The 140,009-nt window shown below is 50.4% G+C and overlaps 5 protein-coding genes across 9 annotated transcripts; 3 read left to right on the plus strand and 2 right to left on the minus strand.

Annotated features, from left to right (window-relative positions):
• Positions 1–21,052: 21,052 nt before the first annotated feature.
• Positions 21,053–34,088, plus strand: Gipc1 (GIPC PDZ domain containing family member 1). The gene is made up of 7 exons (XM_051168509.1): positions 21,053–21,151; positions 30,182–30,502; positions 31,111–31,296; positions 31,391–31,571; positions 32,187–32,299; positions 33,222–33,303; positions 33,427–34,088. The coding sequence occupies exons 2-7, from the start codon at positions 30,215–30,217 to the stop codon at positions 33,576–33,578; spliced, it is 1,002 nt and encodes a 333-aa protein (XP_051024466.1). The 5' UTR covers positions 21,053–21,151; positions 30,182–30,214; the 3' UTR covers positions 33,579–34,088.
• A 1,547-nt stretch (positions 34,089–35,635) lies between these two features.
• On the plus strand, positions 35,636–38,698 carry Ptger1 (prostaglandin E receptor 1). Its single transcript, XM_051168504.1, has 3 exons — positions 35,636–36,055; positions 37,004–37,971; positions 38,387–38,698. The coding sequence occupies exons 2-3, from the start codon at positions 37,021–37,023 to the stop codon at positions 38,651–38,653; spliced, it is 1,218 nt and encodes a 405-aa protein (XP_051024461.1). The 5' UTR covers positions 35,636–36,055; positions 37,004–37,020; the 3' UTR covers positions 38,654–38,698.
• Positions 38,699–39,082: 384 nt separating this feature from the next.
• Positions 39,083–67,883, minus strand: Pkn1 (protein kinase N1). Its single transcript, XM_051168503.1, has 22 exons — positions 67,731–67,883; positions 61,136–61,436; positions 57,474–57,625; positions 56,863–57,007; positions 52,897–53,042; positions 52,267–52,480; positions 51,620–51,814; positions 50,593–50,702; positions 50,362–50,505; positions 46,732–46,807; positions 46,506–46,647; positions 46,333–46,426; positions 42,551–42,630; positions 42,401–42,476; positions 42,222–42,313; positions 41,178–41,354; positions 40,937–40,999; positions 40,737–40,813; positions 40,343–40,485; positions 39,948–40,055; positions 39,767–39,847; positions 39,083–39,466 (listed from the first exon to the last, which is right to left on the minus strand). The coding sequence occupies exons 1-22, from the start codon at positions 67,749–67,751 to the stop codon at positions 39,263–39,265; spliced, it is 2,841 nt and encodes a 946-aa protein (XP_051024460.1). The 5' UTR covers positions 67,752–67,883; the 3' UTR covers positions 39,083–39,262.
• Positions 67,884–85,293: 17,410 nt separating this feature from the next.
• Ddx39a (DExD-box helicase 39A) lies at positions 85,294–95,825 on the plus strand. 5 transcript variants are annotated; one of them, XM_051169037.1, is made up of 11 exons: positions 85,294–85,431; positions 91,719–91,930; positions 92,162–92,289; positions 93,056–93,148; positions 93,483–93,666; positions 94,301–94,419; positions 94,778–94,909; positions 94,996–95,105; positions 95,205–95,349; positions 95,441–95,588; positions 95,678–95,825. In XM_051169037.1, exons 2-11 carry the CDS (start codon positions 91,723–91,725, stop codon positions 95,692–95,694), a joined length of 1,284 nt encoding a protein of 427 aa, XP_051024994.1. In that variant the 5' UTR covers positions 85,294–85,431; positions 91,719–91,722; the 3' UTR covers positions 95,695–95,825. The 5 variants fall into 5 exon arrangements, with proteins under 5 accessions (XP_051024994.1, XP_051024992.1, XP_051024997.1 ...); XM_051169035.1 differs by having other exon boundaries at positions 95,441–95,704; XM_051169040.1 differs by lacking the exons at positions 85,294–85,431; positions 91,719–91,930; positions 92,162–92,289; positions 93,056–93,148 and adding an exon at positions 94,021–94,081 and having other exon boundaries at positions 93,164–93,666; positions 95,441–95,704.
• Positions 95,826–96,344: 519 nt separating this feature from the next.
• Adgre5 (adhesion G protein-coupled receptor E5) lies at positions 96,345–115,970 on the minus strand. Its single transcript, XM_051169325.1, has 18 exons — positions 115,698–115,970; positions 106,970–107,246; positions 105,162–105,305; positions 103,530–103,676; positions 102,489–102,635; positions 102,361–102,407; positions 102,201–102,278; positions 101,361–101,529; positions 101,164–101,280; positions 100,760–100,995; positions 98,371–98,535; positions 97,699–97,890; positions 97,331–97,557; positions 97,174–97,243; positions 96,987–97,078; positions 96,712–96,880; positions 96,488–96,592; positions 96,345–96,411 (listed from the first exon to the last, which is right to left on the minus strand). Exons 1-18 carry the CDS (start codon positions 115,968–115,970, stop codon positions 96,382–96,384), a joined length of 2,685 nt encoding a protein of 894 aa, XP_051025282.1. The 3' UTR covers positions 96,345–96,381.
• Positions 115,971–140,009: the final 24,039 nt, after the last annotated feature.

The following is a 140,009-nucleotide window of genomic DNA, read 5'->3' on the forward strand; positions in this document are numbered from 1 at the left end:
TGACACAGGCCTGGTGGGCTGCAGGATAAATCTAGGCATTTCCTGTGAGGAGATAGTTTGCTGGGGTTTAGGGGTCAGGGATTGTTTCGGGTTTCCTTTGCTTGTGGCAGGGGCTACAGGGGCACATGACACAAGGTACATGTGAAGGTCAGAGGACAACTTTCGGGAACCAGCACTCTCTCTCCCACGATGGAGGTCTCAGGACTTGAACTCGGGCCTTCAGCCTTAGCCAAAAGTGCTCTACCCGGGATGGGATAAACATTGAGATGTAACAAGAATAAATTAAAAAAAAAAAAAAAAGTGCTCTACCCACTGAGCCATCGTGCCTGTCTGAATTAGTATCATTTTTATTGCAATGTTAACTTCAAGTCTTTAGAAAAAGATCATCAGGCCAGGCGCAGTGGGACACGCCTTTAATCCCAGCACTCGGGAGACAGAGGCAGGTGGATCTCTGAGAGTTCAAGGCCAGCCTGGTCTACAAAGCGAGTTCAGGACACAGGACAGCCAAGGCTACACAGAGAAACCCTGTCTCAAAAAGAAACAAACAAACAAAAAAAAAAAAAAAAAAAAAGAAAGAAAGAAAAAGAAAAAGGTCATCAGAACTTTGGAATCTCAATGCAGGGAACTTCCAGCTCACCATAGCAGAGTGACAAGCACCACACATTTTCTTTCTTTTTTATTTTAAAGATTTATTTATTATGTATACAGTGCTCTGCCTGCATGACAGAAGAGGGCATCAGATCACATTATAGATGGTTGTGAGCCACCATGTAGTTGCTAGGAATTGAACTCAGAACCTCTGGAAGAGCAGCCAGTGCTCTTAACCTCTGAGCCATCACTCCAGCCCCAGATGTTTTCTTAGTATGCAGGCTTCCAGGCACGGCAAGCAGGCCTGAGGCCCCACAGTCCTGAGGCCAAGGCAGGAGTCTTGGCAGTTTGTATCGGTTCGTATCGGTAACAGCTTCATGGAGACACAGCTCAGCAGTTAAGAGGACCCGGGTTTGATTCTTACCACCTACACGGTAGCTCGGAACCATCTGTAACACAAGTTTCACGGGACCCAATGTCCTCTTCTGACTTCCCCGGGCATCAGTTATACACGTGATGCATAGACACACGCGCAGGCAAGACATTCTTACACATAATGTAAATAAATCTGAAGACACAGCCAAAAGTAAGGCTGCTGAGGTCCTCTCTACTGCTGTGACCAGACATCTTGACCAAGGCAACTTGCAGAAGGAAGAGTTTACTTGGTGCTTATGGTTCCAAAGGGTTAGAGTCTGTGACCACCATGGCAACAGGCAGGCAGGAAGTTGGAGTAGTAGCTGAAAACACGCATACTGAGACCGAAACAGGAGACAGAGAGTGAGACAGACAGACAGACAGACAGAGTGAGAGAGAGAAAGACAGAGAGAGAGACAGAGACAGACAGACAGACAGACAGACAGACAGACAGAGAGCGAGAGAGAGAGAGAGAGAAAGACAGAGAGACAGAGACAGAGCGTGAGAGAGACAGACAGACAGACAGAGACAGACAGACAGACAGACAGAGAGCGAGAGAGAGAAAGACAGAGAGAGGGACAGAGACAGAGACACAGAGACAGAGACAGAGACAGAAACTGGGGCCTGGTATGGGATTTTGAAACCTCCAAGCCAGCCACCACTGACACACCTATAAGGCCACACCTCCTAATCCTTCCCAAACAGTGCCACCAACTAGAGACCAGGTATTCAAATCTATGGGCCTGTAGAGAGGGCATTCTGTTTGAGTGTTTGTTTGAGAGAGGGTCTTTAGCATAGCCCCACCTGTCCTGGGATTCATTACGTAGACCAGGCTGGCCTGGAACTCACAGAGATCCGCCTGCCTGTCTCCTAAATTCTGGGATTAAAGGTCTGCCCACCATGCCCAGCCTTTGAAGACCATTCTTTGTTTGTTTTTGTTTTTGTTTTTGTTTTTCTTTTCTTTTTTCTTTTTTTGGTTTTTTTTTTTTTTTTTTTTTCAAGACCTAGTTTCTCTATATAGTCCTGGTTGTCCTGGACTCACTCTGTAAACCAGGCTGGCTTCAAACTCACTTCGATCCGTCTGCCCCTGCCTCCTGAGTGCTGGGATTAAAGGTGTGCACCATCATGCTCAGCCCAACCATTGTTTTGTTTTGTTTTGTTCTGTTTTGTTGAGACAGGGTTTCTCTATGTAGCCTTGACTGTCCTGGGCTCACTTTGTAGACCAGGCTGGCCTCAAACTCACAGTGATCCACCTGCCTCTGCCTCTGCTGGGATTAAAGGTGTGTGCCACAACGCCTGGCCTATAAACTATAAAAAAAAAAAAATATTTAATGTAGGTCTTTGTGCTTTGTGGCATAAAAATCTCAGCACCAAGAGAAGACAAGCAGGTCCCTGAAGGTCATGGCCAGCCAGGTTAGTCAAATTGTCAGGTCCCTGGTCCCAGTGAAAGACTTTGACTCAGGCTGGAGAGATGGCTTAGCGGTTAAGAGCACTGGTTGTTCCTCCAGAGGACACTGGCTCAATTCCCGGGGCCACATGGCAGCTCACAACTGTTTGTAACTCCAGTTCCAGGGGTTCCAACTCTATCATAAATGCAGGCAAAATATCAATGTACATAAAATAAAAACAAATAACTTACTTGAAAGAAAGAAAGAAAGAAAGAAAGAAAGAAAGAAAGAAAGAAAGAAAGACCTTGACTCAGAAACTAAGGTGAACAGTTCCTGAGGAAGGGACTCCTGAGGCTGACCTCTGGCCTTCACACGCACACACTTATACGAACATACACCCCCACACATACACACCCAGTGAAAAAATGTAGACTCTCAAGCTCATGTGCTCATGTCAAACAGGCCTGAGCCTGTCCTCGCAGCTGGCCAAGCCCGTGCTCGCATGCTCGCCCCAGGGCACTGGAGTCCTTTCTCAGAGTTCTCACACGCTGTCTTTGTGCAGCAAAGCGCCTGCTTTCTTTGACATGAGAAGCAGAGAGGGGACTTCAGGAAATGAATCCAAAAATCTCCCTTCTGGGTCAAACTGGATTTCTGTTGATGTCATCAACCATGCCTTCTAATAAGCCATGTATGCACAGGCTGAGAGTGGCGCTTGGCCTAGAACCGCCCCCGAGTGTTTGTGGAGTGACCAATTAACCCAATGATTTAGACCACAGCATGTACAACATGTGTCCCATGATCACTCATGTCATGGAGGGTGCAGAGCAGGGATGGCAGCCAAGGGTGGTCACCTCTGGGAGGAGTCTCTCCAGGGTGAAGTGGACAATCGCTCTGGCTCCAAACTTTGTGAATCATAGTTTGGTTAAGGTACAGCTATGGTGGACAGCTCAGTGCCAGGTCTGGGAAGGCACATCCAGTGGCAGGGTGGTTGTGGGGGTCTCCTGGGTGCACACTTTGAGGATTCAGTTTTTCTCTCTTTTAAAAATTTGTTTTGTGCCAGGCATGGTGGCACAGGCCTTTACTCCCAGCACTTGGGAGGCAGAGGCAGGCAAAAATTATTTTGTTATGTCTCTCTTTCTGCTTTTATGTGGATTTCAAGGATAAAACTCAAGTCCTTCGGTTTTAGGTTTTTGTGGAGGGTGGTTGTTTTTTTCACCCCCACCCCCCCTTGAGACAGGGTCTCTTTGTGTTAGCCTTGGCTGTCCTGGATTCACTTTGTAGACCAGGCTGGCCTCGAACTCACAGAGATCTGCCTGCCCGCTAAGTCTTTCACTTTACGCCATAGGCGCTTTGCCTTCTGAACCACCCTATCAGCTCCAAGGCTTCAGTTTTCTGAACTCATTAAAAAAAAAAATTCTCTTAAAAGCAGAAATGTGAAGCCGCGTGGTTGTGGCACACACATCTTTGATCCCAGCACTCAGGAGACAGAGGCAGGTGAGTTTAGGGTTAGCCTGGTCTACAGAGCGAATTCCAGGACAGCCAGGGCTACACAGAGAAATTCTGTCTTTAAAAAGAGGGGGAAAGCAAAGATTTGGGGGCCGGAGAGATGGCTTGTTTAACAGCATGTACTGATCTTGAAGAGGACCTGAGTTCAACTTCCAGCACTCATGTGAGGTGGCACACAGCCAACACCTCTGGCCTCCAAGAGGACCTGCAAATACACACGTACATGTGTGCATAATGTAAAAAGTAAGTTTAAAAAAAAAAAAAGCCTTTTTTAAAAGCGGAAATTTAAGCTGGGGTGTGGTGGCGCACGCCTTGAATCCCAGCACTCGGGAGGCAGAGGCAGGCGGTTCTCTGTGAGTTCGAGGCCAGCCTGGTCTACAAAGTGAGTCCAGGACAGCCAGGGCTACACAGAGAAACCCTGTCTCGAAAAATGAAACAAATAAAGTGGAAATCTAGGCCTGATTCAGCAGCGTACTCCCAGCACTGAATTGCATGCCAAGAGCCCATGTAAGTTGTATCCTCTGGCTTATACTCGCGCACACACACAAACACATGCATACACTTAAAACAAAACAAACAAAACCACGCAGCCTCAACTGAGTTTCTTGCCTTGCGGTTCTGGAGTCTAGAAGGAGGACAAAGTCACAATGGCTACTGCAAGCCACCCCACACCTTTTCCTGGTTGCTAGTGACTTCCCTCAATCCTTGAAGTTCTGCTATTTCTAGACGCATCCCTTTTCTTTGCCACCAGGGTCAAACCGTTCTCCCCAACCCCCAGGCCCCCCACCCCCCACCCCCATGTATGTCTTTCACGGCTCTGGCTCATACAAAATAAAAGACACTGGTGGACTGGGCTGCGGCTGAGGAGGCACTCTCCATCCCCAGCACGGGGATAGATAAATGGCGAGGTTGTTGGCACAGTCGGTCAAGTGCTTGCTTTGCAAACGTGAGACCCACGTCCCGTCCACAGAACCCATGTGCGGTGTCCTGAACTTGTAATCCCAGCCCTGGGGAGAACGAAACAGGAGTCTCCCATGGTCAGCCACCCTAGCCTGGCAAATTCCAACGCATAAAAAACCTTGCCTCAAAACAATATGAACGATGCGTGAGGGCGGACATAGGAGGTTGTCCTCTGACCTGCACACACGTGTGCACACACACCCAACTCGCAACTTAGTGAGTAAACGAGGAACTTCAGCTGACAAAACCCTTACCCCCCCCCCCGCAGGGCATGGGGTGTGGGCGTACCTTTACTTATAGAGGAGCTGGTTGGTACCTTCTAGAGCCTGGCCCGGAAGCCCTTCCCAGGAAAGGATATCTAGGATTAAAGACCTAGACATTCAGGCAGAGAGACAGAGTTCTCGGGGTGCAGGGACGGTCCTTGTCGTTTAAGCCTATAACATAAGGGCACAAAGGGTACAGAGGTTGTAAGGTGTCCACGCTACCCTACGTCTGACAGGTGGGTGGGTGGACAGGCCTGGTCAAACGACAAGACTCACAACTAGCTGCTTGGCTGGCGGCCGCTGTAGGGCAACGATAGAACTGTGTGCACTGACGTCAGGGAGATCGCGACCACGTGGGGGCGGGGCACACAGGCGTGAGGTGGGGGTGCGGGGCATGGCGGGCAGAGACCGGCTCTGGGTGGGTGGAGTACCGGAGAGATGCGGTGCTCGCTCCCCTGCGCCCTCTCGTGGCCACGGGGAAACACTGAGGGCTTCACTGCGATGGTCCCGCCGCCTGGAGGAGGTGGACGGGCACCGGGTCTGGTATGAAAGGATATTAAAAAGTCTTGTTGAATAATTGGGGATAAGTAGAGGAGGGGCTTCCGAGGTTACGGTGGAGTATGAGCCCCAGCACGTATCCACAGGCCCTGGGATGTGGGTTTACCTTTACTCTGGTGAGGAACCGGTACCTTTTCAGCTTGGCTCCCCGCAACTCTGCTGAGAGGATAGCCAGCTTTCTTTAGGAGTGTGAAACACCGTGACCCCACGCCCACGCACGCATTGAAAGCACTAATTGTACTCGGTGGGTTGAGTTGAAGAAGCAGCAAAAGAAAAAGGAGGCGGAAGAAACATGAAGTTGAGAGAAACATGTGCACAGGCGAGTCCTGGGAGGAGCTGAGGGCAGAGGAGGACAGGGGTAGGGGGGGATGGGGGGGGTGGGCGGGTGGGGGGGAGGGAGGAATATATATATATATACACACACAGTTGTGAACCCAGCCATCTCTCAAGCCATTTTGTTGTTGTGTTGTTCTTTTGTTTGGAGGTTTTGTTTGGGTTTGGGTTTTCAAGGCAGGGTTTCTTTGTGTAGCCCTGGCTGTCCTAGAACTCACTCTGTAGACCAGGCTGGCCTCCTCATTAAAAAAAAAAAGTTCGAAATAAGTAGAGGGCTGGCGTTGTGGTTCAGTGGCGGAGCATTCGCATAGCGCAGTGAAGCCCTGGGCTCCGTCCCTGGCGCTGCAAAACTACAAACATCAATGAGTTGTCAGAATGCGCTGATGGCATCAGATTTGGGATGACAGGAAGGCAGGTGTGGAGGGAGGCTCAAGCTGGGGGCCTGAGCAACCGAAGATCAGCATTGCTGTCATGAGCTGGAGAGGAAGGGATGACAGGTAGGTCTGGATGTCCTTCAAGACACAAAGCATAGATGGGCTCCGGTTGAGAGGGCCCCCAGACAGCATCACAGCCAAGGTCAGTCACAGAGTGATGGACAAGCCTCGGCCATGCCGAGGCAGAAGCATTTCTGGCAGTGCTGCTGCTGTTACAGTTCTGAACTGGACCCCAGAACTCACTGGACGCCATGCAGGCACCACTAAGCCGGTAGCTTTTTTTTTTAAAGATTCATTTATTCGGGCCAGGCATGGTGGTACACACCTTTAATCCCAGCACTCGGGAGGCAGAGGCAGGGGGATCACTGTGAGTTCGAGGCCCGCCTGGTCTACAAAGCGAGTCTAGGACAGCCAAGGATACACAGAGAGACCCTGTCTCGAAAAAAACCAAACAACAACAACATCAACAAGAGATTTATTTATTCTGGTACATACCTTATTCCTTCACTCAGAAGGCAGAGGCAGGCAGATCTCTGTGAGTTCCAGGCCAGCCTGGTCTACAAAGAGAGTTCCAGGATAGCCAGGGCTACACAGAGAAACCCTGTCTCGAGAAAAAAAAAAAAAAAAAAGAAAAGAAAGAAAGAAAAGAAAATATTTGTGTTCTTTAAAATAAACAAAAATATTTTTTAAAAAATTAAGGGGGCTGGAGAGTGGCTCAGAGGTTAAGAGCACTGACTGTTCTTCCAGAGATCCTGAGTTCAATTCCCAGCACCCACATGGTGGCTCACAACCATCTATAGTGGGATCTGATGCCCTCTTCTGGTGTGCAGGTGTGTATGCAGGCAGAACACTGTAAACCTGTTTGTGTGCTTGCAGAGGTGTTGGCTGCCCTGGAGCTGGGTTGCAGGCAGTTGTGAGCTGCTAGGCATGGGTCCAGCCTTACTTTTTATGATCCAGGAAGCTAGCCCTTGGAATGGTAATGGCTCTGCCCATGTTTAGGGAGGCTGTTTTACTCGAGTCAAATGTTCCTGAAAATGCTCTCACTCACAGATCTAGGCAGGTTGCTCCTACATTTATTTTTTTTATATAGGGTCTCTAGTTTAGGCTATCCTTGAACTTACAACCCCATCGAAGGTGACCTTGAACTTCCAATTCCCCTGCCTCTACTTTCCAGAATCTGGAATTACAAATGTGTGCTGTTATAAAGAAAACCCCAATTGTTTGATTTTACCAAAAGAGACTCAGGAGCCAGGTGCTGGGGTGAAATCTTACTAGTACAGAGAGGCAGAGAAAGCACCCACCTGACCTTCCTACTCTGCTCACACCCCAAAAGGAAAAAGCCAAAAATCCAAAAGCTGTGAGCTCAGCTGACAGTCCAGGAGGAAAAGGCCTGGTAGCTCACCTAACAGCCCAGAAGGAAAAAGCCAAAAGCTCTTTCTTCTTCTCCACACTGTCTTAAATACCCTTCAACTCAAAGTCCCTCCTACTCTTTAATCCCTGTCAGCGGGTTTCTAGCTCATCCTCTTGACTAGAGTTAACTTTATTTAATCCTGTGTACAGACGGCTCTTGGATTAAAGGTGTATGCTAGGGCTGAGCCACACCATAATCACCTGTTTACAACAAACAGAAAGCTCTTGGATGAAAGGTGTGTGTTCCGGCTGAGCCACACCAAACAAGAGACAGGATTTTACAGTTCACGGTCTCTGGGTTCACAATGGGACCAAATCTCCTGCAACAGGTGTGTAACACCGTACGAGGTTTAGGTTGCGCTGGGGATCAAATTTGGTGCTTTTATGCACTAACTAAGGTATAGCCACTCTCTGTTTCTGCATGCTCCTAACTGCAGCTGAGTTCACAACGAAGACCAACCGGCCCAGAGAGCGTGACTGATGAGCAGGCAGGCAGAACTGTGTGCAGTGTGTCAGAGAGATAGCAGCCGTGCCCCCAAGCCAGGCATCAAAGGAGGTATTGGTGCCACAATGACTGAACTCATTTGTTAACGTGACGGGATCTAGATATTGCCTAGGAGACAAGTCCCTAGGCAGGCGCCTGTGAGGAAATTTCTAGATTAGGTTAATTGAGGTGGAAAGACCTGTTTGCCCAGAATGACTCCCTTCCTGTGGTCAGAGACTGCATAAAAAGGACAGAGTGAGCTGGGCGCCAGCAACCATCTCTCTGCTTCCTGACTGTGAACACAGCGTGTCTAGCTGCCTCAAGCTCACGCCGCCTTGACTTTATGATGGACAGCCTAGGACCATGGGCTAGAATGTGCCCACCCTTCCAAACGTGTTGCTTTTGCCAGAAACTTTGCTGTGGCAACAAGAGAAGTGACTAACACAGGCACCTGAGGCAGCTGTCAGTGTCCCATCATCACCCCCTGGGCTGTGCAGAGAAGGCCTGGATGTCAACTCCATGAGAGGTGTTTCCTGTAGCGTCAAACCTCAATCCAACCATCAGGAAACGGCCACATTCAAACGGATACAGGAACAGCTTGCCAATCTACTGCCTTGGACTCTTCAAACAGATCAAAGCTGAACTACAGAGCAACAGTGAGATGCTGTCAAAAGGAAGGTGTGTGTGTGTAGGGGGTGAGATATAGCCAAGTTTGTACAGTACTTGCCTAACACGCACATGGTCCTGGGATTCACCTCAGAACTACACAAATCGGATGTGGTGCTAGACACCTGTAATGCCAGGAGGTAAAGGCAGAAATATCCACAATGAGATGTTGTCTATGCTGTGTGTGTGTGTGTGTGTGTGTGTGTGTGTGTATGTATGTGTGTATGTGTTTATATGTGTATGTGTGTGTGCATGTATGTGTGTATATGTGTGTGTGTTTGTGTGTATGTGTGTGTATGTGTTATATGTGTGTGTTTGTGTGTATGTGTGTGTGTTTTATTTTGTGGGGGAGGCTGCAAGAGCAGAGGGTGGATATGAGGGGATGGGCAGATGAGCGGGATTGGGGTGCATCATGTGAAATTCACAAATAATCAATAAAAAGTTCAAAAACTAAACAGAGAAATGTGGGAGTTAAATGACACTATACATCAAGTAGACCTGGCAGATATTTATAGAACATTGCATCCAACCACAAAAGAATACACCATCAGCAGCTCATGGAACTTTCTCCCAAATCTACCACGTACTTGGACACAAAGTAAGTCTCATCAGACACAAGAAAACTGAAACAGCATCCTGCGTCCTCTCTGACACAGCATGGATTAAATCCGGGTATCAACAACAACAGACACAGCAGAAAGTGCACAAACTCCTGGACACTGAACAGCTCACTGCTGAGTGAGAAGCAGGTTGAGACAGAAGTCAAGAAGGAAATTTAAAACCATTTAGACTTGAACGACAATGAGACCACAACACACGCACACCCGCGGGACACAACAAAGGTGGCGCTAGGAGGCGAGTTCATAGCACTAAGTGCTCACGAGAGAGAGCCGAAGAGAGCTCATATTAGTAACTTAATGGCACACTTGAAAACCCTAGAACAAAAAGAAAAAGAAGAAATAACACCCCAAGGAGTAGATGGCAAGAAACAATCAAACTCAGGGCTAAAAATCAATAAAATGGAAACAAATAAAAACAACACAAAGAATTAATGGAGAGTTGGTTCTTTGAGAAAAATCAGTGAGACTGACAAACCTTTAGCCAAATGAACTAATGATGGACAGAGGGGCTGGTGAGATGGCTCAGCAGTTAAGAGCACTGGCTGCTCTTCCAGAGGTCCTGAGTTCAATTCCCAGCAATCATATGGTGGCGCACAACCATTGATAATGAGATCTGGTGCCCTTTTCTGGTGATCAGGCATACACAAACATGATAAATAAATAAATACATTTAAAAGATGGAGAGAGAAGATCTAAATTAATAAGATTAGAGAAAAGGGGGAGACATCACAACACCCACTGAGGAAATCTATCATAAGGACATAATTTAAAATTTCTTTACTCCACCAAACTGGAAGACAAAAAGAAATGGATGAATTTCTTGCTATATATGACCTACTAAAGTCAAATCGAGATCAGACAGGCAGTTTAAACAGACTCCTAACCCCCAGTGAAAAAGAAACAGCACCACTCCACAAAAACCCCGGGCCAGACAGATGCAGTGCAGACTCTACCAGCTGTAGAAGGAATCTCTTGTGTCTTCATGGAAGCATCGCTTGTCAGTAAAAAGCTAATGGTCTATTAACCGAGGCAGGAAATAAGGAGGTGAGAGTTCTGGAGAAAGAGAAGAACGCTGGGCGATAGAGAGAGGCTGGAAGGTTCGCCTGCAGACTCTGGGAAGAAAGGACGCATGAAACTGAGGAACGGTAACCAGCCACGTGACCCACATAGCATAAGAGAAATGGGTAATTTACGTTAAAAGTTAGTTGGGGAACGAGCCAAAGCTTGTGGCCCAGGCACTTATTCATAAATAATAAAGTCTCAGAGTTCTTATTTTGGGAACCAGGGAGGAAAACCCACAGTTACAGCCAGCCTTCAAAGAAGAATTAACAGTACTCTTGTTTTGTTTTGTTTTCCAAGACAGGGGTTCTCTTGTCAACTTGGTTGCTGTGGACTCACTTTGTGGATCAGGCTGTCCTCAAATTCACTACGATCCACCTGCCTCTGCCTCCCAAGTGCTAGGATTAAAGGCGTGCGCCACCACGCCCGGCTTAACAATACACTTTAAATTATTCTGCAAAATAAAAACCAAAGGAACACTGACCATTTCTTTCTGCCAGGCCACAATTACCCTGGTGTCTAAGCCACACAAAAACCCAACTCCCCCCCCCAAAAAAATTACAAACCAGTTTCCCTTAGATGCAAAAAATTCTCAATAAGATGTTTGCAAACCAAATCCAAGAGCACATAAAAAAGTGTATCCACGGGTCTGGAGAGATGGCTCAGTGGTTAAGAGCACTAGCTGTTCTCCCAAAGGACCAGGGTTCAATTCCCAGCAACCACATGACAGCTAATGGCTGTAACTCCAAGACCTAACACTCACACAGACATACAAGTATGCAAAATACCAATGTACATTAAATGAAAATAAATAAAAATTTAACAACGGGTATCCGGGCTGGAGAGATGGCTCAGAGGTTAAGAGCACTGGCTGTTCTTCCAGAGGTCCTGAGTTCAATTCCCAGCAACCACATGGTGGCTCACAACCATCTATAATGTGATCTGGTGCCCTCTTCAGGTGTGCATATGTAATAAATAAATAAAATATTTAAAAAATAAAATAAAATAAAAAGGGGTATCCACCATAATTAAACAGGCTTCATCCTACAGATGCAGGGATCGTTCAATATATGTAAGTCTATAAATGTAACCCACTCTATAAACAAACTAAGAGACAAAAACTACAGGATATTCTAACTAGATGCAGAAAAGACTGTTGACAAAGTCCAACCTCCCTTCATGGTAAAAGCCCTGGAGAGGGGTTGAAAAGATGGCTGAGCAGCTGAGAGCCCTGGCTGCTCTTCCAGAGGACCCAGGATCAATTCGCAGCACCTACGTGGCAGTAACTGTCACAGCCACAACTGTCTGTAACTCCAGTTCCAGAGGATCCAACACCTTCACATAGACGTACATGCGAGCCTAACTCCAATGTACATAACATAAAAATAAATAAATTATTTTTAAAAATATCCCTGGAGAGACTGGGTATACAAGGGATATACTTCAACATAATAAAGACAATTTACAGCCAGCCCACAAACAACATCACCCTAAACAGAAACTCAGTGTTTCCACTAATATCAGGAACAAGGCAAGGCTGCCCACTCTCTCCGCATCTACTCAACACAGCACTTAAGTTCTAGCTAGAGCCATAAGACAACTGAAGGAAGCAAGAGTATACAGATGGGAAAGGAAGAAGCCATAGAGTCTGATTTGCAGATCATATGATTTTATACACAAACGACCCTAAAAACTCCACCAGGAAACTCTGACAACTGATAAACACTTTCAGCAAAATGGTGCAATAAAAGTTAACCCAGAAAGGGCTAGAGAGATGGCTCAGTGGTTAAGAGCACTGTCTGTTCTTTCAGAGGTCCTGAGTTCAATTCCCAGCCACCACATGGCAGCTCACAACTGTCTGTAATACCAGTTCCAATGGCAACACCCTCACACTAAAATAAAATTGAATAAATTATAAAAAAAAAAAACTTAACCCAGAGACACCAGTAGCCTTCCTACATACAAACAGCAAATGAACTGAAAAGGAAGTCAGGGAAGAAGCACCTTTCACAATAGCCTGGAAAAAAAAAAAATATTGGGACAACACCAATCAAGCAAGAGAAAGGCTTGCATAATAAAATCTTAAAGATGTTGGAGAAAGCCGGGCGTGGTGGCGCACGCCTTTAATCCCAGTACTCGGGAGGCAGAGGCAGGCGGATCGCTGTGAGTTCGAGGCCAACCTGGTCTACAAAGTGAGTCCAGGATGGTCAAGGCTACACAGAGAAACCCTGTCTCGAGAAAAAAAAAAAGATGTCGGAGAAAGAAATTGATGAAGAGATCAGAATGCAGAATTGACATAGTGAAAATGGCCACCCTACCAAACCCAATCGATCTACACATTCAATGCCATCTCCCTCAAGATTGCAGCGCGATCCTTCACAGAAATTAAAAAGACAATTTTCAGATTCATATGGAAGCGCACACGCTAAAAAACCAAGATGGCTAAAACAATCTTCAACAATAATAGATTTGCTAGCTCTATCACTGCCCCTGATCTCAAATTGTACCTCAGATCTATAGTAATAAAAACAGCATGGTATTGGCACGAAAAACAGATATATCGACCAACGGAATCAACTGAAGACCCAAACACAAGTCCATATGCCTATGGTCACCTGGCTTTTGACAAAGAATCCAAAAGCACACACTGAAAAAAAAACAGCATCTTCAACAAACGGCGTGGTGACACCTGCACGACGCGGGGCAGTGTGTAGAAGAGTGCCAATAGATCCATATTTATCACCCTGAAAAAAAAAAAGAAAACATTCATTCCAGATAGATTAAAAACCTCAACACACAGTCAGGCACCCTGGATCTGATAGAAGAGAAAGTGGGAAAGAGGCTTGAACTCATAGGCACAGGAAAAGTTTCTGATCAGGACATTGATCGCACACACACTGAGAATAATAAGAAATTGGACTCCATGATGCTGAGCGCCTCTGTATGGTATCATTCCAACAGCTGCCTAAAGAATGGGAAAAGAGCATTACCAATTCCACATCTGATAGAGGGATAATATCTAAAACATATAAAGGACTTTAAAAAAAAAACTGGGCAGCAAGAAAACAAATAGCCCAGTTTTTAAAATGGGGGTATCGATCTAAACGGAGAATCCTCAAAAGACAAAACGCAAATGGCTGAGAAACACTTCAAGAAATGCCCAGCATCCTTAGTCATCAGGAAAATGGGATTCAAAACTCCTTTGATATGTCATCTTATACCAGTCAGAATCGCCAAGATAAATAACACAAATCACAACCCGTGCTGCTAAGGGGACACTCATCCATCCAGCCCCGGTGGGACTGGAGACGTGAACAGCCACTGTGGAAATCAGGGCAGAGCTTCCTCAGGAAGCTGGGAATCAATCTACCTCAAGATGCAGCTACGCCCTCTTGGGCATATGCCCACAGGATGCTTCACCCGACCCTAGAGGCACTTGCTCATCCATGCTCATCACTGCTCCACTCATAATAGCTGGAAATTGGAAGCAACCTAGACGTCTGCTCACAGATTCATGGATAATGAAAATGTAGTACAATTACGCAATGGTATATTCTTCAGATGTTAAAAAAAAAAAAAAAATCAAAAATTTTTGCCTATAAATAGATGGACCTAGAAAACAATTCTAAATGAGGTAACCCGGACTCCTACTGACTAATGCCCATGGTAGTGGAAGATATTCTGCATGCTACCAGGGGAGAAACATAGACACCAACCCGATCGCAAGCCTTTTGATCTAAAGCCGTGACCTGCCTGCATGAGATGGAACCCATGCCGGACACTGCTCTGGTGTCCAAGAACCAGGGACTAGATAAGCTGTGGGCCCAGGGGAAAACCAAACAGCACTAAGAATGACTCAATAATACTCTGCTCTACCCATAGACCACGGTCTTGCTCAGCCATCATCAGAGAAACTTCTTCCGATAGAAGGGGGAAACAAATAGAGAGACCCACAGCTGGACAATTAGCAGAGGTGAGAGATTTTGGAACGCTCAGTTATAAATGCAATGGGACTTAGTGTCTTCTGGACCCTAGAGAACTGATGCACATATGAGCTCACAGAGGCTGGGACAGCATGCACAGGCTGCGCAGGCTCAAGCCAGATGGGGTTCCAGTGCTGATGTGGGAAAATGGACAGGAGCTCCCATTCCTAACAACAACAACAAAAGGTACCTATAATCAACTGCTTGCAAAGGAAAAATTAGTTTTCTCCAATGGAGTCTCATTGGGTATATTAACCACACTTAAGGGCAAGCCCATGCTCAGCAGTCTATGGCTAACACAAAATAAACTCAGTTGAGTTTTTGTAGATCTTTTTTTTTTTTTTTTTTTTTTTTTCTGTCTTGTATTGATTTGTTTGGGCATTTTTTTTTTTCTTTCTGAATTTTTGCTTGTATATTATGGTTTCTGTTTTTGTGACTTTATGGTCTTTTTAAAAAAATGTGTGTTTCGAGCCGGGCATGGTGGTGCACACCTTTAATCCCAGCACTCGGGAGGCAGAGGCAGGCGGATCGCTGTGAGTTCAAGGCCAGCCTGGTCTACAAAGTGAGTTGAGGACAGCCAAGGCTACACAGAGAAACCCTATCTCGAAAAACCAAAATTTAAAAAGATGTGTTTCCTGTGCTCTTTCTTTCTTTCTTTCTTTTTTTAAATCTGTTTTGTTTGTTTGTTTTATTTGCCTGTTCATTTTCTAAAGAGAGAGAGAGAGAAGGTATGGAGGTTGGATGGGTGGGGATGTGGGGAGGGAAATCATTATCAGAATATATTGTATATATTTTCAATAAAAATTTTAAAAGAAAAAAGAAATGTGGACAGTAAAGACAGTGCTCATGCAGTTTCAGAGAGGAACAAGAAACCTACTGGGAACGGGGCCACAGGCATTTGGTTACATTTTGGCAAAGTCTGCAACTGTATTATAGCTAAACACTTGAGTGAGGCTGAACTAAAATGTGATCCTTCGCGCTGTGGTGTGGTTCCTGCTCACTGCTCTTCTCCAGCATTGCAGTGCAGGAAAGCAGGAAGTAAAGCAGAAAGACATGAAAATTATTGTTTTGATGGGGAAAGGAGTTCGAGTGATTTTAAAGTTGCACACAACGAAAGCACAGAGAAACACGGCTGTAAATGTTCATAGAAAGAGAACAGACCGGTTAAAAAGACCCCTCCTAGCCTGCTTCCTGCTCTATACTCGGACCTTACCAACTGAAGGCTTCACCTTTTGAAAACTCGAATTCTTTTAAAGCTGGATGTGGCTTTAAATCCACTCACTCCCAACACTCTTTTTTTATTTGTTTGTTTTGCTTTTTGAGACGGGATTTTTCTGTGTAGCCTTGGCTGTCTTAGACTCACTTTGTAGACCAGGTTGGCCCCAAACTCACAGCGATCCACCTGCCTCTGCCTCCCGAGTGCTGGGATTAAAGGTGTGCACCACCACACCACACCAGCTCCCAGCACTATTTAATCCCAGCACTAGGGAGGCAAAGGCAGGTGGATCTCTGTGAGTTCGAGGCCAGCCTGATCTACAAAACAAGTCCAGGACAGCCAAGACTACAAGAGAAACAACCAAAAAACAAAAACAAACAAACAAACAACCCTCAAATTCTTTTGGAGAGAGAGAGAGAGAGCAAACTGAGCATACTGTTACATAGTGTGGTGGTTTTGGTAAGAATGGCCCCCATAGGCTCATATATATGAATGCTTAGTCACCAGGGAATGGTACTATTTGAAAGGATTAAAAGGATTAGGAGGGGGTGGGTTTTGAGGTTTCAAAAACTCATACCGGGCCAGGCTTGCTCCCCTCTCTCCCTCCGTTTCCCCCTCCCTCTCCTCTCTTCTCTTCTCTTCCTCTCTCTCTCTCTCTCTCTCTCTCTCTCTCTCTCTCTCTCTCTCTCTCTCTCTCTCTCACATGTGGCTCTCAACCACTTCTCCAGCACCAAGCCTGCCATGCACTCTGCCATGATGACAATGGACTAAACTTCAGAAACTGTAAGCCAGCCCCAATTAAATACTCTCTTTAGTAAGAGTTGCCATGGAGGCTGGAGGTTATGAGTTCAAATCCCAGCAACCACACGGTGGCTCACAACCATCTATACTGGGATCTGATGGCCTCTTTTGACCTGCAGGTGGACATGCAGATAAAACACTCAGATACAGTTTTTAAAAAAAAAAAAAAAAAAAAAGCAAATTAATTAATTTTTTAAAAAAGTTGCCATGATCATGGTGTCTTTTCCAAGCCATAAGACAGTAACTAAGACACATGAGTTCCCAAATGGCCACACAAAGAAGTGTTCCCTCAGGGTCAGCCTGGAAGGAAGGCACATAAAGGCCAATACAACTGTTTTCTTCATGGTTTAGCCAACATGTAGGGACGGGCTACATATAACACTGGCACTGGCACCTTGAAGCATTTATCTACATGGGACTGGTTTAACATTTATGCAAACGACAATAGTTAGTGGGCCACAGAGGCTTGGCCAAGGTTACAGAAAGCAACTGAGGCCAGGAAATGTGTAGCAGAATCTGGTTCTCTGCAAGGAAGCCTCGAGAAGCTTCTGCGTACGGCTGGGAAGGTGAAGAGATGGTGCAGCAGAGACTCCAGAGCATTGGAGCCGGCAGGACTGCGGGATATCTGCGAAGGAGCGCTCTAAGTGTGGAGCAATGCCAGCCCAGGGCAGAGGGTGTGTGAGCGAGGCCACAAAATGGGGAGACCGGGCTACCGAGGTCCTATGGAGCCCAGATGCTGCAGGGTTTGGCGTTTTCCTTCTTGCCTTTGATTCACTTTAAGCCATTTTTTTCCTGTTACGTTCCCACTCCTCCCTTTTGGAAGGAGAAGGTTGACTCTGCGCAGCCACATACATCGTTAAGTGTTGACTTGTTTTATACAGGTTCTGTCTTCGTTTCTGTTATAAAATACCCTGACAAAAACAAGTTAAGTGACAAAGGGTTAATTTTGGCTCACAGTTCACGGAAGACCTTACAGCAGGAGGGTGACAGTCCAGCAGCCTAGTGGAGCAGGCTTCTTCCAGCAAGGCCACCACCTCCAAGGGCTCCACAACCCCCAGCCAGCAACCAAGTATTCAAACATGACCCTATAGGGAATATTTCGCATTCAATCCACATCAGGCTCGCAGTGTAGACTGGTCTTCGAAGACACTTTGAGCTGGGCGCAGGGGCGCACTCCTGTAATCCCAGCACTCAGGGAGGCAGAGGCAGGCAAATCGTTGTAAGTTCGAGGGCAGCCTGGTCTACAAAGCAAATCCAGGACAGCCAGGACTACAGACAAACCCTGTCCCAAACAAACCAACCAACTGTTTGGGCTTTAGAACAGAGCTGGAACTTGGAAGGCGTAGGGGCGTTTTAGAGATGAACTAAATGACTTGTGCATGTGAGCTGAAGTAGACTGAGGTGCGGAGGGTGGAATGTTACTATTTAATGTGCCGTCATTTTGACAAAAGGCGGAATTGTGCTGGCCCTTCTTCACTGTCAGCCTGACTGTATTTAAATCACTGCTGCACTAGGTTTAACCAGGGGAACCCTAAAGAACAGGAGCAGGAAGGCTGGTAGGAGCCCGAGGGGACTAAGACCGCAGGAGAACACAGCCACAGAATCGACTAAGCAGCGCTCATAGGGTCTCACAAAGACTGAAGCGCCTAACACAATCCCGGTATGGGTCTGAGCTAGGTCCTCTGCATATACCTTTTTTTTTTTTCTTTCTTTCTCAGAGACAGGGTTTCTCTGTTTAACAGCTCTGGTTGTCTTGGAACTCGCTCTGTGGACCAGGCTGGCCTCAAACTCACAGAGATCTGCCTGCCTCTGCCTCCCAAGTGCTGGGATTAAAGGCATGCTCCACCACTGCCCAGCATTGCATATACCTTATAATTGTAGAGTTTGGTGTCTTTGTGAGACTACCAACAGTGGTAAAGGGGTGTCTCTGACATTTTTGCCTAAGCTTGGCATTCTTTTCCCCTACTGGGTTGCTACATCCAGCCATGACATGAGGGTTTGTGGCCAATCTTTTTGTATCCTGTGTAGCCATACTTACTGGAGATCCCTAGGAGGCCTCCCCCTCCTCCTCCTCTTCCTTCCCCACCTCCCCCTCCTCCTCTTCTTCTTCTAAGAGGAACAGAGGAGGAGTTGATCTGGGGGAGCAGGAGGAAGTAGGGAGGGACTGGGAGAAGTGGAATGGGGGAGCTGCAGTCAGGATATGATGTGTGAGAGAAGAATAAAAGATAATTTTAAAAAAATAGAATCACTAGCCGGGCGTGGTGGCGCACGCCTTTAATCCCAGCACTCGGGAGGCAGAGGCAGGCAGATCGCTGTGAGTTCGAGGCCAGCCTGGTCTACAAAGTGAGTCCAGAATGGCCAAGACTACACAGAGAAACCCTGTCTCAAAAAACCAAAAAAAAAAAAAAAAATAGAATCACTGTTGCAGGCACCACAGCTGGAGCGTGGATCTAGCTAAGGTCTTTGACATCAGACATGGAGTGACTGGATTTAGAACTTGCCCTGCTGGGTTTTTTGATCTTGGTTTGGTCCAGTATTTCCCATAATGCCCTTCTCCTCCCTTTTGGAATGGTAATGTATACTCTGTGCCATTGTATGTAGGAAGTATGAAATTTGCTTTTTGGTTTTACAGAGGGTTACAGGTAAGAGATTTCCTTGAGTCTCAGAAGAGACTTTGGACTTTTATGCTCTGTTGACACTGTTATAGACTACTAAAATTTGCTTTTTGGTTTTACAGGGGGTTACAGTTAAGAGATTTCCTTGAGTCTCAGAAGAGACTTTGGACTTTTAAACTCTGTTGACACTGTTACAGACTACAAGGACTTTTGAATTGGACAACATGCATTTTGCATTATGATACGGCCACAAGCTTGAGGGGCCCAGAGAATGGAATGTGGTACTTTGAATGACAATGACCCTCCACAGTTTCATGTGTTTTAATATGTGGTCTCCTCACTGCCAGGTGTGGTGCCATACGCATTTAATTGTAGCACTTGAGAGGCTAAGGCAGGTGGATCTCTGTGAGTTTGAGGCCAGCCTGGTCTACAGAGCAAGTTCCAGCACAGCCAGGGCTATTACAAAGAGAAACCCTCTCTAAAAACAAAAACAAACAAAACGGGGGTGGGGGTGGGGTTCCCAGTTAATAGAACTGCTCAAGAAGGCTCAGGAGGCGTGGCCTTGTTAAAGAAGGTGTGTCCATGGGACAGGGCTTTGAGGTTTTAAAGACTCAAGCCACTTCCAGACACACACACTCTCTCCCTTTCTCCCTCCCTTCCCGTGTCTGTGTGTGTGTGTGTGCGTGTGTGTGTGTGTGTGTGTGTGTGTGTACACATGCGTGCACGTATGTGTGTGGAGGTATGAAAGTGGATGACAGGTGTGCCCACAGGAAGCTAGTGACAGTGGCTCAGCCCCGAGCACTTGGTCAACAATGCATAAGATCATGGTTTGATTCCTAGTACAAGATGAGGAGGCACTGGGAGGAGGCTCAACTTTAGAGCACTCAGGAAGGAAAAAAGGGGGGGGGCGGGTTAAATACACTGGGGCAGTGGTGGTGCACACCTTTACTCCCAGCACTCAGGGAGGCAGAGGCAGGAGGGACTCTCAGTTCAAGGCCAGCCTGGTCTGCAGAGTGAGTTCCAGCACAGCCAAGGCTACACAGAGAAACCCTGTCTCAAAAAAAAAAAAGTGAATAGAGTCAATTTCCCGCGAGGGTAGATGCCTGGACTGGTTGGTCACCATCTTCGATTCTGCATAGTAAAATCGATTGTTCTGATATGTCCCATACTGTCTTCTTACATGGCTTTGCTCTGTAGCTCTCTGTGCAGCTACGGGGCCTTTCCACACCCTGCATTCGACGTTGCGCATACTCCAGCCCATGTGTCTGTAGAGATAAGACCGAGCCTGGTACCGGGCAGGGACACTTAAATATTGAAAGATTGAATGAATGCACGATTGCCTTTGTCTATTGTGCAGAGTGGAAGAAGCAGAGACGCGCGGGACCCTCCCTATTCACTGCAGTCCATCCACTGGAATGAAAGCATCTTTCTGGGAGGGATGCTGGGCTGGGGTCTGCCCTCGGGGTGGGGGGCGGCGAAGGAGCCCTCGCTGACCTCCCAAAAAGCGCACTTTCCTGGAAACAGAGCAGTTTTCCAAACCCGGTCATCTGACTCTTACTGAAAGCTCCCCTCCCGGTCCACCCGCGCAGCCCCGCAATGGTTCAGCCCGCCGCCATTTGGACCGAGTAAGGTTGGACCACTGAGCTCACGGTGGGGGGAGGTCCGAGGCGCGGCGGAGGGATCCCTCTGGAGCGTCCCGACGGGAGGCGCCCATTGGCTACGAGTGAGGATGGCCGCCGCTGATTAGTCCGCTCGGGACGCCGGCCCCGCCCAGGTCCCGGAGACCGACGGAGAAGCCGGGCGGAGTTTCCAGAGGACCGAGCGGGGCGCGCGGGGTGGCGGCGGCGGCGCAGGTGAGTGTCCCCCGCACGGTGGGGAGCCATGGCGGCGGGGTGGGGTTGGCCGGGTCGGGACCCCAAACACGGACCCCTCCCCGCCGGCCGGAGCCTCCGGTCCGCCCCTGCTCTCTGCTCCCGGGATGCTCCCTCTTGGTGGTGGGTCAGTGTTCCCGACCCCCTCCCAGGCCTCTGCCCAGAGCTGGCCGCGGGGACACAGTGACCACCCAGGTCTGGATAACAATAACAGCCGCAGTAATAGTTTGATGACCTCTCCCCACCCCCATCCCCCCATCGCTAGCTTGGACCCAGCGTTTCCTCGTCCGACGGTGCACAGCGTTGAATCAAAACACCCTCCTGGGAGGGGCTGTTAACTTCTTTTAAAAGTGAGGCATCGGTGCTGGTGAGGTGGAGTGGCTTATTCAAGGTCACAGAGCTAGTAAGTGCCCAATGGGGAGTGAGGGGCTCGTACCCTTTGAGGCCAGAGACTAGTCCCAGATACCAGGCGTCCCTAACCAGCCCACCGCCGACCCCCCGAATTCACTCCGGAGCCGCACCTGCTGGTTGTTGCTTTCCTCCTTGTGCCCACAGGTCACTAGTCAGTTTCCAAGTTGCCCTCCTGTCCCTTCTCAGAGTAAGAGAGGCAAGGCCCAAACACGATGGGTCGTTTAATACCCTTTCCTCTCCACTGACCCTGACCACTCTTTCTGTGAAAGGAAGTGCCTGGGAGTTTGGGGGAGCGGGGCTACGGTGGCCGAGACCGGGCAGGCAGCGCGTTCACGCCCCTCAGCCCCCGCCCCGGAAACACTGGAGAACTGAAACCTTCAGGATCCGGTTTTTCAAGAATGAATCAGAGGCCTCCTGCCCTGCTCCCCGAAGCAGAACTGTGCTGGCTCTTAGGAGGGAGGGACCAGGTGTGGTGTCCCCTAAGCCAGGCGTTATCTGAGCCACAGGAACAACCCCTGTCCTTGCTTCCTGCTCCCCCCCCCCCCCACTTGGCTGTGACCGCAGGCTTGCTAAGTTTCAGGCCCTTTTGGGGATGAAAGTGCCAGACTCCGGAAATCCATCCAACCGACTTCCTTCAGCTCCTTGCATACAGACTGGCGAGGTGCTCACACTTAGCACTCTAGCAGGCTTGGTGAGGGCGTTTGGGCCACAGTCGGGCAGGGATATAAGACACTCGGTCTGCAATCCAGCCCTCGGGGAACCCTCACATACTACTAGGCAGGTACCCTACCTCTGAGCTACACCCCCTCAATCACTTACAAATACTGAGCAACCACTGTGCCAGGCACCATATTTTGCTTGGAGGAAACTGTCCTATAAATGCAGGAATTTCCTGCCTTCTAGTGAGGAACAGACAAGGAAGTAACCGGGGCCATCATTGGGCTTCTGGAACAGGATGCCCTTTGCGCTGTGGAGATCCCACTCACCCTCAGGGCAGAGCAAAGTGTAGAAGAGCTGACACAGGGAAAGAAAGCAAGGAGAGATGGTACACAGGACGCATATTTTATTTTGTATTTTTTTGGAGTTTGCCCCTATACGGTGGGATCCCATTTGTCAGCGGACACAGAAGAGGGATCCCATCTGGTTTGCGTTTTTAAGTAGAGACACAGGGGCTACAGAGATGGCTGAGAGAGTGTGTGCTGAGAGTTCAATGCCCAGCACCCACATGGTAGGCTATGACCATCTCTTACCTGTGATACCCTCCCTGACCTCTGCAGGCACCAGGCACTCAAGTGGTATGCAGACACGCAGCAGAGCCCTCATACACATTCAAACAACAAACAAACAAAAAACCAGAGACACAAAGAAAAACAACAGCTGGAAGGTTGGAAGATGAGGTCTGTCAGTCAGGATAGCATATAACTAAAGTTCATAGGCCTGAGTCCTGTGGACCATGGGAGGTGCTCCAGTGGGCTGGGGCAAGCCAGCTGCCTGGAGAAGTCTGGAATAGGCCTTGCCAGGCATAGGAACTGGGGTTCTCCTGGGCCAGGGAAGGGGTGACGTTATGGCAATAAAGACTTGAACAGTCTGTAGGCAGAGTCAGCAGTGCAGCCCTGGCCTAGAGTCCATCAGTGAGGGATGGGGCAGGGGGTGTGGCTCAGCAGTAGAGCGCTGTCCTAGCAGATAAAAGGTACCAGCTTCTGTTCCCATCACTTGTAAATAATAACACTTCCTCAAGTGGCGAGCTAAGTAACCAAACAGGCTGTATGCAGCACTGTCTTTGGAGCCCCTCCCAGAAGTACCCCAGCGACGCGAATTCTGCCAGGTTTTCAGACGGGAAAACTGGGGCCTCATGGGACTTGGCTTTGCTCATGCTGCCCTTAAGTGACGAGGGTGGGGCTTGAGTCCAGGCCACCACACCAAATCTCAGGGTCTGCAGAACTAATGTATTAGTTATTTATTCTCCTCAAAACAAAACCACCAGGCCGGGGGGGGGGGGGCGTAGGGGTGCGCAACTTTAATCCCAGCACTCAGGAGGCAGAGGCAGGTGGATCATTGAGTTGGAGGCCAGCCTGGTCTACAAAGCGAGACCAGGATACACAGAGAAACCCTGTCTTGGGGAAAAACAAAAAAACCCACCAGGGGCCACACAGACCATGGAGGTGGCTCACTTGGTGAAGTGCTTACTGGGCCAGCTGAGTTTGACAGTCTGAACCCACATGAAAATGCCAGGCATGGTGCCTCACAGTTGTTAACTCAGCACCGGGACATAAACAGGAAGACCAGGCTCATTGGTCAGGTGGCCTAATTGGAAAGCTCAGGCCCAGGAGAGACTCTGTCTTAAAAGAAATAAAGTGGAGCTGGGGGTATGGGCCCCACTTAGTGGTAGAGCCCTTTCCTAGTGAGGCCCTGAGTTCAGTTCCCAGTACAGAAGGAGTGGGCACATTGGCAAGATGGCTAAGCAGAGGCACCTGTTGCCACCCCTGTGACCTGAGTTTGGTCCTCGGGACCAACATGGTAGGAGAGAATTGATTCCCACGACCTCTGTATGCACACTGTGGCAACATACACGCACACAAATAAATAAATGTGATTTGTTTTTTCTTTGATAATGGGTTTCACTATGTAGCTATGGTTGTCCTAGAACTTGCTATGTTGAGCAGCCTAGCCTCAGAGTACTTTATGTGTATGGGTGTGTCACCTGCATGCATATCTGCCCACACAGGAGGGGGTCCACTCCTCTCTGAAATGAGTTAGAGGCAGTTGTAAGCTGCCATATAGATGCTAGGATTCGCAAACCCAGGTCCATTGGGAAAGTAGTCAGTGCTTGTAACTATTCAGCCATTTCTCCAGTCTCTCTATCTCTCCATATATACATATATATATATATATATATTTTTTTTTTTTTTTTAAACAAAGTGATGACACTTGGAAGACCATACCCAAGGTTGACCTTTAACCTCCACATGTGTCCACACATCCATGAATGAACACAGTAGGGGCTGGAGACGTAATTCAGCAGTTAAGAATGCTTGCTGCAGCTGGGCACAGTGGCATAGGCGGATCTCTGAGTCCGAGGACAGCTAGGGCTACACAGAGAGACCCTATCTCCAAAGCTGCTCTTACAGAAGACCTGAGTTTGGTTCCCAGCACCCATGTTTGGCAGCTTACACTGCTTATAACTCTGTATCTAGGGGACCAGAAAGTGGAGTTCTTCTGGCCTTTGCAGGCACCTCCGCTCAGGACACATACCCACACACAGAACACAGTCTTAGAAAGTGAGATGGCTCAGTGGGTAAAGGCAGTTGCCACCAAACTTGATGACCTGAGTTTGACCTCCAGGACGCACTCAGGAAAGTTGTTCAGGTTGTTCTCTCACGACAGATATGCTGAGGTGCACACACACACACACACAGCGTAAGTACATGTAAACAAAATGTTTTAAGTTAAAAAAAAAAAAAAAAAAAAACCAAGTGATAGTGGCAGCACACACCTTTAATCCCAGCACTCAGAAGGCAGAGGCAGGTGGATCTCTGTGAGTTTGATGCCACCCTGGTCTACAGAGCGAGTACCAGGATATCCAGGGCTACACAGAGAAACCCTGTCTTGAAAAACCAAAGGAGGGGGGAGCGGGGGCGGGGAATCACTAAATTCAGGTAATTAATGAAAAAGCCAATTAAGAGCACGAGGAGAGTGTTTGGCACCATTGGTTATCTCGCTGTAGCAACCCTACAGCAAGAAGTCAGGCTGTGCCCCCCTGCCCAGGCACTGTGCTGGGAACAGGATGAGTGTCCAAAATGGTCCCAGGAAGTGGTCAGTCCTGCCTCTTCCCCCTCAGCTACACAAGGCACTCACTCATCCACCAGTGACTTACCTGTGACTGTTGCCCGCCTGCCATGGTTCCACACACTGAGAGGTAGAAGTCAGTGACACAGATCTCTCCCTGCAGCAGACTGTGGGCAAAGACATAAAATAGCCGTCCCAGCTGAGGGAGGGAAGGAGAGGCCGAGACAGTGGAGGGAGCAGCCAGCACAAAGACCCCGAGACAGCTCTGGCCTAACTGAGCAGTGAGGATCTGTGCCAGCCATAGGTCAGTGGGATTCCTGGGGGAGGGCAGGGCAGAGAGGGAAGTGATGTGACTGTTTATAGGGTCATTCTGGCTGCTCTCTTGACAAGAAACTGCATGATTTAAAAAAAAAAAAAAAAAAAAAAAAAAAAAACCTGAAAACCCAGAGGCTCCTTTAGCATAGGTGAGGGAAGATGGGGTGCAGGACGGCTTGAGCAGGGAACTCACGGACCCTGCCACCTGGGAAGGCTCCTGGGGAGGACAAGAGTCCCTCGTACATAGGATATACAGTTTGTTATGGAAGTTGAGTTGAAGGCAAGCCTGGGCTACTTAGTGTGACCCTGCCTCAAAATAATAAAAGATGAATTTAACCAGGTGTGCTGATGTACACCTGTGTTCCCAGCACTCAGGAGGGTGAGGCAGGCGGCTCACAAGATCAGGGTCAACCTTGGCTACCTAGCCAGTTTGAGGCCAGCCTGGGCTACATGAGCCCTGGTAAGGTAGGTGATAGGTGTCAAGGCCCGCAGGAGCTTCCTCAAGGGATTGCACACCAGGCACCCTTGAGGGAGTTGTGGCTTCTTTGGTTTCGGACAAGTGACTTGAAAATGAAAGCCAGGTCCAGGTGTGTGCGCCTCGTGATTGTCTCCCTAGTGTGCAGGAGGCCTGGTCCCATCCCAGCACTGCCCTCTCTCCTCCCTCCACTCCAGCCACGCTATTCAAAGATGTGCCTAGTGTGAGTACTTTACTACAGGGCCTTTGCACTGTTTCCAGTCTGCCTAGAAAATTCTTATCCTGGATATTTCTGTGTGGGAGGCCAGGGAAGGAAGGTTCTAGAGACGGGACCCAGGGCTTCTCTCTCATGCCAAGCTTCTTTAACTGCCGCTGGGCCATGTACTACAAGGTTCTGTGGTGTATAATCAGCCCCAACCGATTTGTTGTAGCTCTCGTAAGTAAATCAGAAAGTCCCCTTTCTTTCCAGAGACAGTGGCCAAAGTAGGGGTACAGCTCAGTAGGCAGCTGTGTGCTGAAGTTCACCCTGTTTGTCACCTCAGTACGTACTGTTTCTGCAGCATAGTGAGCACCCTGTACAACTGAATGGTGTTCCAGTCAGGGCTGAGCGTGGTGACACATGCTGATAGTCCAGGGGGAGGCAGGGAGATCACTGGGCCACCAGGAATTGAAGAATAATCAGGACAATATAACAGGCCCCTTTAATCCCAGCACTCTGGAATTTAAGTTCCAGAAACTCTACAGTTCCAGGACTACAGAGAGAAATCCTTTTTTTTTTTTTTTTTTTTGGTTTGGTTTGGTTTGGTTCTTTTCAAGACAGGATTTGTCTGTCCTGGAACTCTCCCTGTAGACCAGGCTGGCCTCGAACTCACAGAGATCTGCCTGCCTCTGCCTCCCAGAGTGCTGGGATTAAAAGTGTGCGCCACCACACTGGGCTGAGAAATCCAATTTTAGAAAGTAATTAATTATGAATAAAATAAGAGCATGAATATAGGACGTACCCCCTCCCAATATTTGTTTGCAGGATAGAGGGAGAAAGAAAAAATAAATAAAAGGGAGAAGGTCAGTGAGAAGCCTCAAAGCAACAAGGTGGCGAGTGATGGAGGATACCACGTAGCTTTCCTTGGCCTCTGTGAGCACAGGAGCACATACCCACACACAAGTGAACATATACCATGCACACACATACAGCTAATAAATAAACATAAAGTAGGCCATGCTTTATTGGCAGGGGTTCAGAAGAGTAGCAGGAGTTTTCTATGTAGCTCTGGCTGGCTTGGAACTCTGTATGAGGCTAGGCTGGCCTTGAAGTCACACAGATCCGCCTGCCTCTACCTTCTAAGTCCTGAGACTTGCCATGGCCAAGGGCTTGCCTTCACAACTTGTGTGTGTGTGTGTGTGTGTGTGTGCAGGCACATGCGTGCCCTGGAGCCTATGTGGAGGTCAGATGACAACCTCACTTTTCAGCTTATTTGAGACAGAGTCTCATGTTGCCTCAACATACCAGACTAGCCACTATAAGCTTCTCCTGTCTCTGCCTCTCACTGTTAGCAGGCTGAAGTCACCACATCTAGTGCTATGTGGGTTCTGGGGATCCGAACTTAGGTCTTCCTACTGATACTGAGCTTTGCCCACTAAGCCATTTCCCTAGCCCTTGTTTTCTTCTTGAGACAATAGTCACCTTGCAGTCCTGGCCTCAAGCTCATGACAGTCCTACCTCCATCTGGAACCATCTGCACCCTGTATCTGCCTGGTGCCCTTTGCTCTTCCTACACATCCGGTCACCTTGCCAGAGAATCCATGTGTCTGTCCTGCTGCTATGAAGACACACCTTGACCAAGGCAACTTGTAAGAGCAATACAGGGCAGTAATTCAGGGTTTACTTTCGGTTTCACAGGGTGAGCCATGGGTATCTTAGGAGCATGGCAGCCAGCAGGCAGCCATGGTGACAGAGCAACAGCTGTGAGCCTATGTTTATTCAGAGGCAGCAAGTAGACAGACAGACAGATACTGGCTGGGCCTGGCATGGGAGGTAGCAAAAACCCAGCCTCTTAAAAACATCCTTGTCTAACAGGAACCAAGCATCGAGTACATGAGCTATGGGGGCCATAGTCATTCAGACAGTTGCGGTCACTAGGACCGTGCAGCCAGATAACGTCACCACCATGTCCATTCCTGGTCACTCTGCCCAGGAGCAGTACTGCTTTAGGAATCACATGTTTCCATGGGGATGTGTCATGTGTCTCTTCCTGTTAGAACTCATCAGCAGAACTAGTCATCCCTGCCCTGCCCCAAGAGGGCGTGGCAGGGCCATGCACTTTGTGCTTTGAGAGAAGGACTCGGGGATTTGTTTCCTCTGTGACTGTCACTGGTTTGCAGGTGCAAATGTGTGTGGAGGCTGTGGAGGACAGTCTCAGATGTCACTCCTCAGGAGCTGTCCACTTTGGGCCGTGTTTTATTATTGCATTTGTTTATTATTTATTCTGTGTGCATTCTGGGCATGTATGTGTGTAGGTGCACAAACACAGTGCACATGTAACGGTCAAACAACAACTTGCATGAGCAGGCTGTCTCTTAGCATGTGGGATCAACTTGTACCCACCAAGCCATCCTGCCGGCCGCCCACCTTGGCGTTTGTTTGTGGTTTATTTCAAGACAGGGTTTCTCTGTGTAGCCTTGGCTGTCCTGGTAGACCACTCTAGACTCGAACTCATAGAGATCTGCTTGCCTCTGCCTCCCTGAGTGCTGCGTTTACAGACCTGTGCTACTGCTGTGCCCAGCTTCTACCTTAGCTTTTGAGGCAAGGTTTCTCACTGGCCTGGAACTCACCAAGTAGGCGAGGCTGGGTTTGAACCCTAGGGACCCTTCTCTTCCCAGCTCTGGGACTGCAAGGTCTTGTTAGCACTTCTGGGGTTTTACATACATTCTGGGGATCGAAGTCAGGTTTCTTGCACATAACATTAATGACTGAAGTTGATAGAAAAATGAAAGGAAGCTGGGTGTGGTGGTGTCCATCTGTCTTTCCAGCACTTGAGCAGCCAAGGCAGGAGGTTGTGAGTTCTAGGCCAGCCTGGACTACAGAGTGAGAGCCTATCTCAGAGAAATTAAAACCAAAGGCAAGTGGCCAGAACTTCAGCCTCCCTTCTGCTATCTGTTTAGGTGGGTGTGGCTAGAGCCAGGACTAGAGCATTAAGGATGGAGTGAGGGTGGGTGAGGTCACTGTAGGTAGGGAGGGGCTTGTAATCGATCCGATGCAGTGATCATTACTGTGCACTCTGAGACTTCCTTCTAATGTGGGCTAAGATGTGTGGTCCACCACGCTGCACCCCAGCGTCTTGAGTTCTGCATGGAGTCAGCCCTCCATCTTCCCCTCAGTTCTGGGTGCCCACATTGAATCCACCGTACATGGAAAACACTTTGGTGAGGCAGATGTGCTGGGATAGGCCTGCAATCCCAGCTGTTCTGGAGGCGGAGGCAGGAGGGCTGCAAGTTCAAGGATAACCTACACAACTAAGAGATATCTGTTTTAAAATAAAAAGTAAGAAGCTACCTAGGCATGCAGCTTGGGGTACCCATGTCCAAGGCCGGAAACCAAACCCCAGGAGGGAGGGAGGATTGGCTGGCTCAGGAGAGCCTTGCACCTGTGCTGAACATGGCCAGAAGTTTTTGTTATTACTCCTTAAACAATACAGCAGAGCAAGAGTTTCCATAGATTTAACTGTGCCAAGGGTCTGCAGCTCTGTGCCCAAACATTAGCCAAGCATGGGGAAAAGAGAGTAAAGCCCTCAACAGTGTACACACAGACAGACATACAGACAGACACACACACAGGGGACACAACCTTATGCAGTAGTTGTATTCTGGGGGTGTTGCGTGAGTCATATCAGGCTGGGATGATGCTCAGTGGTGAAGAGCTTGCCCACCCTGCACCAGGCCTCTGGGTACCATGTTGGCACCCTGTAGTGGTAACAGATGGCACCCAAGGCTGTTAACTCAGAACGTGAAGCCTGGTTCTCTTTCTGCAGGTCTCCTGGCCACATCCCCACTTCGGGCTGCTCATGCCACTGGGACTGGGGCGGCGGAAGAAAGCGCCTCCTCTGGTGGAAAATGAGGAGGCAGAGCCAAGCCGGAGCGGGCTGGGAGTTGGGGAGCCCGGGCCCCTGGGTGGAAGTGGAGCAGGGGAATCCCAAATGGGCTTGCCCCCACCTCCCGCTGCCCTCCGGCCTCGCCTCGTGTTCCACACCCAGCTGGCTCACGGCAGCCCCACGGGCCGCATCGAGGGCTTCACCAATGTCAAGGAGCTCTATGGCAAGATCGCTGAGGCCTTCAGACTACCAGCTGCGGAGGTACCCGTGGGACCAGGGCAAGCCACAGGCCTGGGCATGTGTTCTTGTGAGCCGGAGCTCATGCTCCTCCCTGGGATGCTAGGTTCCCATCGGGCCCAGCGAAGCTCGTATCCTAGTAGGTTGTGGGTGTGCGGATGCTGATTTCCTATCAGGTCTGAAGTAGCCTGCATCCCGGGAGGTTGTGGAGGATTAGCTAGCGGCCACAGGGGATAGCTGGTTTTCCATAAGGCATCAGGAGGCTTGTGTCAGAGGTCAGGAACAGCTTATGTTTCTCCATGATGCACTGGAGGCTCCAAGATAGAAACGGAGAAGCCCCAGGAAGGGCAACAGTGGAGCTGGGCGTCAAGTGGAGGCAGCGGTAGGAAGACTGGGTGGGAATCCAGACTCCTTCATTCGTTACTCAGCATTTATTGAGTGTTCACTGTATATCAGAGTAGCACGGCGTTCTTTCCAGGACAAGTCCCACTGGTAGCATCTGATGCACTAGTGGACCTTGCCTTGGCTCTGGGTTTCACCGACCCCTGGGATATGGGTGTGTTATGAACCCCCAAGTGTGAGGAAAGGGGTCCCAAGGAGGAGGGACTGAGCCTCTTGCCCAATCTCTGCAGGTGATGTTCTGCACCCTCAACACCCATAAGGTGGACATGGACAAGCTCCTGGGGGGCCAGATCGGGCTGGAGGACTTCATCTTTGCTCACGTCAAGGGGCAGCGCAAAGAGGTGGAAGTGTTCAAGTCTGAGGATGCTCTGGGCCTCACCATCACCGACAACGGGGCTGGCTATGCCTTCATTAAGGTGCCTGGGTGGGTGGCACACCCTTAGTCAGTGCTCAGGGTCTGTAATGGGACCTAAGGTGGAGCGTCGAGGGCTGATGCCTGCCCCTCCACAGCGCATCAAGGAAGGCAGTGTGATTGACCACATCCAGCTCATCAGCGTGGGTGACATGATTGAAGCCATCAACGGGCAGAGCCTGCTGGGCTGTCGGCATTATGAGGTTGCCAGGCTCCTCAAGGAGCTGCCCCGAGGCCGCACCTTCACCCTCAAACTCACAGAGCCTCGGAAGGCCTTCGGTGAGCAGTCCCTGCTGCCTGGACCACCCACTGAGATGACCTTGAGTTCTTGAGAAATACTTGGGTTGCAGTACTGGGAACCACCAGCAGGTGGCACCCAAGCCTGCAATGCAAAGTGGGGACAGCCCCACCCTACCCTAGGACTGAGTTCGCTGGCTGACAGCCCAGCCTGAAGGAAGTTACCCCTACCCCCAACTTCCAGGAGCCATTAGCCCAGCCAAGTGCCCCCAACCCTGGCCAGCCCCCTCAGCCTGGAGAAATGAGGCTTGGCGGCCCGTACAACTCCCATGCCCTGCCCCCTATTTCTTCCTGGCTTCACTGACTCTCAGGAATGGGCCTGAGGCACCCCTGGTATGGCTAGAGAGGGCTGATCGGGGACCCGGCAGTTATACTTACCCCTCCCCAGCCCTCAGCCCTTCAAGTAGAAGCTACCCTCCCTCCGTTCCGTTCTCTAGCTTCTTTTGTTCCTGACCCCTAGCTGCCCTGCTCTATCCATGCAAAGTCCTGCCATCCGGGAACCCAGCCCCTATCCCAAGGAGCCTGCAGAACAGGGAGGTGGTGAGAGGTGTCTGTGCGAAGCCTGGGTTCTGTGTTTACTCTGTTTACCTCCCACAGATATGATCAGTCAGCGCTCAGCGGGTGGCCACCATGGCTCAGGCCCACAACTGGGCACTGGCCGAGGGACCCTTCGGCTCCGATCTCGGGGCCCTGCCACGGTAGAGGATCTGGTGAGTGAGCCACCTTGGGCCGGTGGCAGCATTCCTATTACCTGAGGGACTCTGGACACCTCTGTTCAAATCTACCTCTTCCCAGCGTTGGGCCCTTCCTTGGGCAACTGAGCCTTAGTTTTTCTACCTGTAAAATAGGAGTCACAGTAACTTCTTGTCAGGGTGCACTTTAGCGATACAGACAAAAGACACAGCCAGGCATGTAATTTCAAGCTGGAGGATTTCACATTCAAGGAGCTCAGACCTTAAGACCTTGTCACAAAAAAGAAAATCTATGAATGCCAGTCCAGTGTGAGCATGCACCTTTGTCCCAGCCACCTGGGAGCTGAGAAAGGATTTAGTAGTCAAAGTCAGCTTGGGAAACGTAACAGACTGTGTCTCAAAATAAGAATAATGATTTCTGGTTGTTGGGGCTGGAGAGAGGGACAGCTCAGCAGTTTAGCATACTTGTGGCCCTTGGAGAGGCCCCAGGTTCAGTTCCAGAACCCACACCGGGTGGCTCACAACCACATGTTAACTCCAGCTCCAGGGGATCCAGTGTCCTCTGCTGACTTCCACATGTAATCCACATACAGATGTGCAAGCAAAACACTCCTACACATAAAATAAATGCTTGAAAAAAAGAAAAAAAGCTGGGGAGCTGGGTGTGGTAGTGCACACTTTTAATCCCAGCACTCAGGAGGCAGGGGCAGGCGGATCTCTGTGAGATCGAGGCCAGCCTGGTCTACAAAGCGAGTCCAGGACAACCAGGTCTACACAGAGAAACCCTGTCTTGAAAAACAAATGAAAACAGTTGGGATGCAGCTGGTTGGTAGAGTTGTTGCCTGGAACAAGTCCCCGGGTGCCGCCCCCAGCACTGCGGCATTCCGTGTGTAATACAGCACAAGTTGACATTATGCTGTCTGGTCCCCACCCTTCCTAGCCATCGGCCTTTGAGGAAAAGGCCATTGAGAAGGTGGATGACTTGCTAGAGAGCTACATGGGCATCAGAGACACAGAGCTGGGTGAGTCGGGGCAGCCATGCCTGGGACATGGGGACAGGCGTCTGGGTCTCACCAGGCTGAGTTGAGCCTGCACCTCTCTGTCCCTCATGCCATCTGTGCCTCCATCTTTCTCCTCCCTGACAGCTGCCACCATGGTGGAGCTGGGAAAAGACAAACGGAACCCAGACGAACTGGCAGAGGCCCTGGATGAACGGCTCGGAGACTTTGCATTCCCAGACGAATTCGTCTTTGATGTCTGGGGAGCCATCGGGGATGCCAAGGTTGGCCGCTACTAAGACTGGAACTGAACCTGGACCTTGAGATGACCTGGGCTTGGCCTGGCTGGGGCTTCCGGAAGGGGTGCCATGGCCAAGACCTGAGCATCCAGCTGAGGCCTGTAGCTTGGCAGCCTGAGGATGGCGTGGGGTGGACGTGGCCTGTGGTCCTGGCCCCACTCCAGTCAGTACCACCACGGTGCCCGGCCTGGTTGGGGTCCCCGGCCAACCCCTGCTGGCTTCCCCACCTACCTCAATAGAGTAAGTGCATGGGGAGGGACCAAGACACTGGGCAGCCACCTCTGTCCCCAACACTTTCCACCATCAACTGGCAAGACTGCCCCTTCTGTCTCCCTGGCAGTCATATCCTCCCTACTTTCCTTTTTTGCTTTGTTTTTTCAAGACAGAGCCATCCTGTTGCTGTGGCTGTCCTGGACTCACTATATAGGCCAGGCTGGCCTCAAACTCACAGAGATCCACCTGCCTCTGCCTTCCCAATGCTGGGATTAAAGGCGTGCGCCACCACACCTACCTCTCCCTACTTTCTTGACCCCGGAAATGCAGAAAGGGGCACACAAGCCCTCTTAGTAAAGGAATAACACCTTCCCCTTCGGCGTAGCCCACCTGCAAGAAGCCCCCTTAGTTGAATTCTGTTACCTCCCATTTGAGTGGACGCTGTCGTGAACCCTGGTTCCACATCCTCCCCCCTAGACAAAGCGAGAGGGAGGGATGGTGAAGGCTCTTGTATCCACACAGCTCTCCTGGGGATGGAGCTGACGCCGGGAGCGCTTTGGCTGTGGGGCAGGAGGGGAGGCCAGGGAAAGAATGCAGCAGCTGAAAGCTATCTCCTGGTTTCCAAATTGAATTAGGAGCTGGCTGGCCGGCTGCCCCCTCCCCCTGGCTGTGGGCCATCAGGCTTCCAGGCAGTGCTGCGGTTTCGGGCTTACTTGAGGTTCAAACCTGGTCCCCGTTCACCAAGGCTTCGCATGCCCCTCGTGCACAGGAAGGCTGCACCTAACGACTCGGTGTGGGCAGCGAGGCCTGTTGCCCAGTTGCAGCACCCCTGCTTGAGGCCGGTTGTGCACAGGACACAGCACTTCACAGGGATACAAACCTGCCAGGCTTGTTTTGACAGTCCATTTCATCCTAGGATTTAGGGAGATCAAGGAAAGGGTGGAGTGGGACCTTGGCCAGACCTGGAGAGAAGGGAGGCAGATGGAACAAGGGGAGCCAGGCCAGAGGTCCCCCTCCAGCGCCCAGGAGGGATGTTTGGGGGGTGAGCCCTGCAGAGAGCCTGCAGGAAGGCTGAGCGGAGCTGGCTCCCTGGTTCCAGGCAGGGGATGACTATCCTGGATGCACAAGCCCTACAGCCAACCACTGTCGGTGTGACTTGCCGTCTCTCATCACTGAGGCTGCATCGTTCAGTGCTGACAGTGGAACCCGTGACATCGCACATGCTAGGCTTGCACTAGCTCGCTGACCTCTGCCCCAGGCGGAAGCAGCTGGGAGTGTGGTTTCGCTGAGTGGAGCTGTATGTAGTGGGTAGTTGGGAACCAAGTTAGGCCAGGGCTGTGACTATTGTGGGTAAGCCTTGGGCTCCCCTGAGTTTCAGGGAGCTGTGCCCAATGCATGTAAGGGTCTCGGTTGTATTCTTGTCTGGGGATCAGGATAAACAGCCTGCTAAGGTGCTAAGGTGTGGGCAAGCAACACTTTCAAGGGGTCTGTGTGCGGGGGAGTGGATGGCACAGTAAGTAGTAGTGTGTGCTATCCAGTGTTTACTTGCCGTCATGACTGGCCTGGCATTGGCCCCTTCTCAAGACATGAAGTGAGGCTGTAGCTGTGGGTGCAGCGTGGCACTCGGATGCCCTACAGATTGCTTACTCCACCCGGAGGCGGGATGCAGATGCTAGCCTGGCTCCCCTGAGCCCTTCTGCCACCTCCCTTTCTCCTAGGACGACTCCATTGCCCTGGTCTAGGCTGCTCACCTCCTTTACCTCAGTGTGAGGGTAGGAGGCTCCCATCACACCAAGGCAGCTCCCAAACCCTCTAGCTCCTTGAGGACAGCACACGCCCCCACCCCGCCCCAGGCGATGCTCACATTTTCCAGTGTTTAGATTTTATCCGCTTTATTAATGAGGCAGGCAAGAGGCCCGGGTGGGGGTGTGGGGGTTTGTTCCTGCCCCCGCTGAGAGGAGGGGGTCACAGAGACCAGACCAATTCAAAGAACCTCAGTCCTTGGCGGGAAGGAGCTGGGCCTGGTTGTCCTGCCCATTGCCAGGAGCAGAGGTTTTGCCCACTCAAGGCTTCCAAGCCCAGAGGGCAGGCATGCGTGGGGTGGAGCAGCCCCTGGAGGCCAGTGGGGTGCGGGTAGAGGCGGCACGCAGCCGAGGAGCCGCCCCAGGAAGAGGGAGCGGCCTGCCGGGAGCCAGGGAGTAGCTGGAGCGGGCAGCAGGAGCCAAGTTCCGGCCATGGGGACCCTGCATCCTGAGCAGCACCGGGTAAGAACGCTGGGACTCGAGGGTTGGCAAGCCAGAAACGGAGAGCATAGAAAGATGGGGCAGCAGTCGTCCTACTCTCCTGCTGTTTCATGGCTCTCGGTCCTTAGCCTGTGCTTTAGCCCTCTCAACTAGAGAATGAGCGGTAAGGCTGGTTCCGACGGCATGGGATAGGCATCTGAATGGGGGCACTGCCAGACTAGTAAGAGATCACCATGGAGACAGATGGCAACCCCTCTGGGAGGTGAGAGATGGCTGTACGGCTGCAGGGGTCTGTGGGGACAGGGAGGGCCATGGAGAAGAACTGTGACTATAGGGCACAGAGGCCTTCGGGCGCAAGAACGGGTCTATAGATAGAGACATGGGTGGTTGTGGAGAGAGATGAAACTGCAGATCGAGTGGGTCTCTGGAGACAGCGACATGGTCTTCGCAAGAGATGAGCTATGGTAGTGGAGATGCTGGGACACGGACATCAAGGGCAGGGTTAAAAGGTGACCAAAGCTGGTCTGGATGGTGTGAGCCTTTAACCCCAGGGCACAGGAGGCTGGTGGTTCTCTTGAGGTTAAAGCCAGCTTGGTCTACATAGCCAGTTCCAGGGCAAGCAAGGAGACTTCCAAAAAGGAAGAAGAGGTGGGCAGACATGGGGAAGGTTGGAATTTGGGATCAGAAGTGGGTCAGGGTCTATTCCATGCAGCCATGGGTGAGGAATCTGGTGTGCTGGGAGATGGGGGGGGGGGGAGGACAAATAATGGAGACCTTTGCTAGCTCAGTCAAGTCTGCCCAGCAGACAGGTGATAAGAGGGCAGAGTGAAGGGAGGCACAAGAGATGGGGGCAGGGGTATCTCCAGGTGAAGTGGGATCCGAAATAGAGCAGCCAGGGCCATGTGGAGGTGCCCTGGGCACAGGAGGATGGGATCCTAGCCTCACTATGCCCTCCTCTTACCTACGCAGCCCTCTTGGCCACTGATATGAGCCCCTGTGGGCTTAACCTGAGCCTGGCGGATGAGGCAACAACGTGTGCAACACCCAGGGTCCCCAACACCTCTGTGGTGCTGCCAGCAAGCGATTCTGGCACGTCACCAGCACTGCCTATCTTCTCCATGACGCTGGGTGCCGTGTCCAACGTGCTGGCGCTGGCGCTGCTGGCACAGGTTGCAGGCCGTCTGCGGCGCCGTCGCTCAGCTGCCACCTTCCTATTGTTCGTCGCCAGCCTGCTGACCATCGACCTGGCAGGCCATGTGATCCCGGGTGCCCTGGTGCTTCGCCTCTATGCTGCAGGACATGCGCCTGCTGGCGGGGCCTGTCATTTCCTGGGCGGCTGCATGGTCTTCTTTGGCCTGTGCCCACTCTTGCTTGGCTGCGGCATGGCCGTGGAGCGCTGCGTGGGTGTCACGCAGCCTCTGCTCCACGCGGCGCGAGTGTCGGTTGCCCGCGCACGCCTGGCACTAGCCGTGCTGGCCGCTATGGCTTTGGCAGTGGCACTGCTGCCGCTAGCACACGTGGGTCGCTACGAGCTACAGTACCCTGGCACCTGGTGTTTCATTAGCCTTGGGCCTCCTGGAGGCTGGCGCCAGGCGTTGCTTGCCGGCCTCTTCGCAGGTCTTGGCCTGGCCGCTCTCCTTGCGGCACTCGTGTGCAATACGCTCAGCGGCCTGGCGCTCCTGCGTGCCCGCTGGAGGCGTCGCCGGTCTCGACGTTTCACAGAGGCCACAGGTCCCGACGATCGCCGGCGCTGGGGGTCTCGTGGACCCCGCTTGGCCTCCGTCTCGTCTGCCTCATCCATTGCTTCAGCTTCTGCCACCCTCCGCAGCTCTCGGGGCGGCGGCTCAACGCGCAGGATTCATGCGCACGACGTGGAAATGGTGGGCCAGCTCGTGGGCATCATGGTGGTGTCGTGCATCTGCTGGAGCCCCCTGCTGGTGAGGGGCGCAGTCGCTCCTCAAGCCACACTCCCTTCTGTCCCCTCCCGGCCTCCGCCTCAAGACCCAGCCTGCTGACAAAGCCAACCCCTCTGCTGTCCCTGGCTCTTACTTCCGCCCTTTGAGATCTCACTAAATTACTCCTACCCACTCAAGCCTCTCCAGTCCACTTTCCCCCCCGCTGCCTCATTCCTTCATAGCTCTCTCCTCCTTTTGGCCTTTCCTGAGTCCTGTGTGTGCTGGGATACTGGGTCTTCTCTAGCTAGACTTCACACTCACTGATGATCTTTGCTTAGTCACTCTCCTTCCCGCACAGATCTGTGTGTGTCCTGCATGTCCCGCCCCGGCATCCTAACCTTCCACCCCAGCCCTTCTCTCCCACCCGCTCCACTGCTTACACCTGCTTTTCTCGCAGGTGTTGGTGGTGTTGGCCGTCGGGGGCTGGAACACTAGCTCCCTGCAGCGGCCGCTCTTTCTGGCTGTGCGCCTCGCGTCGTGGAACCAGATCCTGGACCCATGGGTGTACATCCTGTTGCGCCAGACCATGCTGCGCCAACTGCTTCGCCTCCTACCCCTGAGGGCAGGTGCCAAGGGTGGCCCAACAGAGCTGGGCCTAACCAAGAGTGCCTGGGAGGCCAGTTCACTACGTAGTTCCCGGCACAGTGGCTTTAGCCACCTCTGAACCTGCCCAGAAGCTAAGCCAAACCACTCTGTGCAGGGCTCAAGGGTAGAGTTTCAAACACAGTGTGATGTGTCTGTGGGGCAGCACCACTGTGACAGCACCAGGGCGAAAGAGGAGTACAATTCTAACGTTGGCCACACGATGGCGCAGATACACGGGATGCTCCAAAGATCACAGGTGGGATTCCCCCAGGCCAGCCGCAAAAGAGCATGCGCACAACGCTGCAGCCTTGGTTCTAAGATTGGGGCTCCTGGCAAGCAGAGTGAGGTTCTGGATTCACTTTCCTGTTCCTGCCGCCAGCACAACAGACTCTTGCAACCATTCTGCTCATTTTGTTTCCTAACCACCCCAAGAGTCTCAACACCCTGTACCCACCTTAAAACCCCAACACAGCCCTGAGCCCCGTCCTGCTCCCCACTAGCACGTTCCCATCTCGACCTCTCCAATGAGCCCCATCAGAGTCCTTCCCCAGTGGGTCTGCCTGCCTCCGTCACCTGCTCCAAGCACACCCCACACAGATTGCACACAGAGGCTGAAAATGCATGTTTGGGTAAACCCCGAAGGCCTTTTTAAAAACCAAGAACTCTTGGGCAAGGCAGGAGCTTGGGGTTAGTAGCCTCCTGCCACGAAATCAAAATCCTGGAAAGCTGCCTGCTCTGCAGCTGTGAGGGGCCGCGCATCCCGGGGTGGGCTCAGTGTGGGGGCCTCCCCGGTGAACTCCTCATCGAAGTTGCTGACATCTGTGCGCCCCGAAAGCGTAGGCACGAAGGGTGGGGGCAGGCGACGGGCCAGCAGGGCGTCCCAGCCCAGAGTCTGTGGAGAGGGGGACAGAGAGAGTCATGATGGAGGTCTGCAGGGAAGTAGACAAGGTGCGGAGGGACTGGGAGCTCAAATAAACTAAGGGAGTCAGGGTAAGCCCTGAAATGACACGGCCCGGAGAAGCAGCGGGAGTGACTGGGTAATGAGGGGTGCAGACCAAAGGAGGTGACACTGGAGGGGATCATGGTGGCTGTTGGGGGCAACAAAACTCCTGAAATGAAGCAACTAGCTCTGGGGTGGGAATGGACACTCAGGCCCTTGGGGTGACTGGCAGGACGTGGAGGGGTCACTCACCCTGAAGAAAGGCTGTTTCTTCACATCTTCTGCATCGCGCTCAGTGGATCCCAACCTCCGCTCTGGGTTTCTCCGCAGTAGCTGTGAGAGGACGCAGTGTCAATATGTACCTGGTTCCGGTCCCCAGGCCCCTCCCAGCCTACCTTGCACAGGGCGGTAGAGAGATGGATGGTATGCTTACTCTTCTCATGATGCCGATGGCCTCTGCCGACAGGAAGCGGGGATACCGGACCTCATCGTTGACAATGCTGTCAAACACCTCCTCCTCATCATCTCCAGGGAACGGTGACTGGGGGACAGAAAGGGGCAGGTTGAGTAAGATCCCACATTTAGCCAACACATGCGCATGCGCACGCGCGCGTACACACACACACACACACACACACACACACACACACACACACACACTACAGCAGTGCTGGCTTGCAGGGGTAGGTGTCCCATTTACAGTTACAGAAACTGAGGTCAGAGGGGCAGGGCTGATGGCTTCAGATCACAGCACGTGGTAGGAAGATTCCCATCCCATCCTGGGGTGTATGCACTATCTCCACAGGAAAACACCAGCCTGGGTCTCACCTCTCCAACCAACATCTCATAGAGCAGCACGCCCAGTCCCCACCAGTCCACCGCTCGTGTGTAGGATGTGTCGGTCAGCACTTCTGGCGCCAGGAACTCCGGAGTTCCACAGAATGTGCTGGTCCGGTCCCCGTAGCCCATCCCTGGGTGGGGTGGAGAGCAAGGCCACGTGAGCCTACAGGGGCTGGGGGAGCAGAGCATGAGATAGTCCAAATAGCCAGCCCTACCCCAAATCAGTATGGGGTGACCCAGCTGGGGCCAAAGCTGTTAGGGTAAGCAGGTGGCTGCAAGCAGAGCCCGCAGAGAAGAAACTTGGACGTGGCCACCCAGGTACAGCTGCACCAGAAGGTAGCCCACCCCCTGCTCCTCTCACCCCACGATTGCAGCCCCTCACCCTCCTTGCAGAGGCCAAAGTCTGCGATCTTGACGTAGCCCTCAGTATCCAGGAGCAAATTGTCCAACTTCAGGTCCCTGGGGAATGGGGGTGTCAGGGGATGTAAAGAGGGATGATTGAGGGTGCCGGTTGGGGGGTTGGGGCTTTGTACAGTTTGACCACGTCCAACCTATGGGTAGAACGCGCTCTCGGGCACACACCTGTAGACAATCTTGTGTTCGTGGAGGAACTGCAGCCCCAGCACCACACAGGCCGAATAGAAGCTGTGGAGATGCATAAGATCACACAAGCCTGGCTCCACAGGCACCAAGTCCCCGGCCCCTGGGGTCCCAAAGCTGTGCAGGAGGCAGGCCTCAGGGTGAAGGGCGGAAGGTATGGTGGGGGGACTGGGCCTCGGGTGGTAGTGGGCAGGCATGGGTATGTGCTGGGGTGAGGACTCACACGGCCCGGGGCTCTGAGAACACATCACTGTGGATGTGCAGCATCAGGTCTCCACCGGCCGAGTACTCCATCACAAAGCACACATGCTCCGGGGTCTGGAAACAGCCGAAAAGGTTCACCAGGAAGGGATGTCCTGCCCTGGTCACGGCCGCCAAAATCCGCTTCTCACACATCAGGCTGGGCAGGAGGCAGAAGTCAGAGCCCGGCTGCCCCCTGCCCTACACCCACGCCCTCTGGGGCTCACTCACGGATGTCTGCAACTGGATTCATTTCTCTCATTTGGGCAGCCTTGGTTGCTAATACCCCAGAATCTACCCACTGTCTTTTGGGAAACGGCTGAGGGCCCGTGCTGGGGACGGGCTTAGGAACCGGCAGGCCCAGTCAACAGGGTGTGGTGTGAGGACAGAAGCAGCGGGGTCTGATCTTTGGTTTGAAGAGGCTTCCCCATCTCTGTGACGACTGCAAGAACAGCCCAGAGAGGAGTGCACAGACCCGGATGCAGCAGTACCTTAAGGCAGACACAACTGGGCTTCTCTGGCCCGGATCGATAAATAAACTCTTGCTTATTCAAGCTCTTGTTCATGGTTATTAAAAAGGTGGCTGGGAAGTCCAGGGACAGCCTGGCGCCTCCACAGGGACAAGGACTGTGAAGAATTTAAATACAGCTCCTTCCCTGGTCTGCTGGACAATCCTAAGGGGATGGCAAGTCCATGGGCATCTGACGACAGAGAAGGAAGCTGAGTTCTGAGGGAGGCCTGCTTCCCCAGCTCTGGAAGCACACCCTGACCCCACCCTGAGGCAGCCTCAAGTCCTACACTGAGTGCTGAACCTCCTGCTTACAACCCTGCGACCTCTAGCAGACTGTTAAAGCATGAGGAGAGAGGGGGCCAGTGGGGGATCACAAGTGAGTCACAGTAACTGCTAGGTCAGCACGCTGAGGTAAGAGGGTGTTAGTTCTAGTGCCTCATGAGTTCCCCCTCTCACTGAAACGCTCAGTAGAGAACTGTTTCCCACAAGTCCCCAAGGATCAGGGCAGGGCCTCACCTCTCCACCTCGTCTCGGGCTACAATGTCACCTTTCTTCAAGGCTTTGATGGCAAAGAGCTCCCCACTGGAGCGAAATTCAGACAGCAGCACCTGGCACACAGTGGACACGGGGGCCTTAGTAGACAGACTAGTCCCTTGGGGAAAACTCCGAGCCCCTAAGTCCTTCCCCTGCCTCACCTTCCCAAAGTGACCCCGGCCTAGCACTGCCAGAAACTTGAAGTCCTCCAGCGTCAGGGGTGACTTCCTCAGAGGGCTGTGGAGAAAGGGAGCTTGTGGGGCCTCGGAGAGAATACAGGGGTCCAAGTGGGGGCTAGGGAAGGGCATCACCTGCACAGGCCAGGGCCTGGGGTCTCCTGGGTCTCGGAAGGCAGCTCTGGAGAGGCGGTGGATTCGTGGGTTGGAGAACCCTGTGGTGCGGAGGAGAGGGTAGCCATAAGTGAGAGCCAAGAGGGCCCTGACCCACACATCCCTGACCCATGCCTGGTCCATCCTCCTCCCCAGGACCTGCAGCTGCTGCTTAGATTAATTTGCCTTCACATTTGCAAGATTGTTTTTTCCCTTTTTTTTTTTTTTTTTTTTTTTTTTGTGGTAGGACTAGGGATAAACTTGGGCCATTATGCATGCTACCTCCAAAATTCTGTCTTATTTTCTTTGAGTAGGCTCTCACCAAATTGCCCAAGCTATCTTGAACTTGTGATCCTTGTGCCTCAGCCTGCCAGGTACCTTGGACCCCAGGCTTGTATCAGCAGGCCCAGCTCCCCCTCCTTCTGTAACCCTTTGCTTAGATGTTACCTATGCAGGTCTCAGCTGACTCCTGTATTGAAGAGCAGAGACCCTTAGCACACCCTGTCCATCTCTGCTTTATTTTCCTCTCAGTATACTTTATATTCAAATATCTTTTATCTGCTATTTTATTTACTGGCTTTAGCCTGGACAGGTTGTGGTGGATGGGTTGATTTAAAATGCTGGGCATGGACCCCAGGAGCTCACACCTGCTCCTGGGTGAACACCCCACTCAGAGCTCTGTCCCTGCACAGACACGCCACATGAGCACATCACTGCAAAAAACCAGGGACGGGGGGCGGGGGCAGCCTTCAATATGGCCCAGGGAAAGGAAAGGCGCTTGCTAATCTCTGGAACACACCAGGTGGGAGGAGAGAATCAACTCCTGCAAGTTGTCCTCTCATCTCCACATGTGAGAGGTAACACATGTGCACCCGTCCCTCTAAACAACAACATGCAACCACATAAATGAAAGAAAAAACAAAAAACAAAAAGAAGAAGAACCAGGAGCTGAGGGTGCATTCGTGGTGCCACGCTGGCCTAGTCGTATGAGACCATGGGTTCCATCTCCCATCTCCTTTTCCAAATGGAAAAAAGATGATGAGTAGATACTACAGCCAGGTACTGTGGCTCGCAATCTCAGCACTCAGCAGTATGATATAGAAAGAAAAGGAAAGGCGAGGGGGCACAGCTCAGGGGTGGAGCATCTGACTGCAGAAAGAAAAGAACACCATCTGACAACTTAAGTCTGAGCCTTGGGAGCCACATGGTGAAGAGAGAACTGATGCCTGAAGGTTGTTCTCTGGCCTCCACATGAGCGTCTGTACTTTCACAAAAATAAACAGAAAAGCGATAAGAAGAAGCCAGGCAAAGTGACACACACCTTTAATCCTAGCACTCGGGAAAGAGAAGGCAATATCTGTGATTTCAAGCCCAGTTTAGCCTACATAGTGAGTTCCAGGACAGCCAGAGCTACTTAGAGGGACCATGTCTCAAATAAACAGGTAGGTAGGTGGGTGGTGGGTAGATGGATGGAATTGCACTTGGTGAAGTTGACAAAGGGACAACTCTTACATTCTATTCGCCCAGCCTAGAAGAGCGGATGCTGGCTATCGATGGACAGCCTATGGTTAGGGAGCCTACCAGAGCTAGACATGGCTGGAGAAAAGGAGTATCTGGGAACCCACGCAAGTTCTCTCCATGACACCCCCACCGTGGTGACCAATAGTAACGTCCTCCTTGGCTGCGACTGCTCCCCCAACATTCATCAAGCTCCCAGAACCCAGTCAATCCCCTCACTACCCATGACCACAGATCTGAAGGAAGCTCATGACATCCACACCCCTACTTCTTTTGGTAACCCCTATCAATAGAGCAATACAATTTGTCGTTGAGATAAATTGTTTATCTAAAAAAAAAAGTTTTCCCTTTTGTGTTTTGGAACAACAGTTCTCTAACTGAACTTTTTTTGGTGGGGGGGGGCGGGAAGGGTTTCAAGACAGGGTCTCTCTGTGTAGCCTTGGCTGTCCCAGACTCACTCTGTAGACCAGGCTGGCCTCGAACTCACAGTGCTTGGATTAAAGGCCTGTGCCACCACGCCCGGCTTCTTTAACTGAACGTGGGAAGTTCAACCAGAGAAAAACATATACAGGAAACCTGCCCACTGCTCAGGGATTCTGAAGTCATGGCTCCTGGGGGGAGAACCTACAGCCAGCACTTTCCTAAGTCAGCACAGTCCCTAACTACATTCTAAGCATTTGTCCTTATGCCCGTGGTACTCAGCCTGTGGGTCACAACCATTTGGAGGTCCGAGTAGAATGAGCATTTCACAGGGGTCGCCTAAGATCATCACAGATATTTACATCACAATTTGTGACACTAGCAAAGTGACAGTTATGAAGTACAATGAATGGCTGCGGTCAGCAGAGCGCGGAGAGCTGTGTTAAAGGAGGAAGTGCATCAGGAGGGCTGGCGACCACTGCCGCACACCCACAGAGAGAAGTGGCCCTCATCCCTTACCAAGAGAACGTCTCTAGGGCTGGAGAGATGGCTCAGAGGTTGAGAAAACTGCTCTTTGATACAGACAGAGACCATTGCAGAAAACCACTATCAATCAAAGTACACAAGTGTGGAGCCCAGTTCCAGCAGCTACATCTGCAAAACACCCCCGCACTTCAGGCTCAGGGAACGCTGTGGAGGAGGAAGAGGAGCCAGGGGGATCAGGGGGTTTGTTATGAGGCTGTGTCTCCTACAGGAGTCAGAAGCTACACCTGTACAGTCCTGCCAGCACGACTGCCCAAACGTGAGCAGAGCAAGGACAATAGTGACAGACGTGCCAACGCCGATGGGGAAAGTCCACGAGGTCCCGAACCTCCTAAATGGAGTATGGCCAACTAAAGTATGCTTACAGTGAAAGAAATAGTCTTCCCCAAGGAAAAGCTCACTAACTGGTCGTACAATATTAAAGTGGTCAGCCTTGAAAACATACAGGAGAGTGACGTCACACAGATTGAGCAGATTGTATTTGCGTGATCATAGATGTGTGCAACAGCAATTAATGGAAAAGAGGCCATAAATTTGACAGAGAGCAAGAAGAGGTCTGCAGGGGGATTTGGAGGGAGAAAAGGCGTGTAATAATCTAAAAATTAAGAGAAAAGCATCCTCCCTCCCTACATAGCCGAGGATGACCTTGAGTCCCTGGTCCTCCTGCCTCGGCGTCCCAGTGCAGGAACCACAGATGGGCACCTCTCCTGCTCTCTTGTCCCCAGCTCAGGGTGTGCGTTTCTTTTTCTTTTCTTTTCAGTCTGGGATGGAACCCAGAGCTGCACACACTACTCAGAAGGCTCCAAGCTCACATTCCCTCCAGCTTTGGTTTCTGAGACAGGGTCTGGATGTGTAGCCAAGCTGGCCTAGAGCTTACTACCCAGCCAAGGCTGGACTCAAACTTGTGGTGACCACCAGCCTCAGCCACTAACCCCAACCCTAACCCTCTCCCTAGAACTATGTGTTTATGTCACCTTGTCCATCTTCCAAGCTGACACGTTAAAGAAGGGACAGAAAACAGCTGAGTCCTAGGAATGTAGTTCAGGTGGCTGAGTACTTGCCCAGCACGCAGAAAGCCCTGATTTCACTGATAACCTATAAGCCAGGCATGGTAATCCCAGCATGGAGCCAGGAGGATTAGGAATTTAAGAGTTCAAAGCCTGAAACTATTCTGAATGAACAAACAATACAAAGCAGAAAGCTGTGTGATCGGGGTTAGCTCCTGGAGGTTTCTGAAGAAGCAGGCCCCCGGGGCTGCCCCGCTGCAGGGGGTGGACACTCACCAGGCTACATGAGGTGGAGGGCGGCCCTGGGGGGCTCTTCTGGGATGAGCTGTCTGAGTCAGCACCAAGATTCAATTTCTCCATGGATATGTCTCTGAAGGAGAGGAAGGAGGATGAGCTGGGGACCCTGGAAACAGGAGGGATGGGTGACCAGGGCCATCCTCCTTCCTTACCCAGTGTGCCGGATCTCAGAACCTGGAGACGCGTTGGGACTGAAGGTGCCCGTGGCCACAGCATTAGGGATGAGTCTCCGGAGCAGCCGCACCCAAGTTGCCACGTCAATGTTCATTTGTCTAGCACGCTGAAATGCCTTCCCTGGGGTTGCAAGGGTAGGGTCACCACCCGTGACATCCTGGGGTCCTTGGCTGTCCAATCCAGCTCACTCCGGCCACTCCTTACCTTGCTGCTTGGAGAAGATTTTTTTCTGCCTTTGGAGCCTGGGGATTCGCTCGATGATGGGATTGCGAAAGGTGACCTGTGGAGACATGCTCAGCTGCAGTGGTCTCAGGGATGGAGGCACACACAACCTAAGTGTGGGGCTCCAGGGAGCCAGCTTCCCCAGGGCATATGGCTCGGCTCTAGCAGCCATGTGCAAAGCTGAGCCTTTAACTATGTACAGGTCGGTGACCTCACTCATGGTTCATCTACTGATGGGGTCAGAGCTCGATACTGTTGGGAACTGGGAAAGTTCACAGGAGGGGCGTCATGGAAGGAAGTAGGTCACTAGCTACCAGACCTCCGCCTTTCTCCTCCCTCCGTCTCCCTGTGCACGTGTGAGCAGCTCCACTGCACCTCATCATTTGCCACAGCTCAGAAGCAAGGGGGTGAGCCGGCTGTGACCCTGAAACCACGACCCCAAAGAAACCTGCGTCCTTTAGGTTTATTTCTCTCGAGTATTATAAGAAATGGAGTGCTGGGGGCTGGAGAGATGGCTCAGAGGTTAAGAGCAGTGACTGCTCTTCCAGAGGTCCTGGGTTCAATTCCCAGCAACCACATGGTGGCTCACAACCATCTATAATGAGGTCTGGAGCCCTCTTCTGGTGGTATACATACAGAGAGAGCATTCATCTACAATAAACAAACAAACAAACAAACAAATAAATAAATAAAATCTTTTTTAAAGAAAAAAAAAGAAACAGAGTGCTGACAAGTAAATAACTCCCTGACAGGTCGCATTGCTTTTCTCCTCACTGGGACAGACTACCTGACAGAAACAACTGTAGGGAAGGTCTCCTCTGGCGCTTAGCTTAGGAACAGTCAGCCATGGGAGGAAGACATGGCAGCTCAGGCAGTGGGGTCCACAGTGGCGGAAGACTGAAGCCCAGGTGCATCTCAGAGGACCAGGAAGCAGAAGGCCAGCAGGACGTAGGGCTTAACTACAGTCCTCACGGTCTGTCCCCTAGTGACACACTTCTTCCAGTGACGGTCCATTTCCTGGTGGTTCTATAACCTTTCGAAAGAGCCACCAGCTGCGGAGCAAGTGTTCAGACACATGAGCCCTCATGGGGACTGTAATAGTTAACGTCAGTTGCCAAACTGACAAGAGCCACCTGGGAGCCCGGCCTCCAGGCCCTTGTGAGAGATCACCTCAGGTGGTCCCGCACACTAGGGAAGGCCTGGGGAGACTGTGAGGGCTTTTCCTGGGTGGGGTTCCTGGGCAGGATGGAACCAAGAAATCAAGTGAGCTCCAGGCACTTACCACTTTTCCCACGCACTGGGACCGGCCACCTAGCTCTCCTGCTGCCTTCACCTTCCCACCGGGAAGGACTGTGAGCCAACAGAAACCCTTTTCCCTTAAATTGCTCTTGTTGGGGTACTTTACCACAGCCACAGGCACATTCTGAGACAGGAACACTTAAACCAAACCACAACAGGCTTCCATCTTGGAAATGAAGGAAGCAGGCACCCAGACCCTCCTCTGGAGGAAAGGAAGGATCCAGACCAACAAGACCGACATGGTAAGTCTAGAAAACAGTCGCACATCTCCTCTGACTTGACTCCCGAGTGTGGTCTCAGGTTGGCCACACTGGCATCATTAGGTTCAGCAAATCCCCACAGGGCCCTGTGTATTGAAGATCTGGTCACAAGCCTGTGGCTCTGCATGGGAGGTGGTGTAACCTTTAAAGGTTGGTTCTAGTGGCAGGAAGTGAGGTCACTGGGGTATGTCCTCGCATAGAACATTAGGAGCCTAGCCCCTTCTTGTGTCTCTCTTTGCTTCGACATTCCAATGGGTGGGCATGCCTCCTCCACCTGTGCTGCTGGCATCAAAGCAAAACACTGAGCTACAGGCCCAGGAACCATGGTCAGAAACCAGGGGCCAAAATAACCCTTCCTCTGATTATTTCAGGTGTCTGTAACAGTGACAGACAGATGCCTTACATACCTGGGACCTTCGAGAAATATGTCCTAAGGTCCCTCTCTTAGACGGAATCAGAAACACTAGGAATGGGGCCGGGCCCTTTCCTTCAGAAACCCCAGTGAGGATGGGACCACCCGTGTGGGGAAACCATAACGACTTGGCATTCCCAACTCCAACACGCATAGGTACTGAGCTCTGGACGCAGAGTGCCCTGTACAGTTGCCATGTGTGGAGAGCCAATGTTAAATCACTCACTGCTGCAGGAAGATGAAAACTTTGCTTTCCAGTGACACTAGCCACACTTCAGACAGAACATTCTATCCGCAGGGGAACCAATGTGATGGGCTCAGTGACAACACAACTCCAGACACTTCTGTCAGGTGCAGCTGTCACCACAGCATCCCTCCCCACCTGAGTTTCTTGTTGTTGCTGTCTTGCAGAGCTTTGGGGTGCTAGCCTACCGTTCCACATGAGGCTCACCCAGTGCATGTTTTTTGACAGGGTCTCTCTATGTAGACCTCACTGTATAGATCAAGCTGGCTTCAAACTCAGAGATCTGCCTCCTATGTTTCCAGAGTGCTGAGATTAAAGGTGTGGGCTATTACACACAACCAACTGGTTTTTGTTGTTTGTTTGTTTATTTGGTTGGCTGGTTGGTTTTCCCCAGTGTTTCTCTGCAACAGCCCTGGCTACCCTGGAACTCATTATATAGACCAGGCTGGCTTCGAACTCACGGAGATCCACCTGCCTCTGCCTCCTGAGTGGCGGGATTAAAGGAGTACAACATCCAGCTGTCTGCCATTTTTATTTTTCAAGACGGGGTTTCTCTGTGTAGCCTTGGCTATCCTGGAACTCGCTTAGTAGACCAGGCTGGCCTCGAACACACTGCCTGGCTTTGGTTTTTGCTTTTTGTTTTTTTTTTGTTTTTTTTTGTTTTGTTTTGGTTTGGTTTGGTTTTTCGAGACAGGATCTCTCTGTGTAGCCTTGGCTGTGCTGGACTCACTCTGTAGTCCAGGCTGGCCTTGAACTCACAGCGATCTGCCTGCCTCTGCCTCCTGAGTGCTGGCATTAAAGGCGTGCGCCACCACGCCTGGCGGTTTTTGCTTTTTGATAAGTCTTTATATTCCTGGCCTCCGGCTCACCATGTGGCTTGGGGTTGTATGGCATCTAGTTTTATTGTCTATTTAATGTGTGTGGGTGTTTTGCCTGCATGTGCACCTAGTGACCAAGACCAGAAGTGTCAGACGCCCTGGAACTGGAGTTCCAGTCAGCTGTGAGTGGCTGTGGAGGTGCTGGAAATCAAATCTCAAAGAGCAGCTAGTGCTCGTAACTACTGAGCCGTGTCTCCAGGGCCCACGCCTAGTTTTATCTGCAACTAGCAAGGGGGCCTAGGGCTTTGCACATGCTGGGCAAGCATTCTACCCACTGAGCCCTGTCACCAGGTCAATATCTAATGTGACGAGGCCCAGCCTTCTAGAAACACTGTCACAGATGTGGTCCGTTACTGCGGAGCTGTCCTTGTGTGAGATGTGCGGCTCCCGGCCCCAATCCCAGCTCTCATGAGGCTGACTTCCCATTACAGCTCCCGGGCATCTGAAGTCACTCTCCCCATGCCAGACAACCAGGGGCAAGAAACATCTTGGGGTCAGAAGTTAGAGACCAGGCTGTACCTCGGCCACCAGGCAGCCCTGCGGCTCCATGTCCAGCTGCACCTCATGCCTCTCGTTGTCCAAGAAGTCCTCCAATTTCAGAAATTTGAGCGCACACAGGCCCCTCTGGTCACGCCAGAACACAGCCAGCTCCAGCTCCCGAGCCTCCAGGAAGAAGAACAGGCCATCACTTGGTGTGTCTGAAGGCTGAGTTCCCCTTCCTACAGCCCCACGGCCCCCAGCACAGCTCACCCTCTCCAGCTCCAGGGTAAAACTCTGGTCCCAGGCATTGGGGCCACACGGCTTCCAGGCTGTCTGCCCCACCACGGCATTGTCCAGCTTGAGCACGGTGCTGACCTCAGCTGAAACCAGGGGAGGGCACAGGAAAGGGGGAGGGGCGCTTGCTCCACATCCTGCCAGGGCCTTTAGCCCCCTCAAGTTCTGCTAGCCCGCCTTTAACAGTAAAGCCTTTAACTCGGATTGCGGACTTGGGGAGAAGGGGTTGTTCATTTTTTTTGTGTGTGTTTTTCTTTTGGTTTTGAGATAGAATCTTACTCCAAAGACCAGATTAGCCTAGAACTTACTATGTAACCCAGACTGGCCTGAAATCCTCCTGCCTTAGCCTACCAGGTATTAGGATTACAGGCATGTACCACATGTCAACCCTCATTTTTATTTTATGTTTTTTTAGAGGCAGTGTTTCATGTAGCCCAGGTTGGACCTGAACTTCTGATCTTCCTGCTTCTACCTCTTAAATTCTGGAAGGCTTGTACAGCCACATCAGACATGCATTTGGTCTGTTTCTGAGACAGAGTGCTGGGATTAAAGACACGCACCACCACGCCTGACTCATTTTTATTTCCTAATTATGTGTATATGTGTGTGTGAGAATGGAATTTTGTGCACACGGGCGTAGTAACCAGGGAGGCTAGAAGAGGGCAGCAGAGTCCCTGAAACTGCAGTGACACCCGTGAAGAGACCGCTGACGTGGGTGGGGCTCCTCTGTAAGCTCAGCGCACACTCCTAACCAGAGTCCTCTCTCTAGTCCCATACAGTGTTTAAATGACTGAGTACGTTTGATCCAAGAATGAGGGCAGCCTGGGCAACGTAGAGAAACCCTGGCTTTAAATAAATAACCAATAGGCAAATCAATAAAAAAAATGCTATAAATGTGGCCCGGCCCCACCCACCCACCTCAGTCTCCTCCACCACCCACCCACTAACTCACTCACTCCCATTCTCAGCCTCCCCGTGACCACCCACACACCCACCCACTTACCCGAATTCTCAGCCTCCCCCTTGAGGCTGTTCCGTCCACTAAGGCTTCCGCTTCGGCTGTAAAGGCCTCGAGCTGGGCGGCTCAGGAAAGGGGCGCGGCTGTCGGGGGTCCCAGATGCCCCCACTGAGGGGGAAGGATTCCAGGGGATGGTCTCTGGAAGGTTCCTGCAGCCCACCACTCGTACTTCCAGGGTCCCTGCGGGAGGGGCAGGCTCATAGAAGGCAGGCCGAGGAGATACGGTATCAGGAGAAGGCCCTCTCCTCGGGTCAGTGCCAACTGAGAAGGGGCAGCCAGTGGGGGCTTTGACACGGTGTCAGACACAGGACGGCAATCTATGGAGGCTCAGGGTGCTCAAGTTTTCAGAGAGAAAGACATTCAGGCCAAGCTAAGGTAACAACTATGAGGAGAGTAGATGGGGGAGGGGGGCTAAGATGTGATGATTTGCCGTTGGCTGGTGACTGGGTGAGGAGAAGGACGGGTCAGTCTAGCATCAGAACAGAGCAAGAAGATGGGGGCTGCCTGACTGGGAACCAGGAGAAGACGGGAAGGAGGCCATGGATAAGCTGCATTCAAGGCTGGGGAGCCTGGAGACTCAGCTAAGCGGTCTTGGAGCTAGGTCCCAGAGGTGCAGGGAGTCTGGAGCCCACCTGTGAGTGGGGCAGGCTTGCTCAAGGTGCTGTAGTGGGTGGCAGGGAAGGGCCCAGGCAGAATCGCACTGAAAGCTGCTGAGGAGGCCACGGTGAGCTCCTCCCGAAGCAGCCGCCCCTTGGGGTGATCAGCAGGTAGCTCTCCAAGGCGCCGCTCCAGTGACTCACGCAGCAATCCCAGCTTCTGGTTGGACTCAGTCAGTTTCTCCTGAGCCTGACGAAGGAAGGCAGAGAGCTGAAGACAGACATAGGCCCACCTCCAGCAACTTCTTCCTCAGTGCTAAACCTCAAATGTTCTTAGATCCATCAAGTGGAGACTTGAAACCTAGGCCTTGCCCCTTGGTGGAGCCAGGGCCCATTGAGGAGCCACATATTCCTCAAAGCCTCTGCCTGTCTGGAGCTCTGCCTGCTTCTTGCTGGCGCCCCGCCTCTCCCTGATGCTCTACCCAGCTCCACTCTTAGATGTGTACCGATGTCTCTCCTCTTTCTTATTGAGGCTCCACAACTAGAGGCAGTCAACCCCTCACCACGACCTGTGGCTGTTGCATGCCCCTGCCTCACCTGTGTCCTGTGCCCCACCCTCCCACCTCCCTCCAGTGCCCCATCCCTAGCAGAAACCCTCTGTGTCACCTCGCTGACTGCCTTGCGGTCTGGAGCCTTTGCAGCACTGAGCAGGCGCAAAACGTTCTTGGCGCCTTCTGCCACCGCATGCTCTACTCGGAAATGGTGCCGCAGCTCTTCAATGCGCAGCTCTACGGCTCCCAGGTCTGGGTCTCCTATGAACACAGGCCACAGGACAATGAGACAACCTTCAGACACACCACTATGTGCAGGCATGGCACACCACACACTGCCATGGCACACCATACACTGCCATGGCACACCACACACTGCCATGGCACACAATATACTGCACAACACACCACACACTGGGATGGCAGACCATATACTGCACGACACACCACACACTGCATGACACACCACACACTGCCACGGCACACCATACACTGCCACGGCACACCATACACTGCATGGCACACCACACACTGCCATGGCACACCACACACTGCCACCAAAATACATCATGGCTCTTCCAGCAGAGGGACTGTCACACTTCCACCCAAATTCAGTCTCTCTGACTCAAACACCATAACCTAGGTATACTGTCAACTTAGGCTTAGGGACAGGCACATTGTAACAGCCCCTTGTCACTCCCAGGGAATAGCACAGGGCCAAGGGAGCACTAAAATACACAAGGGTGGATGTTATCTATACCCAGAAGCCATCCCTCATACATTAGGTTTTCACCAAGGAACTGTCATCAAGACATAACTCCAACTCTCCTGCGACACTCGCACCTTTCATGTCCTCCTGAACGTCTGCCAACAGGGATTCAGTAAGAAGCTGAATGTGTGGGTCCTGCAGCAGTTTACATGTGGAGATGGGGCCTCTGGGATAGGTGAGGTCATGAGTGAGCATCACCCTTAGCAAAGGCTAGATGTGTGGCCCGCTCACTGGTAAGCCCCCTGCCTGGAGTGCAGGAGGACCTGTCCATCCCTACCACGAGAGGGAGGGAGAGAAGGAGAGAGAGAGAGAGAGAGAGAGAGAGAGAGAGAGAGAGAGAGAGACCCCCAATAGCAACCCCGAAAACAAACAGAAAGCTGAGTGTGGTGGAGCACACCTGAAGTTCCAGCACTCGGGGTACAGAGTCAGAAGTTCAGAAGGTGAAGTTATGTAGCCAGCCTGGTGTACAAGAGACCCTACCAAAGAAAGAAAAGAAAAAGAAAAAGCAAGCCAAGGGGTGGGGAAGACCAAGGAGGCTGTTATCAAGACTAGCAACTGAAACCAATCCCGAGAACACACATGGTAGGAAGAGAACTGACTCCCAAAACTTGTCCTCAGACCTCGCTTACTAAAACAGGGGAAAAGGAAACAAAAAGAAAAAAATGCTGGTTATAGCAGTACATGCCTATCACCACAGCATCTGGGAGGCTGAGGCAGGGGAATTACCAAAGTGTCAAGACCAGCAGCCAGACAGATGCCCAACTCTTGGCATCAGTGATAGTTGTTTGTTTTGTTTTATCTCATTATGTCACCCTGGCTGGCCTGGAACTAACAAAGAGCTGCCTGTTCCTGTCTCCTGCCTGCTGTGATTAAAGGTATGCACCACCACCACCCATGTGCCCAGCACTGTGATGGTTGGTTTTAACAGCCAACTTGCCACAGGCTGGAATTATCTGGGGAGGGAGTCCCAAGGGGGACTGTCTAGATAAGGATGGCCTGTGGGTGTGGGTGTGGAGTATTGGTTATTGGGAGTGCCCACCACTCCCTGGGCGGGGACCCGCCCCATGAGCGGGGAGGCTGGGTGCCCGAGGATGAAGAGAACTGAGCACCAGCATGCATGTGTTCATTCGCTGCTCTCTTCTCTTGGCTGTGGCTGGGATGTTACGAGCGCCTTCGAGTTCCCGCTGCCAAAACTTCCCTAAAATGATGGACCGAGGCCTGAACTGTGAGCCCATAAGCCCTTTCTTCACTAAGTTGCTTCTGTCAGGGTATTTTTTCCATTTTATCCTTATGCTGTATATGTATGCCGGCATGCCATGCGCATGCAGTGGCCCCTGGCACTGGAGTCACAGACTGTGAGCCACCACGTGGATGCTGGGAGTCTGAACTTGCATCTTCTAGAAGAGCAGTCGTTACTCTAACCACTAAGCCATCTCTCCAGGCCCTCATAATGTGTGATATGTGTGTGATGTGTGTGTGTTTACATGGGCTTTGGGCTACACACATAACTGCACACATGTGAGCCCATACACTTATGCACACACACAAAAGCAATATGCAACCACATGGGAACACCTGCAGCTTTGGACACCTGAGACCAGTGTGACAAGGGAACAACATGGTCCAGGCTCCTACGTCCCATTTCCATAATGAGTTGGGTGGGAGATATATTCAGCTTTATGGCATTTGTTTCTTTTTGCCAAGACAAGGTTTCTCTGTGTAGCCTTGGCTGTCCTGGATTCACTGTGTAGACTAGGCTGGCCTTGAACTCACAGTGATCTGCCTGCCTCTGCTTCCCAGACTGCTGGGATTGAAGGCATATACCACCATGCCCAGCTTTAAAGATTTATTTTTATGTATGTACACACGTACACATATATGTGTGTAGATGCTACAGAGGCCAGAAGCGGCATCATATCTCTGGTGCTGGAGTTACAGGTAGCTGTGAGTCTGGGTAACTAAATTTGGGTCATTTGGAAGAGCAGCAAGCTTTCTCAACAAACAAGCCATATTTTTAGCTCCAACCCTTTGTTGCTTTTAATTTTGTTTCGTTTTGAGACTAGGTCTTTCTTCCTTTCTTTCTTTTGTTTTTCAAGATAGGGGTTCTCTGTGTAGCCTTGGCTATCCTGGACTCATTTTGTAGATCAGGCTGGCCTCGATCTCACAGCAATCTACCTGCCTCTGCCTCCTTGAGTACTGGAATTACAGGCGTGTACCACCACATCTGGCAAAGACAGGATCTTTCTACAATAGTCCTGACTGTCTTAGAATTTACTATGTAGACTAGGCTGGATTCGAACTCACAGAGATCCATCTGCCTCTGCCTCCAAAGTTCTGGGATGAGTGTGCCACCATTCCCCCACCCCCACCCCCACCCTCTCGCTTGAGAAAGGGTTTTACAATGAGCCTAAACCAGACTTGAACTTTCAGACCTCCTGCCTTCACCTTGTGAATATTTGAAATTAAGGGCTTGTACCACCATGCCCAGGTATCTTTGTAAATAAAGTTTTATTGGCACACAAGTATAACTATTTTTTTTTCATGTTTGCTTTTTACCACATCCACAGAGCTGAGGAGTGGTAACCAAGCTGTGGTGAGCCAGGTATAGTGACACAGGCCTATTAGCCCAGCATGCTGCAGGTTGAGACTGAAGGATTTTAAGCCCCAAGTCAGCTTCAACTACATAGCAAGATCCTGTCTCAAAAGTGTGGTGGTGCACGCCTTTAATCCCAGCACTCGGGAGGCAGAGGTAGGCGGATCACTGTGAGTTCGAGGCCAGCCTGGCCTACAGAGTGAGTCCAGGACAGCCAGGATTGTTACACGGAGAAACCCTGTCTCGAAAAACAAAAAAATTAAAATTAAAAAAAAATGTTTTTAAGTCTTTAAAACAACCCTAAAAACAAGGGATAGGGAATGGCTGAGGGGTGCAGTGCCTACACAGAATCTACCAGTAAAGTTTTGGGGGCATGGCTCAATAATACAACACAGTCCCAGTATATAAGAGCTCCTGGATTCCATCCTAAGCAAAACAAAAGAAAGGAAGGAGGGAGGGAGGGAGGGAGGGAGGGAGGGAGGGAGGGAAACAAAAAAGCCAGCAGGTGCATTTGATCTGAGGGTGGCATTTGGCAACAACTGTCCTAGCCCAAACCTTGAATGGGACAGAAGGCCAACGGTAGATATAGGCAGGACTAGGCTCCATTCACAGTGAGATTAATTCCTGCCTCCTAGCCCTCCACAGCAAAGCACCAAGGGTTGAAGGTTGAGCCCCAGAAGGCTGAATGCAAGCAGGCAACGGCCAGGATAAGTTCTCACCTTGGGCGTCATCAGCAGCCGCCTGGCTCTCTAGCTGGCCAGCCTGTAGCGCTTGCAGCGCACGGCGAAGCTGCATGCGGAGGATGTCAATCTTGGTCTTGCTATCCTGCAGCATCTGTTGAGCCGTCAGCAGCAGCTTCCGGTCCTGAAGAGAGACATGCAAAGTGACAGAAAGACCAGGAAACTCAAACCTGGCCACTGACCCTGCTGTCCACGCATGATGGCTCAGGTAAGACAGTACTGGTGCCTGCATACAAGGACACAGTCCCCCTGTCCTGCTTCACTCCAGCTCTGCAGTGCAATGGCTGAGCTCTGTGGCCTCAAGCATGCTCTCCCACTCCTCTGGGCCTCAGTTCGCCCATCTCCCAAGTCTGGAACTCCACTGGACTGAGGATTCATAGCCCAGTCTGGACCAGCTGGAGCTACATCCTCCTCAGCTCTGAGAACATCTGTGAGCGAGTGTCTGCAGGCCCATAGACAAGTTGCCGTGCACTGCAATGCTGTAAGGTGCGTAGAGCAGACCGATCCAGAGACAGGAAGCAGACTAGCAGTTGCTGACTGGGACACAGCCTCCTGTGACAGTGATGAAATGTTCTAGAACCCTGTCTCACCTTGGTGCTGCCATTGCTGTAGGTCTGGATCATGTTTTCCGCCCCTTGCTTGACCTTCAGCTCGATGGCCAGCTGCTTCTCCAGGCCAGCCACTCTGCTCAGGTTGGTAGATGGGCAGAGAGGACTGCCCTCTGGGAGCGACTGGGGAGCATCTGAAGAAACGAGAAGGGAAGAGAACCTCACAGTCATCACTTCAGTGTACGCAGGAGACTTTGCCCCAGCCAACGGGAAGCCCTCAGCCCAGCCTGGTGCTTTCCCAGAAAAGGAGCCTGGGGGTCAGTCAGTACACAGGCAGGAGACACCTGGCCCTCAGTGATAGGGTGGGCCTCAACACGAAGGAAGGTAAGTTAGTGACCAGGTATGCAGGGCCAGGTTAGTTAGAATAAATGCCCCCAGCTACCTAAGTGTGTGACTCTGCCCTTGAGCCACAGGCAGTGAGTGGCAGGAGTGTGCTACTGTGGATGTAGGTGTAACAGGTGTGTACGTGTGAGCTTCTGTTGATAGATCAGCTCAGCTCTGATCTCTAGGGGTTGTTGGGATTCCATTTTGAGGCTTGGCTGTTGTCATGGTCAGAGGTGAGGTCTGTATGTCGAGTCATGTAGTGTGTGTGTGTGGTGGGAGAAACTAGCTGCAGAAGGGGCTTATGAGACTCACGGCGAACTCCACCCAAGCACTGGCGCAATAGTATTGGACCCCAACAGCTGACAAAGATGACAACAGTCAGATGTAGAGGTGCTGGAGCTAAGCCTGTTGGCTGTACAGTCTGCTGCGGTGGGACAACGGTGGACATCTCTGAGGTTGGCATGCTCAGGAGGTGTCATTGTTGGTGAGTGAGTCTCTCTCAGTGTAGGTGACAGGAGGCAAACCTAGGCAGCTGTCAGGACTGTGCCACAGCCTTTGGAATCAGGAAATTGTGTTTGCTGTGTTGCTGATGTCGCATAACGGACTGTGTACTTCTCCAGGCATATGTGTGACAATATGAACTCTCTGGTGTCCTCCGCCAATGATAAACTCCCTTGTGGGCTTTCTTTTCGTGTATGTGTACAAATGTGTGTACACGGAAGCCAGAGGGACAGCACGCAAATCCCTCAATTGCAACCCCGCCTTTTTTTTTTTTTTTTTTTTTTTTGAGGTAAGGTCTCTTCTAGGAGCCTGGGCTCTTTGATTAGACTAGTGTGACTGAGCAGTGAGCCCAGAGATTGTGTGTCTGCCTCCTAAGTGCTAGATTACCAACACACATGGCTTTTACTTGAGTGTTTAGAGTCCAAACCCAAGTCTTTATCTTACACAGCAAACTCTGTCCTGGCTAAGTCAGCTCCTCAACCTCTGGGGTTTTTCACTTTAACCACAATCAAAAAAAATTTTTTTTGTTGTTGTTTTGTCTTTTTAAAGATGGAGTTTCTAGGCTAGGCGGTGGCAGTGCACACCTTTAATCCCAGCACTTGGGAGGCAAAGGCAGGCAGATCGCTGTGAGTTCAAGAACAGCCTGGTCTACAAAGTGAGTCCAGGACAGTCAAGGCTACACAGAGAAGCCCTGTCTTGAAAAACAAAAACAAAAAGGAAGAAGAAGAAGAGGAGGAGGAGGAAGGAGAAGAAGAAGAAAGAAAAGAAAAAAGACAGGGTTTCTCTGTGTAGCCTTAGCTGTCCTGTAACTCACTCTGTAGACCAGGCTGGCCTCAAATTCACAGTTTGCCTCTGCCTCTCTGAGTACTGGGATTAAGGCATGCACCACCACCACCCCACCCTAAAATTTTTAATTTAATTCTGTCTTGGGGTCTTTCATATGCTAAGTGAGCTTTATACCACTGGGCCACATCTCAGTGCTCTGCTCAGTTTCTTTTCATGTTTTTGAGACAAAATGTCACTACACTGCCCAGGCTTGGCCTCACTTTAGTTTCCTGAGTAGCAGAGATTACAGACCTGTGTCACTAAACCCAGTAAGGCTCAGTTTTATATATTTTTTAAAATTTAAATTTTGGCTGGGCATCAGTGGTGCACACCCAAGACTCCAGAGGCACAGGGCAGCCTGTGCTACAAAGCCAGTTCCAGGACAGCCAGGGCTACATAGAGAAACCTTTTATCCAATTAATTAATTAATTAATTAAATGTTGCAAAAGCCTCAGGCTGCAGCCAGGCAATGGTGGTGCAGGCTTTTAATTTCAGCACTTGGGAAGCAGAGGCAGGTGGGTCTTTGAGTTTAAGGCCAGCCTGGTCTACAGAGTGAGTTCCAGGACAGCCAAGGCTACACAGAGAAACCCTGTCTTGAAAAAAACAAAACAAAACAAAACAAACAAATAGTCCCAGTCTGCAGCTGTGGCTCAGTTGGTAGAGGGCTCACTTTGCATGCACAAAGAACCACATGAACTGAGTATGGTTTTACAGGCCTGTAATCCCGGCCCTTTGGCTCTCAGGAGGTAGACGAAGGAGGATCAGGAGACCAGCCTAGGCTACAGGGAAGTTCTGTCTCAAAAAGCTCCAACATCATCTTCTTTCTGGTCATCTCAGGCACCTGACATGTGATGCACATGCAGACACCAAGGCACACACACATGCACATAAATAAAAATAAAAAGTGTTTTGTGGGCTAGAGAGATGGCTCAGTGGTTAAGAGCACTGACTGCTCTTCCAGAGGTCCTGAGTTCAATTCCCAGCAACCACATGGTGGCTCACGACCATCTATAATGTGGTCTAATGCCCTCTCCGGGCATGCATGTGTACATGCAAAAGAGCACTGTATATATAATTAAAAATAAATGTTTTGTTTTTGTGGGCTTTTAAGGGGGTTTCAAGACAGGGTTTCTCTGTGTAGCTCTATCTGTTGGGGAACTCACTCTATAGACCAGACTGTCCTTGAACTCAGGGATCCATGTCTCTGCTTCCTGAGTTTTTGGTTTGTTCGATTTTTTTTTTTTTCCTTTGAGACAGGGTCTGTCTGTGTTTGCCTTGGCTGTCCTGGACTCACTTGTAGACCAGGCTGGCCTTGAACTCACAGCAACCCTCCTGCCTCTGCCTCCCGAGCACTGGGATTAAAGGTGTGCGACACCATGCCAGGCTGAGTTTTTGTTCTTAGAAACAAAGCTTTACGGTGTAGCCCTAGCTGGCCTCCTCTCACAGACATCCACCTGTCTCTGTCATACATATATATACACAGATATATGTGTGTGTGTGTGTATATATACACATATATAAATATATGTGTATATATATATATAAAGTATATAAAACACAAAAAAATAAATAAAACAAAGCAAAGAACAACAACAGAGAAATAGTTTCCAACTGCTGCTGTATTGGTGTGACTGTAGTGACCTATGAGAGTAACAAGCATGCAATAGTTAGTGTTAGTGTGACTATGAGTTTCTGGGTTCTCATGTTACTCAGATGTACGTGATCTGGGAATAGCTGTATCTGTGTCCTGAGGTACCTGGTGACAGTGTGTGAGTCTCTAGTGTTACCTGGATGCTGGTGTGTATGTGTGTGTGTCTAAGTACTCCTAATGCCAAGGGCAGCTTTGGGTGGATCTGGGAACAGATGTGACTGTGTGTTTATCCCAGTGTTAGTGGCCTTGTTAGTCTGGCACTTCCTGTGGCCTCTGTCGTGCTGATGGAATCGCTCCAGAAGGTGAGTGGACCCCTGACATCATCCCCAAGGTTTCTGCTCACCACTCCCTGCCGCAGGGTCAGGCAGCACCACATGCGCATGCAGCTCCTGCAGCTGCTGGTGCAGCAAGTCAAGGCGTCGAGCGGAGCCCCGCAGCAGCAGCTCCACGGGGCCCAGGCTGCGGCCCAGGTCGGTGGTAGCTCGCCTCAGGTTCTCGGCCCCCTCCTTCAGCTTCAGCTCCTTCCGGATCTCCCGTTTCAGCCGCTCCCGTTCTAACTCCAGCTGCTGCTGCACCCCAGGGGCTGCCAGGTCTGCCCCAGCCAGGCCCAGCTGCTCCAGCAGCGACCAGCTGCGAGGCTCGCTCTGCAGGAGAAGGGACCGGGCACACAAGGTCAGAGCCCATGGGACAGGTGGTCTCACCGGGGCAGAGCTCACTAGACTCACCACCACCCTACCCTGCTCCACCCTACAAGTCCAAGGACGTGGGCCTATTCCTCTTCCCTGACCCTCGTAAATGGGGTGTCTGAGCCAGAGAGACGGTTCTGGGCCTAAAGGCTCTTGCTGACAAACTTGGTAACCTGAGTTCACCCCCCCCCCCAGGAACCTACCCAGTAGGAAGAGAGAATCAACTCCTAAAAACTGGCCTCTGACCTCCACCACACACACATATACACACACAAATAAGTTAACTGGGGGCTGGAGAAATGGCTCAGCAGTTCAAAACAGGGTTTCCAGCCTCTAATCCCAGATCCAGGGGGCACCTGATGCCTCTCGCCTCCGCAGGCACTGGTGTGCATATGTACATAACCCCACAGACACACCTATGCAGAGTAAGAAGATAATATCAATTAATAAAAAGGAGGTCAAAGACTAGGGCAAGAACAAAGCCTCACTCCTTCCTCTTTGCACAGCCCAGGGTCACCACAGGTATGCCCTATCTCCCTTCGTTACCTATGGAATGGGACTCTGGAGGAAGCCTCTGGAAGATACCTCTTCTCTTCCGGTTTCCTGCACTCCTACCGGGAGGTCCCAATGGTTGGTAGGCTACATGTTTCTTCTGCCACCTTCCAGAACCAGGGGTCCCTTAGAGCCTTATGCTGAATGTCCTCATCTGCTTTCCCAAGGGCTGGCCCTGCCTTCCTGCCCTCTATGTCTGGTACTCCAAAGAACAGAGCTCATCCCCTCCCACAGCTCCGAAACCCAAGAGCTGATAGGGCGCCCAAGTGTCACCCTCCACCTTAAGAACTGTGCCACTAGTGCCCCACCTCCTTCCTTCCTATCCTTAGTCTCCAATTGAGAGGCGTACGGACCAGAGCCTCCAGTTTCTGCCACACGGGGTCTCCTTCTGCCCATCCCATAGAGACCCAAGCCCCCACCTCTAGCTCCAAATCCAAAGGGATATCCACAGCCATCTGCGTCCTAGGTCTGGTCTGAGGGCCACGCCCTCTTCCTGAACCTCAGCCCTGCCAGGGCCTCTAGACTGCCACTTCCTCTTTCCTGCCAGTTCCCAGCATTCTCTGCATCAGGCCAGCTCTAGGTCATGGGTTTTTTTGCTTTGTTTTGTTTTAATGGGTTGGTTTTATTATTGTTGTTGTTTGGTTTTTTGTTTGTCTGTTTGGAGGGGGAATGTGTTTTGTTTTGTTGTGTTTTGTTTTGTTTTGTTTTGTTTGGAGACAGGGTCTCTCTAGGTAGCCCTGGCTGTCCTGGAAATCACTATGGAGACCAGGGTAGCTTGGAACTCGGGGAGATCCACCTGCTTCTGCCTCCCAGGTGCTGGGATTAAAGGTGTGTGCCATGTAAGAGGGTGTCCCCACATCACCTCCTAAATGGCCATGCCTCCTTCTCTGGAGGCAAGCTAAGGACAGACAGCCCTCAATCCCCAGCCTGAAAGAACATTCTGGACAAATACACCCAAAGTATATACGTAGCAGGCAGGACCTCACGTGGTATGTAGCATGTGTGTGGACCACAGGCTCATATGTGTGGCCACATTTCCAGCTTTGCAGGTGTGAGATTTGCACATAGGCTCACTTGTGCACACACAGTACAGGCTCCTGTGTCTGTAGACCCGTGTTGGAGCTGCCTTCAGTTGTAAACTGGACAAGCTGTGAAGAAGACCCCTCGATTGAGGAGCTGCCTCTGTCAGACTGGCCTGTGGCCACGTCTGTAGGGGTATGTCCTTGATTGCTGATTGATGTAGGGGGGCCCAGCGCTCTATGGGCGGGGCCAGCCCTGGACAGGTAGGCCTGGACTGTACCAGAAAAGGAGCTGAGCAAGCCAGAGGAAGTGAGCCAGTACGCAGTGTTGCTCCGTGGTTTTGCTTTAAGCTCCTCTCTTGAGCTCCAACCCTGACTTCCCTCCATGATGGACTATCATCTATAAAACCAAATAAACCCTTTCTTCCCCAAGTTGATCAGTCTTTTATCACAGTAACAGGAAGTAAACTAGACCATTCCCCGCCTCCGGGGTGTACACGAGTGTACAGCTTCTAGCTCCGCAGGTCTGCACCGTGCTCATTGTCAGCACAGAATACTGATTCACACAAATACACACTCCTACACCTACAGGTATATGACTGCAACACAGGCTCAGGTATACACAGAGGAGTCACACCTACTGCACCCCCCTCCCATATGAGTGTGGTACACAGCCTCATGAGTGTGCACACTCCCGTGCCTGCCTGCACAGAACCTCATAAACAAAGGACCGAGAATGCTGGCTGAGTCCCCACCCCTACCCCACCCCCAGCCACCTGCCAAGTGGGCACAGCTTACAAGCTCACGCACATGTGTGTACTCACAATTTACGGGGGAGTTGTTTTGTTTTGTTTTGTTTTGTTTTGTTTTTTGAAGTGCAGGGCTTGTACATGCTTGCACTTTTTTTTTTTTAAGGTGCACCATGCCCCAACCGCAGCCCTGAGGTCTCTCAGGCCCTCTGAACTGTCTGTTCATATCACTATTGCTCCTTGTCCCCAACTTCCCCTTAAGGATCAGAACAGCCAGTTCTGTAGGGTGTATGTGTGTGTGTGTGTGTGTGTGTGCGCGCACTTCCTGTAGACAGGCAGCATCAACTTCCTGCTTCCTCCTAACTCAGATGTCCACCATGGCTGATCACAGCTTAGAGGCCTAGGGAGCCCACCTGGCCTAGCAGTAGCTCCCATACGCTAACACCGGAAGGAAACAGCATCCCACAACTGTTAGCCAAATATACACTAAGTCTCAACCAACAGCGGCAGCAGTTACAAGGCTGGACACAGCAGCTCAAGGTACACATGAGAACATTCTACTTCCCACTGGATTTTGCTGTGAACCTAAAACTGCTCTTTAAAAAAAAATAAACCATGTTTTAAAATAGTAATGGTGGTGCTGGAGAGATGGCTCCGCAGCTAAGGACTCACAACCGTTCTTCCAGAGGACCTGAGGTGAGGCCCCAGTACCCAGGACAGATGGCTCACGATGCCGCCTGTAACTTCAGGTCCAGGTGGATCTGATGTCTCTGGCTCCTGTGGGCGTATGCCCATACCCTCCAACATACATAATTAAAAATATCAAAATAAATAAAAGCAGTAGCGGCAGAGACAACAGCAGCCACAGGCAGAGGGTGAAGCTATGGAGCGTGTCCAGGCTCTGCACCTCAAAGCTAACAATAACATCAGCTCCCGTAGCTGCTACTCGTCCGGGTGTCAGCGAATGTCGTCGCACCATGCTACAAGGACTATTTGTTTGGTTTGGCTTCATATCGTGTCCGGGTCTCATGTTATCCGAGGTGGCTTTGAACTCAATACACAGCTAAGGCTGGCCTTGAACTACTGATCCTCCTGTTTCTATCTTGCCAGTGCTAGGATTGTAGCACGTGCCTTCGCACCTAGCAAAACATGATGCAGATGGCACAGATGCATACGTAAGGCTGATAGATATGGAACTGTCTTCAAAATGAAGAAATTGCGGCCCAGCAAGGCTTGTTGCTGCTGCCTTTGAGACCCTGGCTCAAAGAAAAAAATGAAAGAAAGAAGAAAAAAAAATTTTTTTAAAATAAAATAAGAAAGAAAAAAAGAAAAAGAAAAAAAGAGAGAGAGAGAGAAAAAGAAGAAAATTAAAAAATAAATTAAAAAGGAAAGAAAGAAAAACAGAAAGGAAGGAAGAAACTGGCTGAGGCCTCTTGCCCTAGGTCCCTCAGGCAGCAGGAGTTAGGGCCAAGATCCACACTAGCCGGAGGGACTCTATGTCCGTCACCTTGCAGCTGTGTACTACCATCACAGTGAGCAATGTGCCCCAAGGCTCTTAAGCTCTCCTGTAGGGTGAATGAGATCAGAAGCCAAGAGCGCAGGTCTTGTGACCCTGTCATCTCCTCACTGTGTGTCTGAATAGTAATCACCACAGGGGGAAACTGAGGCTCAAAAAGGCCATAGCAGCAGCCCTCAATGAAGGCGGGTTGTTTGGGGTCATCCTTGGTTGTCACTACAACCAAGGCATTCATGGGACAACAGTCAAGTGTGGACATCCTGAGGCTCACAGGACAGCCGCCCAACACCAAATGATCCAGGCCTTGATGCAGTGCTTGGGCCTTGGGAAGGGATGGGGCCTTGGGAAGGGACATGGCCTTCCAGCTTAGAACGACAAGCTCTGTGTAAAGATGTCACAGAAGCCATTAGACAGCTCTCTGGCTGAGGCTCCACCTCCTCCTCACAACTACATACCACACACACACACACACACACACACACACACACACACCTTCTCTGAGTAGCCCTGGCTGTCCTGGAACTCACTCCGTAGAGCAGGCTGGCCTCGAACTCACAGAGATCTGCCTGCCCCTGCCTCCTGAGTGGCCCCATAGCTGTTCTTTGCCCCATTCCCTCCTCCAAAACAGAAAACGAGACTCAGGAAACGTAGACATTTGACCCAAGAATTCATCAGGGAAGACACCGTTGGGATTATAACCCAGCCTCACTGAGCAACACTCTGGCATGGCCAGGCCCCACCCACTGTCTCCCACCAGTGCCCCCCACCCCCCCCACAGGCAAAGCAGGTACACAGTCAGGGGCGGGGCCAGCTCAAGCAGACAAGCAAAAAGGAAAAAGTGAAGGCCCTTGGCCCAGTCCCCAGCACAGAAGGGCCCGGAATATGAAAAGCATGCAAGGAGGGAGGCAGGGCCTCCTGGGTCCTCCTCCTCGGGTGATTCACTCCTGCCCAGGAACAGGGAGTCACTTGAGGGCAGCAGGGCAAACGCCTGGCCTGGCCTTGAAGAATTAGAATGTCAATTTCCCCACCTGCCATCACAGACCTGGGAGACACCAGACCAAGAATTCTCACCTTGGGGAAACCCTCTTGACAAAGTGGCTAGGAACCCAAAACCAACCCCACATCCTGGGATTTCAATGCCTGGGGCGTTTCCAGAATCTAGACAGGACATCCGTTTGCCAGACACAGAACAGATAGGCGTGGAGGTAGTGGGACAGGGCAGCAAGTCCAAGCAGGCATCAACATAAGGAAGAAGGCAGGAAGGGGACCAAGATGTGGGTCCAGCCTTGTTCTGGGAATCACAGCCTCTGTATGCATCCTGCGTGGGACACACCAAGCACACGCATGCACTGGGAGAGCCCTACACAGCCCTCTGTGGGCTTGAAGGGGAGCCGGCACCGGTGCATCAGCCTGGAGGTCTGACCTTGTGAGATCGGCAGCACCAGATACGCCCAGCTCCTCGGCAAGGCCGGCAGGCCATCAGCAGGACTGGGGAAGATGGGGTACAGGAGGGTACAAGGGGACACATGGGGGCAGGTGTAGAAGGAGATGAGAAACAGTTACTGAGGACAATGGACTGCATGATGAAGAACTAATGCAGCCACGAAGATACAAAGATCTCAGATTTGGGTCCTTGAATTAAGACGGTGGGGAGTCAGTCACTGACCCTGCTTCCTCTTGGGAAGGTGAGTTCAGTAATGCCCAACAGGTCACACAGGGAAAGGCCATATGGCTGGCAAACGCCAGTCACAGGTGTCTGTTGCGGGAGGAGCGGTGACCCCAGCCCTGTCACCTTCCAAACATAAAATCCTTCCTGCCTGTGGTGACAGGACACGCCCCACCTGGGATATGGCTCTATCTGTCAGCCTGAAGGGTGGCTACGAGAAAAGGGGGGAGGGGAGAGCGGAAGGAGGAACCCAGGTTCTGGCCTAATGAAGTGACTTAGACACTTCCTCCAACAGGTGCCCATCTTGGTGGCGTCAAGACCATCGTAAAGACGTCTGCAGGCGGGGGTGGCCCCGGCTTTGTTGTGCGGGGGAGGGGCACGGGCCGGGCACCACTCCGGTCCGCGGCAGGGTGCCAGGCACCTGCTCCAGGTGAAGCGGCACCTGCCAGAAACCGAACCCTGGGGACCCAGACGAGTAGGGCGTGGGGACCAGAGGCACCGGGACCCGCAGCTCGCCTCGGACACCGACGTAGGGGCCCCCGCCGCGCCCGCTGACTCTCGAGGAAGGCCGGAGGGAGAGGGTGCGGTGGTAGAACCACGAACAGCACCCCTTCCTCCGACGAGGTCGGCGCCTCCACCTGCTACAAGGACCCGCGCGGGCTCCCGATGGGGACCTCGTCCCGGGCTCTACTCGTGCCTGGGGTCCTCCGCGCCGTCCGGCCGCCCCGTGGGTGCGGACGAGTCGCCTACCTGCACGGCGTCGCCGGCCATGTCCTCCGGCCTCCCGCCAGGGGTCCCAGCGCCGAGGGAGGGTTTGCGGGTGCGCTAGCGGGCGCGGCGGGAGGCGCGGCGCCCAGACCCCTCCCTGGCGCGCGGCGCGCCCTGGCCTTCTCCGCTCGGCCTGGCCTGGCCAGGCCTCCGCCGAGCTGCGCCCTCGGGCCCCAGCGGCTGCAGGACGGGTCACGTGAGCGCTGAGGTCCGCGCCTGGGGAGGAGGCGGAGCGGGGACGGGGGTAGGGGCGGGGCTCCCGGCGGCCCCCGGGGCTTGCAGCGGGGAGTCCGGGGGGTCCCTGTTTGGCGAGCGCCTTGCGCTCCTCGCAGCTCGCGGGAACTCTTGCGCAGGCCGAAGCCGCCGCGAGCTGCAGAGGCCTCATCCCCGGCCTAGGACCCCTCTGAAAGCAAAAGTCACGATCCTTCTCCCCACCGCCCAGCCGCCCAGCCGCCCAGCCGCATCCTTCCACTTATCCAAAGGCAGTCATTGGGGGAATCTGACTTCAAATCCCAGAGCCCCAGGCCTTGGGAGACCACCGAACTCCTCAGGGCAAGAAGGATATCTATAAAACTTAATGAGGAAGAAGAGTAGGCCAAACAGAAGAGAACTCAAATGCACAATAAATGCCAGCAACTGTCGCTTTTATCTCAATGTTTTGAAGACTCTATTTTGACTCCCAGGAGTGTTAGAAATAAAGTCGGGGTGTCAAAGAGAGAGGCCACCACCCGAACTGAAATGTCTGAACCAGGCAAACTTTACCCTTGATCAAGCCAGTGTGGGTTTGCTGAGGAAAAAGCAAACACAAGGAGCCAGGAAGTGCATTTCTTAACTCAGGTGACCTCACAATCTTATTCAATTGGCTAGTGTGAAAAAGTTGGTGGAGAGGAAACGGAGGAGGAAGGGGAAAGGGGTCACTGCTTCAAGCCGCCAAATTCCTAGAATGGACCAGGGCCTTTTATGTAAACAAAAGTCTTACTGGGTGTGGAGGATTAAAGCGTCCCTATGGAAGTCTTATAAGGTAGGGAACCTAAAGATGTTAATGACTTTCCAAAACAGAAAGCTTATAGTGTTTGCTAGAAAAGACTCGTATTTGATTTCTTGCACGTGTATATATGTGTTTCTGCCTGTGGGTTAGGCACATATGTGCCGCTTCTGGAGGTCAGAAGATGACATGGGATCCCCAAGAATGAAGTTATGATCGGTCTGTGAGCTCCCCCATCTGTGTGCTGGGAGCCAGACCTGGGTTTTCTACAAGAGCAGAGTTGTTCCTAAATGCTGACCCATCTCGCCAACCCCTATTTTAATTTTTATTCCATTTATTTAGTGTGTGTGTGTGTGTTCACTGTTCATGTGCACATATAGGCACACACCAAAGCAAGTGTGTGGTGGTCAGTGGACAACATGCACAGTCAGTTTTCTTCTTCCACCTTATCCAGTTTGGGGGGACACGGGGGCGGGGTACACAAACTCAGGTCATCAGGCTTGGCCCTAAGTGCCTTTAACCTGCTGAGCCATCTCAGTGGACATGCTGTCACTTTTTAACATATTTGCCACCTAACAGGGCTTTGAATCCCCAATGCACTGGGCCCTGTGGGTCCCAGCTAGGCTATAGTTTTTGCCTTCTGTGAAGTTTTGCGTGCTTTTTCGGGGATGCTATTTACACGGGGTACTCCACCCCTGCACACTAGTGTCCACGTGGAACGGAGAGGCTTCCTCAGAATTTTGCTTGGGTGACCAAGAGAAATGCATGTGCCGTTTGCATTGTGGTAGCTGCCAGGACTTCTCACTCAGAAAACCCAGTGAGGGATCCAAACTTTGGTCCCCAGGGCTCCCGGCAGGAAGCACTCACTGGAGGCTACAACAGTGGACGCCCTCCAGGAATCAGCGCTGGCGCAGGGGACCAGAACATCTTACGTGTCTCTGTTTTCCCAGTGACAAAGCTGTGTAGTTTCTCTTTCTCTTTTGGCCAACTCTTCGGGGAATTTTAACAGAGAGGAGAAAAAGTTACAGCCACAGAGAAGCCACTCCCTTCTACCCTTGCCTAAGCCCTCAACGGACCCAGCACACCATCACTGAGCTATTCGCGTCCCCCAGCCTCCTCCTAACTCCCTATAGTCTCTTCTCCAAACCATAGACCAAGAGGACCAATGAGCACCTAAAGCCAAGACATTACCAGCAGGAGCCCACCAGGCCTGTGACCTGCCGCCCTTGCCTGGGCTCCCTCACCCCTTCAGCAAGTTGGCAATCCTAACTATACCTCAGATGTCTGCTGAGTGAATTAAATAACTTGCCAAACTTGTCATCCAGTTTCCTTTTTTGCCTTCATCATCAAGCCAGGATGTTCATGGAGCTTGTGTAACGGGTGAGGAACCCACCCATTCTCCAGAAGGGGAGGGCATGGAGTTGGCAGGAGGGAAAAAAAAGCCTTGCCCAGGGCCCTGCCTGCCAGGTTCTGAGCTGTCCCTGGGGATGGGCCTTGGGAATGCAGCCAGTTTCTCCTTCAGCATGCGTTTACTCAGTGAGTCTTTATCACGGTCTGTCTGCTAGGGATTTGGGTGCACTGGAAATAGAGCTGCATTCTAGGCTTTAAAGGGACAGACAACGAATTTAGTGTCAAAGTTCATAGTGTCAAAGTTCCACCAGATCCCGGAAGCATCCTTGGCCTCTCCCCACTCTGTCCTGGGGCCTGGACATGCTAGGTCCTAGACATGTTAGGTGTCTTTCTGCCTCTCCAGCCTGGAAGGTCTGGTCCCGCCTCTGAAGCAGCCTTAGAAAAGGTTCCTCATGCCGGGCGTGGTGGCGCACGCCTTTAATCCCAGCACTCGGGAGGCAGAGGCAGGTGGATCGCTGTGAGTTCGAGGCCAGCCTGGTCTACAAAGCAGGTCCAGGACAGCCAAGGCTACACAGAGAAAGCCTGTCTCGAAAAACCAAAAAAAAAAAAAAAAAAAGAAAGAAAGAAAGAAAGAAAAGGTTTCTCACCCTCATTTGGCCTTTAAGGTAGTCTGTTCAGCCTTTAAGGCAGTCATAGTGCTGCCAAACACAGAGCCTTCACAGAGGCTATTCTCTGGTCTAAAATGTCTTTCTGACATGTTTTCCCAAGGCTGGTCTCTTTGCTCATTTGCTTTTTAAATTTTTTAATTACATTAAAATTTTATTTTAACACTGTTGGTGGCACATGCCTTTACTCCCAGCACTTGGGAGGCAGTGGCAGGTGGATCACTGTGAGTTCAAGGCCAGTCTAGTCTACAAAGTAAGCGCAGGACATCCAAGGCTCCACAGGGAAACCCTGTCTCAAAAATCCAAAAATAAATGTATCTTAATGTGTATGTATGTGTGTAGATATGTGTACATGACTCCAGGTGCCCATGGAGGCCAGAGAAGTGTATCAGATCCCCTGGACCTGTACTTACAGGTGATTGTGAGCCATCATGTGGGTGTTGGGAACCAAACCTGGGTCCTCTACAAGAGCAAAAAGTTCTCTTAACTGCTGCCATCTCTCTAACGCCAATTTTTTTTTTTTTTTTTTTTTTTTTTTTTGAGACAAGGTTTCTCTGTGTAGCCTTGGCTTTCCTGGACTTGCTTTGTAGACCAGGCTGGGCTTGAACTCACAGAGATCTGCCTGCCTCTGCCTCCCCAGTGCTGGGATTAAAGGCGTGTGCCCCCATGTCTGGCTCTCCAACCCCAATGTTTACTACAAGTTAAAATGTATTTAGTATCTGTGTGTGTGTGTGTGTGTGTATGTGTGTGTGTGTGTATGTGTGTGTGTGTTTGTGTTTGTGTGTGTGTTCGTGTGTAAGAAAGAGAGAACAAGCTGGGTGTGGTGGCACACATCACCACGCCCAGCCAAGGCTTTTTTTTTTGGTTTGGTTTGGTTTGGTTTTTTTGTTTCTTAGGAGAGGATAACTTTCAGGAGTCGTTCTCGTCTTTCACCCTGTGGGTGCTAAGCTCAGACTCTGGTTGTCAAGCGTGATGGTGGGTGCTTTTACCTTCTAAGGAATCATGTTGGCCGCTTTTAAAATAATTCTTGTTGGTTTTAATCGACTGCTTAAATGACACCATTTCTGAGCCCCTCACTGTCCTCCCCTACCGCGTGACTCTGCATCTCCAGTCCTTGGCATGGTTTGACTTAATTTCAAAATTACACTGTTCTGCCTGTGATGGTTTTAACGGGAATGGCCCCTACAGACCAATACCTGTGAATGTTTGGTCCCCAGACGGTGAGCAGTTCGGGGAAGGATTAGGAGGTGTGACCTTGTTAAAGGAGGTGCGTCATTGGGGGTGGGCTTTGTGGTCTCAAAAGCCCATGCCAGGCCCAGACTAGCTTTCTGTACACCATGCCTGTGTGTCAGGATGTAAGCTCTCAGCTGCTGCTCCCACACAAGCTACCTGCCTGCCACCACTCATCACCAAGGGGGCGCAGACCCTTTCACTTCTCCTGGCTGTTTAGGGTCGATTGGGGTTTGGAGGGACAATACCAATTCCTGTCAACAGCAAACTAAGCAAGCAGTCTCCTCTGAGGTGCTCAGTTGAACCATTTCTCTCCATCCCTGACTCCTTCAGTCTCTGGACTCTCCAAACTGTTACACACACTGCATGTCATGACCACACAGGCCACACCTTCTCTCTCCGGACTCTCCTGTTTATCTCCCTCAGAGTCCTAGACCACATCCCTCACCTAGCTGCAGGAGGCAGGCCCTTACCCCCTGGCAAAGACCACACCCCACATGAGACAATTATCAGCTGTGGACAAACTAAAATCACTCTTGGGATTAAAACAAAAACATAATTACTTAGCATAACTGAGTTTACAAAGAAACCAAAGCTTCCGTTACAGTGTCTTTTCACAGCACCAGAACGGTAACTTAGACAGAGGCCTTGTTCTCTTCATCTGTACAATTGATGAGCTGAGCGGTGGTGGTGAACATCTTTAATCCTAGCACATGGGAGGTAGAGGCAGGTGGATCTCTGAGTTCGAGGCTAACATGGTCTACAGAGTGAGTTCCAGGACAACCAGGGCTACACAGAAAAACCCTGTCTTAAGCCGGGCATGGTGACGCACGCCTTTAATCCCAGCACTCGGGAGGCAGAGGCGGGCGGATCGCTATGAATTCGAGGCCAGCCTGGTCTACAAAGTGAGTCCAGGACAGCCAAGGTTACACAGAGAAACCTCGTCTTGAAAAAAAAAAAAAAAAAGAAAGAAAAAGAAAAGGAAAAACCCTGTCTTGAAAACAAAAAAGAAAAAAGAAAGAAAAAAGAAGAAAAGAAACCCAAGAGCCACTCTTTATTCTCCCAGCATTCAGATAAGATAATGAGAACTTTGAGAAGATGTTTAGGATTATTTATTTATGTACACAGGTATGTTGTGTGCATGCATTCAGGTGCCTACCAAAACCAGACGGGGATGGACTCTCCTGGAGCTAGAGGTACAAGTGGCTCTGACGTGAATGCTGTGAACCAAACTCATGTTCTCTCCCTCACTGCTGAGCCACTTCTCCAGCCCCAACTTTAACTGTGAGAGACGGAGTCTGGCTACATAGCCCAGGCTAGCCTTGAACTCACCCTGTAGACTAGGGAGCTTTCAAAACTCCGTATCTTCCCATCTCAGCATCTGTAGTAACGGGATCACAGGCCTGTGCCACTAGGTCCCTCCTTGATAATTTCCTCTGTAGTTCCTTGCTTCTCTGACATCAGGGATTCACCTTTTCCAGAGCGGAGTCCCAAGCTCCTACAGTGAAGTCTAGAACTTACTAGAAACACAGTCAATAATGCCAGAGGCAGAGAGCCGCCCTTGCTTAGAATCCTCCGGTGAGGAGCTAGGAACTTGTCTTAATGATAAGGCACTTGCATAGCGTGTGAGAAGCTTTGGGATCCATGTCCAGAACCACAAAAACAATAAACGACAACAAAAATAGCTGCCACATGACTGGAAAGAGGAATAAACTGGACATAGCTGGAATCTGGTCTTATGTTTGGTTGAGGGGGTGTGGCTGTGGGGTTCAAGCTGGTCTGAACTGACGAACCTGTTAGAAAAGCTCATGTGGGGGGGGGGGCGGTCTGTGGTGCCTGAGGTGGTAGTTCCACTCCACGAGTTATGCCATTTAGTTTTCTTTTTCTTTTTTAAGGTTTTATTTATTTATTATTTATACAGTATTCGGCCCGCATGTGTGCCTGCATGCCAGAAGAGGGCACCAGATCTCATTGTAGATGGCTGTGAGCCACCATGTGGTTGCTGGGAATTGAACTCAGGACCTTTGGAAGAGCAGGCAGTGCTCTTAACCTCTGAGCCATCTCTCCAGCCCCGGCATTTAGTTTTCTAAAGCTGGAAGGAACCCACAGCCTCATACATGCTGGGCAAGCAGCAGCTACCGGAAAAGTCTTCTCAGGGTGGAGCTGAGTGAGGTTGTGTTTCTCCATAGATAAAGTTCTTTGCCAACTAAATGCCAAGCTGAGCACAGTGGTGTGACCAGTCGTCCCAGCAATGAGGAAGCGGAGGCAAGAGGACTGGTGTGAGTTCAAAGCCAGCCTGGGATGGTCAGAGAACCTTGTCTCAAAACAAAACAAGACCTCCAAAACTCCAGGAACTACAGAGATGATGGCTCAGTGAGTCAGAGTTCACCATTCCTCCAAAGGACCATAGTCTGTTCCCCAGCACCCACGTCCAGGGGATGTAACCCTAGATTTAAGGAGAACTTCATAAAGACACAGAAATGAAAGTAAACCTGAAAAGAAATTAACCCTTTCCCTTTTGCAAGGAAGGAAAAAGAAAAAGAAAACAAAGGTGGCATAGCGGTGCATGCTTTTAATCCCAGCATTGGTGGAGACAGAGGCAGAGGCAGACAGATCTCTGTGAGTTCCGGGCCAACCTAGTCTACAGAGTAAGTCCAGGATAGCCAAGGTTACACAGAGAAATCCTGTTTCAGAAAGAGGGAAGGGGTTGATTTATAAGAGTGTTTGCTCTGCAAGGGTAAGGACCTGACTTCAAGTACCCAGCATCCGTGTAAAAGGCTGGGCATGCAAGGACAATATGTGTAGTAAACTTCAAACCCCTACTCAGATCTAGCCAATGGACAGGACATTCTCCACAGTTGAGTAGAGAGTGGGGACTAACTTTTATACGAACTCTGGTGCCCCATATTTGACCATATCCCCTGGATGGGGAGGCCTGATGGCACTCAGAGGAAGGATAGCAGGCTACCAAGAAGAGACTTGATACCCTATGAGCATATACATGGGGAGGAGGTCTCCCTCAGTCATAGACATAGGGGAGGGGAATAGGGGGAAAGCGGGAGGGAGGGAGGAATGGGAGGATACAAGGGATGGGATAACAATTTAGATGTAATATGAATAAATTAATAAATTATTTTTTTAAAAGGCTGGGCATGACTGTGTATGCCTGTATCCTCCGCACCATGAGATGGAGGCAGGCACCACTCTAGCAGAAATGACAAGCTCTGTGGTTATTGAGGGACCTTGCCTTGTTGAAATAGATGGGAAGCAATGGAAGACATCAGGTGTCTTGTTTGGCCTTCATATACATAGCTGAAAGCGAGAGGGGAAGGGGAAAGGGAAAGGGATGGAGAATGGGGGGGGGGGGCGAGACAGAGGCAGAGAGAGTCCAGGCTGTGACTCCAGGACGCAGAGGTGACAGCAGAAGGGTCAGGAGATTAATATCATCCATCCCCTTAAACCCTGAATGGTGACACACACTTTAACCCCATAGCTGGGAGGGCAAAGGTAAGCAGGCAGAACTCTGAGTTTGAGGCCAGCTTGGCCTACAGAACAAGTCCCTGAACAGCCAGGGATATGAAGAAAAACAAAACAAACAAGTAAACAAACAAACAAAAAACCAGGTTTAGTGGCACAGGACTTTATCCTAGCACTCAGGAGGTAGAGGCAGGTGGATCGCTGTGAGTTTGAGGCCAGCCTGGCCTACAGTGAAAGTTCCACGACAGCCAAGGCTGTTAGACAGAGAAACCCTATCTCAACTAACAGCAACAACAAAAACCCAAACAAAACAACCAAACAACAACAACAACAACAAAACCAACAATAAAAAATAAACTAAAGGCTCAGTGTGGTAGCACATGCCTTTAATCCCAGCACTTGGGAGGCAGAGGCAGTTGGATCACTGAGTTCAAGGCCAGCCTGATCTACAAAGGGAGTGCAGGACAGCCAAGACACAGAGAAACCCTGTCTCGAAAAACTAAAAAAAAAAAAAAAAAAAAAACAAGGAAAGAACACACACATCCCAAACCAAAAATCATCCATTTTGCCTCACTTTCCTTGGCTATTGGGTGAGTCTGAGGCTAGCCTAGGCTACAGGAGACCCACAGAAGCAAAAACAGGCCTAGAGAGATGATTCACTGGTTAGAGTGCTGCCTGTTCTTCCAGAATACCCATTTGATTCCCAGCATCCACACAGTGGCTGACAACTGTCTGTAACTCCATTCCATGGGACCTAATGCCCTCTCCTGACCTTAGTAGGCACTACACACTTGCAGGCAAAACACCCATACACATAAAATAAATACATCTTAAAAAATCAACAGCCAGGAGCAGGGTGTGGTGGCGCACACCTTTAATCCCAACATTCGAGAGGCAGAGGCAGGTGGATCTCTATGAGTTCGAGGCCAGCCTGGTCTACAGAGTACGTTCAGGACAGCCAAGCCTACACAGAGAAACTCTGTTTCTGGGGGTGGGGGGGAGGGAAATCAACAGCCAGGAGAGGGAGCATGTATTCTGTGGGATAGATTTACCTAACATCAATACTAAATGTTATCACTCACAGGCTGCAGAGTCCAGGAGCTCCAGGTCAGCCTGGGCTACTTAGCCAGAACCAATTTGGCAGGGGTGAGTAGACTTAGGGATGGAGCACTTGCCTAGTTTCTATGCTGTGAAGAAACATCATGAACAAAGAGCAAGTTGGGGCAAAAGGGTTTATTTGGTTTATACTTCCAGATCATAGTCCATCATTGGAGGAAGTCAGGACAGGAACACAAGCAGGTCTGGACCAGGGAGGCAGGAGTGGAGGCAGGGGCCATGAAGGGGTGCTGCTTACTGAGTTACTTCTCCTGGCTTGCTCAGCCTGCTTTCTTATAGAACCCAGGAGCCCCAGCCCAGGGATGGCCCCACCCACAATGGGCGGGGCCCTCTCCCCTTGATCAGTAATTGAGAAAATGTCTAACAGCTGGATCTCGTGGAGGTGTGTCGTCAACTGAGGCTCCTTCCTCTCTGAGGACTCCAGCTTGTGTCAAGTTGGCACACAAAGCCTGCCAGTACACCTAGCATTTCTGAGGCCCTGGGCTCCATCTCCTCACAACAAAACAAAAAGGAATAATGTGTTAAGGTGAGGGAAACCTGGTCCAGAACCCATGGTGATGCTTCATGCCTGTACTCTTTTTGTTTGTTTGTTTGTTTGTTTGAGACAAGGTCTCTCTGTGTAGTCTTGAGTGTCCTGGACTCACTCTATACACCAGGCTGGCCTCAAACTCACAGCGATTCGCCTGCCTCTGCCTCCCGAGTCCTGGGATTAAAGGCGAGCGCCACCATGCCCGGCCTCATGCCTGTACTCTTACACCAGGGAGGCCGAAGCAGGAGGACCAGAGACTGAAGGGAAGCTGAGGCTGAGGGAGACCCTGTCTCGCCAACAAATCCACATGTAAGGAATGCCTTGCTTGGGTACAGGCTGAAAGCTTGGGAGTAAACCCTGTGTGGACAGGGATTCCTGAAAAGAAGTTGTGGTTATAAAGGCTGACTAGGGGCTGGAGAGATGGCTCAAGAGGTTAAGAGCACTGTCTGTTCTTCCAAAGGCCCTGAGTTCAATTCCTAGCAACTACATGGTGGCTCACAACCATTTATAATGAGATCTGGTGCCCTCTTCTGGCGTGTAGGCACACATACAGGCACTTTATATGGTGCACACCTTTAATCTCAGCAGAGGCAGGCGGGTTGCTGTGAGTTCGACACCAGCCTGGTCTACAAAGCAAGTCTAGGACAGCCAAGACTACACAGAGAAACCCTGTCTCGAAAAACAAAAAAATATATAAATAAATAAAGGCTAACTGATTAAAACTCCAATGCCTGTGCAGAATGCTGGCCGTCCAGAACCTCATCACAGGTCCTCTTGGGCTAGCCTTCAACCTTAAAGGGCCATCCTTACCTACCAGAATGTCAGACCTAACATCCCGATAAACTGATTAAAAAAAAAAACAGGGAATGTATTAGCATAGAAACCCTCTTAGCTTAGTGGAAAGCTAAACATGCTGACAGACAGCGTCCGAGGCCTGTCTGCCTGGTGGTGACCGCTCTAGTGTTTCCATTGTACGTATTTAAAATGCCTTCATTGGGCTGGAGAGATGGCTCAGTGGTTAAGAGCACCACCTGTTCTTCCAAAGGTCCTGAGTTCAGTTCCCGGCAACCACATGGTGGCTCACAACCACCAATAATGTAACCTGATGCCCTCTTCTGGCCTGCAGGTGTACAAGCAGACAACACTGTATGCATAATAATAAATAAATCTTTTTTAAAAATAACAAAATAAAACGCCTTCATTTAGCCAGGTGTCATGGCACAAGCCTTTGCTCGCAGCACCTGGGAGGCAGAGGCCAGGAGATCTCTGTGTGTTCAAGGCTAGCCTGGTCTGCATAGTGGGTTCCAGGACAGCCAGAACTACATAGAGAGGCTTTGCCTCAAAATAAAACAAAACACAAGAAACAGAACAGTAGCAAACAAAATATAAATGCCCTGATTTATAACTTTTTGTTCTGTTACTGTAAAACCTCTGTGTGGCTGCTTCTGTGTTGGAACACCGGACTTCGGAGCAACCTAAATCTGTGTTTCCTAGGCCAGAGTCACTCAGATTGGGCTCCAGAATAAACTATCACTTAAGCTGGGCGTGGTGGTGCACACCTTTAATCCCAGCACTCGGGAGGCAGAGGCGGGTGGATCTTTGTGAGTTCAAGGCCAGCCTGGTCTACAAAGCAGTCCAAGACACCCAGGGCTACACAGAGAAATCCTGTCTTGAAAAACAAAACAAAACAAACAAACAAAAAAAACCCCACTATCATTTCTTTTGAGGTGAGAACTGTGTTTTGGGGTTGACACCATACTAGCATTCCAGCCTGGGCTACATGTGGAGACTGTCACAGCCAAAAGGAAACAAAACAAACGATGCCTTTAATCCCAGGAGAGGCAGACTTGTTCGAGGCTTGTCCGGTTTACTGAGAAAGTTCTAGGGCAGCCTGGGCTACACAGAGAAAAGCTGTCTTGAAAAACCAAATCAAACCAAACTAAACAAACACAAAAAGCCTAAACATGTGATAAAAGTGGCTCTGGTCACAGGTTCCTGGCAGGCTTCAGTGGCTGGTGTCTCTAGCACCTGAGCAGCAGGGCTGTAGTCACTGACTAGAAGGCTCTGTGGGGACACAGGTGACCCCAGTCCAGGAGACTTTAACTAGAATTCACTAGTTCAGTCTCCTCCCTCACACTCCCCCCCCCAGACAGGGTTTCTCTGTGTAACCTTGGTTGTCCTAGACTCGCTTTGTAGACCAAGCTGGCCTCAAACTCACAGTGATCCACCTGCCTCTGCCTCCTGATTAAAGGCGTGCACCACCACGCACATGTGTTTTGAAGCCAGAGCACAGCTAGTAGGAGCTGGTTTTTTCCTGGGATTGACCTCTGGTTCTCAGGTTTGGAGGCAAATCATCTTTACCCACCATGGTATCTCACTAGCTCTGGGGCCAGTTTTCATATTTTTTTTTTTTTTAAACACTCTTGTCTTTACTCAGCCTGCTCTCCTATAAACTCTGCTGTGCTCTTCACAGGCCACAGAGACTCCCTCACTATAAATTATCCTGTCTCAGACTTCCCACATCTCCTTCCACTCAACATGGGTTGTTCCTTTGTTTGTTTTGGCTTTTTGAGGCAGGGTTTCTCTCTGTAGCCCTGGCTTGTCCTAAAACTTGCTCTGTAGACCAGAAAAGCCTCTTCAGCAGGAAGAAGTCTGGGGATATCGTCCGTCCGTCATATTTCCCCCCCCTCCGCCCCTTTTCCCTTCTATCTTTTTCTCTCTCCTATCTAGTGTAAGGGGATTCAAAGTGTGGAAGAAAGATGGAAAAGGATAAAGAAATAAGGACCCAACAAAGTGGCCAAACTACAGCTGCAAGCTCTCCTTGCTTGGATTTCCCATGTCAATTTTTACAACCTAAGATAATGCATAGCTATAATTTTATTTTATTTTATTTTATTGTTTGTTTGCTTGCTTTTTGGGACAGGGTTTCTCTGTGTAATAGTTCTGGCTGTCTTGGAACTGGCTCTGTAGACCAGGCTGGCCTCAAACTCACAGAGATCCGCCTGCTTCTGCCTTCCAAATGCTGGGATTAAAAGCATGTGCCACTACCCGGCTCTATAATTTTAATTTATGTACAGGTCTACGGCCCCCGATCCAAGAATAATGCATGTGTGTTTACACATTGGTTATGATAATCATTTGCTGGAAACAACAAATACAGGAATATGCACCATAGATGTTGAAATCAATATAGGGATACTGCAGCTGGGTGTGGTGGCGCATGCCTTTAATCTCAGCACTCGGGAGGCCAGCCTGGTCTACCTAAGGAGTCCAGGACAGCCAAGGCTAAACAGAGAAACCCTGTCTCAAAAAATATACTGCTTGATAAACAATGACATTTGTAACTTTTGCTACCTGTGTCAGTTGGATTCACCGGTTTAATCCCTTGTAAAACTCTGTTAAAGATTTCTATAAGTTATCCTCCATTCCTTCCCCATATGATGCTCTCTGTGCTGGTCAATAAAAGAGGGTCCAGCTCTTTGTTATGGATACACAGGGGCAGACTCACAGGACAGCCTTCAAGTAGGCAGATTCGTGCTCAGACAACAAACAGACAGCGATGTCGGAAGACAGAGGGAAGCAAGGGAGAGAATTCACATCTGGTCTTGCTCTGGACTTGATGACGCCACCGGGGAAGCGCATTGGGTTCTTCCTTACTGCCACACAGATGCGTTATTGTTGACTCACAGCTAATTATTAATTTGTTCAAACCAACTGCACTTTTGAGGACAGGATCTCACTGTATGCCCAGGTTAATCTGGAAGTTATTTATTGGTTTATTTTGGGTTTTCGAGACAGGATCATAGAGATCCCCCTGCCTCTGCCTCTCAGTGCTGGGATTAAAGGTGTGCATGATCACGCCCAGCTGCTAATCTGGAATTTAAACTCCTCTTACCTCAGTTTATCAAGTTGCTGGGATCACAGGCCTGAACCACAACTCTGACGGCTCTCACGTATGCATGTATGCACGTACACACAGGCACTCCTATTCTACAGTACACCTGTGAAAGTCCGACAATCCCTACCAGGGGGCCGGTCCCTCTTTTTTCTACCTTTAGGTAGTTTTCAGAGAATTAAAGGTTTTCAGACCAGCCTGGGTTACATGACATTCTATCTCAAAAAAGCAGGTCTGTGAGTTCTAGGACAACCAAAGCTACAGAGAGGAATCCGGGGGGTGGGGGGGGGGGCAGAGGAGAGGGGGGAAGGGAGCAATCAAAGCCAGGCTGGAGAGCTCTCTCAATGGCTAACAGCCCCTGTTGCCTTTGGTTCCCAGCTCCCATACCACAGCTCACAACTGTAACTCTTATTCCACAGGATCCAAAGTCATCTTCTGACCTCTGGGGGCACCAGTCACACATATGGTGCACATACATACATGCAGGCAAAAGGCTCATACACATTATATGTTTTAAAAATCTAAAAAAAACCAAACCGCCAAACAAAGTCAAACCAAACAACAAAACTGGGACTGTATCTCCGCGGCAAAGGGCTTGCCTGGCAGGTGTGAAGCTCTGGTTCCATCCTCAGCACACTAAATAAGAAAAATGAAAACACTGACAACCTGGTCATTGGAAAGCACCCAATCCAGCTGGGCAAGGCAGAGGCAGGAAGATGAGGAGTTCGAGGCCAGCCTGGTCTACAAAGCGAGTCCAGGACAGCCAAGGCTACACAGAGATACCCTGTCTCAAAATAGAAGAAGAAGAAGAAGAAGAAGAAGAAGAAGAAGAAGAAGAAGAAGAAGAAGAAGAAGAAGAAGAAGAAGAAGAAGAGAAAAGAAAAGAAAAGAAAAGAAAAGAAAAGAAAAGAAAAGAAAACCTCCCAAAAACATATGTTTGACCTGGCAGCACACAGGTGGCTTCCAGCATTCAGGAGCAGAGGCAGGCGAATCTATCTATAACTTGACTTTGCTATTTTGTGGGTGCTTTTTTCTTCCATCTTTCTCCATCCCTTTTCTTCTACCCTTTCAACCCCCGAACATTAGATAAGAGAGGAAAAAAGACAGAAAGGAAAAGAAAGCGATTCCTGAATAAAGTCAGGGGTTGGAAAGGGGGTGACACTGTCATGAGATGACTTCCTGCTCGTCAGGGGCTGCGAGCTCCTTGAGGTGAGTTTGATCTTCGCTGTCAGGAGATCTTATTTCTTCTTCATGTTTCTTCCTTTCGCATGACTACTTAACAAACCACAACCAACAACCAACCAACATACATACATAAATGCTTTTTCTTCTGAAAAGTCCCTAGAAATCCAAATGTCACTTAATTCAGAAACTATCTGCAGCTGGCAAAATCATGCCCCTGCTAGAGCAAAGCAGGCCTGTATCCTGACACCTAGGATTAACATGAAAACATGTTCTTATAATATTTCTTTCTTTCTTTCTTTCTTTCTTTCTTTTTTTTTAAAGAAACCCAAATCCCAGAATTCTCACTACATGGATCTCTTAAGTCTGAGGCCAGCCCAGTCTACAGAGTGAGTCCCAGGATAGCCAGGGCTACACCGAGAAACCTTGTCTAAAAAAAAAATAAATAAATTTAAATCAAAAATAAAATAAAGTAAAACCAGGCCTTAAATCCCACATTGAGAGGCAGAGGCAGGATCCATCATGGTTGTCATAGTAAGCTCCAGGCCACCCAGGGTTGGTTGACTAGTGAAAGCCTGTCTCAAAAATAAATAGGAGTCAGGTGTGGTGGCCTACTCGTTTAATCCCAGCACCCAGGGGGCAAAAACAGACACAGTCCTTTGAGTTTGAGGATAACCTGGTGTACATAGTGATTTCCCAAAGCAGCCAGAGTTACAGGGTGAGACCTTGTCTCCATAAACAAGTAAATAAAAGCAAAGAGCCAGTGAGATGGTGCTTGCTGCCAAGGCCGAAGGACCTGTGTTTCATCTTCAGGACTCACTGACCTCCACACACACTATGGCATGTGCTCCTTTGCCCTCAAAAAACAACAAAGAAATGTAAAAAACAAAAACAAACAAACAAACAAAGAACCACACACACACAAAACCCACTCAGTAATCCCAGGCCTCGAATTTAGGACCACCTCTGGCCCCCAAGTGCTAGGATTAAAGGCTCGAACCACCACCACCTGGCTGAACCCTTTCCTTGATGAGTTGCTGTGGTTATGATTAGTTTTGGGGGGCTGGAGAGATGACTCAGAGGTTAAAAGCACTGACTGCTCTTCCAGGGGTTATGAGTTCAATTCCCAGCAACCGCATGGTGGCTCGCAACCATCTATAATGTGATCTGATGCCCTCTTATGGCATTAAGGTGTACATTGAGGCAGAGTACTGTATATGTAATAATAATAAATAAATAAATCTTAAAAAAAAAAAAAAAAAAGAGTAGTTTTGGTTCAGGAACGGATCCCTGAATCCTCGGCATATTGGGCCAGTGCTCTGTCACTCAGCTGCAACCCAGATCTATTTGGGTAGCGGGTTTTTTGTTTGTTTGTTTGTTTTTAAGACAGTCTATCTTGAGCCAGGCGTGGTGGTACACGCCTTTAATCCTAGCACTTGGGAGGTAGAGGCAGGAGGATCTCTTTGAGTTTGAGGCCAGCCTGGTCTACAAAGTGAGTCCAGGACAGCCAGGGCCACATGGAGAAACCCTGTCTCAAAAAAAAAAAAAAAAAAACAAACAAACAAACAAAAAAAAACCCAACAAAACAAACAAACAAAACAAGAACAAGAACAACAACAAAAACCCAAAAAAACAAAAACAAGAACAAAAAGCAAAGACAGTCTATCTTTATATAGCCCTGGCGATCCTGGAATTTACTATGTAGATCACACTGGCTGAAGTCAAGAGTTCTCTGCTTCTGGAGTGCTAGGATTAAAGGTGTGTGTCACAGCCCCACGCCTGTAATCCGTGCACTCAGGGAGGCAGAGGCAGGCAGATCTCTGAGTTCCAGGCCAGCCCAGTCTATACAGCCAGTTCTAAGACAACTAGGGCTATTCAAAGAAACCCTATCTGGAAAAACAAAACAAAAAATTAAACAAAGGAATTGTGACTGGAACATTTCAAGTGTGACACTGTTCTTGCTTCACACTTCTCCCAATTAAAAAAAACAGCCGGGCGGTGGTGGCGCACACCTTTAATCCCAGCACTTGGGAGGCAGAGGCAGGCGGATCCCTGTGAGTTTGAGGCCAGCCTGGTCTACAAAGCGAGTCCAGGATAGTCAAGGCTACACAGAGAAACCCTGTCTCGAGAAGAAAAAAAAATTAAGAGTAAGAGAAGTCTTTTTAAAGATTTTTGTGTAACAGCTCTGGCTCTCCTAGACTCGCATTGTAGACCGGGCTAGCCTTGAACTCGCAGATATCCACCTGCCTCTGCCTCCCCAGTAGTGGGATTAAAGCCGTGCGCCATTGTGCCCGGCAAGAGAAGTCTTTTACCAAAGTAGTAGCTACTGCATGATTTCATTTAGGTGAACAAACAAAATTACTCTCAACCTAATTCAAGTCACTTCAACGTTAATCTCTTTATCCTCAAAGCCTTTTCTGAGCTTCTGCAGGTGAGAGGATCTGGAGGCGGCGGATTAAAATGCAAGAGCCAGGGCTTTGCCACACCTTTAGTCCCTGAATTCCGGAGGCGGAGGAGGCAGGCGGATCTCTGAGTTTGAGACCAGACTGATCTACACGTAGATCGAGTTCCAGGACAGCCAGGGCTACACAAAGAAATCCTATCTCGAAGAACCGGGCTAGAGAGATGGCGCAGAGGTTAGGAGCACTGGCCGCTCTTCCAGAGGTCCTGACTTCAATCCCCAGCCACCCATATGGTGGCTCATGACTATTGAGATCTGGTGCCCTCACCTGGCGTGCAAGCACACATGCAGACAGAACGCTGTACACATAAAAAGTAAATCTTAAAAAAGAAGAAAGAAAGAAAACTGAGCAAACAACCCCCCACCCCCGAAAAAAAAATCAGGACTACTACGCCAGCCAGAAAGGGACACTTTAGAAGGGTGGGGCACACATAGGCGGGGTAACATGCGGTTGATAGTGTGTTAGCATCCATTCAACCTCACCTCACGTGACTGGGCGGCACCGCCCCTTCGCCCACGCCCACGCCCCTCGGGACACGCCCACTCCACGAGTGCCCAATGAACATGAGGCTCTAGGTACCGCCCCCTCCCGCCCTCTTCGCCAATAGGCGGCCGACAGCGTCCTTATATTCCAATCATCACTTGCTCCTCTGTTGAGTGATTAGCCAACAGCCCAGTGAGCAGGACCGGAGTCGGCTCCTGGCAGGAAGCGGTGCATCTAGCCTCCAGGGGCGCGACGTACAACCAGACGGGTGGCTCTCCTCGCAGCTCGCGGAGTTCAACCGGGTGCCAGGTGAGTGGCGGGTGCCGACGTCCGGGGCCTTCGGTGCGGGGCTGTAGGCTAGCTCAAAGGGACTCTGCGGGGCGCGGTACAGCGGGGAGGGGACAGGGCGCGCGGCGGCCGGGCGGTTAGGCACCCACCTGGAGCCGGCGGCCGTTGGGCTCCCGTGAGCATGCGCCAGGGGCGGGCCAGCCGTTAGTGCGTCGGCTTCCGGGAACTGTGTGTCATGGCGGCGCTCCGAGGCCGGCCTGTGTACCGTGGTGGGCTTGAGGCAGAGGGCGGCTCCACGCCGGGGCGCGGCGGGAGGATCCAGGCTTCCTGCGGACAGACGTCCCGAGTCTGCAGTCCGCCCCGCTGCTCTCCCCAGGAAGCTTCCCCTCCAGAAGGCCGGTGTGGTGGCCCACAGGACCGCGGTCATTCACCCGGTGTGAGCCGGTTCCGTCCCGTCGCCTCTCGTCTTCTCTGGGAACTTTAGGTCTGGGACAGCTAGTTTGTGGGTTCAGTTAGTTCATTCTCCTGATGGAACCAAGGCCTGATTTTATTTGGGGGCATCCGATCCGAGTCGCACCCCAGCTCGTTCCTGGAACGTTTTGTGTGTGTCACACACAACTCGTTTTTATAGACAGTTCCGGCTGATAGACAGTTCCGGCTGGCCTGGAATTCACTCTGTAGACCAGGCTGGCCTCGAACTCAGAGATCCGCCTGCCTCTGCCACTGGAGCGCTGGTATTAAAGGCGCGCGCCACCACACCTGGCTTCACATTACTCAGAACAAGAAACACTTTTTAGAGCTGTACTGCCTAAAATCAAGAGTACACGTGTGAGAGGCCATAGGACAGGTTCTCATGAAGTCGAGGCTGCCCTTGAACTTGCGTGTGTATAATGTGCATTGGACTGAAGATATCAGAGCCATTGGATCTAGAGTTACAGACAGTTGTGAGCTGCCATGTGGGTGCTGGAAACTGAACCCCTGGGCCTCTGCAAGAACAACCAGTGCTCTCATTCGCTGACCCACCTCTCCAGCCCCTGAACTTTTTAATTTAGGTGTATATGTGTGGATGAATTACCTGTGTGCAAGTGCTTATTAGGGGGCCGGAAGCAGGGGTCCTTTACCTGGAGTTAGAAGGTTGTTGTGAACTGAGAAACCTCACTCAGGTATTCTGAAAAAGCGTCAAGCCATCTGCCAGTTGCCTGGCCTGTCTTTTTTTTTTTTTTTTTTTTTGGTTTTTCGAGACAGGGTTTCTCTGTGTAGCCTTGGCCATCCTGGACTCACTTTGTAGACCAGGCTGGCCTCGAACTCACAGCGATCCGCCTACCTCTGCCTCCCGAGGAGTGCTGGGATTAAAGGTGTGCGCCACCACGTCTGGCTCGCCTGGCCCTGTCTTGAACTTCTAAGTTTTTGGTTTTTTTGTTGTGTTTTGTTTTTTATGTTGATAGACAAGTGCTCAACTATGTAACCCTGGTTGGCCTGTAACTCCCACAGATCTGCCTGCCCCTGCCTCAGGCATTTTAAATACATTTATTTTAATATATATGAATATATCTGTCTTCACACTACACCCAGAAGAGGACATCAGATCCAATCACGGTTGGGAGCCACCATGTGGTTGCTGGGAATTGAACTCAGGACCTCTGGAAGAGCAGCCAGTGCTCTTAACCACTGAGCCATCTCTCCAGTCCTGCCATAGGCATTTACAGAGTTGATTTTAATAGACTCTCAGCATTTGGAAGGTGGAGGCAGGAGGATAGGGTGGCCTGAGCTACATAGCAAGTTAAGTTAGAGTGGCTGCATGAGACCATGTCCCAAATTTAAAAAAAAAAAAAAAAAAACAGTATCTTGGCCGTTTGGTTGTTTGAGCCCAGAGGTGTCTGGTTCTTCTCTGCCCAAGAATGGCTCTGGTCATCTCTCCTTCAGTGCCTCACTGCAGCTAGTTCCCTGCTGTTGGTCTCTTAGCCTCTACTCTCTCTTGTTGTTCTTTTTGGTTTTTCATGACAGCCTTTCTCTGTGTGGCAGCCCTGGCTGTCCTAGTCTCACTTTGTAGACCAGGCTGTCCTTGAACTTGAGGTCCGCCTCCCAAGTGCAGAGATTAAAGGTGTACACCACCATGCGTGGTTCCCTCCGCTCCATCTTGAGCAAATTCTTACTCACTCAACCCCAAGAGGGGGGGGAGGGATAACATTCTTTCCACTATGTGGATTTTGGGGAATCAAACCCTTACTACGGGCTATGTTTCTGGACTGGCAAATTAACCTGTCCTTTTGCTATAATGGAAATTTTCAGGACTGTTGTCAGTTTGCTGTTGTAAGGCCTCAGTTGTGGTTCTGTTCATTTACCTCTATTACTGACTGCTAGGTCCTCTTCTAGACATAATTGGGCTGCCTAGGACACTGCTTTTAAGTTGCTTCTAAAAGGAAGTACACTTCTGGAGAATAAGCACTTAGCTAAATGTGTGTTGGAGAGGGGAGGTCAGTGGCCCAGATGCAGGCAGCAGCCGCTCTGGTGGTAAGGAGTGTGGAGGTTTTGTTGAAATAGGTCTCACCATGTAGCCCTTGGCTATGCAGAGCAGCTCTGCCTGCTTCTGTCTCCTGAGTGCTAGGATTAAGAATGCGCCACCAGCCGAACTATAATGCCAGCACTCTGGGAGGCAGATCTCTGTGAGTTCAAGGCCAGCCTGGTCTACAAAGTGAGTCCAGCACAGCCAAGGATATACAGAGAAACCCTGTCTCAAAAAACAAACAAAAGTCCCACCACTTGGCATTTTGAAAAGGTGTTATTTGTCAGGCTCTGGTGGTCCATAACTTTAATCCCAGCACTTCTAGCATTGGAGAAGCAGGATCTCTGAGTTTCAGGACAGCAGGGCTACCCAGAGAAACCCTGCCTTAAAAAGACCCCACCAAAAAAAAAAAGTTTGACTATTTTACCTGCATGAGTATGTGTGTACCACATGAACTGACTGGTGCCCAAAGAGGCCAACAGGCATTGGATTCCCAGGAACTAGAGTTATAATAGTTGTGAGTAGCAGTGTGTGGGTACTAAGAACCAAACTCCGATCTCTGTGAAAGCAGCAACTGCTGAGCCGTTCCTCCAGGTCCAAGCCCAGCCTGGTTTAAACAGCTCAGTCAGTGACAAGCCAGGTATGCTTTAGAGGGATTGGGCTCCTTCTGCCTGCTGTGGGAGTTGTGTGGCACATAGGGGTCAGTGGACACTGAGAAGGCTGTTGGTGTAAACCAGACAGAAAAAATGTTACCCCAGTGGCACCATGTGATCCGCTTATATGCAGGAATATTGTTTGGCTATAAATAGGAACGAAGCATTCCTGTTTCATTGTGGATGAGTGTTGAGAATGGTGCAGAGTGAAGGAATCAAGAAGTAAAAGGCCACATGATGCTGTCTGAACTATTTATAGAAAATGCCCAGAAAAGGCGAGTGTGCAGAGATGAGAAGCAGATTAATGGTTCTGGGAGTTAGGTCATGGCTAAAGGGTACAGAGGTAGTTTTGCTTTGTGGTTTCAACCCTGGGGATGAAGTCCAGGGCTTTCTCACAGGCTAGGCATCCGTCACTGAGCCACACCCCAGCCCCAGAGCATTTAAGATTTATTCATTTTATGTAAGTGTTTTGTTTGAATGCGTTTTATATTCACTGAGTGAATGCTTTATGCCTATGGGGGTCAGGAGAAGTCGCATTGGAACTGCAGGTATGGATGGTTGTGAACCATCATGTGGGTGATGGGACTCGAACTCCAGCCCTCTGAAAGAGCAAGTGATCTTTTCTTTCTTTCTTTTTTTTTTTCTTTTTTTCTTTTTTTCCCTCCGAGACAGGGTTTTCTCTGTGTAGCTTTGGCTGTCCTGGACTCACTTTGTAGACCAGGCTGGCCTCGAACTCACAGCATTCCACGTGCCTTTGCCTCCTAAGTGCTGGGATTAAAGGCGTGCACCACCACACCTGGTTTTTGTTTTTTGTTTGGGGTTTTTTTGGTTGTTGTTTGTTTTTTGAAAGGTGGTAAAATATGCTAAAAGTGACTGTGCTGGTGCCAGCATGTTATCGACTTTTGATTGGGTACCTTGGTGAATTGCATACCATATAAATATTTCGGTAATGTGGTTGCAATTTTATTTATTTATTTTGGTTTTTTCGAGACAGGGTTTCTCTGTGTAGCCTTGGCCATCCTGGACTCACTTTGTAGACCAGGCTGGCCTCGAACTCACAGCGATCCGCCTGCCTCTGCCTCTCGAGTGCTGGGATTAAAGGCGTGCGCCACCACACCCGGCCACTCAATTTTATTTTTTTAATGTGCCTTTTGTCTTTTAATTTCCTTTCTGGTTCAACATTTCCCCCTCTGCGTCCAGTGATCCAGAAAGGCCAGGACTGGGCACTTAAACAAGAGCCCTCAAAAAGCCAAGGCCAGCCAGCCCAAGATTAGCAGGGTCCCTCCAACAGACCCCACGGTCTGGATGCTGGTGTCGCCACCCAGAGCCTGGTAGTGAAAGCTGGTGCAGAATAAGGTGGTTCCAGAAGCTACCAGTAACCCTGCCCAGAGGGGCCTTCTGCAGTGGGGTACCCCTTACAGGGCAGGCTGTGCAAAAAGTGGTGTTTGTTGGTCTTGTCAAAAAGCCATCCGGAAATTGGGCGCTGTGTGCCCCGTAGGTGGCCAAACCCAAGGCCTCAGTCCGGACAAGGCACCTAGATGGCAGAAAGTAGCCCTACCCCCCCCCCCCCCCCCCCCCCCCCCCCCAATGGCTGTGGGTGGTCATGCACGGAACTAACACCTCCCTGGGCACCGAGAAAGCCAGCCAGTCCGGATTGCCCATGCAAATAAGATCCGCAATTTTAAAGAAACAACAAAAGACCGCTTCAACTTGGGGCCAGCATGGTAGCCTATGTGAGAAGAGTCTAGGTAGGCCTAAACTGGATTTGGTGAGTGGGATTCACCAGATAGTGTTGGTCAGTTGAGACTGCCCCTGAGAATAGAATGTTCTGAGATGAGGTGCAGACCTTGGGGAGAAACAAGGCTTTGCTGTAAGCCTCTTGTTTACTTGTAAGGATATGGTAAAGCAGTGGCAACTGGAGTAGAAAAGGCAGTGACTGGAGACAAAGTTGGGGGATCTCAACATAGACGTGGCTGAATGTCATTGAATAATCATGGAGAGACTGCATGAGGCACCCAGAAGGGGCCTAATGTGTCAGCTTCTGACCTCAGGAAGATAGAACTATTTTGGCAGGCTAGGGAGGACAGGAGGCACGCCTGGCTGGTGTATGCCTTGTACTTTTAATAAAGTGAGGTGAGCGCTCCTCTCCTGCGAATTCCAGTTAGCATCTCAGCTGGCTGGCTGGCTTTCTTGCTGGTCTGGCCCATTGGGAATCCTCTCCATAAGAGCTCTTAACGATTCCCCTGTGTAGACCACAAACAGCAGGGGAGGCTGGGCTAAGCTGGGCATGGCTGCCTGCTCCTTTGCCTGCCACTTCTGTCTCAGCACCAAGATAGCCACAACTTCGTGTGGGTACCAGGAGGTTCTTGGGAGGGTGGTCTGAGAAGCCTTATTAGTGCCAAGACTTGAATTCCAGGGAGGACATATGAGCCAGGCAAGGTGGTGTCTGCCTACAACTCGAACATTTGTGAGGTGAAGGCAGGAGGATCACTGCAAGTTCTGGACCAGCCAGGACTGTGATTTAAGGTCTTAAAAACACAGACTGAGGGTGTTCCTTGGTTGGTGGAGTGCTTGTTAAGAACACATACCCCTAGCAGGGTATAAAAACAGAAAACATGAGGTGGCACGCACCTGTACTACTGTCACTTAGGATGCAGAGCAGGCAGATCTCTATGACTTTGAGGCAACCTGTTACACATACCAAGTCTCAAGCAGCAAGGGTAATATAGTGAAATCCTGTCTCAAAAACAATGTGTGTGCAGAGACTTGAGGACAGGGTACCCTTGGGTGGAAGTCCCATGGACTGATGAGATGATGCACAGGGAAGTGAGCAAGGTCCAGGCCAGGACGACCATAGCGAAGAACCCTCGTGATCACCATCCCTGTCTGATCTGTGTGCTGGGGACAGAACTTCCTAGGTAAAGGCTTTGGACTGGTCTGTGTCCCCAGCTATAATATGGAATTGGTATTTCACTGAAGACCTTAGAATGCTTATAGGTGGGTGGCATTGGATGAGAAAGTGTGGTTTGTAGCAGGTGGGAGGTTGCTGAGAGGGGCGCGGGGGGGGGGGGGGGGGGTGCGGTATTGTGCAGGTGCACCGCCGAGCTCTGTCAGCTTCTTTCCTGACCTGCCTTCCTGTCTTGTGTTCTCAGTGCTATGGCAGAACAGGATGTGGAAAATGAGCTTTTGGATTATGATGAAGATGAAGAGCCCCAGGCACCCCAGGAGAGCACTCCAGCTCCCCCGAAGAAAGATGTCAAAGGGTCTTATGTCTCCATCCACAGTTCTGGCTTCCGGGACTTCCTGCTAAAGCCGGAGCTCCTGAGAGCTATAGTTGACTGTGGCTTCGAGCATCCCTCAGAAGGTATGCTACCCTGGTGTCACTCCCAGCCACGCCCTCTTCCCAGAGCTGATCCTGCCCATCTTGAGCTTCTCCTAGACCTTGGGTAGGGGGCATGCCCTCACGTGAGTCAGTTACATCAGCAACCCCGGGCAAGCAGGTGGTTGGAGCCTGACCCTACAGACCTCCTCTGGTAGAGGAGTGTGCAGGGAGGCGGCATCCAGGCTCTTACTCGAACACTGTTTTCTTCCTCAGTCCAGCATGAGTGTATTCCCCAGGCCATTCTGGGTATGGATGTCCTGTGCCAGGCCAAGTCTGGGATGGGCAAGACAGCTGTGTTTGTGCTGGCCACCCTGCAGCAGATAGAGCCCGTCAATGGCCAGGTAGGTGTGGGCTCTTTTCTGGGCTGGGGTCCCATGTGGCAGTGTAGCCTTGGATCTCTGAAACTGCTTCCATATTCCCTTTGTGGGCTTTTGGATTTAAGCTGGGAAGTGAGACTAAGCAGAGGTGTTCTAATGCCACCGTTATAGGTAAATCCCAGGGTCTTAAAAGAATTGTGAGCATGCTGGGTGTGGTGGCGCACGCCTTTAATCCTAGCACTTGGGAGTCAGAGAGAGCGGATCTCTTGTGAGTTCAAGGCCAGCCTGGTCTACAAAGTGAGTCCAAGACAGCCAAGGCAACACAGAGAAACCCTGTCTCAAGAATAAAAATAAAAAAGTTATGTGTTGGAGTCCAGGATAGGAAGCTGAGGCAGGATTGAGAGTTCCAGACCATAGGAAGACCCTGTTTAACAAGAAAAATTTCATGGGCTTGTAGGCTGGAGTGTGGCTGTATCATAGCACTCTCGGTGGCATGTGTGAGGCTTGGCTTTGTACTCTTGTCTGCTTGTGTTTCCAAGGCCTGGTGTGAGCATGAGGATGCAGGGAAGGGCTGTGCTGTGGGGGTCAGTGTTGCCCTTCTCTCTCCCAGGCCTCTTGTGGGAGACACACCTTGGTAGCCATGAGAAAGTTTGAGGATAGGTTAAGGGTAAGAGACCTGGAGTTGTTTGAGCCTTCAGATGGAAGGAGCTATTTTAATAGGTACGCTGTGGGCTGGGGTAGGTAGAGGTGGAATCTGGGAAAGAAGACCTATTCCTTGCCCACTCTGCAGGTATCAGTACTGGTCATGTGCCACACGAGGGAGCTGGCCTTCCAGATCAGCAAGGAGTATGAGCGCTTCTCTAAGTACATGCCCAGTGTCAAGGTAAGCCTACCTCCTCAGGGAATGGGCTGGGGACCATGCGGCCATCTAAAGCCTTGCTGGCCTCAGCTCCAGCCCAGACAGCATTTAGCAAGCTTGAGGTTTGTGGTAACTTATATTCCTTAAAAGCTTGACGAGTTATGCCTAGCCCCACATGTGTTGGTCCCACATATTCTCCCCAGCAGAGCAGCCTCTCAGTCTTGCCCCTGCTACTCTTCAGGTTCCCCTGTCCCCGAGGGAGAGAGGTTAGAGTGTCAGGTGCCCTTGGGGTGGGCGGGACTGATGCTGTGGATCACCGCCTCTGTGGGTGGAACAGCTTCCTTTCTGTCCCCCATAGGTATCTGTGTTCTTTGGAGGCCTCTCCATTAAGAAGGATGAAGACGTGTTGAAGAAGAACTGTCCCCATGTTGTGGTGGGGACACCAGGCCGGATCCTGGCGCTTGTACGGAGCAGGAGCCTCAACCTGAGGAATGTGAAGCACTTTGTGCTAGATGAATGTGACAAGATGCTGGAACAGCTGGGTGAGCATCTACTGGCCTGTCCAGCCAGTTCCCCACTCACAGAGGCACAGCCATTTTCTAGGGGGCCTGGTACAGCAGGCAGTGGCTCTCATAGTGGGTCACATGGGCGGCCAGAACTAGGGCTCCTGGAGAGCCTACGGGAAAGTTGGGATGTTGGCAGTATGTGCTGCTTCTGAGCCCAAGTTGATTGGGACCATAGGCCCCACGAGCTGCCATCCCTGTAGGACATGTAGGCACACCCAGGGGATCTGGAGGAGTAGAGTGGCCTCTGCCACCCATCAGGGGCTGGGAGAAATGGGCATGTGTCCTGGGAAGCCGCTGCAGCTCTCACGCCAGCGGCTGTCTCTGCCTCAGGCTCCCTTTCCCGAAGCGTGGCTCAAGGCGCACTGGCAGGGCCGCTCCATGCTGGCAGCGAGTAAGTGGACCGCGGCTCCTCCCATGCCTGCGCTCCCGCACGCCCGCCCATCCGAGCCCAGTCCCTCAGGCAGTGGGGACACACCCCTGGCCCCACTCCACCGCGGCTTTGGTGCCATTGTTCTCTGGCCCAGGTTGGGAAGGGCTGGTTCCTCTCTGGTGTGGGTCTGCTCAGTCAGACAAAACACTCAGGCTTGCTGTGTGTTGGCATCCCATGCAGACATGCGCCGTGACGTGCAGGAGATCTTTCGCCTTACACCTCATGAGAAGCAGTGCATGATGTTCAGTGCCACCCTGAGCAAGGAGATCCGGCCAGTCTGCAGGAAGTTCATGCAGGATGTGAGTAGGGTGATGCCCCAGCTGGCCGACAGCCCACCGTGGCTGACACCTCAGCGCAGCAGCTTTGGTCCTCCCTGAGGGCCTGGGCCACTCGCGACACCCACACTGCTCTCTCATGGCCTGGAGGATGCTGGGAGGCTGGCTCAGCTCCTTCAGTCAGGTAGCTGAGTGTGTTCCACGCCTGAGCCAGAGCAGAGCTTACATCTGGCTTTTGGGAGAGAATTGTTTACTGAGGTTGGGTACAACAGGCCCTCTGGGAATCATCAATACAGAGGAGCTGCTCCCTGGAAGGTTGCGGGCACATGAGACGCCCAGAAGTGAGCCCTACTCGCCCCTTCCTGCTTCCCTTCCCACACAGCCCATGGAGGTGTTTGTGGACGACGAGACCAAGCTCACATTGCACGGGCTGCAGCAGTATTACGTCAAACTCAAGGACAGCGAGAAGAACCGTAAACTGTTCGACCTCCTCGACGTGCTAGAGTTTAACCAGGTGATGCTGACACTTGCTCACACCAAGATCTGGGCCCTGGGGGTTGATTCTGCACGGGCCTAAACAGCACTCTCCTTCCTTATCAGGTGGTGATCTTTGTCAAGTCTGTGCAGCGCTGCATGGCCCTGGCCCAGCTTCTGGTGGAGCAGAACTTCCCAGCCATCGCTATCCACCGCGGCATGGCCCAGGAGGAGCGGTGAGTACACAGCTGCCATAGCCAGGATTGAGTACATGATACCCGCCATGGCCAGGGTGGCCCTAGGACTGTGTGTGATGCCTCTGTCTCCCGTTCTAGCCTGTCCCGCTACCAGCAGTTCAAGGACTTCCAACGTCGTATCCTGGTGGCCACCAATCTGTTTGGCAGAGGTATGGACATTGAGCGAGTCAACATTGTCTTCAACTACGACATGCCAGAGGACTCGGATACCTACCTTCACAGAGTGAGTGCTTCCTCCCATGGGGGCTGGGTCAGGGCCCTACCCTTCCTCAGATCCTGAGGAGTGCCTTCTCCTGACCCCCATCTCCCTGCAGGTGGCTCGTGCTGGTCGCTTTGGTACCAAAGGCCTGGCAGTCACTTTTGTATCGGATGAGAATGATGCCAAAATCCTTAACGATGTTCAGGACCGGTTTGAAGTGAATGTGGCGGAGCTTCCAGAAGAAATAGACATCTCCACATACAGTAAGTGGCTAGGGCTATCCTTGGTACAGAAGATCTGGGCTTTAGGAGCTAAGGCCCTCCTCCTCACTGCCTCATTCTTGTCTTTACAGTTGAGCAGAGCCGGTAACCACGTGTAGCCAAGGCACCCGACTACCCTCTTTCCCACCTGCTACTTCAGATCCTCTTCATAGATGACAAATAGGTGTCTCTTTTTATTGTTCCAAAGCTGTGTAAGAATAAATTTTTATTGTGGATACCTGGCTTCCAGTCTCATCCTGTCAACTCCTTGTGGACCCGGGGGCCAGCAAACCCCTCCTCACAGGCACGCCATCTGTTTTTCATCAGTATGCTATTTAATTTTGTGTGTCAACATGAAAGGCTTACAGATTTAAAAATTTACAAAACATAACCTTTTAACTATGAGGCCATTCTGCCCTGGATGTGGGGCAACTGGGCCTCTGTACCGTGAGTGAGCCTCAGCAGCAGGCAGGATCCTCGATGCCGTCATGGCATCAGTCTTAGCTTAAGGAAATTGAACCCAGCACCCTGGCCTCTCAGGTGCCAAGGAACCTTCAACTCTGTCCTAGGTCTGCTCGTCTCTTGTACCAGGTCAATGGGCTCGCTGGCTTCTCTTTCTGGGGAGGCAGTAGCTAGTGGGGCAAAGAGGCAACCGGAAGCAAGGCTCCTTTGTCCCACTGCAGGGCTCAAAGCCAGGTGTAATCAAAATGGAGCCAAAGATTGGAAGATTGCAGGAACACAAGGCAGAAGAGTGGTGGCCTTGAGTGTGTGCTGCTCTCTTGGCTGGAACTTCCTTTCACATCCCTGATTCTGAGGGCCTGAGAGCCTGCAGAGGAAGGAGCCCTTGAGGCTAAGCTCACCCAGGCCTGCCCTCCCAGCCCTGCCCCAGGCTAGCCCCTTACCCGTGTCTGACTCTGGCTTGTGCCAGTCCCCATTGTGGAAGAGCTGAACTCTGAGTACTTGTTCCCAGCAAGCAAGCAGGCCCACTTGCGGTACTCCTCTCTCACCTGTGAGCCCAAGGCGCAGGTTACAGGGAGAAAGGACCTGGGCTTGGGGCTCAGGCCTGGGCCTGCCTCCCTCCCCACCCCTCCCGCACTCTTCCCATAGCTGGCTCTGGTCTGCCTACCTTCTTATTGAGCAGGCAGAGCATCACGTACAGGTAAAGGCCCTGCAGGCAGTTGAGCAGGGTAAAGATGTAGGATAGCCATTGGCTGTGGGGGTTGAAGAGGAACAGGCCGAAGACCCAGGTACACCCCAGCACGAAGAGTTGAGCAGTGGCTGTGATGGTTAGCACCCTGCGGGGGTGGGCAATTGCAGCTAGCAGCCTGGTCTCCTCACCTGCTCAACCCTAGCCCTCCTCTATATGGCTCTGTCCAAAGCCTCCCTCACCGCCCCTCTCACCTCGCCTTCCTTAATTTCTTCAAGTTTGGGTTGATTTCAGAAAACTTCATCATGAGCTTCCAGACAGTGATTACAAAAATGGCAGCGTTACACTGGGAAGGGACCGTGGAGCTTGGGTTAGGGGGTGCACATAGGTAGGTAGTAATAGTCTCGCTGCTTAGGCCTCCAGCACCCAGAGACTACTTACCAAAATGATGAAGGCCAGGGGTCCCACAAAGCTCCAGAGAAAGCCATCCTTCTTATAGTTAAGCCAGCAGCTGCAGGAGGAGAAAGTGTTGCGTCAGTGCCCCGTCACCAGGCCCCAGCACCCAGCTGTGGCCTTACCTCAACATGAAAACACTCACTATGTTGGGTGCCCGTATCCCTCTATTTTGACAGCAGCTGAGATGGCCACGATGAGGAGGGGCACCCCGTAGCCAGTCAGGCAGCGACACCATGTATTCAGGCCTTGGCCCTGGAACACGCGGACCACAAGGAAGTAGAGCTCAACACCCTCCAGTGCCATCCAGCAGAAGGCTGCCAGGAAGCAGTAGTGCAGCAACACTGCCACCAGGCGGCAGCGCAGGCTCACCTGTGGGTGCAGAGGATTGGGCCCTGTCAGAGCAGGCCAGGAACACTGGCCGCCCAAGCCTCACAAACGCCCCCTCGCAGCTTTGCCTCCATCAGGTCCTGTTTCCACACTGAGCCCCAGGCTACCCAGGACACGACCTACCTCACCTCCTTCGTTCTCGACGCCCACCAGGAATATGACAGAGCCCAGGAAAAGGCAGATGCACAAGTGCAGGTGCACCATGGTTCGAGAACTCTGGATGGGCTTCACCAGCAGGAAGGTCAAGATACACAACAGTAGGCAGACCAGGGAAATGGACAGCCCCACCTTGGTGATGAAGGCCAGCGTCGGGTCCTAGGGGCAGGCAACTCAGGATGAGTGGAGGTCCCTCACACTCCTCCCAGGGGCAAGTCAGAGAGCCCACACTCCTGCCGTAGACCACAGGGCCCACTCTGCCTAGCTAATTTCAGATGACCATGTGGCTCCGGTTATGGCCATGTTCAGACAGCTATACTTCCTGGGATAGTCTATTCAAGGTCTTTTTTTATTTTTAATGACATTTATGTATTTGTGTGTGTGTGGGGTGAAACATCTACTATCTGCTGTTTTCTGGAGATAGAAGTCAGGTTATTAGGTTGGCTGCCTGCAGGCACCTTTACTCACTGACCCATCTCATCTACCCGAACTGGTGCATTTTTAGCAGTTGTGCACAGGGATTCAGGCAGAGGTCATAGGAACTGAGAAGCAGGGCATGGGACCATCCGAAGCGACCTATTTTGGTTCTGCCTAGGCAGGCCTGCCTGGCTGTCTACGGCTCCAGGGCTTACCGCTTACCTGCACATTGTATTGGGCCATTAGGATGGCGAAGCTGGTCAGGTGGTTGCAGTGGCAGAAACCAGTGCCATTCATCGAGCAGCCATCAGTGGCCCAGGCCCCACTCCCATTGTCATGGGCTCTCCAGAAGGCACATATCAGCTCTTGGCGTGGCTTAATGGACTTCTGTGGGCAGAGAAGTGGGGAAGGTGTCAGAAGCACACTTAGGGTCAGGGCCTGGTGTAAGCAGAGACCCTCACTTTTGGCTGCATAAATAACATATCTACTGTGTACTCAGAGAGCACAGAGAGCCAGCCATGGAAGACAGAGGACACCAGTCCCTGCCCTGAGTTGAAGCAAATTACAGGCAGTAATAGGTAATAAATGGCAAATTAAAAACCAGTGGGGAATGGTTGCTTACAGATTGTAATTTAAAGACACAAACCAGGTTTGTGGAATGTTCTACAAGGGGAGGGTCCCCAGCTATATGTATATAGTCTCATATATTCCAGGGTGCCCTCACAGTCGCTGTGTGGCTGAGAATGACACCCACCCTTTTCTTCCCACTTCTATCTTCTGAGCGTTTATGTAGTACGCTAGACTTTGAATCCAGGCCTTCATGCGTGCTAGAAAAGCACTCTACCAGCAGAGCTATTCCACCAGCCTAAACTAATTTGTTTTTGGTTTTTTGAGACATGGTTTCTCTGTGTAGACCAGGCTGGCCTCGAACTCACAGCGATCCGCCTGCCTCTGCCTCCCAGGTGCTGGGATTAAAGGCGTGCACCACCACCGCCCGGCTAAACTAGTTTTTTTTTTTTTAGCTTTGAAAGTTAATATGCAGCTAGGTATGGCACACACCTTTAATCCAAACACTGAGAGTAGATATAGGTGGGGTCTCTGAGTTCCAGATACACAGTGAGACCTTGTCCCATACAAGGGTTGGAGGTGGGAGCCAGGGCTGGAAAAATGTCTCAGGAGTTAAAGGAGTATTGGCTGTTCTTCCAGAGGACCCAAGTTTACTTTACAGCACTCACATGGTGGCCCGCCCACAGCTGTCTTAATTCTCGTTCCAGGGAGTCAGATGTCCTCTTCTGGCCTCCAAGGGACTAGACATACATATATAGCTCACAGATATACATGCAGGCAAAACACCTGAACACATGATTTTTAAAAAATGCATTGATGGGGACTGCACTTGTGTTATAGCATACATATGGAAGGCAGAAGACACTTATAGGAGAGCCACCAGTTTTATCCTTCTATGATGTAGGTCTTGGAGATCCGACTCAGGTTGGGAACTAAAATTGAGGCTTAGTGAAAAGCACCTTTGTCCATTGACCCATCTTGTCAGGCCTAGACTAGAAAAACAATAATTTTATGGTATTGAGTGAGGATCAAACCTCAGGCCTTACCATGACAAGTGAGCAAGGCCTGCCAGTTATGTTTGTTCATTCATTCATTTAGTCACTCACTAATTCATTCACTCATCCAATTCAACAGTGGGGCTTTCTGAATGCTAACCAAGTACTGTACCATTGAGTTTGAAGACAAGATCTGGCCAAGTGGCTCAGGCTGGCCTTCACTCTAGTTCAGGCAGGCCTTGAACCTTAAGTCTCCCTGCCTCCCAGAAGCTGAGAGTAAAGTGCCTATGCCACAAGATGAAGCTCAGATTTTATTTGTTCTTTTTGCTGTTTATTTTTTGAGACAGGATCTCTCTAGGAAGCTCTATCTTGAAATTCTCTCTGTAGGGCCGGGCGCACGCCTTTAATCCCAGCACTCGGGAGGCAGCGGCAGGTGGATCGCTGTGAGTTCGAGGCCAGCCTGGTCTACAAAGTGAGTCCAGGATGGCCAAGGCTACACAGAGAAACCCTGTCTCAAAAAACAAAACCAAAAAAAAAAAAAAAAAAAAAAAAAAAGGAAAGAAAAGAAATTCTCTCTGTAGACCATGCTGGCCTCAGACTCACAGAGACCATCCCAAGTGCTAGAACTAAAGGTGTGTGTCACCACACCCAGCTGTAGCTTTTATGTATTTTTAGTGGTTTTTTTAAAATTAAATTTAGTGTGTGTGTGTGTGTGTGTGTGTGTGTGTGTGTGTGTGTTGTGTGTATGAAGGAAGGAGTCAGGACGACTTTTGGGAGTTCGTTCTCTCCTACCATGTGGGGCAAGAAGAGCCAGTTTGGGGGGCTGGAGAGATGGCTCAGTGGTTAAGAGCGCCGTCCTACTCTTCCAAAGGTCCAGAGTTCAATTCCCAGCAACCACATGGTGGCTCACAACCATCTGTAGTGTGATCTGATGCCCTCTTCGGGCCTGTACATGCAGGCAGAACACTGTATATATAATAATAAATAAATAAATCTTAAAAAAAAAAAAAAAGAGCCAGTTTGACTCTGGCTGCCGTCCCAGCCCTTACCTCCCATTCAGGAATCACAGAATAGAAGTTGAGCGTGACATTTGAGGCAAGCTTCTCAGTGTCCGTGTTGGTCAGAAAGATGGAGCTGATGTTCGAACGGAGCTCAAGTGAAACATTGAGAACTGGGCTTTCGAAGCGTTCCTCCAAGGCATCCCACCTCCCGTCCAGGCTCAAGGAGGCATTGGCCAGCAACTTCTGTATATTTGGACTGGATAGGATGCCTGCCACGGAGTAGCCTGGGGGCAGACATGGAGGCTTGCCCCTGTCCTCTCTGTACTCCATCCTCCCAGCCACAGTATTCTACCCTAGTTTGTCACGCTCCTCCCGATGGGCTGGTGTCTACCTACCCTACACACCAGACCTCACCCTGGCTTCCCTGGATGGCACCCTCTCTGGACCCCTACCAGTTCCTGAGCTTTTGGCTCCAGCTGTCACAGCCCAGTCCAGCATCATCCAGCCTTGTTTGGAGTGCACTGTGGTAACGTCTTTGTTGTCTTGCTCCTTGATCATTAGGGACAGTTCTGAAGAGACAGGGACAGTGACTGGGGGGAACCAGGGACAGGATGGTGTCTGGGGGTGGAGCAGGAGGAGGACAGCTTACCAGTGTTTGAAGGGGATGTATAGGTGAAAGGGCCTTTGGGTAAGAACTTAGCCAAGGTCCGAAGGCTTTGTTCCAGGTTTGAGAGCAACTGGGCGGCCACTTGGTGGCGGGCTAGATGCTCTACATCCGTGGGGGCTTCCAGCAGCTTGTCCGTGGCCTCAATGAGTTTCTAGGAGGATGAGTGATAGAGTCGTTAAGGTTTTGAACCACAGAAACTGACCAAAGGACCCTTCCCACCAGCAGACAGTGGAGAGCCACATGGGCTGCCTGGGCAACCAGCTGGAGGAGTACATGAAGACTTATACAGCAGGGGCTGGAGAGATGGCTCAGCGGTTAAGAGCACTGGCAGCTCTTCCAGAGGTCATGAGTTCAATTCCTGGCAACCACATAGTGGCTCACAACCATTTATAATGTGATATAATGCCCTCTTCTGGCATACAGGTGTATATGCAAATAGAGCACTCATATACAATAAATAAATAAAATCTTTTTTTATTTTTTATTTTTTTATTTTTGGGTTTTTGAGACAGAGTTTCTCTGTGTAGCCTTGGCTGTCCTGGACTCGCTTTGTAGACCAGGCTGGCCTCAAACTCACAGCAATCCTCCTGCCTCTGCCTCCCGAGTGCTGGGATTACAAGCGTGTGCCTGGTTTTAACTCTATTCTTAACTGCTCCAGTCACTGCCATTATAACCCATGTGTCATAGCCACACACATGGCTGCACATGTCAGACCCATGTGCCCCAAACCAGAAGTACTGCTTGGATGGATGGAACTGTCAGTCTACACCGAAGCCTGTGGCTCGTTCCCTGCTGCACTGGCATCCCCAGAGTCCCCCTCACCTTGATGGTGTAGTTGGTCGTGGCTGGATTGAAGTCTCTAAGCAGACTCTGGACTTCAACAGAGAAGCGAAAGAGACTCTGAGAAGGGAAATGGTGGGTCAAGGATGGGCAGCAGCACAGCTGAAAGGACCCAACTTCCTGGTCCCCACTGGCTACTCACCTGACTATGGGCTTTGGGTGGCAGTGTCCACTTAGGAAAGGGTAGTTCTGTGAAGACAGGACTATGGTTCAATAACCTCAAAAGTGCACTTGCAGGGCATGGAGGTGCTGGGTGGCTAGGTCAGTTACCTTGGCACTTGGTGTCCATTGGTCTTCTGAAGGACTCAGGAATTTTCTCCCAACCTGGACGGCAGTGGCACTTGTAAAAGCCCTGGGTGTTGATGCAGATGGTGGAATTGTGACACTGATGCTCCCCAGAGCTGCACTCATCTATATCTGGGGACACACACACAAAGGGCTTGGATCTTTTCCTCTCTGGCCCCAGTCCCTGGCCTGAGGTACTGATCTCTGATGACCTCAGTGAGTGGTACGTGATGGGTGGGGGTGTGTGCAAAGGCCTAAGGTGTGTAGACATACGACTGAAAATATGAACTAAGGACTTTTTAGTAATGGAAGGCCAGCTGGGGTCTCCAGCGCCTTTCCTGGATGCCACAGCTTTTTCCAATTCTGGCCCAACAGAGAGTCTCCTTTCATTCCTTTGGTTAAGTACCGGGCTGAAGAGATGGCTCAGAGTTAGCCTTTGGGTTCAGTTCCCAACAAGCGCATCAACTGGCTCACAACCACCTGTCACTCCAGTTCCGGGGGACCTGAAACCTTCCTCTGGCTTCCTTGGGCACCTATACCCATGTGATGCTCATAGATACACTCAAGGCACACACATATAAAATTGCCCTAAAATTCACTCTATATAGACCAGACCATGCTGGATCTGCCTGTCTCCTGCTTGCCTTCCAAGTGCTGCAATTAAAGGCATGTATCCCCACACTTGGCTAAAATTAAAAACAAACAAACAAAAACTCCATCTGGGTGTGGTGGCACACACCTTTATTTGTTTGTTTGGTTGTTGGTTGGTTTTTCGAGACAGGGTTTCGAGACAAGAGTAACCTTGGCTGTCCTGGACTCACTTTGTAGACCAGGCTGGCCTCGAACTCACAGCGCCCGGCGGTGGCGGCGGCGGCGCATGCCTTTAATCCCAGCACTCGGGAGGCAGAGGCAGGCGGATTGTTGTGGGTTCGAGGCCAGCCTGGTCCTCAAAGTGAGTCTAGGACAGCCAGGTCTACCCAGAGAAACCCTGTCTTGAAAAACAACAACAAAAGGTTACATCTGCACCTTCGCACATTGTGTTGGTTGGGCCATTGGGGGATCCAGGGACAGGTTTCCAGCCTTTACGACAGATGCAAGAATAATTGCCCGACTTGTTCATGCAATGCGTGGATTTGTGGCAGTTGTTTTGCCCAGTGGTGCATTCATTCAGATCTGGAAACAAAACCAAAGGGTCACTCCTGCCCTGACTCACAGCTCCGTGCACTGTAAGCAGTGCTCAGTCTTCTCACTACCCTAAACTCAACTTTACCTGCAGGGTACCTTATGGTGGCCTCTGCAGGACACTCCCCTGCAAGGATCAGGGGAAGCCAGCTTATGCGTCCCCAGGAAGGGGACTGGACGCTTGTTGCTTTCTAATCTTCCTCAGAACAGGATGCGATACTGTTCTCACAGTTGAGGAACAGCTCCTGACCTCAGAACAGCCTAGAGCCTCACTACCACGTAGAAGAAACATGTTGCTGGGAGCTGAGTCTTCAGAGGAATCTTCATCGCTCTTGGGGCTCCTGGGACCCTGCAGATCTTCTCCCTCTTCAGGCTACCGACCTGCCTTGCCTCCTCCCAGCTCCTGTCCACTCTTGCAGGTTCTTCTGGGGGTGCTTACACCTGTGCGTACCTTTGGGGGCTTCAGCCCGGCCTTGAGGTCAGGTGACACCCACACAAGCAGCTGCCCTGGGTGTTGGTGAAGATGCTGTGCTCCCAGAGACTCTAGCCTCTGACTCTCATCTACCTCATGAGAAAAAGCAGAGAGATTGTGCGCTTGAAGTTGAAGCCTCAGGCTCAGGGTTGGCCAGGTTTGATGACATAGAAGTATCTGGAACATTCCAGTCTTCCCTTGAGGAAAGAGCCCTTCTAATTCATATGAAGGCATCACAGGAGGTCCAGATGTGGAAGGAAGAGGGGGTCCCCTACTGCCAACAATAAGGGTGGTCCCAGCCTGAAGATCTGGAGCAAAGGCACATAGGACTCTTAGGAGCCAGGGCAGGGGACACAGCCTCTGTCCAATTCTTACAGGGCACTGTTCCTTTGCAGAGTTCCACATGGAATTCCAGGAACCTTGGGGACGGTGCTGCCTCACTCACACTAGGTCCCAGACCTGCCCTAAAAGGATTGAGACTTGCTCCCGAGCCACACTCCTCCCGCTAGAAAGAAACTCCACAGGAAGGTCAGGGGAAGAAAGATAACACTAGACAGGCTTTGGTGCCACATAATGCCCAGAGAGGGAGCTGTGCCCATGGGGTTAAGAGTAATAGGTATTTCTGTCTTCTCGCCTGTCATGGCCGCAGCCCATTTCCTTCTTGTACTGAACTGCCTGGCCTGGCAGCTGTGGGTTGACATCATGAGGTATGGGTAGGTCCCGGAGCAATGGTCCTTCATGACCCTTTCTCTTGCACTGTGCTTGCCTTCAGCTCTCTGAGTGCCTGTGGTGTGTGTGTGTATGTGTGTGTGTCTCGGGGGTGTCGATATCACCTTGCCCGCCCAGTCTGGCTACACCACTCCATGCTGTAGTCAAGGAACCAGAATTGCTAGAGATAGTCAGAATGGTGATTGGGTAGAACAATGAATGAAGCTGACCAAAAAGGGAGTCCAGGTACCAAGTGCTGTCTTCCGGCAGGAGTAATAGCAGGGAATGTAACCTACCCTTGGGTGTCCTTTCTCCTGAGCCTTTAGACCTAAGCCGTGTCCACGGGCGCATTGTAGCTGGCTGCTCAGGGAGACTTCCAGGTGCAGTAGCAACTGTGTGGATCCCAGAGGGGACGGATGTCATCCCAGTGTCCACTGATGCTGGGAAGAGGACAGATACTGCAGTGGAACGTGATTGTGGTAGAGGCAGAGTTCCCGTTGGTTTATGCAAATGAGATGCAAATGAAGGTGTATGCAAATGAGATGCAGATGAACAGAAGAATGGTGGCTTATGAAAATAAGATGCAGATGAGCAGAAGGAGGTTCTGATCTTCCAGAACCGAGTTGTAGAGAAAGAGCAGAGGCTATGGCCCAAGGAATCCTCCCATCCTTTTGGGATCCAGGTGGGCGTGTCTTCCCGCAGAATGGCTCAGCACCATAATGAGTTCTTCTCTTCTCTAAGTTGGCCGTTTTCTGTCACCTTCCTTGGGGCCCACAGAGACTCTTCCACGTGTCATCTCATATAGTGATACATTTTTCTGAAAAATCCATCTCTCTCTTTGAGACAGGGTCTCGTCGTTAGGTAGCTCTGGCTGTCCTGGAACTCACAAGGTAGACCAGGCTGGCCTCGAACTCTGTCTGCTTCTGCAGTGCTAGGATTCAATGCATGTGCCCCAAACCTGGCTTTGAAAATGTCTCTTGCATTCAAAGAGAACAATCTGCCTTGAGCTCACTTAAGACTATGTCCTACTGTGTGCTCAGTCTGTAACCTACTACCCTACTGTGTGTGGCCTGTTTAGTTTAGCCTGCCTTTAGGAGAACAGTGTAACCAACCTTACTTGCCTTAGATTTCCCATATATTCAGGGTTTTTTTTTTTGGTGGGGGGTTGGTTTTTTTTCCGAGACAGGGTTTCTCTGTGTAGCCTTGGCTGTCTTGGACCAGGCTGGTCTTGAACTCACAGTGATCCATCTGCCTCTGCCTCCGGAGTACTGGGATTAAAGGCATGCACCACCATGTATTCAGTTTTACAATCTAAACTCAATGCATAGCTTTAATCTTAAATTATGCTCTTGGCCCAGAATAACATATATGTATGTGTGTCTTCGTGTTTCTGAGTGTGTGTTGTGGTAACCATTTGCTGAAAACAACCACTGGGCTGAAAACAATGTGACTCAACAAATACCCACCAGAAATGCTGCAGACAACGTGTGCATATAAGTCAGTAATGTCTGTTTGCCATCCTGAGTTAAGTAATTTTTCCTTTGTCAAATTCTGTTGAGATTTCTGTTGAGAATCTCTAATTCCTTCCCCATGCTGTGCTCTCTGTGCTATTTAATAAATACAGAGCAAATTCCACTGTTAGGGACAGACAGAAGACACGGGGAGAGAGAAGCCTGGAGAATTCTTTTTGTTTGCTTGGTTTTTTTTTTTTTTTTCAAGACAAGGTTTTCCCATGTAGCCCTGGCTGTCCTGGAACTCGCAATCTGGCCTCAAACTCAAAGATATCCCCCTGCCTCTGCCTCCCGAGTACTGGGATTAAAGGCGTGCACTGCCACTGCCAGCGCCACCAGGCTATTTTTGTTGTTTTGAGATGGTGTCTTTCTATACAGCTCTGGCTGTCCTGGAACTCACTACATATGCGTTATATTCTGGCCTCATGTTCCAGTCTCAAACTCCAGAGTGTTGGATCATAGATGTATGCCACAATACCCAACTAAACAGGGCCAGAGCAAACCACAGGGGCCCTGCCTTATGGTTGCTCTGGTAATTATAATGGTGACAATGAAGCTGACAGTAGCAAGGTGAGGCATCAGCAGGCTCTTACCTCGACACGTATTCTCACTCTCGTTAGCAAAGACTTTTGCCCCGGAAAGGAGCCTATATCCCGGGAGGCAGATGCAGTGGTAGCTCCCAACTGTGTTTTCACACTTGGCAAATGGTCCACAGGACAACTTCAAACACTCGTTGACATCTACAACACAACAGGGGTCACATCCTGAAGCTACAAGACTCCCATCCCCACCTGACTGCCAATACGTGAACTGCTGATGACTTAGTATCTTTTGGGGAAAGTATGGCCTGTACTCAGGAAGCTGTGCAAGCTATCCCTGAAGGCTGATTGGTCGGCTCTGCTCCTCTCAGTCCTCCGGATGGAACCCTGGGTTAGGACATTACCAATGTTGAGGTAGAATGGAAGATCAACCTTCCCCTTCCCAGGCCTAAAGCCATATTCAGGCACACATCCCAGGAGGCCAGGCCACCTCTCTCAGGAAACCCTAATTGTTCACTTCTTGCCTCCTCATCTTGGTTTCTTTTTCTTTTCTTTTCTTTTTTTTCTTTTCTTTTCCTTTTTGTTTTTGTTTTTTGTTTTTTGAGACAAAGTCTCTCTGTGTTGTCCTTGGCTGTCCTGGACTCGCTTTGTAGACCAGGCTGGCCTCGAACTCACAGCGATCCACCTGCCTCTACCTCCCGAGTGCTGGGATTAAAAGTGTGCACCACCACTGCCCGGCTTGGCTTCTTTTTCTGTCTTTGATGAAGACTAAAATCCACTCCCTGCCCCCCTAGGCCACACCTTATCATCTCTCCACATGTCCATCTCCCAAGCCTTTGTACCTTGACAGCTCCTCGAGGGGTCCTTCAAGAAGATCCCCGACGAAGAGATGAAGCCATCCTTACAGCGACACCTTCCATCGACACATTCAGAATTGTTACGGCACCAAGTGGGACACCTTTCTGTGGGGGACAGATACTTCAGTAAGAAAGTAAAAAGGAGGCCCAGGAGAGGGGAAGTGCCTCCCGGAACAGAAATTTTAGGAAGGCATGAGAAAGGCCTAAACTTCCCCAGCGGCCACCCACCTCCTTGCAAGGCTCTGTGGTTGGCAGTGGGACACCCCTCCTAACACCCCCCGCCCCCGCTCTGGCTGGGGAGCCCTTGGCTCCAACGGACTTACTATTCTCATCCTTTTGTGTTCTAGCTCCCGACAGACTCAGTAAGATGCACACCACTGCAACAAAGCAGAAGCTGGTCAGTTAGAACCCAGAGCAGGGACAGGAGGGCAACGTTGTGCATCTGTGGGCACTGGGTGCTGACTCTGCCAAAGGCTGAGGTTCTGTAGCTAATACTCAAAAGCAGACCAAGGAACTGGGTCTAGTGACACTTGCTTATAAGTCAATCCCTCAGGACGCTGACGCAGAGGGATTAAAAGTCCAACCCTGGCCCCATCTCAAAAGAAAATAACAAAACAACAAACAAACAAACAAAAAAACCACCCAACCAGCCAGGGCTGGAGAGATGGGTCAGCAGTTAAGAATACTGGCTATTCTTCCAGAGAACATGAGTTCAGTTCCCAGCACCAGCATGGCAGCTCACAACCATCTGTAAATGGGATCTGACACAGTCTTCTGGTCTGCAAACATACACGCAGACAAACAACCATATACATAAAGTACATAAATAAATAGACCTTTTTAAAAATAAAACAACCCCCACCCTGAGGACATGGGAACAGGAGAGCCGGCCCTGCCCTGATGACATGGGAAAGGGAGAGCAGGCCCTGCCCTGACGACAAGGGAAGGGGCCCTGATCTAGGGTTCTGAGTCGACCTCACCCCAACATATACCCCTGTATGTATGTATGATCTGCTGGAACACATGAAGGGGCCAGACCTGCAGATTCAAAGATTAAGACACACAGCAACAACGAGATATCTGACAGCAGTTCCAGTGAGGATCCAGTAACCATAATGTAGGCCTCAAACCAGACCCATGACTCATAGCACTGAACATTTGAAAGTAAACATATGTAAAGCTGGGCGGTGGTGGCACACGTCTTTAATCCCAGCACTTGGGAGGCAGAGGCAGGTGGATCCCTGTGAGTTCAAGGCCAGCCTGGTCTACAGAGCCAAGTTCAGGACAGCCAAAGCTACACAGAGAAACCCTGTCTTGAAAAACAAAACCAAAGAAAGAAAGTAAACATGTGGACAAAAGGCTATACTGAGTGATACACTATAGCTTCTGTGACAAGATTTCTGTTTGTTTGTTTTATTTTACTGGGGCAGAAGGCAGAGGGCAGATATGAGGGGATGGGGAGGGGAAAAGGATTGTGGTGCACAATGTGTAAATCATAGACATTCCATAAAAGTAAATAAATAAAAATGAAACAATAACAACAAAAACTGCACAAAGTCAAGTATAGGGCGTATGCCTGTAAACCCAGTATTTAGGGGCGGAGGGGGCAGGGTACAGGAAGATTGCAAGTTTGAAGTCATCCTTGGCTACAGAACAAGGTTAAGAGCAACCTAAACTACAGGAATCCTCTCTCTAAAACAAAGAAACAAACAAAACATTAAAAAAAAAAAACGTAAACAAAAAGCCAGATGTGAGGTTCTGTCTCAAAGACAAAACAGAGCCAGGCGTGGTGGCCAGGTGTTTTAAGCCCAGCACTTGGGAGACAGAGGCAGAGGCAGGTGGATCTTTGTGAGTTCGAGGCCAGCCTGGTCTTCAAAGGGAGTCCAGGACAGCCAAGGCTACACAGAGAGGCCCTGTCTCGGAAAAATAATAATAATAATAATAATAACCCAAAAAACAAAACAGAGAGAAAAAAAATACACAATGCAGGAGTCACTCCCTGTGGCTCAAACACCCACAGTTTGAGGATCAGTATCCATGATGGCTTGTGGGCAGTCTGGGACCTGGGGACCAGGGGGGTCTGGACAGGAAGCTGCGCTCTTGCCTCTTCAGGCCTATGAGGAAGTTGACAAAGGAACCCACAGGCCCCAAATCTGTGTTAGATATATCTTCCTCACTTTCTCCCTCTGTTTCCCTTTCTGTGGGGATGGAGGTGATGATATCCTTCCTTTGTGGGGACAAATCCTACATGGCTAAGGAACTAACACTTTTTTCTTCTTTTTTTTAGTTAGGTAATTTATTCAGATTACATCTCAATTGTTATCCCCTCACTTGTATCTTCCCGGTCTTTCCCCACCCCCCTTTCATCCTATTCCTCTCCCCTAGGTCTGTGACAAAAGGGGACCTCCTCCCCCACCATATGGTCACAGCCTATCAGGTTTCTTCCTGGTTGCCTGCTTACCCTTCCTTTGAGTGCCAGCAGGCCTCCCCACCAAGGGGAAATGGTCAAACAGGGGGCACCAGAGTTCATGTCAGAGTCAGTCTCCACTCTCCACACAACTGTGGAGGATGCGCTGTCCATTGGCTAGACCTGGATAGGGGGTCTAGGTTTACTGCATGCATTGTCCTTGGTTGGTACAGCCGTTTGAGCAGACCCCCCTGGGTCTAGATCTGCGAGCCTTGATCACTTTTTTTTTTAGACAGCATTTCTCTATACAGCCCTGGCTGCCCTGGAACTCACTATATGGAACAGGCTGGCCTTGAACTCAGAGAGATGCACCTACCTCTGCCTCCCAGAGTGCCACCACACCCCCAGTTTAACACTGTCTTTTACCCACACTCTCAGTTTGGTTTCTATCATATTTTTTTTTTTTTTCAAAATGCTGAGATGAAACCCACAGCCTTTGCATGTAAGGCAGGCGCTCTACCCGCAAGCCTCATCCCCAACCTCTCTTCTTACTTTATTCCTAAATTGTTCAGGACGGGTTTGAACCTGAAATCCTCCTGCCTCGGTGTCCTGAGGAGCTGGGACAGGCCAAGCTCTGACACTCCAATACCACACACACCTACCCATTGTCAACCACATGACCTGGTGGTGACATGTCAGGGAGGGCGCCTCACACACAGGAAGTGGCTGCGGTGGAGGGTGGGTGAGTACTGAACACAGCCCTGAGGCTTTGTTGGTGTTGGTAGGCAACCTACCCAAGACAGGACTGGAAACCTGAGGTAACAGGGCATTCACTAGAGACAGACACCCAAGAAAGCAGAGAGGTGGAGAGAAAAGAAATGACAAGAGCCCAAAAAGAAAAGCAAGGCTCGAAGCGAGGCCTGTAATCCCAGTACTTGAGGCTGAGGCGGGAGGCTCCTCAGTTAAAAGCTATATAAGAGGGGCTGGAAAGATGGCTCAGCGATTAAGAGCACTGACTGTTCTTCCAGAGGTCCTGAGTTCAATTCTCAGCAGCCACATGGTGGCTCACACCCATCTATACTGTGATCTGATGCCCTCTTCTGGCCTGCAGGTGCACATGCAGACAGAGCACTCATACATAAATAAATAAATATTTAAAAAAATAAGCTGGGTGTGGTGGTGCACACGTTTAATCCCAGCACTCAGGGAGGCAGAGGCAGGCACCCTGAGTTCAAGGCCAGGCTGGTCCACAAAGTTAGTCCAGGCCAGCCATGGCCATACAGAAAAACTGTCTCAAAAAAACCAAAAACAATTAAAAAATTTTTTTAATCTTAAAAATAAATAAACAAACAAATAAAAGCTACACGAAGTTCAAGGGTGGCTGGGTAACTTAGTGGAAACCTGACTGAAGCAAGGTCCGGGGTTCCATCCACAGGACAAAAAAAATGAAAGTGTGGGGAGGACCCCACAGGATGGAGGAAGAGAACTGACCTTTTTGGGTGTCATGACATACGCACGCACGCGCGCACACACCGCACACACACACACACATACATACCCATCCATACAAAAACTAAAAATGAAATAAGAAGAAGACGACGAAGAAGAACTGGCAGTAGGAGAGACGGTTCAGTAGTTAAGAACACTGGCTGCTCTTTCAGTGGACCCAGGGTTCAATTCCCAGCACCCACATGGTGGCTCACAACAGTCTGTAACTCCAGCTCCAGGGACTTCAGTGGCCTCCTCTGGTCTTCAAGGGCACTAGGCATACCTGTGGTGCAATACATACATATCCAAGCAAAGCATTCCTGAACACTAAATAAATCTAAGGAGAGAGAGGGGGGGGGGGAAACTGGAAAGCAAGGGCAGTGGTGCCACCCTGTAATGCCAACTGCTTGGGGTGCTGACGCAAGAGGATTGGAAGTCCCCAACCGGGGCTACAGATCCTACAGAGCGTAGGCACAAGAACCCGCTTCCCGGAATGAAAATAAGAAAAGGCCAACAGGGGCCGCGGGGGGGGGGAGGGGGGCGGGTTGAGGGCAACGGCGGGTGTATGTGGCAAGTGTGCAAGTGTGAAGGTGCAGGCCTGGCAGGTGTGAAGCCCTGGTTTCCCTCTCAGTGCAGAAGAGGAAAAGAGCCGGAGGGGGGGCGGGGTGGACAGAAAGTGGGCGGGAAGTCCTCTGAAGAGCAGGGGGGCCCTTGGAAGAATTTAGGGGACCGAGTTGCCCCCACTGTGGGGAATAAGGCAGCAAGCAAAGAATCCCAGCAATAACAGTCCTAGAGAGAGCCCTAGGGTGAAGGGCTGGGGGGGGGGGATGGGTGAGTCATCCGGGAAATGACTCACCCACCACGGGGCTGGCTGCATGCCAGGTTCTCAGGGGCGGGCAGTGGGGAGGGGGTGGGACTCCAGGGGTCAGGTGGGGCAGGGACAGCCTCTCTCAGAGGGTCCCCTGAAAGTTCAGTCTTTGTCTGACTGGGTTCCCCTCAGGCCCCTCGTAGTTGGGGTGACCAGTCAGGCGGCTGTCCGGCTCAAATCAGAATTCCTCTTCCTCCTCCTGGGCCACAGGGCTGGACTTCTTTCCCCCCACAGCCCCAACAGAACCTAGTTCCTCTTTGCGGGACAAACCACAAAATGACCTTCCTTCCAGGATGGGTCCCAGGGCGATTCACAGTTCCTAAAGTCTAGTGGTAACCAGTGTGTGCCTCTGTGTGAGCCGCCTCAGGGCCTTCCCACCTTGATTTCTGAGACAGGGTCTCACTGAACTGTGAGGCTCATTGAGCCCCAGGAATCCAAAGTGTGTGTCACCACATCCAGTTTCCCTCACGGACGTCATCATCTTACCAACTGCCCTCTTCCCGGACACTTGAGTAACTTTTTACCAAATAATATTGATTTATTTTTAGGTGTCTGGATGTTTTGTCGGCGTGTATATTGCCTGGTGCATAGGGAGCTCGGAAGAGGCACTGGATCCCCCTGGAACTGGAGTTAAGGATAATTTGAACCTCTGTCCTCTGAAAGAACAGAGAGTGCTCCTAAACCACGGCTAGGCACCGCAATACCCACTTTCAGTTCCCACACTGGTGAGGCAGAGGCAGGCAGAACTCTGATAGACGTCAGCCTGATCTACCTAGGCAGCTCCAGACCAGCCGAGGCTACATAGCAAGACCCTGTCTTAACAACAACGACGACACAGAAGTAGGACGATTACTACAAATTCAAAACCAATCAGGGCTACATAGCTACAGTGCCAAACCCTGTCTCAAAACCAAAACCAAAAGAACCAAAAAAAAAACAAAAAAAAACAAAACCTCAAATCAAATGGAAGATACTTTGTTTCAAAAATCCGTAATCTCAGTCCCCATGAGTGGAAGCAGGAGGCCAGAAGTTTGGAAGCAGGAGGCCAAAAGTTTAGGGTCCTCCTTAGCTACCAGGAAACCTTGTTTTCTTTCTTCCTTTATTTTCTTTTGTTTTACTTTGCGGATAGGGTTTCCCTGTTGAGCCTTGGGGGAACTCTCTTTGTAGACAAGGCTGGCCTTGAACTCACAGCAATTAAGTACCTCTGCCTCCTGAGTGCTGGGATTATGAGTGTATGCCACCACGCCCTGCAAAACCATATTATTGGTTTCTTTGTTTTGTTTTGTTTGTTTTAAATGGGATGGGCGTGGTGGTTGCATGCCTTTAATGCTGGGAGGCAGAGGCAGGTGGCTAGCTGTGAGTTTGAGGCCAGCCTGGTCTACAACGTGAGCCTAGGACAGCCAAGGCTACACAGAGAAAGCCTGTCTTGAAAAACCAAAATAAATAAGTTTTTAAAAATTAAAAAAACAAACAAAACAGAAAAGACTCAGAGGCCACATCAGAAGGTAGGGGCTAGGGTTATGTCCTAATCTACACAAAGAAATTGAAATTGAGGCTTGAAGTTTGGGGCGGGGGGGGGGGGGGGGGAAGTGGTCAAACCAGGGCAGGCAAGGGCAGATAAACTGGGGCAACAGAGTCACCCAAGCTTTAGTGAGCTCCCTGACCTCTCACCCTGGGCTGGGCTCAACTCTCCATCCTGGCTGGAGCCACTGGCCAGGCCGCCTACATCTGGAGACTTGGAAGTCAACCAAACAGGAGCAGAGCTGTTCCCTTCTGCTCCCAGACACATCTGGTTCAACTTCCCAGGCTCAGACTGGAGCCACGGGACTCCTGCTTAGGGAATCCAGAAGTGGGGGTTAGGGCAGCCTTTGTGCTTCCCACCAGAGACACTCACCAGGAAAATCACCACCACCATCATCATCATCATCACAACGATAAAACAGTATTTCCACCTCTCTCTCTCTCTCTCTCTCTCTCTCTCTCTCTCTCTCTCTCTCTCGTGTGTGTGTGTGTGTGTGTGTGTGTGTGTGTGTGTGTGTGTAGTTTTGAGACAGTATCTCATTGTGTAGCTCTGGCTGGCCTTGAACTTGCTATGTAGACCAGGCTGGCCTCCAACTCACAGGGTCACAGAAACTGCCCACCTCTGCCTCCCAAGTGCTGGGATTAAAGACCCGAGATACTAGCTAGGCTGTTAAGGTTGGTTTTGAGACAAGGTCTCCTGTGGCCTCAAAGTCCCTATGCAGCAGAGTGACCTTGAACTTCTGACCCTCCTGCCACCACTACCAGGGTACTGGGGTTGCAGACATGAATACTACGCCCGTGTTAGCTTAGCTCATTCAAACTGCGAGCTAGAAAGTGGATGTACCAACCTCTTGGCCCTTGAAAACAACACCGTAAAAAATGCAGCTGGTCTTGTTCCATTTTACAGAGGAAGAAACTGCAGCCCAAGGTCACTGTGACACAGCCCAGTGACAGCCAGGCAGGCCCCTGCAGCTGTCTGCCACCAACTGTGCCCCACTGGGGACTCTATTCCCTGACTCCAGGGCCCACAGGCCACTGAACTGCCTGCCACTTGCCAACTGTCGCTGGCACACAGGCCAGTCACTGTGGTTGGGGTAACCCCAGCTTGTGCCCCAAGTTCCATTTCTTCATTGTTTGTTGTCAAGTTACTTAGGTAACTTAGCAGTCAGATAACGGTTAAAGGCACCCAGGGTGGGGCGGGAAAGATCAGAAAAGTCACAGCAAAAGCCAAGTTCAAAGCACAGTCTGGGAAGATCCCTTCAGCCATCGGCTCAGTCCCAGGCAAGTCCCAAGGAGGGTCTCTGCAGTGTTCAGGGGAGCCTCTGTGTGAGCCACAGGCAGCTGACTTTATCCAACGTGTCTTTTTATTTTTTATATTACTAGTGTATGTGCGTTTTGCCTGCATGTATGTTTGTGCACTACATGGATTCTTGATGCCTGTGGAGGCAGAAGGTGTTAGCTCCCCTGGAACTAGAGCTACAGAGGGGCCTCAATGTGGGTGGCAGGACCCAAGTCCTCTCTCAACGCTCTAATCCTCTGCACTATTTCTCCAGCTCCCAGCCTGCAGTTCTTTTTCATTTGTTCCTTTTTTTTCCATTTGTTCTTTTGAGACAAGGTCTTGCTTGTGTAGCCAAGGCTGACCTGGAACTGGTGACTCTCCCGCTCAACCTCCTTAATGCTGTGTGACACCAAGCCGGTTTTGCCGCTCCCTTTTTTGTGTCCCCCGCACCTCAGTTTCTCCCACTTAGACTCCCAATTGGCAGCAGTCAAACCCATTAAGGGCCTTCTCGGGGCGCAGAGGTGCGAGGGCTTTGCCTGTCCCTGCCCCACCTGGCCACGTCCCGCGAGCTCCCTCCCGGCCCCGCACAACCCCGAGGTCTCACCCAGCGGGAGGAGGCAGTAGGCGCCTGTCATGGTGGCGCGGAACGGACGGCGGCGTCTGAGCTGACTGTGGTAGCGGCCGCCTGGGCTGGGCCTTTCTTTATGCACCGGGCGTGGGCAGGGCCCTCCCCGGAACTGTCCTCCCTGCAGGAAAGTAACAGGAAAGTGCCGGGGAAGCAGACCCAGGGCGCGGCGCGCGCCCGCGCTGGAACAAACTCAACCCATCGCGAGCACGGCCCCGGCACCCGGCACCCGCCCCCCACCCCACCCCGCCGACAGGCGACAAGCTGCAGAGCAGGGTGGCATCGACAAGGTGTCCCGGGACAGGGACCCAGCCACTTTGAAAAGAGCTGGGTGGAGCTTCCACCGAAGCGAAGCCCTCGGCTCATGTAGCGACCGACCCCCCCCCCCCTCCCGCCCCAGTTCCCGCTAGCAGGACTTTCCTCGCTTCTTTTCCAGGAGGGAAACTGAGGCTCAGAGAAGCCAAAGGCCAAATAAGAACCAGAGGAGGGCAGAGGGCCCTTGCAGGATGCCAGGCCCGGAGAAATGTCAAGGTTTGGAGATGGGGCTCAGCCTGCGCAGTGCTTCTTTAACTTCGCCTCAGTGCGGGAGCCTGTAATCCTAGCACTGACCGGGAATTCAAGCCATCCTCTTTGTCGTCTTTGAAGCCTGCCTGGACTACAAGAGACCTTGTCTCACAAGGAAAAAAGAGGCGTGACAAGGTTGCATATGCCTATAAAAAATAATTCCTGCACTCTGCAAAGCTGAGGGCAACCCGAGGTCACTTTGGACACATAAGAGTTCTAAGCCAGCCAGGCCTATGCTGTGAAAGCACATCTCAAAATACACACATACATAAGTAAAGAAAGAAAGGAAGGCCGGGCGGGCGTGGTGGCGCACGCCTTTAATCCCGGCACTCGGGAGGCAGAGGCAGGCGGATCGCTGTGAGTTCGAGGCCAGCCTGGTCTACAAAGGGAGTCCAGGACAGCCAAGGCTATCACAGAGAAACCTTGTCTCGAAAAACCAAAAAAGAGAAAAAAAAAAAAAAAAAAAAAAAAAAAAAGAAAGAAAAAAGAAAAGAAAAAGGGAGGAACACTAGCAAGATGACTCTGTGGGTAAATGTATTTGCTCCCAAACCTAACGATTTCCATACCCAGGCCCTACATGGTGGAAGGAGAGAATTAACTCCTGAAAGTTGTCCTTTGACCTCCACAGGCACACTGTGCCACACATATACCCAAGCACTCCATCAGTCAATTAACCGTAATAAAACAGGTAAAGTTGAGCCGGGCGTGGTGGCGCATGCCTTTAATCCCAGCACTAGGGAGGCAGAGAGGCAGGCGGATCGCCGTGAGTTCTACAAAGAGAGTCTAGGACAGCCAAGACTACACACAGAGAAACCCTGTCTTGGAAGAAAAAAAAAAATCAATGATGTTGACCTAGAGAGATGGCTTGATGGTTAGGAGCACTGGCTGCTCTTCCAGAGGACCTGGGTTCAATTCCCAGCACCCACATGGCAGCTCACAACTGCCTGTAACTCCAGTTCCAGGGGATCTGACTCTCTCACACAGACACACAAGCAGGCAAAACACCAGTACACATGAAATTTAAAATTAGAAAAATTAAATCAATAATGATTCGAAAAGTCTCTAGGTGTGTCTTGGTGGGGTGCTTGCTTACCCAGCATGCACAAAGCCCTGGGTTAGGCATCCCTCGACACACACCCCACATGAAAAGAAATGATAGTTACAAGACTTGCTCTAACAGGACGCCAGTGTGTATCACATGACTCTATAGATTGTGGTAAGGTTAGGGTATGTAACCAGAAAGCCCTGCAGTGGTTAGAAAGGCCCAGTGGTTAAAGCTCTAATTGACTTGAGACCTTTCTTCTTCTTCTTCCTCTTCTTCCTCCTCCTCCTCTTTTTCTTCGTTGTTGTTTTTTGTTTTTTGTTTTTTTCTGACACAGGGTATCTCTGTTTAACCCTGGCTGTCCTGGACTCTCTTTGTAGACCAGGCTGGCCTCTGCCTCCCCAAATGCTGGGATTAAAGGTGTGTGCCACCACACTCAGCTCAACATTATTGATTTTCTTTTTCTTTTTCTCTGAAACAGGGTCTCAGATAGCCCAGGATGGCCTTAGACCCCTGATTTTCCAGCCTCCAAGGCCCGAGTCTGCTGGAATCACAGGCATAAACCACCAGGAGCTTTACACCCCCTATTTACTGTAAAACATTCCAGATTCAAGTGATGACTGACACTGACTGTTTGGCACACAATGAATAATGGCTCTGAGTTTGTGGCTCTCCTGTTTGACAGTGTAAGAGAAAAAATAAATAAAAGGAAGTTGTAGAAAATGTGGGCTACTGGGGCTGGAAAGATGGCTCACTGGTTAAGAGCACTGGCTGCCCCTCCAGAGGTCAGGGTTAGATTTGCAGCATTCATATGGCAGCTAACAACTGTCTCCACCTCCAATCCCGGGGATCTGGTCCCCCTTTTCTGGTGCACTGGAGTTACACAAGCACAGCATACACTTGATGCACAGATATACAGGAAGGCAAAACTGACAACATATAAACTGAACATTAGCAATGAAAATAAAGGCATAGGCCGGGCAGTGGTAGCTCACACCACCTGTAATCCCGGCAGATGAGGCCAGGACAGCTAAGGCTACACAAAGAAACCCCGTCTTGAAAAACCAAAGACAGAAAGAGGGGGAAAAAAGGAAGACATGATATTTTTCTCAGATAAACATACAAAAAAAAAAAAAAAAAAAAGAAACATTTTGTAAAAATAAATGCTTTATTTGGAAAAAGCTCTGGTTTTGTTTTTGTTTTTGTTTTTCGAGACTTGGCTTCTCTGTGTAACAGTCCTGGCTATCTTGGACTCCCTTTTGTAGACCAGGCTGTCTGGAAACTCACAGCAATCCACCTGCCTCTGCCTCCTGAGTGCTGGGGATGTGGGCTTCTTCTTCTTCTTCTTCTTCTTCTTCTTCTTCTTTTTTTTTTTTTTTTGAAGCTTCTTATACAAGTTTGAAATTTAAAGTTTAAATCCTTTTTTTTCCACCTTGTCAATTATAATGGTATTTTAAATGCATTGGGTACAATTCATTGACTGTCATATACGTGTGTCTTTCCTCCTCTCTTGAAAGGGTTTAAATGTATTTACAATTCTACAATTTACAATCCTGATGTACCCTTCCTCCTATCCTTACACTAACCCCGCCCCCCCCCCCCCATGTCAGGTAAGTAAAAAGGCCATGAAACATAAGGTTTGTGGAATGGAGACTATGGCCAAGAATTCTTAAGCACGGTAGAAGTTTCTCTTTAAGCCTTGGTGTTGAATGTAAAAAAAAGAAAAGGAAAGGAAACTCTGTGGCCAGTGGCTCCACTGGGAAAGCACTGCTGTGAGATGGCTGGGCCTCAGTTCAGGACTTAATCCCTTGGGCTTTGAGCAAGAGCCAGCGAGGAAGGAGAGAAGGCTCTTCCAAGTCTCTAGTGGAATTTGCGCCTTTTTTTTTTCTTCTCCAAAAATGGTGGAACCTCAGGGTTTAGTGTCCCCACAAACTGGCCGACAGGGCCTCCCTGGGATTCAGTTTTCCTGTCTTGTTGAATGGAGATTAAACCAGGCATGGTGCCTATTATCCCAGCAGAAGGATGGTAGAGGTGAGGCTGGGGGGGGGGGGGGAGTTAAAGAGACACGGTAACGTGGTGTGACCTCGGGTCTTGGTTGTCATCTTGACTACGCTGGAAGTACACACACCTGTGGGAGATATTCTTAGTTGATTAGGTCATTTGAGGTGGAAAGACCCACCTTAAATCCAGCCACACCTCCTGGTAGCAGCCCATATAAAGGACAAGGAAGCAGGAAACTTGTTCTTTGTCTTTCTGTCCTCTGTGTCATTGTCAAGTTTGTCCCCTCGTTGGCATCACAGCCAACACATTGACACACACTGAAGGCCAGTTGAGACATCTTCACCAACTGAACGACGCTGGCTCCTTGGACCTTCAGGAGACGGCCGTGGTTGGACTGCCTGACCTGCCACCACATGTAAGCCCCTCTGATAAATTCTGTATAAATATTTATTCTATCAGTTCTGTTATTTAAGAGGACCCTGACTATGCACGGGTCAAGGTTCAAGGTTAGCTAGGCCTGCATGAGATACTGTCTCAAAACAAAAAAAAGAGATTTTTAAAAATGTGACATGTGTTGGCCCGCAGGAGTCACCCCAGCACCTAGGAGGCAAAGGCAGGAGGGTTGCTGGGAAGTCCAGGCCAACCTTGGGTCTCAAACAAAACAAAAGGGCTGGAGAGATGGCTTAGTGGTTAAAATGGCTGCTCTTCCAGAGGACCTGGCTTTGCTTCCCAGCATCCACACAACCATCTCTGCCTCCTGTTCCAGGCGACTCAATACCTTCTTGTGACCTCCCTAGATACCAGGCAGGCACGTGTGGTGCACAGACACATATGTAGGCAAACATGCTTAGACACAAAACAAACATAAATCTTTAAAAACAAAACAGAATTTTTAAAAACTGACTCCAGTGTTTTGAGGGACAGGAGAAAGGCTTCAGGCTGGGTGCTCTATGGCGTCCCCTCCTTCGCCACTACCCCAAGACTGACCTGTCTGCAGGTGGAAATAGACCCCCTGGTTCCACTTCTCATGCCCCACCCTGGTCCCTTGCCTTGCTCCCATCCTCAGTCTCTCACCAGGGCATACCTGAGTCAGGATACAACTTGGCTGGCCTGGAACTCCCTTCATAGACCAGGCTGGCCTCAAACCCACTGAGATTTGCCTCTTCCTCCTGTGTGCTGAAATGAAAGTGTACACCACCCTGCCTGGTGAGTTTCTGATCTCTTTGTTGTGAGAGGTCTTACAGGGTTCTCTGGTACTTACTGTGCGCCTGGCCTGTGTTCCGGTGCTTTTCTCAATACCAGGGGAGAAGCTCAGGCTTTGGAGCATCTCTGGCAAATGCTTAACCAAGTCCCTAGCCCCGGGCAGGGTCTTGCCTCAGGGTCATTGCTCAGGTGGACAACTCTGACTGCAGGGCTCGCTGAAGGTGACCCCTGAGGGCCCTCCCTGCCGTTCCCTTTAGACCTGAGTATCAATGAACCTCCCACACCGTATCTAAATAGTAAGTCCACTCCAGGTCTCTCTGGCTTGAACCGGCAGTTCTTCCAGGCCTACTTTCTCTCTCTCTCTCTCTTTTTTTTTTCTTTTCTCTTCTCTTTGTTCTTGTTTATTTGCTGGCTTTGTTTCGTTTTTCCTTTTCATTTGCTGGGAGAAGGTGTCCATGTATATGTGTGTGTGCTTGCCTGTGCATGCTAGTGCAGAGGCCAGAAGTCCAGTGTCTTTCTCAAGCACAATTTATGTTATTTTCTGAGACAGGATCTCTCACGGAACCTGGAACTTATCCATAATGCTAGACTGGTTGGCACCAAACCTTGAGAGAGCCACCAGACTCTGCTCCCTTCCAGGACTGACTGCTCTCTTCTCTCTCTCCCTCTCTCTCTCTCTCTCTCTCTCTCTCTCTCTCTCTCTCTCTCTCTCTCCCCCCCCCCCCCTCCAGGGTTTCTCTGTGTAGCTCTGGCTGTGCTAGAAGTCACTACCTTGTAGACCAGGCTGGCCTCTAACTCACAGCGATCTGCCTGACTCTACCTCCTGAGTGAGTGCTGGGATTAAAGACGTGTGCCACCACGCCCAGTCTTTAATTTAAATTTTTAAAAATTCATTTGTATGTCTGTGTGTGTGCGCGTATGTGCACGCAGACTCAAGGAGGCCAGAAAAAAAAAATGCTTAGTGCTGGGATTAAAGGCGTACTCCACGGAAGCCTGAAGAGCCAGCACTTTTTTTTTTTTTTTTTTTTTTTTTTTTTTTTTGTTTTTCAAGACAAGGTTTCTCTGTGTAGCCTTGGCTGTCCTGGATTTGCTTTGTAGACCAGGCTGGCCTCGAACTCACAGCGATCCGCCTGCCTCTGCCTCCTGAGTGTTGGGATTAAAGGCGAGCGCCACCACCGCCCAGCCAGCCTGCCCTTTTAACTGCTGAGCCATCCAGCCTACCTCTCATCTCATGCTTACTCTTACTTGCTATCTACTGTGCACCCTGCTTCCCGCCCCGCCCCCGCCCCCCGCAGTGTTGGAGATGGAGCCCAGAATACAGAGCTCTTTACTGACTAAACCGACAGCCATTTTTATTTCTTTGTAGCCTTTCACAGCGATTCAACCTTAGAACTCATTCACCCTCCCCAGAAGCTCCAAGAGGCAGGCAGTATGGTTTCCACTTGACAGACGGGAAGAGAGGCACGCGTGAGTATAATTACTCACTTGGTGGCTCAAAGCGCTCCAATCTCCTCTGTATCTGAGGGTCTAGGCAAAGTTCGGCCCTTTGGGGAAGTGATGTGGTTTCTTCTGTTTTCAGTGTCCCCATCTGTGAGTAGAGCTTCTCCAGGCGCCACGGGGGGGTGGGGGGGATCCTGAGGAAGTGACCCTGTTGGGTGGGCATCACGTAAAGACCAGCAGCTGCCTTTGGGTTGTGGCGAGCAGGCTGCGACCCCGATGTCCCACCAGCGCGGGACCAACAGCACATGCACAAACCTGGGCAGGGCAGGGGTCGGGTGGGATCCCGGGAGGAGGGGGCCGCAACAGGATGCCACCCGCTGAAGACAATGGCAAAGGAAGGGGCCGGGCAGCTCCGTGCGGACGAGCAAGCCCTGGGCTCCAGCAGGGCGGCCGCGCAATTGTGAGCCCTGGCCGCTGTCACCGTGCCAGGAAACCCCACGGGAGAGGGAAGAGGGCGGGAAGCCCGCTCTTCCTCCTACGGTCCCCATGCCCCTGGTTCCCCCCACCTTTGGCGCCTCACAGCTGCAGACTCCTCCTGGCCGCAGCGGTCTCCCCCTCTCCGGATCCTAATGAATTCCAGTCTGCCTGTGTGTGCAGGCAATCAACGTAGCGACTGTATTTATAGTCACTGACAGTGCTACAACAGCGCCTAAATATAGAAGTTAGGCTATTTAGAGCCCCTTGCCTGAAGTAGAGTGAAGGAATCGCACCTGCCACCTGACTTGTCACTGCCCTAATGTCACCAGGCCTGACAGTCAGTGCCTTGGGGCTGGAGCCGTGGTTCCATACCCCCAACCCCCACCCTCAGGACCGGGAAGATGTTGGTGAGGGATACACAGGAGTAGAGGTGAACGCTGGGGTGATGAGGGAGGCCTGTTATCCTACTCAGAAGATCCTGAGTTCAAGGTTAGCCAGGCTCCATAGTGAAAGCCTGTGAGAGAAGGGAGCAGGGAAGGCCAGGGGAGGGGCAGGAAGGAGCCCTTAATGTCAATTCTACATATAAGGAGAGGAGCTTGGGGTGATGGTCCCTGGGAGAGAGAAAGTAGCCTGAGGGGAGTGCACCCTTTAGTGCTCTGGGTCCCACGCCCACCTCCTCTTCTCCCTGCCTGGGCCAGCGTGGGGATAAGGGGCAGGTGAACTTTGACCTTGAGTGTACCTAGCTTCCAAGAACTGAAGGCTTCAGGAAATTGCAGAGGCATCCCCAAACCCCAAACCCCAAACAAGCCCAGCACCTAGCAACACACTTCCCCTTTCCCATGAGTCTTAGCTCACTAGTGGCAACGCTGGGGCAAGAAGGGGGGGTGTGGTTTATAAATAGATCGAATATAAGAGGCTGCTGCCACCCGGTCCCACAGGAAGCTCTTCAGAGAAGGTTCTTCACAGCCAGCTGTGCCCCGTCCCGTCCAGACAATCATTGATCACCAAGATTTGGGGCAGGCTGGGAGAATTTAAGCAGGAAAATCATGGTTGTTGTTGTTGGTTTTTTTTTTTTTTTTCCTCCACCTCCTCTCCTTCTGTGCTGGGCCCACGCGGAATCCAGACTCTTACTTGGGCTACATGTAAGCCGTACCCAAAGCCACAGCCCTGGCCCCTGTGAGTGACTGTTGAGACTTTAATGTAACCCCACCTTGAGAGTACTGCAAAAGTACTTTGGAATGCTATACAGCTGTGAAAAAGGGGCAGTTAAAAAAAAGATGGCTGGGTCTCCATAAAGTATTCCTTTTATTTATTTTAAAAGCTGAGGGGCTGGATATGTAGCTCAGTGGCAAAGCACTTACCCAGAATGCACCACAAACACACAACAAGAGCCAGACATAGTCCAGCATGGCTAAAATCCCCTTTCTGGGGATCTTTTTTTGTTTGTTTTTGTTTTGTTTTGTTTGAGGCACGGTCTCTCTGTGTTAGCCTTGGCTGTCCTGGACTCGCTTTGTAGACCAGGCTGGCCTCGAACTCAGTGATCCACCCTGCCTCTGCCTCCCGAGTGCTGGGATTAAAGGCGTGCGCCACCACACCCGGCCGTTTTCTGGGGATCTTAAGGCAGAAGGATTAAGAACTTGAGGTTCTACATGGTGAGAACTTTACTCAAAATTACAAAAACAAGCTGGCTGTGGTGACACACATCTTTAATCCCTGTACTTGGGAGGTAGAGGCAGGTGGATCAATGTGAGTTCGAGGCCAGCCTGGTCTACATAATAAGTATAGGTCAGCCAAGGCTAACACAGAGAGACCCTGTCTCAAAAAAAAAAAAAAAAAAAAAATCACAAAAACAAACAGGGCGTGGTAGTCCATGCCTGTAATTCCAGCACTCAGGGAGCAGAGTCCAGCAAATCTTTGAGTTCGAGGCCAGCCTGGTTTATAAAGTGAGTCCAGGACAGCCAAGGCTACGTGGAGAAACCCTGTCTTAAAAAAAAAAAAAAAAAAAAAAGGCAGGATGTGGTGGTGCAGGCCTTTAATCCCACCCAGCACTTGGGAGGCAGAGGCAGTAGGATCACTGTGAGTTCGAGGCTAGCCTAGTCTACAGAGCCAGTTCCAGGACAGCCAAGGCTACACAGAGAAACCCTGTCTTGAAAAAACCAAAAACCAAGCCAAACAAACACACACACACACAAAAATTACAACTAAATAAATAAATAAAGCTTTAGGGAGTTGCAGAAAGAGCAAAGTTGGGGTGGGGACATAGCTTAGTCAGTAAAGTGCTTGTCACCTGAGTCTGATCCCCCAGAAGGCACATAGAAATCCAAACTGAGGTGACCCACACCTGTAATCCCAGCACTGGGGAGGCAGAAACAAGGGGGATCCCTGGGGCTCACTCCCCGCCAGCCCAGCCTGATAGGCTCCAGGTTCTCAGTGAGTGACTGTCTCAAGAACTCAGGCTTGGGGCCTGGAGAGATGGCTCAGAGGTTAAGAGCACTGACTGTTCTTCCACGGGTCATGAGTTCAATTCCCAGCAACCACATGGTGGCTCACAACCATCCTTAATGTGATCTGATGCCCTCCTCTGGCCTGCAGATGTACATGCAGGCAGAGCACTGTATACATAATAATAAATAAATCTTAAAAAATAAAAAAAAAGAACTCAGGCTTGGAGACTGGTCCTCAGCTCCAACAAATCACAGTAAAGGTGGAGAGAGTGATTGAGGAAGACACAATCCTCTGTCCTCCACACACATGCACACACATGAGTATGTGGGAAAAAAAATCTGGCACACATACATACACTTGTGCATACAGAGGAATATGTATACACACTTTTCTCTCTCTTTTTTTCCCCATAAGTTTATTTGATCGCCTCTCTTCTCTCCTCTGGGCTCTTTTGTACCTTTGAGATAGGTTCTTATTCAGTAGCCCTGGCTGGCTCAGAACTCTCTATGTAGACCAGTCTGGTCTCAAACCTACAGAGATCTGCTTTCCTTTACCTCCTACATAATGGGACTAAAATTTGTTCCTGGCAAAAATTTATTGTCTTCTGGTCTACAAAGTGAGTCCAGAGCCGGGCGTGGTGGCGCACGCCTTTAATACCAGCACTCGGGAGGCAGAGGCAGGTGGATCGCTGTGAGTTCGAGGCCAGCCTGGTCTACAAAGCGGGTCCAGGACAGCCAAGGCTACACAGAGAAACCCTGTATCAAAAAAACAAACAAAAAAAAAAAAAAAAGTGAGTCCAGGACAGCCAAGGCTACACAGAGAAACCCTGTATCAAAAAAACAAACAAAAAAAAATTTATTGTCTTAATTTTTTGTTGTTTGTTTGTTTTTCCAAAACAGGGTCTCTCTGTGTTAGCTTTGGCTGTCCCAGACTTGCTTTGTAGACCAGGCTGGTCTCGAACTCACAGCGATCTGCTTGCCTCTGCCTTCCAAGCACTAGGATTAAAGACGGGCGCCATCATGCCCAGCTTTTAACTTTTTACTTGCGTTAAAATTTTATTTTGTGCTGGGTATGGTGGTGCATGCCTATAATCCCAGCACTCTGGGAGGCAGAGGCAGGCAGAACTCTGTGAGTTCCAGGCTAGCCTGATCTACAAAGCCAGTCCCAGACAGCCAGGCCCACACAGGGAAACCCTGTCTTGAAAAACCAAAAAATTTAAAAAGTTATTTTGCGTCAGGCATGACGGTACCTGGCTTCAGCCCCAGCGCTGGGAGGTAGAGGCAGGCAGACATCCGAGGTCAAGTTTAACCTTTACCCCTGACCCATCTCACTTGCCCCAATCGTGCCCTCCCCGCCCCCCCCCCCACAGCCCGCCCCTTCAAGAAGAAACACCAAGAGCTGTGGGCGTATGATAGGTGCCCACCCTTCGATCACTGCACTTGCTTTGTAGGAGGCAGGAGGATCACTGTCAGTTAAAAGCTAGCCTGAACTACAGTGTGAGATTAAGGTCATGCTGGGTTACAGAGTGAAATCCCGTTTAGAAATGAGCAAACCAAAAGAAAGAGGAGGAGGGGCCAACAAGGCTGCCAAGGGAAGAGCTGGAGAGGGGGAGGGGCTGGGCCGGCTGGCAGCCGAGGGGACAGCTGCCAGTGGTGGGAGTTGGGCTGGGTGCAACTTAAAGCTCTGGTGCCTCTGTGACTTGCAGACCCCTGCGACAAAGTCAGGGTGAGGGTCAGGCTGCTGTGGGGGGTGGGGTGTCCTGGGCCTTACACCTGCCCACAGGATGCTAGGGAGGAAGAGATTTACAGTGCACTCCAGGGTCAATCTCTCCCAGTGGCACTCTCCTGTGTGGCGTTTCCTGGGTGCTGGGACTAGGGAAGGTGTCGTCACAACCATCCCAGAAAGAGGCAGGGGCCAAGGAAAGAATACAATCGCCTCCCCATCTGTGCATCTTGTGGGGTGTCTGCATGCAGCCTTGGGGACCCTGTGTCAGATCCTAAAAGCGAAGGTGTCAGCCAGCAAACCAGCACACACCAGCAAGCTCAGCAACCAAAGGCTGAGGCAGGAGGATCATCACTTGGAGGTCCTGATAACTGATACACACTAAGATCCTGCCATTATCACCATCCTCACACACAAGCTGCCCTTCGGCTACCCAGAGAGACCGCCATCTCATTCTGTGGCGCAATGTAAGACCTGTGGGGGGGGGGGGGGGCTAGGTCCTACTTCCCGGAGTCCAGTGAGACCCGAGAGTCCAGTCCGATGCAATCAGCAAGGGATGCTTTATTAACCCATCGCAATGGGGTCTACCAAGCAGAAGCAGAACTTAGTACAAACATGATTGGTTAGTTGACCTTTAAGATGACTGGTTACTAGTTATTTTATCCTTGATGGGGTAAGAGCTCAGCTTGTGATATCACACACTGTCAGGTGCTCTGGACAGGTAGGAGGGTGTGGTTTTAGAACAGCCCTGAGGCCATCTTGGAAGGTACCGAGTGGCCAGGGTTGAAAAACAACTTTTCTGTCTTTTCACTTGACACAACTCAAAACAGAGGTGGGTAGGGGTGTGTGGCTTAGGACAGAATACCCGCCCAGAATACACGGGGTGGGGGTGGGGGGTTGATGGTGATGGAAACATGATTTAAAAATAATTGAGCTAAAAATAAATAAATAAATAAATACTTGGGCTGGTGAGATGACTCAGTGGGTTGCTTCCAAGTCTGAGGACCTCAGATCCCCAGAAGCCACATGGTAGAAAAAGAAACCCAACACCTTGAAGCTCTCTTTGGACATAGCACCATGACCTATGCATCCCCAAACACACATACAATAAAACAGATGTAAAATATTTTTTCTAAATAAAATCTTCGACAGGAGGGCCTCCAAATCTGTTTACTCACAGGTGCACAGTTCACAGACGCCCACAAAGGGAACAGTCCAAGTGTCAATCAGCAGACTGATGGATAAACACAATAGTTCGTTCTGTGGCTGAATATTAGCAATCTTTAAAAGGAATAAGGAACCAGGCCTCCTGCAGCATGCTCAAGATGTGGAGGTAACCGCGTCTGTCCCCACTGGGCTCTAGTCCCATCCTTCTCCAAGACCGGAGGGGGCAGAGGGATGAGTGAAAACAAAAGGGTTTTTTTGTTGTTGTTGTTGTTTTTGTTTTGTTTTTTTCAGTTTGGGACTAGCAGCATTAGAGTGGTATTCAAACCAGTTAGCACAGACTGCCTTGCTGGTTTGTGGTCTGGTTTTGTTGTTTGTTGTTTGCTTTGTTTTTGTTCTTGTGGAAAGAATGTAACTTTGCCTTAGGCTGGGCCTAAGGTGAAAGTTGTCTTGGGTGGCTTGACCCCACTGAGACCTTGTCTCTACAAACTGATCGAGATCTTAGATAGACACAGAGAGAGAGAGGAAGTTTCAGGCCAAGACAAAAGACAGGCTGCTGTGACTCTGCCCAGGGTATTGTATTACAAAAAGGACCACGGATTGGGAGGAGAAAGGCATTCCGGGAATCAAGGAGAGAGAAACCAGAGGTTCTGGCTCATGGCATATGGAGTTGGGAGATTCACCAGTGAGCAGCAAGCTCGGTGGAGTTCTCCAGGTTCCACCCGTGCAGCTTCTTCTGTCAGATAGAGGGTCTGCTAGACTCCTGAGACAACTCCTTCCCTTTACTAAGGTATTTCAAGGGCCTGGGGAAGCCTTCACAGAATTTTGGCAGAGACTGGGTACAGCTTTAGATAGAGCCATACCAGACTCTGAGACCAAGCAGGCACTGAAAGTCATCATGGCCTATGAGAATGCAAATACTGAGTGTAAGAGGGCAATTAGACCATTAAAGGGAAGAGGAGCTCCATTAGATGAACGGGTAAGAGAGACAGTTAATATTAACTCTCAGGAGCATCAAAACAATATTATAGGACAAGCTATAGCCAGAGGTCTCAGATATCATAACACCCAGTGCTTTAATTGTGGTAAAATTGGTCATGTGCAAAGAAACTGTAGAGGTAAAAGTTCCAGACCTCAGAATAACCAGCGCAATAACACGGAAGAAAATTTTACTCATAGGAAAGAACAAGGAGCTTCTGACCATGATGGTTATGAGGTGCTAAGACTTCCAGGGTACTGTAGCCGCTGTGGGAAAGGAAAGCATTGGTCTAGGGATTGTCAATCTTAAAGAGATGTGCAAGGTAATATCTTGCCGATGCGAAATGGCAGGAGAGACCCATCGCTTTAGGGCCCCACCGACAGTACAAATAGCCAAACACTAAGAATGTAACATTTATATAATTCCTGATTGTGTCATGGTTCTTCTTGCTCTAGGTAGTATATTGTATATATGTATAATAATATAGATATTTAACATATGTAAAAAAATTTAAATGTTTAATTTTTTTTATTTTCAGTTTTTTGGTTTTTTCAAGACAGGGTTTCTCTGTCCTGGACTTGCTTTGTAGACCTGGCTGGTCTAGAACTCACAGCGATCCACTTGCCTCTGCCTCCCAAATGTTGGGATTAAAGGTGTGCACCACCACTGCCTAGCTCAAAAAAAATTTTTTTAATTAAAAAAATAAAAGGACCAAGTTTGGGTGGGGAGATAAACATTCAAGCGGCATGCCTCTCACATCGAGAAGGGGAGAGACAAAAATACCCACAACAAATGTGAAAAGCCAGGTACAAGATGACTACAGTATATATACATAAACCCTAAAATAAAATGGTAATATGTGTGTGTATATATTTTTTTGGGGGGGGCGGTGGTTTCCAGACAAGGTCTCTCTATGTAGCCTTAGCTGTCCTGGACTCACTTTGTAGACCAGGCTGGCCTCGAATTCACAGTGATCCGCCTGCCTCTGTCTCCCGAGTGCTGGGATTAAAAGCGTGCGCCACTACGCCCGGTTGGTAGTTTATATAATTTTTATTTAAAACTTAATACCTTTTCCTTTGCTCAGGGCAACCACCTGCCACTGCCTCCTGATTGTTGAGATTAAAGGCGTGCACCTGGCTGCTTTTTTGTTTTGTTTTGTTTTGTTTTTTTGAGACAGGGTTTCTCTGTGCAGCCTTGACTGTCCTGGACTCTCTTTGTAGACCACGATGGATGGCCTCATAGTGATCTACCTGTCTCTGTCTCCTGAGTGCTGGGATTACAGGAGTGCACCACTGCACCTGGCTTTCAGATTTTTTGTTTTTTAAAGGACTGGAGAGATGGCTCAGCACTTAAGAGCACTCTCTGCTCTTCCAGAGGTCCTGAGTTCAATTCCCAGCAACCACATGGTGGCTGAGGACGTTCTAGGAAGAGTGTCCCAAGCTGGGAGAAGGGCTCAGGCAGAGGCCTTAATGCTGGGGCACGCCTGGTGTGGAAGAGCAGGACAGTCCCTCATCTAGAACCAGGAGACAAGAGGGAGCCCAGGGGGTACACGAGAAATGTGTTCGCTACCCACAGACCTCTGTGCTGGTTGTGACCCAGTAGCACAGTGTGTGCCTACCAAGCACTGGTCTGTAACTGGGATCCCCAGCACAGCAACAAACAAAACATAGTAATAAGACTCACAGGACAGGCATGGTGGCGCACACCTTTAATCCCAACAATCAGGAGGCAGTGGCAGGTGGATCTCTGTGAGTTCGAGGCCAGCTGTGGTCTACAAATGAGTCTAGGACTGGCAAGGCTACACAGAGAAACCCTGTCTTGAGAAAGAAAAAAAAAAACAAAAAACAAAAAAACCCATTATTTCATCTATTTTGTGTAGCTGGCATTTGCTACTTTGTGGGTTCTTTCTTCCATCCTTCACCCCTTTTTCTTCTTTCCTTTCAACCCTCTAACACTAAATAAGAAAGAAAAAAAATAGAGAGGAAAAGAAAGAGATCCCTGAGTAAATCCAGGGGTTAGGAAAGGGGGCAGCGTTCCTGTTAGACTACTTCCTGCTGATTAGGGCCGTGGAGTTCCTTCTTTTTTTGGTTTTTTGAGACAGGGTTTCTCTGTGGAGCCTTGGCCATCCTGGACTCACTTTGTAGACCAGGCTGGCCTCGAACTCACAGCGATCCGCCTGCCTCTGCCTCCCGAGTGCTGGGATTAAAAGGCGCGCGCCACCACGCCCGGCTTTGGAGTTCCTTCTTGTATCAAGTTTGATCTTTGCCATCAGGATATTCAATTTCCTCTCCTTGCATCTTCTTTGCATATGGCTGCTTAACAAACCACAACCAACAACAACAACCCACACTGCCTCTGGGGGGAAGGCCTAGCACTTGTACTGCAGAAACTCTCTGCAGCTGGCAAAACCACGCCTCTGCTAGAGCACGAGGTAAATCACAGCCGCTGTGAAGCAGCCTCATAGCCCACACCTGGGATTAAAACGAAAGCATAGTCTTAGGATATTTCTGCGGTTTGTTTGTTTTGTTTTTTGAGACAGGGTTTCTCTGTGTGTAGCCTTGGCTGTCCTGGACTCGATTTGTAGACCAGGCTGGTCTCGAACTCACAGAGATCCGCCTGCCTCTGCCTCCCGAGTGCTGGGATTAAAGGCGTGCGCCGCCACACCCAGCTCTATTTCTGTGTTTTTTAGAGAAACCAAAGCTCCGAAATCCTCACTACAATTTTGTTAGCATGCTTAAGCTGAGGCCGCCTTCCTAGGGGGTGGTTCCTTGCCCAAGTGCATGGACTTGGACCCCCTGGAATGTTAAGTCCCCACCCAGGCCAGAGATTCTATTCTCATGACCCAGGCCAGTTTTTCCTTAACAGGCTTTCATTGCAATTTTAACATTCTATTTATGTAGAATCATTTAGGAACCAGATCAGAGCTCAGAGCTCCCCAAACACTTTGACATCTTTGGCCTCTGGCAAGGATGAAGCTGCCAAGAGTCCCAAGGACGTTTCTGGCTTTTAGCCAAGAAGGAAATGTTTTATTTTTCTTTGCACTCTTTTGTGGTTGTTTTGTTTTTTGAGACATGGTTTCTCTTCATAGACTTGGCTGTCCTGGTTTTATGCTGCAGATCAGGCTGGCCTCGAACTCACAGAGATCCACCTGCCTTTGCCTCCCTGGTGCTGGGATCAAAGGTGTGTGCCACGACATCCGGCTTCTTTGCACTCTTTATACCCTCCACTGCCAAGCCGTATTCTACCTCCTGATCTTATGGCCCCTCACTGCCCTGAAGAGGTCACCCTAAATGCCATTATGGGATCGGAGTGATGAATGGTCTAATTTGGTCCAGCTGCATTTGGGGTGTCAGATGTGGCGGTTTGGGGGCCTATCTAAAAGGCCCCAAATTATCAGATGTGAGGAGAAAAAGAGGTGCTTGATTGGCATCACAAATCCTAAGCGGAGAAGCCAGAACACAGACATTTTTCAAACATTCCAATCACCTGGGCATGGTGGTGCGCGCCTTTAGTTGCAGCACTTAGGAGGCAGAGGCAGGAGGAGCTCTGAGGGGTTTGAGGCCAGCCTGGTCTACAGCCAGGGATACAGAAAGGGTCCCTGCCTCAAAACAAACAAACTAAACTAAAAGGAATAAGATCCCAATTGGAGTAAATCCATTACAGCCTATATGCTCTAGTTTCTCCCCAAGAGCTTGAGGCCACCTGTGATTAGGGCAGAGTTGCTACAACTGGCTCAGAGAGAGGCTGGACGCTCAGGTGAGGGTCCCCTCACCTTTCCTTACCCACTCCTTCTATGACGGAGCACCAGCAGTCAACAAACCCAGCTGTGGTCATCTTTGTACACAGGCATAGCTGAACATAGCCAGAGTTTGGCTCAGGGATAGTGCCATGCGATACCAGTTTAGTACAGCAGAATAGAAACTACGTAATAAGATAATAAAAGCAATTAAGATTTTATGTATCAGAGTACAGAGAACATCAGATCCTGTTACAGATGGCTGGGAGCCACCATGTGGTTGCTGGGAATTGAACTCAGGACCTCTGGAAGAACAGCCAGTGCTCTTAACCACTGAGCCATCTCTCCAGCCCCATTGCAGCCAATTAATAGTACTGGGTACACAGTGTTAAGCTATGAGGTTTCTAGAAAGCACAAGACAGTGTATATACAGTGTATATACTGCCCGTGGGGGTCACGGCCACAGCAGTGCGCAGATACACAGCAAACCATCATCAAACTCATGGGTCCAGCATTGCAGCGCACACAAGGAACCCCACTCAGGCTGTGATGCCAGAGTTACTCGTGAGAGGTTCTTATTTCTTTTTCTTTTTTGTTTTTGTTTTTTTGTTTGTTTGTTTGTTTTTGTTTTTCGAGACAGGGTTTCTCTGTGTAGCCTTGGCTGTCCTGGACTCACTTTGTACTCCATGCTGGCCTCGAACTCACAGCGATCCGCCTGCCTCTGCCTCCCGAGTGCTGGGATTAAAGGCGTGCGCCACCACGCCCGGCTGAGGTTCTTATTTCTACCCAGAGATCCCCTCTCTCCTCTCCGTGGATGAGCATCGTATTAGGCGTTTTCAACACTTACAGCTTTGCGTGCTCACGTGATGAAGACTAGCGTGCTCACGTGATAAATACTAGTGTCCGCAAAAGTATTGTTCCTTGGCAAACCTGATCCCACTGGTTTGCGCTGGGTCCACCTGCCTTCCTCCTCACTTCTTTAGCACTGGCATAGATTTGTCCAGACGGGTCTTTTTACCATGTGTTGGGCTGTGCGCTGGGAAAAGGGATTAGGAGGGGACAGGAATGCATGTGCACCTGTGTGCGTGTGTGTGTGTGTGTGTGTGTGTGTGTGTGTGTGTGTGTGTGTGTGTAGCGTGAATCCTCTATTAGGCAGAACACCTGTTTCGAAGGGCCATCCTCTGATGCCTCCCCTGCTGGATCGCTGTGAGTTCGAGGCCAGCCTGGTCTACAAAGCGAGTCCAGGAGAGCCAAGGCTACACAGAGAAACCCTGTCTCAAAATAAATAAATAAATAAAAAGCCAGGCGTGGTGGCACACGCCTTTAATCCCAGCACTCGGGAGGCAGAGGCAGGCGGATCACTGTGAGTTCGAGGCCAACCTGGTCTACAAAGTGAGTCCAGGACAGTCAAGGCTACACAGAGAAACCCTGCCTCGAAAAACAAACAAACAAACAAACAAACAAAAAAAAAAACAAAAACAAAAAAAAAAGAAAGAAAGAAAAGAAAAAGAAAGAGGCCAACAGAAATATCTGCCTTTACAAACATCCAAACTGGGGATCCCCATGACTAGACTTGGGGTGACTAATACCCAGTCAGTTTGAGTACATCTGCAAACAAAGGCAAACACCCCCCCAGAAAAAGCTTAGTAAGTACACTCCTTCCCATAAAGAGACATGGCAGTAAACAATCTAGCACTCTGACTGCTGTTTTCTATAGAGGCCGCCTTTTATCCTTTAGTATATATCCAGGTCAGACCTGTGTACAGAAAAACATCAGGCATTTCCTTTTCTTCTCTTATCTGCATGTGTGACTGTTTTGACAACATGTGCCGTGTCGGCATGTGAGTGAAGGGAATCCAACCTGGTCCTCTGCAGGGGCAGCCAGCACTAACCACTGAGAAAACATCCCTGCTTAGGGTATTCCTTCCTTCCTTCCTTCCTTTCTTTCTTAGATTTATTTATTATTTATACAGTCTTCTGCTTGCACGCACACCTGCATACCAGAAGAGGGCACCAGATCTCATTATAGATGGTTGTGAGCCACCATGTGGTTGCTGGGAATTGAACTCAGAACCTTTGGAAGAGCAGACAGTGCTCTTATCCTCTGAGCCAGCTCTCCAGCCCAGTATTTCTTTAAGGCCCATGGATGGAAGCAATCCCAATGGGTAAGATACCGTGCCTGAGGGTTTACCCATCTGTAAGACACAAGAAGACATACTGGAAGGGCGTCCCCATCTTGTCTTCCTCTGTGAAGCATCTTCCCGTCAGGTTAGCCGACCGTACTGATGCCCTTCATCCCTGAGTCTTCCCCTTCCTCATTGGGTACCATGAAGAAGACAAAAGTTCGATCCAATTGTCTCCGTCTATAGCCACGACTCCAACACCCGTGGCCTTACTGGATTCTCTCTGTCTTGTCTGGCTGATTTTAACATGTTTGTGCTGGATCCTTATCCAGTAAAACTGAGGCAAAATATACCCTCATCTGTCAGAGAAATCAGTTAACTCTTACTGGTCATGTAAGGTAGGGAGGGATTTGGCTCCTGTGTGCGCTGAACTCCCACTGTTCCCTTTGAGTACTCCTTCTGACCATTTCCCTCCAGCTTATACCCTGTTAGTCCGTCTTACATTCCTCAGTCTAGACAGGAGGAGCACGAGAACACGCAGGCTGAATCCTCGCTTTAACAGATGGCTTCCTGAGGCCGGGCGTGGTGGCGCACGCCTATAATGCCAGCACTCAGGAGGCAGAGGCAGGCAGATCACTGTGAGTTCGAGGCCAGCCTGGTCTACAAAGAGAGTCCAGGACAGCCAAGGCTACACAGAGAGACCCTGTCTCGAAAAACAAAAACAAGCTGGGCGTGTTGGCACACGCCTTTGATCCCAGCACTTGGGAGGCAGAGGCTGGTGGATCGCTGTGAGTTCCAGGCCAGCCTGGTCTACAAAGTGAGTCCAGGACAGCCAAGGCTACACAGAGAGACCCTGTCTGGAAAAACCAAAAACAACAACAACAACAACAAAAAAAAAACCCAAAAAACCAAAACAAGATGGTTTCCTGGAAGTCAGGCTGCCTGAGTTAGAAAGGGCCTCAGCATGATTTACCCTGAGCTGTCTTGGATTAAGTACCATAGTTTAGAGAACCTGAGACACAGAAAACTTGGAAAATAAAATAAAGTGTTACCTTCTAAGTATGCTACAGAAAGGGAAATCCCCTGAAGGCTGGGGGGGAGCACCTTGAAGTTTCTGGGTGCTGCCATCTAAGTTTTTGGCGTGCAATCACGTCAATTAAGACGCTGATGAAGCTGTGTGATAGCCACCACCTTTCTCATGTCACAGCAAAATAATTCAGAAGGAGATAGCATCAAAAATGTGCCTTAGCCTCTTTATGTCCCACCGCCACCACCACTTAGAAAGTAAAACACCAAAGCAGCTCTTTTGACCTAGGTGGTTTCCCATCCTGGCTATCTTGTGCTCAGTGCCCCTTTTTGGAGGCTTCTGGTACCCTGTGTTTCATGTCAAGGGCATGTCTTCTCAACCCCCAGATGAGCCAGCCACCACAGGAATGCTTTGCTGTTCCCTGCAGCATTTCTTTCTTTCTTTTTTTTTTTCTTTTTCTTTTTCTTTTTGTTTTTTTTTTGGGGGGGGGGTTTGGGTGGAAGGAAGCCGAGTCCTGATGCACCTTGGGAAGTCAACCTAACCTACTCAGCCAGTGTCAGGTTCAGCAGTGTATTCTGTCTCAGGAAACAAGGTGGATAGGACAGCCTCTAAGGACCGACACAGGGACTGTGGACGGCCTCTAAGGACCGACACAGGGGCTGTGGACGGCCTCTAAGGACCGACACAGGGGCTGTGGACGGCCCCAAGGAACGACACAGGGGCTGTGGACAGCCTCTAAGGAACAACACAGTGGCTGTGCTCTGGTCAGCACACACATAGGCACGCATGTGTAACTCCCACACAAACACGCAAGCTTAGGTAGGTGCATGCATTTAGGTGTACACTCAAACAAACACAGGAAACACAGGCACACAGAGAGGGGGGGGAGGGAGGGAGGGAGAGAGAGAGTGAGGGAGAGAGAGAGGGAGAGAGACAGAGAGAACAAGTCACTAAGTTCAGTCTACTCAGGAGAGAGAATCGCTTAAGGTGGGTGTGGAGATCATAGAGAATTGTAGCCATCCATCTTTCTTTTTTTTTTTTTTTAACCCAGATTTCATTTTTTATTTCTTCATGAGGAGTCAATACATTTTAGCAAAGGCAGCTTCTCAATGCATATTTAGTATGAGGTACACCTTTGTACTACTTTGGAGTATTATGTTATATTCAAGTTACTTAACTGTTTTCCATCTCCCTCTAGGGTATCTTAATAACAGCTATTTTTTATTTAAATAAATTATTCAGATTACATCTCAATTGTTGTCTCCCTCACTTGTTTCCTCCCGTTCCCCCCTCCCTCCCTCTTTCACCTTATTCCCCTCCCTTAGGCCTGTGACAGAAGGGGACATCCTCCCCCACCATATGACCACCGCCTATCAGGCCTCATCCTGGTAGCCTGCTTCCCCTTCCTCTGAGTGCCACTAGGTCTCCCCACCAAGAGGAAGTGGTCAAATAGAGGCCACCAGAGTTCATGTCAGAGGCAATCCCCGCTCTCCCCACAACCATGGAGAACGCGCTGTCCATGGGCTAGATCTGAATAGGGTTCTAGGTTTATTGCATGTGTTGTCCTTCGATGGCACAGTAGTTTGAGCAGACCCTCCCCCTCCCCGCCCCCACCGGGTGGAGATCCACCAGCCTTGATGGTCTTGTAGCCATCCGTACTTTTTACTGTCACTAAATATCTGACACTTGGAGGGCTTTTTTGTTTTGTCTTGTTTTTGTTTGTTTGTTTTTAAATAAAGAAAGGGGTATTTTCTGGGTGGTGGTGGCACATGCCTTTAATTCCAGCACTTGGGAGGCAGAGGCAGGCAGATCTCTGAGTTCCAGGCCAGCTTAATGTACATACAGAACCAGTTCCAGGACAGAGAAACCCTGTCTCAACCCCACCCTCAAAAAAAAAGAAAAAAGAAAAAAAAAAGCCCAAAGGCAAATAACAAAAAAAGGGTATTAGCCGGGCAGCAGTGGTGTCCACCTTTAATCCCAGCAGGTGGACCACTATGAGTTCGAGACCAGCCTGGTCTACAAAGTGAGTCCAGGATAGTCAAGGCTACACAGAGAAACCCTGCCTCAAAAAAAACAAACAAAGAAAAGGTATTTAGCTCACAGTTCTTAGAGTTCAAGGCTAGCATAGTGCTAGACCTGCGTCAGGCATGGTGAGAGAACCCTGTGGCTGACGCTATCACAATAGTGGACGTGCGTGCTGAGGCAGGAGGACCACATGACAGGACAAGACGCCTGAGGGAGACTGGGTCTCACAGCGCTTTCCAGGGAGTAGATGACCTAAGGACTCGGCACTAAGTCACCTCCTCCACCCTCTCCTGGTGTGTGTGTGTGTGTGTGTTTGTGTGTGTGTGTGTGTGTGTGTGTGTGTATACTCATGAATATAGCTATGAATGTACGTAGTGCATACACATGAGTAAGTGGTGAGAGGTCAGCCTTAGCTGTCACTCCTCAGGAGTTGTCTCATTGCTCTGGAGCTCACCAAATAGGCTAGAGTGGCTGCCTGGGGTCCTCTTGTCTCCATCTTGCTAGAGGCTAGCATTATAATAAACATGAAACCCCATGCCCAGATTTTTTTTTTTTAATTTAAGATTTGTTTGTTTGTTATGTATACAGTGTTTTTAACCTGCCTCTTCCCCTTCCCCTGCAGGCCAGAATCTCATTCTAGATGATTGTGAACCATCATGTGGTTGCTGGGAATTGAACTCAGGACCTCTGGAAGAGCAGACAGTGCTCTTAACCTCTGAGCCATCTCTCCAGCCCTCATGGCCAGATTTTTAAGTTATTTTTTTATTATTATTTTAAACTATGTGGATGTGTGTGTCTGTATGTGGGTATGTGCATGTGAGTACAGGTTACCCAAGAAGACAGTGGGCATTTGCTCCTCTCGAGATGGAAGTGGAGTTACAGTCAGCAGTGTGCCAGCTGATTCGGGTGCTGGGAGCTGTGGGGAGCAGAGGAAGCCGGGAGTCAATGTGCTAGCCACAGATTAAATCCTGAGCGAGTATGTATTGTTGACATAGGCGTGGCCACGTTTGGAACCGCAGTGTCTCATGGGATTGGCAAGATCCATCCCGGGTGAAGGCAAAGTCTTCCTGTGGCCCAAGCTCAGTGTTTATGAACAATTCACTAGATGTGTAAACACTGTCAACCGCAGCTTCCTGCTCCGGGATGACTGCATCCTGAGAAGGCTCCTGCATGGAGGGCTGTGTGGAACGAACCTGCCTCCCCAGGTCAGATACACAGAACAGGCAGGCTGAGTTTCCGGACTGTGTTGCTGTAGCGGTGGGTGACCGCCTTCAGAGCCAGAACACACACACACACACACACACACACACACACACACACACACACACCCCGATTACAGCATCTCTGGGCATGGGTCTGTGTGTGTGTCCCTTTCTTTATTTCCTTGTTGTCCTGCGTAGATCAATCCCTGAAGCCATGCAGAGCTTGGTTCTCTGGAAGAGCACACAGATCTAACCACTGAACCATCTCTCCAGATGCCCAACTCCCGTTTTTAAAGGTTTATTGACGTGTGCGGATGTTTTGCCTGCACATATGTATGCACACCGTGTGGATGCCTGGTGCTCTCAGAGGACAATGGATTCCCCACCCCCACCCCCACCCCCTCAAACTCCAAAGCCAGAGTTAAGGATGGTTTTGAGCTGCCTTGTGCTGGGAACAGAACCTGGGGCAGCAAGTGCTGAACCTGGGAGCCACCACTTCAGCCCACATGGCCAGTTTTATGTAGGTGCCGGGGATTGAACCCTGGTCCTTGAGCCTGCACCATCTCCCATCCCCCACCTCTCAAAGTTACTACCACTTCAATGCCCACTCACCCAGGACCAACCCTCTAATACAGAAGCCAGTGAGGTCAGAGGCATCTAAGTTAACCCCAGGGAGGGCAGGAGCCAGAATGCCTTGGCCACGTTTCCCTTCCTGATGTGTGACTCCATCAGCAGCCCAGTTCTTCAGGCCTCAAGGGTTGGGGAGGGGGGGGGGTCCCTTCAGGACTCTCTCCCTTCTGTCACCTGTTCCCAAAGGCCTCTAGTGTGGCTTAGATAGCTAGCCTCCCTCCCTCCCTTCCCCGCCCCCCTCGCTGATTCCCATGGCCTCCTGGCCTTGC

The sequence above is a fragment of the Acomys russatus genome, chromosome 26 (assembly GCF_903995435.1).
Source record: "Acomys russatus chromosome 26, mAcoRus1.1, whole genome shotgun sequence".
NCBI classification, from domain to species: domain Eukaryota; kingdom Metazoa; phylum Chordata; class Mammalia; order Rodentia; family Muridae; genus Acomys; species Acomys russatus.

Coding starts and splice junctions, on each gene's coding strand:
- Gipc1 (XM_051168509.1), top strand. CDS start 30,215: ATGCCACTGGGACTGGGGCGGCGGAAGAAAGCGCCTCCTCTGGTGGAA. Junction 30,503..31,110: donor TCAGACTACCAGCTGCGGAG/GTACCCGTGGGA, acceptor CAATCTCTGCAG/GTGATGTTCTGCACCCTCAA. Junction 32,300..33,221: donor CTGCCACGGTAGAGGATCTG/GTGAGTGAGCCA, acceptor CACCCTTCCTAG/CCATCGGCCTTTGAGGAAAA.
- Ptger1 (XM_051168504.1), top strand. CDS start 37,021: ATGAGCCCCTGTGGGCTTAACCTGAGCCTGGCGGATGAGGCAACAACG. Junction 37,972..38,386: donor TCTGCTGGAGCCCCCTGCTG/GTGAGGGGCGCA, acceptor CTTTTCTCGCAG/GTGTTGGTGGTGTTGGCCGT.
- Pkn1 (XM_051168503.1), bottom strand. CDS start 67,751: ATGGCCGGCGACGCCGTGCAG. Junction 57,008..57,473: donor ACAGCAATGGCAGCACCAAG/GTGAGACAGGGT, acceptor GTCTCTCTTCAG/GACCGGAAGCTGCTGCTGAC. Junction 46,427..46,505: donor TCTGAGATCCGGCACACTGG/GTAAGGAAGGAG, acceptor CCTCTCCTTCAG/AGACATATCCATGGAGAAAT.
- Ddx39a (XM_051169035.1), top strand. CDS start 91,723: ATGGCAGAACAGGATGTGGAAAATGAGCTTTTGGATTATGATGAAGAT. Junction 94,910..94,995: donor ACGTGCTAGAGTTTAACCAG/GTGATGCTGACA, acceptor CTTCCTTATCAG/GTGGTGATCTTTGTCAAGTC. Junction 95,106..95,204: donor GGCATGGCCCAGGAGGAGCG/GTGAGTACACAG, acceptor CTCCCGTTCTAG/CCTGTCCCGCTACCAGCAGT.
- Adgre5 (XM_051169325.1), bottom strand. CDS start 115,970: ATGACAGGCGCCTACTGCCTCCTCCCGCTGGGTGAGACCTCGGGGTTG. Junction 102,636..103,529: donor AACCAACACAATGTGCGAAG/GTGCAGATGTAA, acceptor GTGTGTCCCCAG/ATATAGATGAGTGCAGCTCT. Junction 97,891..98,370: donor TGGCCCAATACAATGTGCAG/GTAAGCGGTAAG, acceptor GCCTGCCCCTAG/GACCCGACGCTGGCCTTCAT.